The following is a 144179-nucleotide window of genomic DNA, read 5'->3' as shown; positions in this document are numbered from 1 at the left end:
TCATGAGTGATGTCACTGACCATGTCATGAGTGATGTAATATGTGATGTCATCAGCAGTGCATTACACGCGCAAGTTATAGTGAGTCCAACTAACTATAACGTGGGAATTTCAATGGTTTTATGTCAGTAAAATTTCCAGCTAACTATAACTGGTGTGAAACCTATGGTTTTTTTCTGTGAAGTTAATAGGTTTTTTAAATGCTAATTCCTAACTATAACTGGTGTGAAACCTGTGTTTTTTTCAGTGAATATATATATATATATATATATGTATATATATATACTCTAGCAGCCCATCCCGACTTTGTCCGGGTATGAATTGCTGCCGGCCAGTAGTATATTGTTTTGTAGGATTTCGTTTTGATATCATTTCTGATCTCTGACAGGCCTGTGAAACACTCTGATTCACAGTGCACCGCTGATGCACTTAAGAGTGTGCATTCAGTAGTGTGTGAACTCGAGTTTCCCAACTTTATTTTTCCTTGTAATATTATATAGCGTGAACTCTACAACATGGCATGAGCACAATTTACATTACAGAAGAACACATTCATTTGTGGTAGGCACGGGGAGACAAAGCGATTTGCCTGGAATCACAGGATGTTGAGCTGATGCCGAGATTCGAACGTAGCTCCCCAGCTCTAAAGTTCGCAATTCTAGAACTTGTGGCGGGAGGTGTGTCTAAAAGTGTATGTCGGTGCTGGCCATCAATGAGAGAAACCTGTGCATTTTTCAAATGGGTGGTGAAAAAATATGAGTATGTTGCTGGAGATGTGGGCCGCCGTGCCACCAATGTACTTACCGGGGGAGTGTAAACACCCATTATTCCGCAACTTTCTTTCTGCATACCATCACTTCGCCTACTTTCATTACAAAAGTACCATGACTCCGCAATGCCATTATAACGCATGGCATTACATTTTATATGCTTTTACCACGCATACATTTACAACAAAATTCGTTGTAAATGCATGAATGGTAAAAGCATGTTTTTTTTAATGTTTGGATAAGGTAAGTATGGGTATAGGGATATATGTTTTGGAGTACTGAGGTATATTTTTTGGGGTGTTTAGGTATTGTAAGGGTTCAGATATAGTTTTGGGTTATGGGGTACAGGGGTAGTTTTAGGGTTTAGGGATAGGTATGGGTTTTGGGGTACATTGGTATTTTTAGGGTTCATGGCTAGGTTTGGGTTTGGGGGTATAGGTGTATTTTTAGGGTTCAGGGGTAGGTTTGGGTTTTGGGGTACAGGCGTATTTTAGGGTTCAGGGCTAGGTTTGGGTTTTGGGGTACAGGGGTATTTTTAGGGTTCAGGGTTAGGTTTGGGTTTTGGGGTACAGGGGTAATTTTAGAGTTCAGGGGTAGGTTTGGTTTTTGAGGTACAGGGGTATTTATAGGGTTCAGGGCTAGGTTTGGGGTACAGGGGTATTTTTAGGGTTTAGGGATAAGTTTGGGGTTTGGGGTACAGGGTATATTTATAGGGTTAAGATGGGTTAGTGTTTAAGGGTGTTGGGGTATTTTAAGGAGTACGGGTGAGTTATGATTATGGGGTGCAGGGGTATTTAAAGGGCGCAGGGTGGGATTAGCACACAATATGAGACATGGTATGAAGGGCGGAACGTACCACACGCCCCCAGAGTTTGTCACGCCCCCAGCACACGCCCACAGCAAAATGCAGACACGCCCACAAGGGACTACTTTGCTGGCACTGTTCTTTTACCTTTTACATTTCAGGGGTAGGTTTGGGTTTTGGGGTAGAGGGGTATTTTTAGGGTTCAGGGGTAGGTTTGGGTTTTGGGGTACAGGGGTATTTTTAGGGTTCAGGGGTAGGTTTGGGATACAAGGGTATTTTAAGGGTTCAGGCCTAGATTTGGGTTTTGGGGTACAGGGGTATTTTAGGGTTCAGGGCTAGGTTTGGGTTTTGGGGTATAGGGTTATTTTTAGGGATCAGGGCTAGGTTTGAGTTTTGAGGTACAGGGGTATTTTTAGGGTTCAGGGGTAGGTTTGGGTTTTGGGGTACAGGGGTATTTTTAGGGTTCAGGGGTAGGTTTGGGTTTGGGGTACAGGGGTATTTTAAGGGTTCAGGCCTAGATTTGGGTTTTGGGGTACAGGGGTATTTTAGGGTTCAGGGCTAGGTTTGGGTTTTGGGGTACAGGGGTATTTGATAGGGTTGAGGGGCTAGGTTTGGGTTTTGGGGTACAGGGGTATTTTTAGGGTTCAGGGGTAGGTTTGGGTTTTGAGGTACAGGGGTATTTATAGGGTTCGGGGCTAGGTTTGGGTTTTGGGGTACAGGGGTATTTTTAGGGTTTCGGGATGGGTTTGGGTTTTGGGGTACAGGGTATATTTATAGGGTTAAGATGGGTTAGTGTTTAAGGGTGTTGGGATATTTTAAGGAGTAAGGGTGGGTTATGATTATGGGGTGCAGGGGTATTTAAAGGGAGCAGGGTGGTATTAGCACACGATATGAGACATGGCATGAAGGGCGGAACGTACCACACACCCCCAGCATTTGTCACGCCCACAGCACAAGACAGACATGCCCACAAGGGACTTCTTTGATGGCACGGTTCTTTTACCTTTTAAATGTACATTGTGGGCGTCTGCATAGCCTATGTCCTTCTGCTGCAACTGCCCTTTTCAACGCTGTATCAGGTGTTGTGATTGGTGCTGTGGTTCCGGAGATTACCCGCCTCAAAGGTTTGGGCTCTCTCTTTATTATATTAGTATAGATATATAGATATATATATATATATATATATAAGAGCATTCATATTATATTCAGCATTGATTAATTCTACTATTTACAGTCTGTAATTTGAAAGTTGGAACCCATTATTATTAGGTTAGATTTATTAACTATGTCATTTTCATGTGGGTATTTTAACATCAATTAATTCTCGTTGTTTTTCCCTCTCAAGACCTTTAAATAGTATCGTATTTTTTCTATGTCAGTTTCTCTATGTAAGGTGTTCATGTGTTTGATGTCAATCTTAATCAACATAGTATTTAAGGACCTACATTGGTATTTTGATGCCATGTGATCAACGCTGTTGTGAAACAGCCGAAACGCGTCATGCTGGTGGAGAGGAGAGAATAAACCACTTCATTTCACGAATCTTGGTGTCTGAGAGATCTGTACCTGTGGTAAATCTGAATTAGCAGGATATTGTTTTCATATAGGCGGGAGATGTGCTTATGATTATTCATGGACACTTTAAACTGCGGCAAGAGCACCCACTTGGAAATACTTTGGGATGTACTACATCACCCACAAGGCTATGTAGATTGCCACGCACACATGAACAGGTGGTGGAAATAAAAGTACACTCCCAACAGCGCTTGCATGTCAATTTATCTCCCACTTGGAACCACGCTGCAGGAGCGACGATATTCCCTTCTCTCTACCCCCACACAAACTGCAGGCCACGATATGAATACCAATGTACTCTACAGCCTGGGCCAGGAGAGAGGGAAGAGTAAAAAATAATAATCCCCGGGAGGAGGAAGGCTTCGGGGGCCCAGGTAGTCTCCTGATTGATCTCATGTACTTCCTTTAGCATACAATGTATCTCGCACCCCGTTGTGAATTTCAGCAGGGCTGCATAGGAGACTCCTTTCCTCACTTACAGTGAGGAAGCCTTCAAAATGGAACACCACTCCAATATAGTGTTCCTTGCTCTTAAGTGCACGTTAGGGGAAAAAAGTCCTTGGACTAAAAAAACCCCGTTTTCAATTCTGTAGAGCAGAATTACCTCTCCACACTTCTCGCTTCCCGAAAAAACCCGTGGCCACAAAGGTAAATAAAGAGAAACGTAAAAAAGTCGCAGGTTCGTAAGTAGAACCAAAAGTCTTACACAAGAACGCCGAGTGTAAACACAACACCCGGAACTGACAACTCTGGCAAGAAGGCAATGTTTGTGCGCAGCCGCGCACAGGAATCCAAATCCTTATCGGTGGCAAGTTACGTCACTTGCAGGGTCCCAATCACCCACGTCGGTAATCCAATCCCCGTTTTCAGAGAAAATCAAAGTACTTTGAAAGTCAGAACGAAGCCTCGCTCTGACTCTCGATTCTGTCCCAGGTAGCACAAACACGAACTCAGCAAAAATCCCCAGAGCACGGTCCACAGCTAGATAACTTGACCGAGAGTAAACCAAGCACCGACTGCCTGGCGTCCGGTCATTAAATGCAATCACATGGGTAATGAGGGGAGGAGGGTTTTCAAAATCATGTGCAGAGAGAGAGGACTAGCCGCAACCCATTCTAATTCTCAACAGTACCTCCCCTCAAAGGCCTCCCAACCGGACGGGGCTTAGAAGGGTGGCGTAAATGAAAAAGCCTCACTAATCTAGGAGCATGAACCCCACTCGCTGCCTCCCATGTACGATCCTCAGGGGGATATCCCTTCCAGTCTATCAGATACATGAGCTTCCCGTTCCTTCTCCGGGAGTCCAGGATAGCACTAACTTCAAACTCTTCTTCCTCTCCAATCATCACAGGGGGAGGTGGAGGCAAAACCTGAGTGGAAACGACATAGGGTTTCAGAAGGGAGGTATGAAAAACAGGATGGATCCCATACTCATCAGGTAACCCCAACTTCATTGCCACAGGGTTGACTACCTTGAGTACAGGAAAAGGACCCACAAACCTAGGCTGTAATTTACGGGACCCCCCTATTCTCAAGTTCTTGGTGGGAAGCCACACCTTATCCCCCACCCGATAGGAAGGAGCAGGGGCCCTATGTTTATCTGCCTGCTTCTTCATGTCCACCTTGGCCTTTACTAGATGTTCTACCGCCGTATTCCAAATCTGAACCAAAGAGAGACCTAAGGCAGTCACAGCAGGCACCTGGCCAGAAGGCTGAAAGGGGATCGCTCGAGGGTGGAACCCCATGGAACAAAAGAAAGGGGTCATTCCTACCGCTGAATGCACACTGTTGTTATAGGCGAATTCAGCAAGCGGAAGAGCCACAACCCAATTACAAGCCAATGAAGTTCCCAGACACCTCAAATACTGCTCCATGGTCTGATTAGTGCGCTCCGTCTGCCCATCCGACTGAGGATGATAAGCGGAGGACAGACATAGATTCATTTTCAAAGCAGCACACAATTCCTTCCAAAAATGAGAGATAAATTGAGCCCCTCTATCAGAGACAATGGACAGAGGCAATCCATGCAGGCGTACCACGGAAGACAAGAAGATGGTGGCTAATTCCCCTGCAGTAGGCAACTTAGCCAAGGGTATGAAATGTGCCATCTTAGTGAAGGAATCAACCACTACTAATATGACAGTAAAACCAGACTCCAGAGGTAAGTCCGTCACAAAATCCATACTTATTGTTTGCCAGGGAGCCTTGGGGACCGGTAGAGGATGCAACAATCCTGAGGGTTTGGCATGGATTGGTTTATTCACAGCACACACCGGACAAGCCTTCACGTACGACTGCACGTCTCTCATCACTGACTCCCACCAGAACCACCGCAAACAAAATTCCATGGTTTTGGTGGAACCAGGATGCCCAGCAAGAGAAGAGGATTGACACCATTCCAATACCATATCACGGAGATCAGGGGGAATAAACAATTTATCCTCACGATACAACAACCCAGTTCTTAGGGAAAACAAAGGTTGTGACAACCAGGGTGTAAGATCAATCTTTGCCAGTTCTACCCGAACCAAAACATTAAAATCATCAATGGAAATGCTGCCCACTATTCTCTCAGGAGCTATGAAGGAACATCTCTCTTTCTCAACTGTCAGGTTATTGTGTTTCACATGGATACGGGACAAAGCATCCGATTTTAACTGTTGTACCGCGGGCCTATAAGTAATGATAAAATCATACTCATTAAAGAATGAAACCCACCTCATCTGTCGAGGGGTTAAGGCTCGTGCTGACCTGAAGAACTCCAGGTTCTTATGATCAGTGAAGATAGTTATCGGATGCCGAGCACCCCACAAATGATGGCGCCACTCTTCAAAGGATAATTTAATGGCCAACAATTCACGCTCCGCAACAGTGTAATTCCTCTCAGCGGGCAGCAAGGTTTTAGAGAAAAAGGCAATCGGATGCATATATCCATTCTCCGCATCTCTCTGGGACAACACCCCACCTACTGCACACAACGAAGCATCCGCTTCCACAAAGAAAGGCAAAGTAGGGTCAGGATGAACCAAAACAGGAGCTGTCGTGAACCTTTCAATCAATAGATCTAGGGAAGACTGAGCATGATCTGACCAAACAAAAGGCACCCCCTTGCGTAACAACACCGTCATAGGTGCCACAATTTCAGAGAAATGCGAAATAAACCGCCGATAAAAATTGGCGAACCCAAGAAGGACTTGAATATCTCGTACACAAGTGGGAGACGGCCAAGAAGTGATAGCTTCTGTTTTCTTGGGATCCATCATGATCCCCCGTTCGGAAATCACAAATCCCAAAAATTCCACCTTAGACGTATGAAAGCTACACTTTTCAAGTCGAACATACAACTGATGTTCCTGCAGACGCTGCAAAACCTGTCCTACATGGACTTCGTGCTCCTCAACAGTGGTAGAAAACACAAGGATATCGTCTATGTAGACTATGACGCTCAAATCCAAATATTCCCTCAACACCTCGTTAATGAAAAACTGAAAAGCAGCCGGCGCGTTGCATAGCCCAAACGGCATAACACAATATTCATACAGGCCGAATTTGGTCCGGAAAGCAGTTTTCCATTCATCGCCTTCACGGACACGGATGAGATGGTAAGCACCCCTGAGATCTAATTTGGTGAAAACCGTCGCATGCTTCAGTTGATCAAGCAACACAGGTATCAGGGGAAGAGGGTACTTGTTCTTAATCGTCCCCTTATTGAGCGCTCTATAGTCTACACAAGCCCGAAGTCCACCTTCCTTTTTCGGAATAAAAAAGATAGCCGATGACACTGGCGAGGAGGAGGGACGAATGAACCCTTTCTCCAGCATCTCTTCAATATACTCCTTCAAATGCTGTTCCTCAGGGCCCGACAAGGCATAAACTCGACTACAAGGCAACGTAGCCCCAGGCATCAGGTCAATCCGGCAATCAAAAGAGCGATGCGGGGGGAGTTCCCTAGCCTTCCCTTTATCAAATACATCGCTATAAGCCGAATAAGATTCAGGGACCCCCAAAGCTTCGTCCTTTCCTCCAGAACTAGCAGCACAAGTCAAAGGGGTGATCCAATCAGTGGCGACCTTGTAACAATCCTGTAAACAATGAACGGAGTCTAGGGTTACTGTTCTCCTTATCCAATCTATCTTGGGGTTGTGTGTCTGCAACCATGGTACTCCCAAGACAACTCCGAAAGAAGGGGCATCGATCAAATCAAAACCTATTTCCTCCGAGTGACCATTATCACCTATCATACATAGAGGTTCGGTCTGACGTGTGATGGTACCAGATGACAATTCAGTACCGTCGATAGCCCGAACCGGTTCAGGTTGTTCCTTGTAAACCCAGGGAACTCCAATCCTCTCGGCTAACTTAATATCCATAAAGTTCCCCGTAGCCCCGGAATCCAACAGAGCCGACACAGGAGCCCTATGGTTGTTAGATATCACCAAACAGACGGTGATGGTGAAATGTCTGGGGACTCTCTTCACTATTCCGGGAATTTGATACGGAGTACAAGGAACCAGAGAGTCCACATGCAGGGCATCCCTGTGCACACAAGCCACTGCCTTCCGGGATGGTTCCTTGGAAGGTTTCACGGGGCAATCCCTCGCATAATGTCCCTCATGACCACAATATAAACATAAGTTGTTGGTTCGACGCCTTTCTTTTTCTACTGAAGAGAGCGGTCCTCTAACTCCACCTATCTCCATCGGTTCAGGGAGCTGTTTTAAGTCCCCCCCTGTTCCCCGAGAGTCACTCCGAAAAGTTAGAGGGCGTGACTGAAAGGATCTGGTTCTTTCTCCCTTTCTTTCCAATAACCGGTGATTCAACTTCACCACCAAATCAATAAACTCATTACAATCAGAAGGAGGATTAACCACCTGGGAAACCACATCCTTTAGTTCTTCACTTAACCCTTGATAGAAAATGGAAGTACGCTTATCAACAGGCCAATGGGTTTCGGACACTAATCTATTGAAGGTGGATACATAAGTAAGTAGATCTTGTTTACCTTGCCTTAACTTCAATAGTTCGGCGTCACTAGCCTGCATAAACGCATGTTTGGCAAACAAGGCGTGCATCATGTCTTTGAACAAATCATAATCGTTCAGAACGGGATCACTGTTCTCCACCAAAGGCACCGCCCAGGTTGCTGCTGTCCCTGCCAAATAGGAAATCACAAATGCCACTTTGGCGGAATCATTAGGAAAAGCTGTGGGTCTACACAGAAAGTGGAGCTGGCACTGATTCATGAATACCGCAAATTTATTCGAGTCCCCCGTAAAACGTTCGGGGACCGCTAAAGGGACCGGAATGGGTGTGGTAACATTCACAGTCATGGGAGCAGAGCTACTACTGGCTCCACGTTCAAATTGAAAGGTGGCAGGATGTATCACTGGTTTTCCTGCTCCCAAACTCCCCAATTCTCGGGACCTAGCCACATCCAACTCCCTTCGCAAACCCTGGTTCTCATGTTTAACATCCTGCAATTGAGTCTGTAAAGCAGTTATGGCACCCATTAACTCCTGCATAGTGGGGACCCTGTCTTCCCGCCCACTTTCCTCACTCTTATCTACATCCATCCTCGCTCGGGCAGCGCAACTATTCGTGGGCTTGGTTTTCTGTCAATTTATCTCCCACTTGGAACCACGCTGCAGGAGCGACGATATTCCCTTCTCTCTACCCCCACACAAACTGCAGGCCACGATATGAATACCAATGTACTCTACAGCCTGGGCCAGGAGAGAGGGAAGAGTAAAAAATAATAATCCCCGGGAGGAGGAAGGCTTCGGGGGCCCAGGTAGTCTCCTGATTGATCTCATGTACTTCCTTTAGCATACAATGTATCTCGCACCCCGTTGTGAATTTCAGCAGGGCTGCATAGGAGACTCCTTTCCTCACTTACAGTGAGGAAGCCTTCAAAACGGAACACCACTCCAATATAGTGTTCCTTGCTCTTAAGTGCACGTTAGGGGAAAAAAGTCCTTGGACTAAAAAAACCCCGTTTTCAATTCTGTAGAGCAGAATTGAATTACCTCTCCACACTTCTCGCTTCCCGAAAAAACCCGTGGCCACAAAGGTAAATAAAGAGAAACGTAAAAAAGTCGCAGGTTCGTAAGTAGAACCAAAAGTCTTACACAAGAACGCCGAGTGTAAACACAACACCCGGAACTGACAACTCTGGCAAGAAGGCAATGTTTGTGCGCAGCCGCGCACAGGAATCCAAATCCTTATCGGTGGCAAGTTACGTCACTTGCAGGGTCCCAATCACCCACGTCGGTAATCCAATCCCCGTTTTCAGAGAAAATCAAAGTACTTTGAAAGTCAGAACGAAGCCTCGCACTGACTCTCGATTCTGTCCCAGGTAGCACAAACACGAACTCAGCAAAAATCCCCATAGCGCGGTCCACAGCTAGATAACTTGACCGAGAGTAAACCAAGCACCGAATGCCTGGCGTCCGGTCATTAAATGCAATCACATGGGTAATGAGGGGAGGAGGGTTTTCAAAATCATGTGCAGAGAGAGAGGACTAGCCGCAACCCATTCTAATTCCCAACATTGCAGTCGTTTGGTATGAGAAGCCACTGAAGAAAGGGTTACACCTGAAACGCGTCTGGCTCGCATCAACTTTTTACTCCGCTGCTCTTCGATGGTTCCTGCTGGCAGGCTGTTTGCCAAATAAAGTGAGCTGCAACAAATATCTTCGTGTGGCGAAGTTCTTCGAAAAGGGTTTCCTGTTGTGTGTGAATATATATATATATATATATATATATATATATATATATATATATATATATATATATATATATATATATATATATATAAAGCGCTCCAAACTCCGAAACGATTTCCGAAGGAGACGACACAGCGTGGTGATAGAACCTTCTTTATTTTTTAAAGTCGCTTACGACGCGTTTCGCCTGACCCAGCAGGCTTGGTCACGATAGTTTTTGTGCATACACATACAAACATTTAAAGTGCTCAGTGCTGACGTGATACATCACGTGACAAACAAATTAATAGAAATGGAAAAGTTATTTACATATGTTATCAACGTGCACAACAATCTAGTCAATGCTTACTGTTTTCCAATTACATTTTCAGAGAAGCTTTTAAAGGAATGCAATTTATATAAATAACGCAACTGATCAAAGTGGAACAAAACTGTGAAAGAATGAATAGGAAACAAATACTTATTTCTCTTATAATTCATCATTCCTCTACCCTAATTCAGGACATTTTCACACAGTTTTTGGTAAAACTAATACAGCCCAAGTGGGCTAATTTCAATCAACCATACCACTTCAAACGGCAATTCATAGGCGATAATCAGCTTCTAATTTCAATATTATTTGACTAATATTTTAACTGTGCATAGATGATATACTGGTACTAATTCCAGAAAAAATGAAGCCCCAGTGGGCAAACCCAATCCATTCTATTTATTCTTAGTAAGAGCACTTAATTAAAACAATTAGTTACTTTACCTCCTAGAGGAAATGAACTTTTGTTATTGCAGGAAGTCAAATATACCACAAAGATTTAACTATTTCAAAGTCATAAACTGAATCATAGGTGGGTGTATAGATCTTCTTCAATATTTAATCCATACGGGCTTTTTGTATTTAATTCAACTATGTACCATGACTCTAGTTTGCGCAGTTTTTTTACCCTATCTCCCCCTCTTTCATTCAAGGGCACGCAATCAATCACATAATAGGACAGACTGTTTACATTTTTATCATGGAATTTCTCGAAGTGTCGGGCGACTGGGTATGTTCTATCAGCATTTTTTATCGCCCTCAAATGTTGTAGTATACGTTGGTGGACGGGTTTAATTGTACTACCAACATACTGTAAATTACATCCACAGCTCAAAACATAAATCGAGAATTCCGTTTTGCAGTCAAACTGTCCTTTGATTTTTTTCATCCTGTTTGAGAGGCCTGGTTTATATGTACTGGTGTTTCTCCCATGCTCACAAGCCTTACATTTTTTACATTTAAGGAACCCATCCTTTCTGGCCAACCAATCACTTTTCTTAGGCTTCTTTTTTGTCTTAGTCAGTATGGTCTTAACTAACAACTGTTTAAAGGATTTCGCCTTTCTAAAAGTAATCAGGGGTCTGGTGCTTAAAGCTGGACCAATAATTGGGTCATTTTTAATGACATGCCAATGCCTGCTTAGTATTTTCCTTACCGAACCATGCAATTTGTTGTAGTTCGTAATTATTCGGCACTCATTCCCTTCCTGTTTCTTCATTCTCCTGTCCCTGAAAAGAACCTCCTCTCTTTTGTCTGACTTTGTTAAAAGATGTCTCAAGGCAGTTGTTACTGTACCCTCTTTGCTTAAAACGTTGATGCAAATCATTTAAAGCATTCTCTCTGTCTTGTGAGTCGCTGCAATTCCTCAACACTCTAAGACCCTCCCCATAAGGGATACTGTTTACCAGGCAAGTAGGATGGAAGCTACTGGCATGTAGCACAGTGTTTCCGGAGGTCTCCTTCCTATATATCTTAGTTTGTATTCTGCCTTCCTTTACATAAACAGTTAGATCTAAGAAATTGACAGATTCTGTGCTGGCGGTACTCGTGAATTTGAGATTCAAACTATTCTGCTGTATCTTTGCCAGAAAGAGATTGAGGTCTATCATGGAGCCTTTCCAGACAACAAATAAGTCATCAATAAAACGACTCCGATGGAGGATGTTATTCTCACATTCATGTTGGTACTGCTTCCGGATCACCTGCTCCTCCCACCAGCCCATATGCAAATTCGCATAGCTGGGGGCGAAGCAGGTGCCCATCGCAGTACCACAGGTTTGATGGAACAGTTCATTATTAAAAATGAAGAAATTATTTTTCAAACAGGTAGAAACCATAGACAACAACATTTGCGTGTGGGCCCATAGTTTGATTGGTCTGGTTCCTAAAAAATGTCTAATGGCATTTAAGCCATCACTGTGTTTAATGCTTGTGTACAGTGTGGTAACATCAATAGTTACCAAAATCAAATCATCCTCCCAAGGTATGTCATAGATGGATTTCAGAAAATCCCCTGTATCAAGAATATATGATGGTAATTGTGATGCCAGGGGATTAAGAAAGGAATCAATAAATTTGGAGGTGTTCTCCAACCCACTCCCAATGGCGGAAATAATTGGTCTACCGGGGGGGTTGTATATGTCCTTATGCACCTTCGGGAGCAAATAAAACACGGGGGTTACTGGATTAGATATCTTCAAAAATTTCAATTCATCATGGGTGATTAGAGATTGGCTATACCACTTCTCCAAATCTGAATTGTACTCAGCATGGCTATTAAACATCACTTCTTGTTTAATCCTGACATAACAAGCTCTATTATTAAGTTGTTTGTAGGCTTCAGATATATATTTCTGCCTGTCCCAGAGAACAAAAAAGTCGCAGGTTCGTAAGTAGAACCAAAAGTCTTACACAAGAACGCCGAGTGTAAACACAACACCCGGAACTGACAACTCTGGCAAGAAGGCAATGTTTGTGCGCAGCCGCGCACAGGAATCCAAATCCTTATCGGTGGCAAGTTACGTCACTTGCAGGGTCCCAATCACCCACGTCGGTAATCCAATCCCCGTTTTCAGAGAAAATCAAAGTACTTTGAAAGTCAGAACGAAGCCTCGCACTGACTCTCGATTCTGTCCCAGGTAGCACAAACACGAACTCAGCAAAAATCCCCAGAGCACGGTCCACAGCTAGATAACTTGACCGAGAGTAAACCAAGCACCGAATGCCTGGCGTCCGGTCATTAAATGCAATCACATGGGTAATGAGGGGAGGAGGGTTTTCAAAATCATGTGCAGAGAGAGAGGACTAGCCGCAACCCATTCTAATTCCCAACATTGCAGTCGTTTGGTATGAGAAGCCACTGAAGAAAGGGTTACACCTGAAACGCGTCTGGCTCGCATCAACTTTTTACTCCGCTGCTCTTCGATGGTTCCTGCTGGCAGGCTGTCTGCCAAATAAAGTGAGCTGCAACAAATATCTTCGTGTGGCGAAGTTCTTCGAAAAGGGTTTCCTGTTGTGTGTGAATATATATATATATATATATATATATATATATATATATATATATATATATATATATATATATATATATATATATATATATATATATATATATATATATATATATATATATATATATATATATATATATATATATATATATATATATTCACTGAAAAAACCATAGGTTATAGACCATATATAGTTAGGAATTCGCATTTACAAAACCTTATTTTACTCACACAAAACCATTGAAATTCCATATATAGTTAGTTGCACTAACTATATATCGCGCACCCGCAATCCACTGCTGATGATGTCACATATTACATCATTCATGACATGGTCAGTGACATCACTGATGACATCACTGATGACATCTCAAATCTCTGGTGGCCATCTTGGGAGACTGTATGTCAGAACTTTTTAATGAAATTGAAGAGGGTTTGAGAAGTCACTCAAAATGTGCCCTAATTTTTCTTTCTGCAGCACTAATCATAATTCATATGGCAAAATATACCCCCTCATTTTGTTCCTTTTTAAAATAAATGTTTTAAGAGTTAGCACTTTATTCCAATCAAGATGGCTTCAGGTGTGCCATACCTTTGTAATAAGTAGGACTGTTAGCGCTCTAGTTGTTCTTTAGAACACTCTGGGACATTCTGTCATTGGGCTATACTTGGGCTACATCTGGGTGATATTTGGGCTACATTTGGGCTCTTTTGTCTCTGGTGGCCATTTTGGGAGACTGCATGTCAGAATTTTTTAATGAAATAGAAGAGGATTTGAAAAGTCACTCAAAATGTGCCCTAATTTTTCTTTCTGCAGCACTAATAATACCTTCTATTGCATAATATACCCCCTCATTTTGTTCCTTTTTAAATTAAATGTTTTAAGAGTTACCACTTTATTCCCATCACGATGGCTCCAGGTGTGCTATACCTTTGTAATAAGTATGACTGTTAGCGCTCTAGTTGTTCTTTAGAACACTCTGGGACATTCTGTCATTGTGCTATACTTGGGCTACATCTGGGTGATATTTGGGCTACATTTGGGCTCTTTTGTCTCTGGTGGCCATTTTGGGAGACTGCATGTCAGAATGTTTTAATGAAATAGAAAAGGATTTGAGAAGTCACTCAAAATGTGCCCTAATTTTTCATTCTGCAGCACTAATCATACTTTCTATGGCAAAATATACCCCCTCATGTTGTTTCTTTTTAAATTAAATGTTTTAAGAGTTACCACTTTATTCCAATCAAGATGGCTTCAGGTGTGCCATACCTTTGTAATAAGTAGGACTGTTAGCGCTCTAGTTGTTCTTTAGAACACTCTGGGACATTCTGTCATTGGGCTATACTTGGGCTACATCTGGGTGATATTTGGGCTACATTTGGGCTCTTTTGTCTCTGGTGGCCATTTTGGGAGACTGCATGTCAGAATGTTTTAATGAAATAGAAAAGGATTTGAGAAGTCACTCAAAATGTGCCCTAATTTTTCATTCTGCAGCACTAATCATACTTTCTATGGCAAAATATACCCCCTCATGTTGTTTCTTTTTAAATTAAATGTTTTAAGAGTTACCACTTTATTCCAATCAAGATGGCTTCAGGTGTGTCATACCTTTGTAATAAGTAGGACGTTAGCGCTCTAGTTGTTCTTTAGAACACTCTAGGAGGCTGCAGTAGAACACAAAGGAATCAACTGACAGTCTCTGTCCTTGTTGGATGTACATGTTTTACTGAGAATGTCAGACTTCATTTTCACATGACTGAGAAAGATAATGTGAATTTACAGAAAATATGCTTTCAGTTTAGCTTATAGATCCCCTTCCAAACCACTGTGGGAAAATCATGAGATATTAGTTTTCTTTCAAACAATATTCATGATATCACAGCAGAAGGTTTTTTCACATGGTAAAATCACCTTAGAACCCACCACAATTCCTAAAACGAGTATGGTACCATCAACAAATGATTTATAATGTAACTAAAGTCCTAAAACCCTCTATTAACTACAATGCTTTTTAATGAGGTGCTATCATGTATATTGGTCCCAAGATGGCTGCCAACACTTCTTGGATGAAGTGCTGACAGCCAATCAGATCAGATGTGTGGTTAGGCTCCGCCCAGATATATATCTTTTTTTGAACCTAAATTACTCAAAATCCACTGGAGCACATATATTGAGACCTAGCAAAGGCACATCGGGCTAACAGTCCCTACAATTTTGCCAAGTTTCGTGCAAATCCATTCAGCCGTTCGAGCTAAAAGTGAGGCCAACCGCCCTATGGAAATAACATGGGAAAAACGCGTTTTGGGACCCCCATTTTTTCTCGGCCCCCCCTTGACGAAACCCCCCCAAATTATCAGGGGCTGCTCAGAAACAAAATGTGCCATTTTCCTGAAAATTTCAGCCGATTCCGTCCACAAACGCCAAAGTTATTAGACATAGAATTTTCAAAAATCCCATAGAGAAAAATTCCTAACTATATATACCTACTGGCGACCTCCAGTAGGTAATATATATATAAATATATATACTAGCAGCCCGCCCCAACGTTGCCTGGGAGCAAAAGGCTGCTTCTGGGCCCCTGCCCGCCATGACGTTAAGGCTGCTTCAGGTCCCCCGCCCGCCCCGACGTTAAGGGTGCTTCAGGGCCCCTGCCCGCCCCGACGTTGTCATTGTGTCTCCCGTTGCACACCCGCGGGTGCTCGCTTCCTCCTGGTGCTCTGTCGGCAGCTTAGACATGGCTCCTGAGCTGCTTTGGCAACAGAAAGTGTAGCGTATCCTCAGGATGTGGATGGAAGTCAGGCCACTGAATTGCATCACTCGGTAGCCAACAAAGCATGCAAGGCTTTGACTACTGCGGTACCCGCAAAGAGGCATGAGCAGTGGGAGTCTTTCTTACCTGCTCCTGAGTTCACCACTCTTCCGCTCCTTGCGGGTCGTCACTGCTCCTCCCCGCTTGTCCGCCACTCCTCACCGCTCCTCCTCGCCTGTCCGCCGCTCCTCCCCGTGCTCACGTCCCCCGCTCTTCCTCTTGCTCCTGTACGCCGCTCCTCCCCATGCTCCTGATGTCAGCACGCACGTTGCGGCTGGCGCTTCTTCCAAGGGACTACCTTTTTTTATATTAAAATTTTTAAATAACGTATATTTGTTTTTTTAATATAGCCTATGTCCATCTGCTTGCCCTGACGTTTTCAAAGATGTATTGGGTGTTTGGATTGGTGGTCTAGTTTTCGAGTTTACCTGGCTCAAAGGACACACTTCTCTCTTTATAATAGTAGTATAGATATATATATTGTTTCCACTGAGACCTGCAATTAAAAAACCAGTTACCTGAAAGCTGTGGTCTGTCTCCTGCTTCGCCGGTCCTGAGGGATTGGAGGTGGTATGCGGAGTTTCTACATATATATATATATATATATATATACATACATACATACATACAGATAGATAGATAGATAGATAGATAGATAGATAGATAGATAGATAGATAGATAGATAGATAGATAGATAGATAGATAGATAGATAGATAGTAATAGTATAGTATAGTATTGAATGCCTGATCAAAAATGCGGAGCTGCCAGATTGTAGAGGCAATCTCTTGAATTTGGTAAAGTCGTCTCTAAATAAGTGACTCAAAGAGGTATTCCTATGTGGGATCAACCCGCTTTTGTCGTTGTGTAGGAGGTCTGAGATCAGAAGGAGAAGCCTTTCTGCTAGAAGCTTACTTAATATTTTGTAGTCTCTTTTTAATATATACAAGGGCCTATAAAAAGCTAAGTCCAGTCGATCGCTGCCCGGTTTCAATATAGCTGTCACTGCTGCCTCCTTAGTTGCCTCAGGTAGGCTTTGTCGGTAAACAATTTAAGTAATTTGGGCACTAAGAATGATTGTTATGTCATGTAAAATTAAACCAGCAGACCATCAGTTCCCGGTGTTTTCCCCCTGGCCAACGTGATTATAGATTGCTTAATTTCCTATCCTGTGATAGGGGCTCTCAGCATTTTACTCAGTTCATTAGTGGAGCTGTGGGAGTGATAACCCTTCTAGGAAGTTTGCTAAGGCTTCTTCTTCTTGGGGTACAGTGTCTGCATACAAATTAACAGAATAGTCTCTGAATGCTGTGTTCATTTCCTCCTGTAAACAAACCTGTACTCCTTTGTGATTTGCGAAAAGCTGTTATCAGAGTGGGTGATGGATGCGTCTTAAATATTAATGCTAATAAGCAATCAGCCCTGTTCCCTTCTGTCTGTACTAGTTTTGCTTGGTCTAACTTGGTCTTTTGTTGGAGACTCTCTGAGAGGTCAGCATGGTTGTCTCTCTCTCTTGTTTAAGCCTCTCTCCTATTGAGCGGTCTGCTACCTCACCTAGCTTCAAAGTTCTTAATGTCTGCTTTGATCATTTTAGACTAGTCATTAGTGTTTTACATATCCCACCCATGATTTTAATACATGCACCATGTATTGTGACTTTAAAAGCATCTCATTATATTGCAAGGGAGGATGATGTACCTTAAATGTCACGGAAATAACTTTAAATAGCCAATTTGAGTTCTCCTTTTTTCACTGGATTTTCCAGCCATGTCAGCTATAGTTTTCAGGTAGGTATGGGACTGAGTATTTTACACTGTCAGCTCCACATCCAGCAGGTTATGGTCCAACAGAGTTTTAATTCAGTTTGCCATTTGGCATTTGGATGATTGGAGTGCCCCAGTGCATACTATCTGATCTAACCTTGTTTGTAACTTATGTGCGATTGAGGAGAAGGAATATTCTCAGAGACCTTCGTTATTAGCTCGCCAGGCATTCACCAGACCCCAATTTTTTATTATTTTTTATTCATTTAATTAGTTCTTTGGCATTGAGGATGGTGATTGTGCTTGGGAGGGGGGGGTTGTGAGCAGCCAATGTGTATATCCATGAAAGACAGCATTAAAATCACCCCTTATCACCCATGGTGCCATTTTCTGGGATTATTTCTCCAGAAAGCCTGGTTGGTCAACATTAGGGTAGTATGTACTTCCCAGGAACACCTCACTGCAATCTGGGTGGATCTGTCAGGGAGGGGGTCTGAGAAAAAAGTGGGGCCCCAACATTAATTTTCCCAAAGCAATTTTCCATAGATAAATTAGATACAGCTACAGGCAAAACTTCTGAGCAAAATTACACCAACTAGGTGGAAAGCTAGATGTCGGTCCAGAAAAAATGCTTTTTGTAATTAGGTGTAAATCCATTCAGTACTTTTGGTGAAATCAGGCTTTGTATATTTCACAAATTGAAGGATCTGTGGAGGTTATTCATCTTAAGATAAGATCTGATTGGCTGTCAACACATGTACAAATAATGCGGCAGCCATTTTAGGACTCAGTGAGTCAGATTCCCAGATGCAAGAAAAAAAAACTTAGCATTTCACGCTTTTTTTAATTTGGTTCCCCGGGTGGGCCAGGCCCATGATAACCATTTTTATATTTGAGGAGGGAGGGGGCCCGTGCCCCCCTCGCCCTCACGCCTTAAACAGGCCTCAATGCTCCATCCCCTCCGGCCAATTGTGATAATTAGGGGAGGGGACACACACACACCCACGTGCACACACACACACACACTACTTGATCAAAATAGATTGGTTAAAATAGAACTTGTGTATCAATAATCCTAAGGAAGGAGAAAAAGTACTGCCAGAGCTAAAGCTACTGCCATGTCAAATGCTCTTTAGAATTTGAAAATAAATGTGCTCTAAAAAATACATGAATATTGTAGCTTTCATTCTGCCACACCTGTCAGCGTAGCATCAGATATCAATTACTGTTACATTTGAAATGCTTTTCCGCAGAGTTTCAATTGTAAACATAATTAAAATGTGTGATTTTCGCCAATATGCTGCTGCCACTCTGAGGTTTTGCTGCTAGGAGAGACATGGCATAAAAGCAAAAACCCTGTCCCAAATTTACACGAGATACAACATCCTGTGTTGCTAGGCTACTGTGTTCCTAACACTCCCCTGGGTGAGAAATGGCATGCGTGTCACTTGAGGAGTCAAAAAAAAACAAATGATAATGCTGGATTTTCTCAACCGGTTGAGCCCTGCGTTCAGTTCTACCTAGAAAAGCATACATTTTTAAAAAGTATACATATTTGAAAATGTAGTGAGACCTCCTTTACTTGTTAAATATGATTAGGATATAGTCTTATTTAGTGTGTACTGGCTCCACGATGCTTCATAGCGCTTTTCAGCAATCAGGGAGGTATACCAATTTTGCATGCCATTTATGCAATATTAAGTATGAGCAGCATTTATAATATTTATGCTCTGAAGGTGAAAATTACAGTAGATCGAAATATATATATAGTGAGTGTGATGGCGCGTGATTACCGGCTCAGTTTAACATACTCACCGTGGCCCATTACCATTCACACTTTGAACCGGTAATCCAATTTTTCTACCTGCCTATCAGAGTTTATTCACCTTAGCACTTATACCTATACACCATTCCTGATGGATCAAAAGGAATAGCATAACTTTTACTTTCATGAAAATAACCACAGACTTGGGAAAGTTTCAAACACTTTATCTATGCAATATTTTGTGAGTCAGATGCCATAACAGTGAGATTATGGATTTTGAAAGTAAGAATATAATTATTAAAACAAAAATCTTGTGAGCAAATACCTTTAGACATTGGTACCTGGGAAGGGTGAGAAAAGGAAATGGCACAAGGACATACCGCACAGATTATATTTACCTAGAATGGTGCGAGGACCAATCCTGGCCACTGGCTGGAACAAGAAAGGGCTCCCACCTAATCAGATGCCAACAGGACAGGACAAGTGCAGGACTGTATTGGTAACTACTGCAAAGTGCAACACCAGCGTCTCACCCCTCTCTGCAGCTACTCTCGTTCCCCTTCTGGGTGACAGAGTCTTCTCCCCCAGCAATTTCCCGATTCTTCTTTCAGAGTGCTCGACCAGCCCTTTGAGGTCTGCGGTATCCACGATTTTTCTCCAGCATACGTTGGGTCAGTGACAGGTCTGTGACAAGCCAGACAATCTAACTAACTGAACCTACCTTAGTTATACCATTTTCCAGGGTATGTACCACCCCCCAGTGTTGCAAATGTGTGTATTCCCTTCATTTGATTAGTCAGAAAGGCGAGGAGAGGTCATCTCACCATAGCAGTAGGAGATCATTTCAGTTCAATGTAATTGATCAATCTTCCCATCCATAATTTACTTTCCCATGATTTTTATTCCACCCAGCAATATTAGCTTCAATTCATATACAATGTATTAAATACAGTCAGTATTTCTTCCTCTCTTGGGGTCATGGAGTGAGGTTCCCAGGCGCATCGCGGGTAAGGCAGAACTTGGCTGCAGTTTAATGACAGTGCTTCAAGGTTTTCAGTTTTCATGTGCGCAGGTGCAGCCTTTTCAAAATGGAGTTTGCGACACCCTTCAGGCCCAAATAAGAGCTAATAATAAAGTCAATGAAAGACATGTTAGAATACTAAATATATAAATGCACTGTATACCACTTATTTCTACTCTAACCACATTACTTTATTTTAACTATAGCATTAATAATTAAGCAGGACATACAAAGTTTAGTTCCAGCAGGAGCATGTGCATTAGTTTGTGAAGCATGAAGCGGCCATCTTTGGCACTGGTGCGCAGCTGCAAAGAATTCCAACCAAAATCATAGAAATGTCACACTGCGTAGATGTAGCAGACACATGCGCAGAAAGATTCCTGCGTTTTCGGAGGCCATATTAGGACACTCGAGTTACTGTTAGTATAAGCACATTGGAAAGCTTCCCCTAGATATTAAAATGTCGTGAAATGCAATGTTTAGTACTCACAAAACTTGTTGGTTAATAGGTTACATGTTATTTTGAGAGGGCTGAGTTCAAGCAAGTTTCTTTACATATGAAACCTTGCTCTATCAAGTGCAATGAGACTAGAGCGGCGTATCTGGGACCGAATTGTGTTGCTCACATACATTCCTTAGATACCTCGTGTTAGGTTGCAGGAGCCACCTCCCCCCAGCGCCTTGAGACCCTCGTGGGTGAGTGGCTGGGCTTAACAAACCTCTGATTGATTGATTGGGATTTAGTGTGGCCTAGATAGGGGTTGTATCTGGTGCTTAATTTGATCCTGTGGTTTCCTGTGCTGGGCACTGGCACTTAATTGTCAACACCAGCACTTATGACAGCTGCCACATGGTGGCGCTATTTGTGTAATTTAAAAATGAACACAAAAAGAGTTGTTTACTAATTCAATATACATTGTAAACAACTAATACCTACCTCCCAAGCTATTCTTATAGCTCTGGGTGCCTCGGTCAGTCTGAATTGTCTCACTTGTAGTAGTGTGATGTTAACAGTTTTGTAGGTACAGCCATTGGCAGCGCTGACAGTGACAATGTGTGGCGGAAGTTGACGTGGCCTCCTTACAAATTAAGCACTGGTTGTGTCCAATAGCAGACGCCTTCTGTTTTCTATAAAACCAGCCAGGGAAGGGGATATGCAGGGTTTTGGAAGAGGGGAGGTATAGATTCTCATGGCACAACCTGAGAAGGGCTGTGCCAGGTTCCACCAGTCTGGTGTCTCCAGAACAAGTCTTCATGAACTGCCTTGAGGGTAGACCCCCATCTTGGTGCCACAACACACTTCTAACACTTTTCCCTCAAACCTATAATACCCATAATGCCACAGGGCACTGTTAGTCGCACTATTTTTCTTAGGAGAGAGGCCATGATGGATTTTGTGACAAAAAGTTAACATTAGGCAGAATTTCAACTAAGGAGGTCTAGTGTTGAAGATGAAATACTAGTTGCTGTTCTTGAAAAAGAAATATAACTTGACTTTAAGAGCTCATGGGAGGATCTTTGTAAAATACTCTATTTTTCCCCCATGCTTAAAATAGGCATTTGATGGAAAGCAAATGTGTTGGTTGTTGGCTGTTATAGTGAACAGGTTGTAAATAGATGCCACACGATAGATATAGAAAAGGCTATTGCATTTTTCTGATACTGTATACAGATCGGGGCTATTGACAATCCAGAATAAATAGAATTCTAAAGAGCAGGATATTTAATGTAGAAATCGTAATACTTTCATTTTAAACATGTTATATGTAGCCCCCTGAGTTTATGTTTTTTACATGCTGAAAATGCTGCAGAAGACCGAAATTACGAGAACAGGATTGTTTAAATAGATTCTGAGAGTGGAGGGATACCGCGGCATTCAATAATGTATACAATATTCTCTGTCACTGTGGAGTTCACATTCTTTAGTCAATTATCTTAAAGTATTGTTAGAAGGAGACTGGTAACAGTACAGATGTAATAATGTGTATCTTCAAATCTGTGATGACTAGTTTCCTTACTGTAGATTCCTGAGAGTCCCTGTAGGAGGAGGGCTTGTCCTGAGCACAGGTGCTGCACCATCAAGGCCTCCATGAGGAGTAATGTAATGTAATGTAATGTATAATACATTTCTATAGCGCTGCTACCACTCCAAGGAGCATCTTGGTGCTTGATACCAGCCCAGGTGGAATAGGTCGGTTAGCTGAGGCAATGCGAAGAATACTACACTCCTTACACTAGGGCTTTACACACAGCATCATTAAGCGAGAAAACCCAGGTCTTCATGGCTTTCCTGAAGAGGGATTCTGATGAAATTTGCCGAAGCTGAGATGGCAATTTGTTCCATGCTTTAGAACCCAAAACAACAAGGGATTTCCCACCTTTGGTGCAAGCTGAATTTTGGGTTTACTAGTAAGTTCTGGTTAGAAGTCCTCAGACTCCAAACAGGGGAGTAGCGTTTAAAGCCTTTTGACAGATACCTGGGCCCTTGTGAGTGAAAAGCTCTAAAAGTGATGACTAAGATTTTAAATAGAACACGCTTATGTATTGGGAGCCAGTGAAGGGCGTTAAGTGCAGCCGAGGCAGATGACTTTCTGGGCCAGCCAAGGACTAAGCGGGGGGTGGCATGCTGGACCATCTGCAGCCTGTGGAGCACAGATTTATTCACTCCCGCATACAGGCTATTGCAGTAGTCCAGTCTTGATGTTATGAGTGCCACCGCTACCGTTTTCCTTGTTGACAATGGGAGAAGGTCAAAAAATTTCCCGAGCGTTCTGATGATATGGAAGCATGTGCCAGCCACACGAATAGCTTGTTGCTTAAATGACAATAAGTCATCAAACTTAACGCCCAGATTACGGGCCGAAGAGATGGTATTGGGCGGGGCTTCAGCATCTTCAGGCCACCACTGTTTGGGGAGAACAGATTATGAGGACCGAACGGCAATATTTCAGTTTTCCCCGAGTTACATTTGAGATGGTTGATCTTCATCCACTCAAATGTAGCAGTGAGGCAGTTTTTAAGATTTTCCTCAGCTTCAGGCAGCTCCCTGTCCAGTACCAGGATGAGCTGCGTATCATCAGCATAAGATATTGTGCTGATCTCGTAAGAGGAGATAAGCTCGATCAGGGGAACCATATTTAGATTGAAAAGTACAGGGCTCAAACTAGAGCCCTGAGGCACCCCTGTACTGATTGACTTTTCTTCAGAGTTAAATTCTCCCAGTACTGTGACTTGACGTCTTTGGCTAAAGATGTTTTTGAACCAAGTCAACACTGCTCCTCCTATCCCTGAGTTGACTAGACGGTCAATCAGGATTGTATGTGAGACCGTATCGAAGGCCGCCGATAGATCGAGTAAAATCCGGACGGCCTTCTTTCCCTGGTCCATAGCGGTTTACAAGGTCTCCGCTGAGAACAGGAGGGCGGATTCGGTAGAATGCTTGGACCTGAAGCCTGATTGATTGGCATGTAAGATGTTATTGTCTTCCAGGAATTTCGTTAAGTTGTTTATTAACAAAAGATTCGGTCAATTTAAACACCAATGGCAACAATGAGATGGGACGCAGGTTAGACAGAGTGGTCGGGTCAGGTAGAGGCTTTTTCTGGAGGGGTTTGACGGCTGCTAATTTCCAATCACAGGGAATCTCGGCTGTGGCGAGTGACAAATTAATAACACCATTAATAATAGGATTTACCTCATTTGCCAAGGCTCTTAAGAACATAGGGGGACAGGGGTCAAAGGGAGATCCAGATTTGCTTGACAAAATGGCCTGATGTGACTCCTCTAAGGAGATGGGCGAGAATGCATTGAAGCAGGTCATATTAAAATTGTTCTCGCTGCTTGCTTCCATCCTTTCCTTGTCAGAGGAGATCAGAGTCGGTTGGGGAAAGTCCTTGACAATGTCTAGGATTTTCTTTTCGAAATAGTCAGCAATGTTATGTTATGTTATGTTATGTTATATTTTATTTCTATAGCGCACGGCTACTCCAACGGAGTGTCCCGGCGCTTTGTATTAGCAGCTCATAAAAAGAAAACATAGCAGATGAAAAACATTAAGAAGAGCTAAATAACATAACTAAAGGGTAAAAAGCCAAGTTTTTAAGCCTTTCCTAAAAGACAGCAGAGTAGAGGTACTGCGTAGGGCCAGTGGCAAAGTGTTCCAAAGCTGGGGCGCCCTCACACTAAAGGAGCGCCCCCCAATGCGGGCCTTCCTGACTCGGGGGACCACCGCAAGGGACAAGGAATCAGAACGCAGAGCTCTGGTAGGGCGATAGAAAACAAGCCTGCGTTGGAGGGATTTTGCTCCCGAGCCAAAGAGCGCCTTATTATGAGCCAGGGTCAGCGCCTTAAAAACTATCCGCTGTCGGATAGGCAGCCAATGGAGTGCCTGTAATAAGGCGGGACACTCTGGCTCGCCTACGGAGGCCAAAAATGGCACGCGCCGCAGAATTCTGCATGACCTGAAGTCGCTGCACAAGATAATCTGGGAGACCCAAATAAAGAACATTAGCATAATCCAATCTGGAGCCAATCAGAGCTTGCACCGTAATCTTCCTATGCTCTTCAGTGAGCAGAGGGAGGAACTTCAGTAGCATCCTTAGAATACCAAAACATGTGCCCATGAGGGCGAGCAATGGCATTGCAAAGGGGCTGGGAAGGGGGGATTTCCTGTGAGAGTGCTCTAGGGTTTGTGAAGCTGTTAACAATCTTAAAAATGTCCTTCTGTCCATTTCCAGAGGAGGCTATTGCCTCTAAAAAGTAAGCTTTTTTCGCCAATTTAATTGTGGCGTGGTACTGCCTGCGGGCTGCCTTATAAGTACTACGGGCATCAGCCACGTAGTGCCTAAGCCACCTGCGTTCCAATGATCTTACTTAACCTAGCTCTACTTTCAGGGCTAGTGAGAACCATGGGGCGCTCTTTTTGTTTTTAGTTCCGCCTGAGTTTTTTTAATTTATTGCGTCTGACTGTTTATTTAGTGTTGTAATCCACTCGTAGAACAGCTGATTGTCTGTTGAGGTGTGCCCAGATAGTATGGGTTTACTCTCTCTTACTCTCTCCAGAAGGTCTGGCTGGGTAAGTAATTTTTTCGAGTCGGGTTTATGGCTTTCTACTGTTCTTTTTATAGCTTTCACTGGGACATTATGTTCTAATACAAGGTCAAAAGGAATACATTTGTGGTCTGACCAGGTCTGGATGGAGGGGGGTTTAATGGTCAGAATATCAGAATTGGAACAAATACAATCTAATATGTGACCTGCTATATGTGTGGGTTCCTGAGTCAACAGAGTTAGGCCAAGGACACTAATGATATCCATAAAACAAGTTACCCCTGGTTCTTTAGTTGAATCTAGATGGAGATTCAGATCCCCTAGCAACTTGAAATGGGCAAATCTAAGCGCGAGATCGCTCAGTACATCCCCAATGCTTTCCAGGAATTCTTTAGGTTGACCCGGAGGACGGTATACCAGGATGCCAGAGAACGTCAAGGAGTCATGGATATTTAGGCAAAAGGCCATAGCCTCTGCCCCCTTAATATCTGGCAATTCAAAAGTAGTACATGTCATGGTATCGCAGTAAATAATCGCCAACCCCCCTACCCGTTGCTTCTGCCTATCCAAACGCTGGATTAGAAACCCTTGAGGGAGGGCCACTGCTATGTCCGGGTTACACCAGGCCTTTAGCCTGGTTTCTGTGATGAGGAGCCACTCTAAATTCCCCTCAGTAATCAAGTCATAAATATGTTGTGCATTCTTGCACATTGATCTTGCATTAATGAGCCCCCCTCAGAGAGCAGAGTGCATGCAAATGATACTGTACTATCCAGTGGCTACCACTAGCCTCCTGATTGACATCAAGGAATGGGTCTCAGTAGGCCCCTGAACCACCTTTCACGACCTTGGAGCATATTATGTGCCTTAAAAAACATCATAGATTATATTTCTTGAGGTAATGAAGGGGCATACGTGTGATAATGCATGGTATGCTCACATCTGGTCAATAGAGATACACAGTGCAAAAAGGGTACATATTTGCCTTCACAGAGGCTGTATCACACAAGTGCTCAGGGGTGCAATGGGCATTTGCAACTGCTTTCTGTGTCCTCTGGGCACTTTGGTATTACAGAAGGGGCTTGTGTGGCCCCTTCTGTAATACAAATAGAGCTGGTACACCTATAGCACGAGCGCTATCATAAGTGGGTGTTCCCTCATTTGCATGGAGGTATGGCCCCATGCAAATGAGGGAATCACATTGCCTCTACACCTACACTGTATTACCTACGAGGGCTCAGAGACAAACATGCCTTTAGTGGGCGCACTGAAAGTGCGCTACAAAAATGTGGCGCATGTTCAGTGCGCCTTCTAAAGGGATGAAAGGGGGTCCATGGACCCCCAGACATCCCCTTGCAAGCTGGTGCAATGACTCACTGCACCCGCCTGCAGGGGGATCTCTAATCCATTTTAAAAGTGCATGTGGGTTGTCACCTGCACAGAGAATACTGGAACAGCTTCAAAACAGCTGCTCTGTGTTTCTCTTGCATACACTTCCCTGAGGGCAATGCATTGTTTCTGACAGGGCGCACTTTCCATGTTTGCACCTGGTGCATCTGCGGCCCCTTCTGTAAAACTGAGAGAGCGCAAATCAAGTAAAATGTAGAGGTGCACCATATTTACAAGCACGTTGCACCAGTTTAGTTAAAGGAACATATAAGAGTGTCGAATTTATAGAGTGCATACATATAAGAGTGTTTAATTAATACAGAGTGCATATATCAGTATGAAAAGCTAATGTAGGAGTGTTTAGAGATGTTAGAATGATATTAAATTCCACGTTATGTGGCTGTTGCAGAGAAGAATGTAATGCTGCTAAACGTAGAAATGTGTAGGCCTCATGGCAGTTCACTGAGAAAGAATACGTGCCTTTACAATTTCACATGATATGGATTGCCGTTGTCATAATTCAAAGTATTATTGATCATCGAACTGAAAATATACGTTTTATAGAAGTGTTCCTTATAACCAGTTGTGTGTAATAAGTTAGAATACTGTTTAGGCTGAGAAATAAAGGTTCATAGTGTGCACAGGCCCGTTTCATGTAATTCTAGTAGGCCTGAAGAGATAAGGTCGTTTCTTTTGATCTGCATGTGCTATTTAGAATCAGGTCGTGTTAAGCATAAATCGTGGACCATGCTCGAAGGTTTACGACTTAGGAAATAAGCTGGAGGCCGGAATTTGGGGCCCACTTCATGGGTGTCTGTTTGCAGGTGCGAGGGGGTTCCAATCAAGTGAGTGATGAATAGAGCTCTGTTCTGGGAGACAGGCACAGGCCTGGAGGAGGGTTCAGGAATTTCCTGGGGGGTACCGTCTTGCCGGAGAAAAAGCCTGAGAAGCAAGGTCAACGCTAACAATGAGCCCAGAGGACTATCAGCATGGAAAAAGCCAGAATCGACACCACGTGAGGGGTGTACGTGAGGGGCGTCTCTGAGGGGCGTTTCTACTGTAATTGTGATTTTGTGTTAGGGACAGCACCCCTGGGTGGAGGTAGTGCAGATGGCCTGAGAAACCTAAGAGAGTGGATGGGTAGGCAGATAGCGCATAACTGCGATGCACAGATTTACAACAAAGACTAAGGGAAAGTGAGTGATCTTCTTTGGAAGTCACCACGGCTGACACCTTTTTAGGTTAAGATCTTGCTAAGTAGGGATGTCACTTAGTCTAGTGTAGGGGCAGTCTAATTTGGATTTTCCTTCCCTTTTGTAAATGTTGCACAAGTTACAACTTGTGTCTATTCTTGCAAACTTGATGATCTTTGAATTAGTTTTGGTGATATTCTTCTGTCGTACACACGAAAGGGGTGGGAAGAGTAAATAATAATACCATATATACTAATGTGGTAAAGAATAGAGTCATCCCCAATAGGGCAAATCGCTCTATTTGGAAAAGCTGCCCTCACTCACATACCGAGGTATGTGACATGCTTCATCATTGGGCCTGCTTACAATACGCCCTGGTGTACCCCACACAGGACGGAGCATAAGGGAGGGGGAAAAATAATAAATTCCACTTTCGGGGGTTTCGGGGTGGCGGAGTATAATTTGTCTTTAACCCTCGCCCCTTCTTTGTGACTATAGATATTCTTCTGTCGCCTAAGAGCATTAAGAGAATTCATGTTTGTACTGATGCCAGTGTATCTTTTGAACCTTATATTGAGATGTTTGTATCTCCAGTTCTTTGGCTTTATAATAAAACTTTTAAAACTTATTCGTAGTAAGTGGTTCCTCAGAGTTGTGCAAAGTCTTAAACTGATTAACCTAGTAGTGGATTGCTTTTTACTCTATGACAGGTAACAAAGGTTCAGTCAACCTGAGTTGGGATCTAGATCTATAGTGATCTGATAAGAGATCAAAAATCCCGCCGTAACAGTTGGTAGCAGATAAGGATGGTTACCTTCTAGAGGAAGGTGATCTAGACTAGGTTAAGATTACCCCAAGGCCCCTAGAGATCGAGAGATGAGCAGCAGAAGAATCGCCTGCCGAAGAAGGTGCTGACGGTACGAGAGAAAAGCAGCAGAGTCGGACGAGAGTGAGTATAATAAGGGTCATGCGTTGTCAGATTGCGGTGTTTTGTGTTGTATCTGTATTGTAATGTCATGCGGAGTTGAATGCCTGTAGTGTGATTTAGGGAGGGTTGTGAGCGCGCGCAACCTGGTGAAAATCTTAAGTTCAGAAAAGAGCTTAAGTGGTTCGGGTGTATCGAACATCCAGAGTAATTGTCGACCATTGTAAAGGGGGTCATGAGGTACTATTGATCGCCCGCAGGACCGTGATAGGGGGAACGCAAGAGTGAGTGTATGGGTAACGGACGCAGGACGGAAGTTACTGTGTGTAAGTAACCTATCAGTCAAGGCGATTGTCTGGACGTTCACGGAAAGACATTTCGTCAGTTAAGGTGACAATTACAGTTAGACTGTGGGCGTACAGTCAAGGAAAGTGATCGCTTGGTCGGAAGTAATCATTTTTCAGGGTATGAATGGGACGCATGCATGACCGGGAGGCGAGCTGAGAGAGGAGGGGAACTGTTGCGAAGGGGAGACGAGTGACGTCAGAGAGAGCCGCGCTGTGATAGGCCGGTTGACGCGAACCGCGCTGTGATAGGCCGGTTGGTGTAAAGCCGCGCTGGGATAGGCCGGTTAGCGAGAGCCGCGCTGGGATTGGTGGATTGTCATCAGGAAGTAAACGAACACAGGGAAATAGGGAAAAAATTGTAGATATCGAACATGAAGTGTTTTAAATGCTTGAGAACGATCTTTAAGAGAAAAAGGAGAGAATCTTATTACAGGGAAGAGGCCCCACCAGAGGGTACACCAGCTCATTATATGGCTACGAATGTTGGGTTGCATACTATACTGTGGCTTGGTACTTGGAGTAAGATTACAGAAGGGAACGAGGAACTGACTTTTCCGAAATACGGAACGTTTAGATTAGAAGTGTTGCACCAGCTAAAAGCAGTTATGTCTTCATGGAGACCTTTGCCTAGACCACACAGTTTGAGGCCCTTAATGCGTGGATTAGGGCGGCGCACGACAGGAATCAGAACAGGCGTCAAGAAAGGGTGAGACGATCAGTAAGAGCAGTACAAGGAAACTACAGCGATGAACATCAGTTTGTAGTATGTGATTCTAGCCCTGTGTGTCTGTTAGGAAGAGACTTATTGTGCAAACTAAATTGCACAATATACTGCACGCCTCAGGGAGTAGAGGTCCAGACTAACGACGATGATGCCACCTTTAAAGTTGCAAATTCAAGAGTATGCGTAGAACTGTATCCTACCCTGACGGTGGAAGAGCTCCCTTGGGACTTAAGAGATACTGTGTCATCTGCAGTATGGGATTTCACTGGAGAAGAGATAGGATATATTAAAGGAGTAGAACCAGTGAAAATCATGATAAAACCAAATGTTGAATATCCAAGAACGCCTCAATACAAATTGACCCCGGAGACGATTGCAGGAATAAAATCCGTGATCGACTCCATGATTAAGCAGGGAATACTGAAGGAAATCATGGGTAGTCCATGCAACTCCCCGATTATGGGTTTGCAGAAACCTAGCGGGAAATTTAGAATAGTACAGGATCTCCGAAGGGTTAATAACATAGTTGTTTCATGTTGTCCAGTGGTACCGAATCCATCAGTGATATTGTTTCAGATACCATTCCAAGCTGAGTGGTTCACAGTGATAGATCTTTGCCAGGCTTTCTTTTCAATTCCATTAGATGAGGAGAGCCAGTTTCTTTTTGCATTTAAGCTGGAAAATCGTGTCCTAACATGGTGTCGTATCCCACAGGGGTATGCAGAAAGCCCATCGATTTTCAACCAGCTACTGAAGAAAAATCTTGAAAGTCTAGTACTACCACAGAACTCGGTTCTAGTTCAGTACATAGACGACCTACTTGTTGCGTCAGGAACAGAAGAAGCTTGTAAGATAGACACCATCGCCTTGCTGAACCATTTAGCTGAAAATGGGCATAAGGTGTCTCCGAGCAAATTGCAGTACTGTCTGACAGAAGTACAGTACTTGGATCACCGAATTGAAAAAGGAAAGCGGAAGGTGTCACCAGACAGGATAGAGGCGATCATGAAGATGAATTCGCCTATGACACAAAGAGAGGTCAGGATGTTCCTAGGAATGGTTGGTTATTGCCGACAGTGGATAGCTAACTTCCCCTGAAAGCAAAACCCTTACAAAAACTGACGCACAAGGAGGTGAGTAATCCGGTACCATGGGACAAGGATTGTTTGATGTCGCTCCTACAGCTGAGAGAGGACTTGTGCCGTGCTCCAGCTTTGGGAATGCCTGATTATGAAAAACCATTTTCACTTTACTGTTGCGAAAGAGAAGGTTGTGCTTTGTCAGTCCTAGCACAAATTCATGGAAATGCCCGTAGACCAGTTGCATATTTTTCGGCTACTTTAGACCCAGTAGCCGCAGCGTTGCCCGGGTGTCTCAAATCCGTTGCTGCAACGGGTGTCAGCATTGAAAGGTGTGAAAGCATAGTGAAGGGACATCAATTAGTGGTGTATGTACCTCATTCTGTAGAACTGTTAATGACCAGGACCAAGACACAGCACTTGACCAATAATAGGCTCACGCGCTACGCTAAGCTATTCTTGCTGCGGAGAACGTGACCCTTAAGAGGTGCTCTGTTTTGAATCCTGCCACTTTGATGCCACTTCCTAATGATATAGAAGACGAAGAATGTGAAGATCACGATTGCCTTGATGTGCCTGAACTATATACCAAGCCAAGACCAGATACTGTGGATGAGCCGTTGACTGACCCTGATGAAATATTCTTTGTTGATGGCTCATGTGTAAGAGACGATACTGGTCAGTTGAGAGCAGCTTATGCTGTTTTCACCATTTCTGGAGTTGTGGAAGCCGCTTGCCTGGAAGGAGTACACTCCGCTCAGGTAGCCGAAATCATTGCATTGACACGTGCCTGTTTAGCAGGTAGCAAAATTCGAGTCAGCATTTACACAGATAGCCAATATGGTTTCGGTGTAGTTCATGACTTTGGGCAATTGAGGTCTCAGAGAGGTTACATGACTTCTTCAGGTTCGCCTATTCGAAATGGGGAGTTTGTGCGACTATTGTTAGAAGCGTTACAAGGTCTGGCAGCAATTGCCATTGTTAAATGTGCAGCACACACCAAAGGTACAGATTTTGTGTCCCAAGCAAATCGTTATGCCGACGAGGTTGCTCGCTACTGTGCGGAGCAAGGATACTCTTTCACGGAAGTGGAAGTGGATGGGACACAGGAAAAGACAGAGTTAAACATGATGCTAGAAACAGTTGATACTTGGGATTATTTAAAAGACATGCAAGAGAATGCATCAGATTTTGAGAAAAAGACATGGGAAACTGCAGGTTGTGTAAAAAGTGAAATGGATTTGTGGATTTCAGCAGATGGAAGGGCAGTATTACCAAATGAATTAGTGAGTCCAATAGCACGACAGATACATGGTCCAGTACATTTAGGAAGAGATTCCATGCTGCGGGTATTTAGGCAGACTTGGTGTAACCCAAAGTTCAGAGTTGCCGCAGAAGCAGCGTGTCAAAGGTGTGTAACATGTCAGCAATTGAACGTAGGGAAAAGGACACCAGTTACATTGAGTCACATTGGGAGGTCTGGTGGGCCTTTCAACCGAATGCAATTAGACTTTATTGAGATGCCAAAAAGCAACCGCCTCAGGTATGTTCGGGTGGTTGTATGCATATTTTCCAGATGGGTCGAGGCATACCCTACACGCAGGTGCGATACACTCACAGTAGCAAAGTTGTTGCTTAGAGAGTTAATACCACGCTTCGGGGTGCCGACCTCTTTGGAATCAGACAGAGGGACACATTTCAACAGTGAAGTTGTGAAGATGCTTTGCTCTGCATTAAATATTGATCAGAAGTTGCACTGTAGCTATCGACCAGAGGCTTCGGGGATCGTGGAGCAGATAAATGGAAATATAAAACCCCGAATGGCCAAAGTGTGTTCATCGACGTCCTTAAGCTGGCCTGATGCCCTGCCCTTGGTACTCATGAGTATGCGTAGCACACCAGACAGGAGAACAGGCCTCTCCCCACACGAGGTTCTAATGGGGAGGGCAATGAGACTTCCATCTGTTCCAACTACAGCTTTGTTGAATATCACAGATGATCTGATCCTGGATTATTGCAAGGGACTTTCTGATGTCATTCATTCTGTGTCTCTTCAGGTGCAGGCTGCTGAAATTCCATCTTCCAGAGACCTATGTCACGACCTGTGCCCTGGTGACTGGGTGCTGGTGAAGAAGCACGTTCGGAAGAACTGCCTAGACGTGCGCTGGAAGGGGCCCTACCAGATAATTCTAACAACGAATACTGCAGTGAAGTGTGGAGGGCTGCCAAATTGGATTCACGCCTCCCATACTCAAAGAGTTCCAGCACCCCTGGAAGAAACAGCTCCTCTCACAGATGAAAATCCAGCTGTGGACGGCGAACCACTAGAGGGGATCAGTCAAGCTGTGGGGGTGTCGGAGGAAGCTGGGAGTGCTTCAGATCAAGCGGAAGAAAGACAAGACGACAGTGAAACTGAAGTTGCCACAGAAGGAGAAAGTTGCTGTGAATACGGCTCAGACACTGATCAAGTCAAAAGTGATCAAGAACCGAGTGTGAGGACAAGAAATAGGAGAACAAGGCGTGGAGAAGCTAGTTGGCCTGAAAGGAAGAAGAGGCTGAGCTTGAAGCCAACTCCAGAGAGAACTCTTGCTCCTATATCTGAAGACTCAGATCTGGAGGAAGGTGCACAGAATCAAGAACAGGAGGGTCCAAGAAGATCAAGGAGGGTGCGAGTGCCCTGCAGAAGATACGCCACTCCTGAGTAGACCTACCAAGCAGCAGATGTCCAGTGCACGGAGATCCGGGAGGGTGAGGGAAGTGACAGTGACCAGTACTGACCCAATCATAACATTGGAAGTGGTGTTGTTGGTACCTGGACTTGAGATCGAAGGGTTGCTGACACTCACTGTCCCCAATCCTCCTTATCTGAGCAGAATAAGAGAACTGATTTTAAACAGAGTAGAATTTCCGACTTTTGGTCCAACGATACCAGCACTCGAGGAGATCATTCTTCGCTTAAAAATATTAGAATACGTGATTAGAGCCGCTGGAACACGCATGATTACAGACTGCTAAAGACTTTGTAAATAAACAGATTGAGAGATAACCTAGCGCCAAGTGGAAGAAGAAGAAATTTAGGGACTTTTCCATGTAGTGGACGGAGAAGGGCTAGGGTTGTCTGTTGCTATAATTCAAAAGACTGATCTTGCAAAAGGGATTATCAGCTTCCAGGTATGGTTCGAAAAGACCGAATAAGCAAAGAAAACACTGTTGAAGGAGCAAAGAAAAGAGACTTTGTGTTGCGGCATAGAAATAGAACTACACTGTATTGAGATCATGGAGGCCGGCAACCAGAACCGCAAGGCAAAATGCATAGTAGGCACACTTTTAGTGGGAGCAATTTTTCTTATAGTTTTAGTAGTTCCTGTATCATATTTAGTGGGACATGAAAATGAAGAGAAGGCAACAAAAGAAGCAAAAGTTGTAGTGACACCGAAACCTACCACTGCTGGTCAAAGGGGGGACAATACAGAGAAAGATAAAGCTTTGCTAGCAGCAGAAACTCGTAGGTTGCACGTAGATGAATCACAAGGAAATTTCAAATCAAATACATATGCTAAATTACTTTATGAATACATTGATGCTATGGATGCAAAGTACTGCTATGTCTGCATGCAATTGCCAGCCTCTGTAGACGAAGGTATTAGGTACCATCATCTTCCATTGACTTATGGAATCACATGTAGTTTGTTGCTGGATACTTCATATGCCCGAAGGAATAATTGGACTTGTAAAGTGTCAGAAATTGAGAAAAAGTTTATAGGGCAGGTGGATGATCGATATAGGAGGCAGAAGATCCTAAAGGCTTCGGGCCAATGGAAAAACGATTGGACTGAGGAGGAAAAGTCACACAAAAGGAAGGGTAGTAATGGTCCAATAGCTTTAGATCGAGTGCAAAGAGGGAAACTATGTATATACAGGGGTAAAACCTACTATGAGAATGTGTTTGTGGGAGAAGTAAGTTGTGAACATGCTTTCCAAATAGAATACTATACAAAGGATTTCTTGAAGGGAATGCAGGTGATCCCGAATGTATATTTTGTCTGTGGAAGAAATGCATACGTGAAACTACCGGATAATTGGTACGGATCATGTTATTTAGCAATTGTCTTACCCAAAATATACCGTAATAAGGATCTAGAAATCATAGAGGGAGGAACCCAAGCCAGAGGGAGAAGGGATGTAAGCAATGATGAGGTAATTGGAGACGTATTTGGTGCTATCTTCCCTCTTTTAGGGATAATACTGAATGATGTCAAGATTAGGAGATTGGCAACAGTTGTAGATAGGTTGTCTGCCAGTACTGCTAGATCACTAATGCTGGTGGAGGGAGAGATGCAATCGATAAGGGCAATGGTTCTCCAGGACCGACTTGCTCTAGACGTTCTGTTAACCAAAGAGTGAGGAGTCTGTAAGGCTTTGAAGGTCCAGGAATGTTGCACTTACATTCCAGACAATTCAAGACCTCTTGAAAAATATATACAGAACATCACTGAAATTCATCATGAGATTGAGGATCTGACACAGGTGAATGTGTGGGAAAAAGTGGGTCATGGAATGGGTAAAGTTGGAGGTTGGTTTGCCAACCTAGGGAAGGGGTTCATTTGGTACATACTGAAACCTATCATCATAATAGTGATTTGTGTAATCACATTGTGGGGGTTGGTGCGGCTGTATCAATGGTATAGGTCAAATAGGTTGCAAAGATCCATGAGAGAGCAGGAGCAGAGGTTAGCTGCGATGCAGGATAACCAGTACAGGAGTCTGAGGGCTCTAGAGATGATGAAGCGAGGGAGCACTGCAACGAGTTCTGTTTGATTCAATTCATACCCTCAGGGATGGTGTTGTGATGGTGAGGACCTCTAAAGGTCATCAAAGGGGGGAACTGAGAGAGCGCAAATCAAGTAAAATGTAGAGGTGCACCATATTTACAAGCACGTTGCACCAGTTTAGTTAAAGGAACATATAAGAGTGTCGAATTTATAGAGTGCATACATATAAGAGTGTTTAATTAATACAGAGTGCATATATCAGTATGAAAACCTAATGTAGGAGTGTTTAGAGATGTTTGTATGATATTACATTCCATGTTATGTGGCTGTTGCAGAGGAGAATGTAATGCTGCTAAACGTAGAAATGTGTAGGCCTCATGGCAGTTCACTGAGAAAGAATACGTGCCTTTACAATTTCACATGATATGGATTGCCGTTGTCATAATTCAAAGTATTATTGATCATCGAACTGAAAATATACGTTTTATAGAAGTGCTCCTTATAACCAGTTGTGTGTAATAAGTTAGAATACTGTTTAGGCTGAGAAATAAAGGTTCATAATGTGCACAGGCCCGTTTCATGTAATTCTAGGAGGCCTGAAGAGATAAGTTTGTTTCTTTTGATCTGCATGTGCTGCTAGTTAGAATCAGGTCGTGTTAAGCATAAATCGTGGACCATGCTCGAAGGTTTACGATTTAGGAGATAAGCTGGAGGCCGGAATTTGGGGCCCACTTCTTGGGTGTCTGTTTGCAGGTGCGAGGGGGTTCCAATCAAGTGAGTGATGAATAGAGCTCTGTTCTGGGAGACAGGCACAGGCCTGGAGGAGGGTTCAGGAATTTCCTGGGGGGTACCGTCTTGCCGGAGAAAAAGCCTGAGAAGCAAGGTCAACGCTAACAATGAGCCGAGAGGAGTATCAGCATGGAAAAGCCAGAATTGACACCACGTGAGGGGTGTACGTGAGGGGCGTCTCTGAGGGGCGTTTCTACTGTAATTGCGATTTTGTGTTAGGGACAGCACCCCTGGGTGGAGGTAGTGCAGATGGCCTGAGGAACCTAAGAGAGCGGATGGGTAGGCAGATAGCGCATAACTGTGATGCACAGATTTACAACAAAGACTAAGGGAAAGTGAGTGATCTTCTTTGGAAGTCACCACGGCTGACACCTTTTTAGGTTAAGATCTTGCTAAGTAGGGATGTCACTTAGTCTAGTGTAGGGGCAGTCTAATTTGGATTTTCCTTCCCTTTTGTAAATGTCGCACAAGTTACAACTTGTGTCTATTCTTGCAAACTTGATGATCTTTGAATTAGTTCTGGTGATATTCTTCTGTCGCCTAAGAGCATTTAGAGAATTCATGTTTGTACTGATGCCAGTGTATCTTTTGAACCTTATATTGAGATGTTTGTATCTCCAGTTATCTTTGGCTTTATAATAAATCTTTTAAAACTTATTCGTAGTAAGTGGTTCGTCAGAGTTGTGCAAAGTCTTAAACTGATTAACCTAGTAGTGGATTGCTTTTTACTCTATGACAGGTAACAAAGGTTCAGTCGACCTGAGTTGTGATCTAGATCTATAGTGATCTGATAAGAGATCAAAAATCCCGCCGTAACAAAACCAAAATGCCCCCAGGGCACTCAAAGCGGGCCCAAACATCCATTGTGCCCCTGGGGCACTCTGTATAATACGGCACATGGCTTGCATTACAGGTCCCTTCTCAACTGTTTTGCACTGTGTACTATGAAAGCACATGCAGTTATAAATCTGTGTGAATATAAGTGGCTCATTTGGAAGGAGTCAGATATTATACAACGTTAGGGTATCGCTGGATGCAGGAGGGGAAGACATGCCTGTAGAACTCCTTCAGAGTCACGTGTGTCTGCCGTGAGGGCAAAGCTGAGCTGGCCGGGAGAGCTGGTGGAGTTGGAGTTAAAAATCAATGACTTAGAACAGCCAGAAGAGCACAGCAGCAATTCACATACTTACACAACTGTCCACTGCTTGATGGCTCCAGTCTCCACAGTGTTAGTGTTGCATCAGGGACTAGTTGAAGGTGCACTGTGCAGTGACTCCTGCTATATTCACTACAGTTTGTGATTGTGTATAGAAAAGAGAGCCTCCGCATTCTGTGCAGCTCAGTTCTAATTTTGGAGCTGTTAGCTTGACTTTGCTTATGCTCATTTGATCCTTGTTTTTACACTTAGTGATAGAATAAACACTAATTGGCTGCATTTTTACTTTGCACTGCAGAACTGTGTGAGACGGAAGCATGTCCAGACCAGTCTGAATGCCATGCATAGCGAGGCCATTGTCTGCCAGCTCCCTGATGCTGACTTCACCCATCACTGCAGAGCCGCTGACCCTCATCATCATAACACTTGCACTATGATGTGGGGCACTAGTATGAATTGTAGCTGAACAACATACTTTGAACTCTATCCACCAGTAATTGCACCTTGAGCCAGAGCATTTTATGTAAGAGTAGTACACTAATGCTCATCAGCGTTGCACGGGGAGGTGAATATTGGCTGTCTACTGCCGATCTGAGTGCCTTACTGGATATCTAGGGGCCGATTTATCAACATTTGATGTTAAAATGTAGCAAGAGAACTTTTTGAGTTGTGTCCAATGGAGAGGGCAGGAATGTGCCATATCTACTAAGATATGGTACATTCCTGCTGTTCGTCTGCACTGGCACACGAGTGGCTGCCAAGCGCCAATGCCGGCACTCTGGCACCATTGTGCAAGGGTAGCTGCATTGCAGAAAGGATATTTTTTGTGCAGAAATTAATACTTTCCTGCTCAAAAACAATCCTCTCAGGCTTTTTCCTCCTTCTGCTTGTGCTGCAGAATTGCAGAACACATAGCAAAAGGAAATAATTAGGAGAAATAAAATATTTCTCCTTGTTACAACTCCACTGGGAAGGTGTAGAATTGTGACGCATTCCCAGGTTTACTACTGCTATAAAATCTGAGAATGTGCCAAAAACAACAGGTGTAGGAACACCTGTGTGATGCTAGGCAAATACCTTATTGTAACAAATCTCTTTTTTGCTCATTGTTGTTTATGAGAGCTCAGAGCATCTTCAAATATGGGAGTTCAGAACCTGTGCTGGACAAAACCTTCTTTTGGTTGAGTTGCTAGCCTATAATGTTGCTTATCCATGATAAGAATCTAGGCCACAAATAAGAGTGTCCTTATGACTCCAGACTTGCCTCTTAGGTCACTAACAGAGGGTTCACCATGGCGGGCATTAGAATGTTTCTCAGTTCATTTTTAAAAGCTCTCATGTTAAATGTATATCATAACAAAGCTCGGCTCCTGGACAGACTCTTAGGGGCTAGATACATCAATTTTTGATGCAGCACAATGCAGCAAGACAACTTGCTGCGCTTTGTTAAATGGAGAGGGCAAGAATAGTCCATATTGACCAAGATCATGGCACATTTCTGCTCTCTCCATGTGATAGCACTCAATGTACTGCCTAGCTCCAACGCTGGCCCTCTTGCGCCATGGTGGAAGGGCGCCTGCATTGCAGGCACGATTATTGTTGTGCAGGAAGGGGCACCTTCATGAACAAAACCAATTCTTAAAGGCATTTTCCTCTTTCTAAGTGTGCTGCAGAAAGGAGCACATGTAGAAAGAGGAAACAATGAGGAGAAATAAACATATTTCTCCTCGTTGTTCCTTTCTGTGGAAAGCATACCATTTTGATGCGTTCCCAGGTTTCTGCTCCTGTTTCCATGTCATTGGGCTTCTCCGAAGGGTATTCCTCCTGTTACCTGACACCACCAGAAAAACACTAGTACAGTCGCTCGTGCTGAGTAGATTGGATTACTGTAATGGTTTGCTGCTAGCCGCCAATGAGGGGATCATTGCTAGATTACAAGTTGTGCAGAACACTGCTGCATGCCTTGTTCTCAATGCCCCGGCCCGTACTCCCTCAAAACCTCTACTAATCAAACTTCACTGGCTCTCAGTGAAACAGAGGGTGATGTTCAAAACTTGTTGCATCATCCACAAGTGCCTTAGTGGTAAAGGTCCTGATTACCTAACCAAAAAATTCATTCCTTACATCCCCTCAAGATCTCTGAGATCTGGAGATCGAGAACTGTTATGTGCCCCCAGGTTCTGGAAGACAAGACAAGGGGGAAGGGCTCTATCAGTAGCGGGCCCGAAGTTATGGAACGAACTCCCATATGAAATTAGACTATGTAAGGAACATTTTCCCTTTAGGAAAAAATTAAAAACTTTCCTTTTCAATTACTAGTTTCTGGTTGGGCAATTAAAACACAAGACAGGGCCTTTTTTGTTCTCAGATGCTGCCAAAGGCGCGGAGATACTCCTCAGGGAGTCGATTCCTAGCGCGGTACAAGCTTGCAAATAAAATAAATAAATAAAATAAATAAATAAATTACTAGTCATCGAAAATCTGAGAATGCGCCAAAAAGTATGGGTGGATGCGTGGGAATTTCCACGCTCCACCCATTTAACGCCTTCCCGGTACATATTAATGTGAGACTCGCGCTGCCTTGCATTACTCCAGATCTGCCATGCTCAGCCAAGAAAGGTGACTTTCCATGGCTTGGTAATTCTGACTTAAGCACTGCATTGCCCTTGCATTCTCTTGTATGCTGCAAGGGCAATGCAATCCTTTGATAACCATGGGCCTTAGTTCCAGGTCAAGGGTCTTGGGTCAGTTGTCTGTTCTTCCTGTTAATTTGGCTAGGGAACATAGTTAAATACAAGGGCACCCAAAGCACCTAAAGGGTGAGCTGGTGCTTTGTGTGCATACTAACTTACCTGCTACTGCGATGTACCTTAGGGCAGCCAGCTGCATGCTGCAACAAGGTGCCTAGTCAGGCAAGCGGGAGGCCTCTTACAAGATAATCAAGTTTTGAATAATGTAAAATGTAAAGACAGAAACAGTTTATTTGGTTAATAACTACACCAGCAAAACCAATGGCATGTTGGCACTGCCCTAGATTTACAAAGAATCGTAAATCTGAGGCAGTGCCAAAAACGTAGGCCTCCCCTGGCACAGTAAGGAGAAATACATTTATTTTTCCCAATGTTTTGCTCTTTCTATGTGTGCTTCATTTTGCAGCAAGCATAGAAGGAGCAAAAAGGCATTATTGATTGTTTTTGTGCAAACCTGTGTGGCCACCTGAGAACAAAATAAAACCAAAAACCGACCCAAAGACTAGACCCGTTAGGTACCCCCTCAGGCAGTACCGGATTGCCTAACTGGTCAGTTTGACACTAGTCCCTTGTGCAGGTGTTGTTCAATGCAGACTGGGCACCATGTGAACTCTGGATAGCACCAGCTCTAGCAATAGTAGTTAGGAATTTATTTACATGGTGAAAAGAGATTAAGGGCCTAATTTACGAGAAGTGTTGCAACGCTTTGGAAAAAAAGAGATGCAGCACTTTCCATAGTATTTACTGTATGGTGGTCCATGTAGCAAAGATTTACAGCTACGTCAGTATTCCTGATGTTTCTGTAGGCACAAAAGTTACATATTACATGTGTTTGTCTGAAAATAGATGCAACTCCAGCAATGTGTCTTTTCACATCGGGCAAGCCTCATGTGAAAGGGCCTGGGTCAGTCTTACGCCTGCTGTGAGGCAGGCATAAGGATTTGACGCAGTAGCATCCTAGAAGAATTGGAGTGAAATCTCATAGATTTCACTGCAGCAGGTCCACAAGCCTTTTTTGCGAGGCAATGCCCACCCTGCGTACATTATACCTGATGAAGGTATAATGTTGCTTAGGGCTTTGCAAAAGAATGTATCTGCCTAGATACGTCGCACTGAAATATGGCGCAGTGAAGTGTATAGTTTATGCCGACCCAGTGTCACAAAAACTGATGCAAAAGCGGCGTAATCGGCTCATAAATAAGGGCCCAGGTCTTAATTTAAACTATGAGATCTGAACATTATTCTGCTTTGTCAGTGGAGGAATGTAATTTGCTGTCCATTGCAGAAGACAGCCTGATCTATTAAGTTATCTCTTTGAGACACAAAGCAATATCCATGCCTTTGTCTGAGCCCCCACCATGGCAGCTCTCTGATGACACTGAAACTGCTGTGTGTCTGCCATTTTGAATGTGTCTGCACAATAAAAGTTTTTTTGATTTTCAACAACTTCTTCATTGAAAAATATAAAAATGAATGGCTTTGAGGCAAATGGGGCCAGATGTAGGTCACCAAATACCGGTCGGTAACGGCCGATTTCGGTCGTTACCGACCGGTATTTGGTGATTGAGATGTAGGGGGCCTTAAATTTACCGATTCGGTATATTGACAGAATCGGTAAATTTACCGATTCTGTAAATTACCGAATCTGTAAATTTACCGAATCTCAAATTTGTGATGTAGGTGGCACTGAAAACAGTGCCACCCGCCCTTAGGAATCTGTTATTTACCATGACATACTATGTCATTGTAAATAACGAATTCCTGTGTACATGCACATCTGTGCATGTACACCTGTGCCATGTGCCACACATACATGCCATATGGGCTTGTATGTGTGCCACATGGCACACATGCCAGAATCAGGGGTGTAACAGGGTGTCAAAGTGACACCCTGTCCCCCTTGCAAATTCAGTAATTTTACCGAATCGGTATTTACCGATTCGGTAATTGACATTGATTCCTATGGGCCTCAAGGCCCATAGGAATCAATGGCAATTACCGAATCGGTAAATATCGATTCATCAATTACTGAATCATACCGATTCGGTAATTAATTTGGAAAAATTACCTACATCCCGATTGCCAGTTCTTAAATACCGAATCGGTATGATTCGGTATTTAAGAATCGGTAATCTGGGATTACCTACATCGGGCCCCGAATGTTTTTCTCCAGCATGCAGGGGTCCTATTTCCTCTTCCAAGACACCAGGCTTTCCTTAGCAGTCATGAACCAGAGTAAATGTCAGAATGTCTGTAAATCCTTTCAACATGGACTGCCGTACAGTGTATACGGCACATCCATGGTGTCACAAAGAGGAAGCACTGAAAAGTGTTGCATCGCTGTTGTCGCGCAGTAATGCACTATTTTTCATAAATTAGGCCATCAATGTAATTAATCGGGCATTTTTGTTTTAATTTAAACGTTGGCAACAATGCACACGGAAGGTTTATGAATGGTTTAATAATTAATACTGAATCCTCTTTTCCAACATTGCTCATTTAGCAAGAGGTTTCAGTAATTGCACACCACTGCCACCCAGCCTGCAGAAAAATTAATATTTTTGTAAACACCTATATTTTATTTTAGCATATATATTACTGCTTCGTTTTTTATTTGCAAAGCAATAGATTAAGGCTAAAGAGCACAACAAATTGGTGAATTTTGAATAGTTTGATAGGAAATTAGATTAATGTACTTCAATTCCATTTATGATTATTTCTGGCTATAAAATGTATTTGATATTTTTGTGTTATATTTGTCACCTTTTATATTGTACCGATAGGTTTCAGCATTATTTCTCAGAAATTAAATATGGGTCCTCATGAAGAAAGAGTTTGTTAGGAGTGCCATGCCATCCTGGGCTCTCTGGTCAGACTCACCCGTGCAGTGGATTCTCCAGTCTCTTGCCCACATATTAGCTTTTTCTTAAGAGTCAAAAACAGTTACTGGCTGAGGACTAGCTAGCAGAATGTAGGCCTACGTGGGCAAGAAGACCTCCATCCCAGCATTTGCCTTTCCAGTGTGCCTGGTTTGTGACTCCTGTCTCTTAAAGTGAAAGGAATCACTATGCCATAAATGGCATTCAGTGCCTTTGACATCGAGGACCAGTGTCGACTACTCCTGTTGTTCCCAGCCTACAGAAGCCCAGTCTAAATTGTTAAATATTGACAATATTTACAGGCATTAGAAGCTGAAAATAAATGTGCACTCGCTAGACACTAGTCATTCAATGTTCTGCAGCAGCACATAATAGCAATTGTGCTGCGAGTCACAACGAGATTGCTGCCTCTTTGCCAGCTATTTTCTTTTTCAACTTGCAAGGGGTTGTAATGTTAGAATTGCAATTCTTAATATCTATTTTTGTTCATAATGCACATTTATGGATTGCAGTCACTTGTAATGGCTTTGCAAATGAAAGGGGGTTGTGCATACAACAAGGGGCACATTTCTGTAAATGTGGTCCAGCACAGCAAGTCATCTTGCTGTGCTGTACTGCGTCACTGGGAAAGGGCAGGATGCAGGAAGGAATACGGGACATTCCTGACTAAACCCCCTGTGCTGGCAAACAATAGGCTGCCTATCACTACTGCAGGCTCCCTTACACTGTGGTGCATTGCATGCAGGATTTTTATTGTGCTGGAATGGACACCTTCCAGAATGTCAACAATCATGAGAGGCATATTTCTCTTTGCAGCACACATAGAGGAAGTAACAAGGAGAAATAAAGATATTTCTCCTCTTTATGCTTCCCGTGGGGATATGCACCATTTTGGCACATTCCCAAGTTTGCAAGTTCTTGTAAATCTGGTGGCGGCACAAACCATAGGAGTTGCATGGAAACACCCATGCAATGCCTTCTCGGTTTGTGCTGTGTTGCATTACACCAGGTTTTAGAGCAACTCAAGCCACAAATGACATGCCATTTTATTTATTTGTGTTTGCCTGCTGTGGTCACAGCAGGCGGGGCGACACTCCTCCGCTCCTGAGGAGGAGCCACCCCAGCTCTTGTATCCTATGAGCAAAGGGACTTTTCTTGTAGAAAAGGATACTAAACATGAAATCTGCAATGTAAAAATACCAATTCACGAAAAAGGTTTGTGTATATTGCAGACAGATGCTCTTACTCAACTTAATGGACTTCACTGTGAAAGGTACTTTGTTCTTTAGAATGTGTGACTAAGATGCAGATGGAATCCGGTGCACCTGTAGTGAATCCTAGCATTGCAATAAATACAATTTTACCTTAAGCCACTAAGTGAATATTTTAAGGATAGAAATTATAGTAGAAAGGCAATTGTAATGCTAGTCTTCCAGTTGTTTTAGTGGAAGTTCTGATCATGCTGCTTTTTTGCACATGAGTGTTTGTAAAACACACGGACATTGCTGGGGGCATCATGGCGCTGAATAACAAATGTTAACCTGTTAGAGTAAAATAGTTACATGACATTCGTATTACAAGTGACTAATAATGTTCCTCTTCATGCATGACTCTAGATTTAGTCAGTTTATTGCCCAGTAGTAATAATAATTAAGTACTACATCCATAAATACATAGGACCCAATTCACAAATAGCATTTTGTCGCACATGCCATAGTCAATAATACAGTTATAGTACAACTTATTTACAACGCCTATCTTTTCTCTTGTAGATCTCCACTGTGGGGGCTAAGATTACCGCCCACACACACACAAACACACACAGGTATACTACTTTGAGGTAAATTTAGGAGAGACCAAGGGGAGTGGTAACACAATGGTGAATTATTGGACAAAAATGTGTTGGATTTATAGCAATTTAAGACAGAAGGGAAAACACACTCCCTCAAAACAATAAGACAATTGAAATCCACAAAATGCACTTCTCAAGTTACTATATCCCTAAAAGAATCAAAATAGTCTTAGGTGTACTCCAGCCCAGTGTTGGGGTAAGTCAAGCACAATTCATGGCCAACCACTTGTTCTACAACAGCAAATCTACAAATGTGTATTTTCCTGTGTTAATCGGGCCCGAAATAAACGTCACCATTAGAAGGCTGCAAAAGCTTATTTTTGGCTGCAAAGCTTTGGTGACCACGCAGTTTCCAAGTTTTGCTTTTAGCAAAAACTGAAATGTTTCCTTGATTACCTGTACCTTATCCCAGTAAACAAATTTCATGCAGTTTATTGCTAAAAGAACCCAACCAACGCAAACAGAATATGTGGAAGGCAAATCACAAATGTTAAATGGTAGTAGCATAATTATGCATGAAAATGTATGCAGAATATTTCTTAGCAAGTTCAATTCTTGGTGAGTTTATTATGCTCAATGGGATAGCAAAGGAAGATAAATCTAAGTTCCTCACTTATGGTGTGGTGGATGGGCATGGTACCAGAATATCTTGTATTTAATAACACCTGAAGTTGTTATCATCTCTTAAACATTAATTAAAAAATCTGACACACTATGAGAGGGTTCCCACCAATGTGGTTAGGAGAGTGGAAGAACCACCTGTTCCACTCTCAGCTGCAGTCTACCAGAAAATCATGAGTTGATTGAATGTCTGCAAAATAAAGGAATTTGGCCGGTTCACCTTGTCAGATTGGCATGACATCATGGCATTGTGACAGTACTTTTACATTTTCTAACCCCGATCTCCAAATGTGGGGATTTGCTTTTTGGAAAATGTAAAATCAATATCCTTGGCGCTCTGGGAGTTGCAGACAGGAACAAATGCGCAGCTGGCGTGGCCTGGGAAGGTCTGCCCTGAGCAAAACAATGTTTTGACCTCATGGTTAGCCAATGGTCTGGTATGAGAAAAGATGCTTCAGACGGCAGAGATGAGTGTGGCTTGGCTATCAGAAACACCTTGCTTCATCTCCAGGATACCCTCCCGGGTGGAGTGTGCACGATACAAATACACATAACATAATATAGCACCTGTTTGTACGAGGGGAGGCCGAAAAGAGAGGACGAGGATGAGGCAGATGCCACATAATAACCATTCTCTCAATGACTCCAAAACTTTGTTTTGTAAAGTATGTCTTTGCAAAAGTACTTTTAGCATGAAGGCTGTATATGCCAAATAGAATGTTGGAAAAGTGAATATTTTCTGACTGATGCCCTAAAACAAAAAACTTTGCACACATACGTCTAGTCATAATTAAATTTTGATAAGAAAATTAGTGAGAGGTTGGTAAAGCTATAGTAGACTTAGATGTATTTTAAAATGTTTATTTTGAACTAGAAACACAAAAGACGTGCAACAATTGTTGAAATGTAGCGAAAAATCACTGATACATTTATGCAAACAAAGCTACTTATACTCAGTAAACAATTGTAAATTGCAGATTCTCATAGATGTTTTAGTTTTACGTCGTGGTTAAGCCTGTAATACATCATCACACTGCTTGCATGTATCATTTAAGCCTGATTCAAGAGACAGTTGTTCTGTGAACGTTCATAGATTGCATTCCAATCATTTGGTGGTTGTAGGAAAGGAAGACAATTGGAATGCCACCAATGTGCTAACTATAATGTCAGGCATACGACTGTAAATGCATGAATAAAACTGGCATGTTATGTGAGATTCATGATAATTTATGGCATATTCAAATTAGTAGAACATGTTTATGAATGTGCCAATTGTTTTCAATTTCAAAGCCGCTTGTATATTATCTTGAGAATACATGCTTTATATTTTTAACAAAACAGACAAGTCGTCATCCCATTATCGAGGGTAGATTAAGGTTCAGGAAAAGGCATGTCCCTTAAAACCACTGCCTAGAAGTGATCACAAAAACTAACCAGTAAAAAACATAAATGTGAGCAGAACTGGTTATACAACATTACTAAATGTATTCATGTTACATCACAAAGTACTTCCAATCAAGTGTATGTCAAATACTTGAGGCTGAAGCATTGAGGCAGGCAGGTGTCTCCTCTATTTCTCAACCCAATCAATAGACTGGTGGTAACGGAACAGCACCTAGATAGCTTACCTTTGGCAGTAATTAACACATGTTATTATTTCTAACACTTTAGACTAACTTCACTACTTTTGGCTTTTCACAAAATCAGAGTGTCAAGTTACTCAAAAGTGTAGATTTACTTGTCTCTACCATCTGAAACAGTAGTAAGCCCAGCATCACACATGACCAACCACCGATACTGCAACACTCCTGTAGAAAATAATTGAGCCAGGGACTCACTTATAGCAAATAATGTAAACATAAATTAAGGTAGTTTAAAATATATATCTTCCATCCATATTAATATAATAAAGAGAGAGCCCAAACCTTTGAGGCGGGTAATCTCATGAACCACAGCACCAATCACAACACGTTGGAAAGGGCAGTTGCAGCAGAAGGACATGGGCTATGCAGACGCGCACCATATACATTTAAAAGGGAAAAGAACCGTGCCAGAAAAGTAGTCCCTTGTGAGCGTGTCTGCGTTGTGCTGTGGGGGTGACAAACGCTGGGGGCGTGTGGTACGATCCGCCCTTCATGCCATGTCTCATATCGTGTGCTAATCCCACCCTGCTCCCTTTAAATATCCCTGCACCCCATAATCATAACCCACCCTTACTCCTTAAAATACCCCAACACCCTTAAACACCTACCCATCTTAACCCTATAAATATACCCTGTACTGCAAAACCCAAACCTATCCCTAAACCCTAAAAATACCCCTGTACCCCAAAACCCAAACCTACCCCTGAACCCTATAAATATCCCTGTAACTCAAAACCCAAACCTACCCCTGAACCCTAAAAATACCCCTGTACCCCAAAACCCAAACGTAGCCATGAACCCTAAAAATAACCCTGTACCCCAAAACCCAAACCTACCCCTGAACCCTAAAATACCCCTGTACCCCAAAACCCAAACCTGACCCTGAACCCAAAAAATGCCCCTGTACCCTAAAACCCAAACCTAGCCCTAAACCCTTAAAATACCCCTGTACCCCAAACCCCAAACCTACTTCTGAACCCTAAAAATATCCCTATACCCCAAAACCCAAACCTAGCCCTGAACCCTAAAAATACCCCTGTACCCCAAAACCCATACTATCCCTAAACCCTAAAACTACCCCTGTACCCCATAACCCAAAACTATTTCTGAACGCTTCAAATACCCAAACACACCAAACCATATACCTCAGTACCCCAAAACATATACCCCTATACCCATACTTACCTTATCCAAACATTAAAAAAAACATGCTTTTACCATTCATGCATTTACAACGAATTTCGTTGTAAATGTATGCATGGTAAAAGCATATAAAATGTAATGCCATGCATTATAATGACATTGCGGAGTCATGGTTCTTTCGTAATGAAAGTATGCAGACTGATGGTATGCGGAAAGAAAGTTGCGGAATAAAGGTAAGTACATTGGTGGCACGGCGGCCCACATCTTCGGCAACATGCTCATATTTTTTCACCACCCATTTGAAAAATGCACAGGTCTCTCTCATTGATGGCCAGCACCGACATACACTTTTAGACACACCTCCCACCACTAGAATTGCAAACTTTAGAGCTGGGGAGCTACGTTCAAATCTCGGCATCAGCTCAACATCCTGTGATTCCAGGCAAATCGCTTTGTCTCCCCGTGCCTACCACAAATGAATGTAATCTTCTGTAATGTAAATTGTGCTCATGCCATTTTGCTGAGTTCGCGCTATATAATATTGCAAGGAAAAATAAAGTAGGGAAACTCGAGTTCACAAACTACTGAACGCGCACTCTTAAGTGCATCAGCAGTGCCCTGTGAATCGGAGAGTTTCACAGGCCTGTCACAGATAAGAAATGCTATCAAAACGAAATCCTACAAAACAATATACTACTGGCCGGCAGCAATTCATACAAGGACATCGTTGGGACGGGCTGCTAGTTCACTTATAAATTGAGAAAGTGATTATTAATGGTATAATAAATATGAGGGTGATCGTTTCTAGTCGTTTCTAGTCCACGGCAGTTGCAAAGACCGACCCCCCACCATGCTTCCGCCACAGGAAATCATACCGATTGCCTGGCGGAGCGGTCAGTATCTTGAAAATGGTGGGGGTGTCTAGCAAGCACCGTCTGCCAAATTATAATTCTGGCTGTACCCAGCCTTTCCGCCATGGAAAAGCTGGAGGGGATTGATTTAGGGGGTCTGTTGCTGGCCCAACTTGTGATGGGGGTGGTGCTGCACGACCTGGCAGGCACCGCCTGGTGCCTGCCAGGTCGGGCAGGGAAACGTACTACATGCTTGTTTAAACTTGCGGCGAGTGGTGCAGCCAGCAGCACCCACCACAATGGTAAAGTTGCAAGATGCGACCGCCACAGTGGCAGTCGCATCGTAAATCTACGTGCGGGACCGCTGCCATACAGGCGGGCGGTCCCAATCACCACAACTATGGCAGGCATCGTAATAAGGCCCTATGTTCTTTGTTTAGATTTTTTTAACAATAACCTTTATTTATTTATATTTTTTAACAATTTTAAATAATTTTATTGGATTGAACATTATTTCCTAAGGGGTTTTATTTTAAGTCTGCACTGCATTATTTTCTGTGAAAGGGTGTAGTACCAGCTGTTGGCCATGTGTGGTTCTGGCCTTAATCCAACCTGAGCTGGAGTAATTTACTACTGTTTTGGTTCCCATTTAGTCAATGGCAACTTTAAAAGTGAAATTTGTGAATAGCCATGGGTGCATGCCCCTCACCAAACCCATTCCTAACCCTCACTAAACCCCTGCCATTTAGAAGTAAGCATGCCCCTTTTCCTAGCCACTCCCCTGGGCCCTCCCATAGTTACTTCTAATGTACCGATTTTGATGCGGTCGGAAACAGCTCCGACCAAAGTATCGAAATGGCTCATCAGATTCCTTTCCGACTGACCCATTTTGATGGGGTCAGTTGGAAAGGAATCCGCACCGGATTTCTGCATGGCCTCCGAAGGGCTCAGAGAGCCCGGCTGCCATTTGGAAATACTCCATTCATCCCTTGGGCGGCTCTTTCTGGGTGAGGGATTACGATAGAAGATTCCCACAACCTTTCTATGCCGGCTGTTCTGACACAGATAGGCTGTGGGAATCCTACTTTGGGGGCTCCAGCAGGGCCCCATGGGTGCAAAGCCTCTGGATGGCAGCCTAGGGGGCATTTATGGGACCCCTCCTGTTGAACCCTGCACCCAGTGGCAGGCACCTTGAGGTGCGGTGCAGAGATGTACTCTACCTCTGCTCTTTACAATGAGAGCATGCAATACGTTCGGAATGCATGCTCCCATTGTAAAGAATAGGATTGAGACCGAACAGTGTTTGGTTGCATCCTTCTTGCTGGGCTGGAACCGATAAAAGGAGGTCGTTCGGTTTCAGTTCCCAAACGATGTCGGACGGACTACGGTATATCCGACATTGTAATCGACCCCTAAGTAGTAAACTTACTTCTGTCAGAATATCCCGATAGAAAAGATAGTACAGGTGGAAGTGTAGAGTTACACTCGTTGGTTGGTGAATAGCATGTTTAGTACTTTATTAGCACTATTATAGTACTACTATATGTACTATAAACGTTGTGACTTGCCTCCCTCCATTACACCAAATATGGATTTTTGTTTAATAGAAAAACTAAATAAGCAGAAACGAAATTTCTGCATATATTTCCCTAAAGTCCTTTTGTTACATCTTGATAACTGAAGCCATTTATCTTTTGCTCAAACGCATGTCCTGCCAATTGAGTTCTGCCCATTTAATAACCCCAGATTCTTTGCTTTTTGAATTACCCAGTTTTGGACTTTTTTACTGTTAGTGAGTCTCACTACATGTGTCTCACCCACAGTAATCATATGGCAAATGGACTGAGCTTGTTTACTGCAACTGTCCGACTTTTAAAATAAGACCACTGCAATGCCACTAGGGTAAGTAGCACTTGGCTGGTTACACGTAAACACATGGGCACTTGTGCGTACACACGTGTGCAGGCTGTGCGTGCGACCCTACCATTTTGCACAGCCCGGTAACTTCACACAGGTTGCCTGAACCAGGCGTGCTCTGCAGGTTTAGATCTTGACCAGGGATAGGCCTAGTAATATTAGTGGGCACTTATAGGTGAAGTGAGTTTAATTTATTGATTTTTCTGCAGTGAGAATTTATTGTATGTATAGGGGAAAGTCTGCCTTAAAGTGCATTTTCTCTTCCTACCATCCTATGAGATTTCTTGGGCTCAGCTCAGGATCAGAGCCAAGGCCATTTTTGTCACACTTCTAGGCCAGGTTAACTTAATTTCTCCCGAGCAGCAGGGACAAAGGCTTCTGACACAAAAATAGTAATTAACAGTGCTTTCGTCAGCTCCTGAGCAGGAGAGGGTTGGGATTAAAGTCTACATCTGTGAATTACCTCTCACACTGTACCAGGGCTGGGGAAAGCCCAGGCCCACTGAACAAAGGAGGAATCCCAGACAACTGGAGCCAAAACAGGAAAGGGCTCCTCTTTGAAGTTTTTGTGGAAAATACCTTGGCAGTGATGTTAGTGAGGGGTGTAGCTGACACCCCAAGAGCTGATGTAACCAGTGACTCCTTGATGACACCATGTTGAAGTGTCCCAGCATGCTATGCAGCCGGACTGGGATGGGGTGGAGAGGTGATGTGGCACCCTTGGATTGGCCAGGGGTGCCTGGCTTCTAGATAATCAATTTTCTCTTGTCTGACGAAATCCCCCCACCCGGCCCCACCACCCCACTGTTCATACCTGGACGGGCTGTGGTTGGATGGATGCCCGGCTGAGACCTGGCACACCCAAAGAAACCCTTGAAAGTGAAAAACACCAAGACTGCATGCTCTCCCCAGTACAGCCAAAGAGACACTGCTAAAATATTCACTGGTCCTTGTGGTGGCACCAGGAGAGCAGGGACACCACCAACAAAGTTGTGGGGTTTGCAGGAAGCACAGCAGCACTTCCCAAGTGAATTTTAAAACAGACCCTTACTTGATGGGGTACATACATTTTTACCACCCCAGGATTTTCAGCAACATTTCAAGCATTGCCAACTAGTATTCTACAGATGGGAGTTCAGTGCCAGAGAGGGTCTGATTCTATAGCTGCATTTCATGTGGCCTGTAAGTGTACAAGGAAGATACAGACTCATTGAGTGCAACGCTTTCTAGGAGCTGGTGCTATGGTTGCATTGTATGTACCCCGGAAGCGGCGCCCTCTAGGGGCAATTCTTATGGTTTACATGGCCTAAAAGTACATTAAAATCACACAGCTACATGTTATGTTCAATTTAAAATGCTTTATGTAATATTTTTGACAGTGATTACTGATCAAGGTTGATATGCTTTATTATCATTAATCATTGCATTTACGATTTACAGGGCTATTTTTGGTTATTTCAGTTGATAAACTCTTTGTAAAGCCAATAGGCCTGTTTTATCTTAGGAGATACTCTTTATTTGATGGTGAGTTGTCAGAAAGGGGGGTGGGTGCTGTGATTTTGGGGGTCCAGACTCTTTAGGGATCAAATGTGATTTCATGATGTCATCTAAGGTATCTTCTACCGGCCTTATGTATATATTTGTAAATTAATGCATAATATTTAGTAGTCTGTGTGTAATAAATGTACTATCCCTTCTCTAAAGAAAAAACACTGACTAGACCATCATTTATATAGTGCCGGTTTTGCATGCCATTGAACCCTGATTACTAGCCCACACCTCTTTCCATTTGTACCCCTTGGACTACTCTGAGAGAGTCAATCACTACAATAGGGTTCTTGATTCCCAGTAGGAGGAAATGGTGTACCTATGGCTTGCGCAGACCTCACATCTTGCACAACTAAGAACCAAATTTCCTACAGTATGCACCAGGAAATGGCTCTGAAAGGGAACCAAGAATCCTGAAGAAGTCAAGAAGTGGGATTCACTTGAATCATTTAGCATTTTGCATTAAGCATATTCAGTTACATTTACATAGGTCTCTTTCTCTTTATTTCTTTGGTTTCACCTTTGGATTATTATTCTAAGGGAAATAGCTTCTTGGCCTAAAGCCAGATGTCAAAGCTGTTGTTAAAGTCTATGACTCCAATTTATAGGTGCAAGCTTCAGGGCCTATAATGAGGGAGAGGGCCTTTACGAAGGGGAAGGGATAGAAGGTTATTAGAACATTTAACCCACTCAAGGTAAAATGTTCTAAATTGAAAAGAGAGAAAGAGAAAGACAGATTTGAATATTGAAGCAGAAGGTCAGGCATTAGTGACCCATGGCTACTCCATGGGAGCTCTGAACGCTACAATGGTCTAATACAGGGCCTGATTTAGATCTCAGTGGATGGGATAATCCACCACAAATGTAATAGATATCTATTTCACCATATTACAAGTGTTACATGATATAATGCACATGTATTACCGGGAAGGGATATCTGTTACATTTGGTATGGAGTATCCTGTCCACAGAAATCTAAATCAGGCCCATAGTCTCATAGGCAGCTGTCTAGAGCTAAACTGATTGTTAAAAAGACCTGGATCAAATGGAGCTGTCAACGATCCAATAGTCTATTCACATTTAAACAACACATAGTGTTTAAATTGCATCTCTTGATTTTCTGAAAGACATACTAACAAAGCTACAACCAGCTTTTAATAAGTCACCTAGGGTTCTCAGTCGTGTAAAGATTTTTCTGATGTGCAATTTTAGGGTGACAAGTTATTTGGGTGAATTTGATATTTTAATGATGTATATGACCGACACCAATGGACTAATGAGTTTACACATAAAACAATGTGATTATCTAATTTAGAAGGGTGATAACGAATGTAGAATAGTTATGCACATTTTAGTACAAGACACTGTTTAATTACATTGGATGCAGTTTCTGATGTGCTGCTCATCGTGCTCCTCTTCATTTCCCCTCCCAATTGACAACCGGCTGCTAGTCTTCTTTTCCCACAGTTTACACAGAAGATGACGCACAATGAGGTATATAGAATTTAGTAAAAGAAAGCATGTATTGTGAATTAACCTTTCCATTGTGTACCTGTTGTATCATTTTGAAGGATTTCCATTGGAAGTTCCAATGCGAGAATACAGAAGAACATGATTATTGGGGCTATTGTTAAAAAAACTTTCCTATAAGGTTTTACATCTCCAGAGTGCAATTGCTGAGGGAGCAAGCAGGCAATTTCTCTTACTTTAAGAAATGAGTTAGTGTTAAGAACATTTCGAAATTTCAAAATTGCTTTTTGATTTGCCATTGCAACCCAACCATGATCATACGATGCTGAATTTGAAGTTGTATTAATAAAAATGCATAATATGTATATAAATACCACCCCTAGTTTTGGAGATTGAGGTGACTCAAAATTTGGAGTTCATTCTGTATTGGGGTTCAGAACATTATTGGGAATGGATTGCAACAAGTCCATAGCTTGAATTGTTTTCTTTAAAACACATAGTTTATGAGATGCGGACAACACGCAGCTTATTGACACTCTATCCCAGATAGTTGAAGCTACCCAGTTCTCCTCTTGTCTGAGTGACCTCACTTCCTGGATGTTGAGTAACTGCCTCAAGTTGAACAGCAGTAAAACTGAGGTTCTGGTCATAGGGAAATCACCCTCCATCTGGTCCTCACCTTGGTGGCCCAGACACTGGGCCCCTTACCCACTCCAAAGGAGGAAGTCAAAAATCTAGGAGTCTGCTGGACCCTAAACTGTCCTTTGAAACTCATACTAGGAAGGTTACAAGGAAATGTTTCGGGATTCTCAAAATGTTGACAAAAACCCTGTACATTCTCCCTGTCTCAGCCAGGAAGAACCGTTTTCATGATCTAGTAATGTCCCAGCTGGACTATGGAAACGTCCTAAACATTGGAGCAGCAAAATAGTGTCTCTACAGGCTGAATCATATCCAGATTGTGGCCTCAAAAGCCCTTGATGCCCCGCACTGGCTACCTATTGTGAAAATAATTATTTTCAAAGCCCTGTGTTTTCGCCACTGGATCTACAGGGCAAAGGCCTCAGCTATCTTCACCATGTTCTCATCACCCAGCACGTCATCTTAGGTCAGCAGGTGCCCACCTGGTCAAATTCCCTAAAGTCTTAAGAGCCAGAATAGGTGAGCACTCGTTTGGCTACCTTGCAGCCAAAAACTGGAACTCACTACACCTCTTTCTCCGAACAGAGCCATCGGAAAATATTTTCTGGAAAATAATAAAAACCTGGCTCTTTTAGCTGTGAGGTTTGCGTACATCATGACCCTGTTCTACAGCACCTCTTTCCTTCCAGCCTTTTTAAAGAGAGGCGTCCAGTGCGAGGACACACCAGTTGGTCTAACCAGGCGCTTTATAAGTGGTGTTATTTTTATTATTGTTATGTCTACAATATATCTTCTTAACTTAGACTGACAGGGTGGGTTTAGCCTGTATTTATGGTTTCATGCGAAGCCATGGGTTCCACAGGAAGCCATGATGGGGAATACTGGTTATCAACCTGGCTAGTTATTGCCAAAACACACAGTGGTATGGAAAACAACCAGTTTTTCACTGCCATAACATCACACAGGCAGCTCCTATAGTCGTTCCTTATTTCTCCAAGGTCTCCTGAGCACCTGTAATGTGAGAGAATGACAGCCAGTGATCTTCTGCTATAGTTGAAGGTTTTCAGTATTATATAAACAGACTCTACTCGGGTGTGACAGAGGCCCAACCCAAAGTAGTGTACTTGTTATAGGAAGGCAGATAAATGATCAATGAAGAACGAAAGGAATGCATTGCTTACAGGAAGCTAAGTAAAACAATCGATAAAGTCTTCTAAAAGCAAAAGAGAGGTTTGCATTGGTTTCAGGCAGCCAGGCAAGTCCTCACAATGGCCTGCTGCAGGCAGAGTTACAATAGAGCTACCAACAATCTGGCACGGGTTACTGGTCACCAATGTAAATGATCTGTCTTTCTGAGCCCCCATGGTCCAGTCTCCTCTCTCTCGCACTATCACCAAGTTTCAATGCAGTTTTGTAGTGTTCACTATACAAATATGTGTAAAAAAATCTTGAGGGCATGATTCACAAACTGCACATTGTAGTGCATTTTGTGGTACTCCAAAACATATTACAAAACGTACTACAAAATGTGGATTTTACCTATACTCATATGTATGGACTTCTCTACCCCGCTTGCAGACTCTCCACACATGCAGTAAATGCTGGAGGGACACAGGGAAGTTGGAGGGAAAAGGGGCTGACTTACTCCTAAAAGGGATGGTATTAGGGAGGACTAAGAGGACTTTATGGAGGTTGAACAAGGAGTGAAAGAGGAGTGACACCTAGGCGTGCACATGTCACAGGCAAGAAGAGTTAGTGTTCTATGGAGTCCACCCAGGAGTGACATAGGAGCGAAAATGAGGTAAGTTGGGTAAATGCTGTATGGAGTTAATCAAGGGGCAAAACCCAGGAGTACACTGGTTACAGGAAGGCAGCTGAATTCTCTCCTGTGTCCATTATGGAGTGACAGCAGAGTGGCCCCCCAGTAAAGCATTGGTTAAAAGACAACTATACAAATGCTCTATGGAGTCCATCCGGGAGTAAAAGAGTTGTGATACCTAAGCTTGCACTGCTTACAGTTACCTGTGGTTAGTGCTCAATGGGGGTCCATCAAGGTGAAACAGAGGAGTGATACTCTGGAGATGCACTGGTTACAAGTAGTCAAATTTATATTTTTTGAATTCTGTCAAAGAATGGGAGAAGAGTGACCTCCAGGTATGCGTTGGTTAAATGCAGATTTATAAATATAGTAACATTCCATCCTGGAGAATCAGCAGAATGACTTATATGCATGCATTGGTCACAGCCTGCCATAGTCTGTGCTCTATGGATTCTGCCAACGATCAAAGGAGGAGGTATACCCCAGCCATGTACCAGTTATATCCAATCCAAGTCAGTCCTTTCTGCAGTCTATCAAGTAGCAGCAGGGGAATGACCCTTTGCCACGCACAGGAGTGACAAAGGAGCAGCACAGGGGCATGCATTGGTTAAAGGTAACTGTGTAAATCTAGTGCACCACACACGTCCAGCACCATATACTACACTAGGAAAAGTTTCCCCCCACGGTTTGATGTTTCCTTCAAATTGCAAGCCGGCGGTTCCGAGACCGGCGTACATTTCCCTCACTAGTATTTTTCACGGGAGTACAAATTGTAACGACTTACACGGGGACGATACTCACACACACCTCCGCCGGCACACAAGGTCATAGAAACGGAGGCGAGGGCCCTAGCACAGGGCTCCCAGGCCTCCACTACACAGGCTGACGGACCCATCATAAGCGGCAAGTCAGAGGAGGTTGTGACTACGTGTCACTGATACATGTACCACTACTCATTGAAATGAATCTCTTTAATATGTGCAATAATGTGTAATCATTTTTTATTGACTTACCTCCCCTTTTTGGGGGGGAGTGATATGTGAAACTTTATTAAAAAAATGTAAACAAAAAAAAAAAGGCAACTGTGTAAATGCTCTATGGATTTCATCAAGGACCACAGAGAACTCCTAGCACGGACAGGTTATAGACAGTCAAGTCATTGATTTACGGTGCTTATTGAAGAGCAAAAAGGAGCAAGCCAACAGCATGCTTTGATTACAAGCAGCTGCATAAATGACCTCTGAAGGCTATAAGGGAGCAAAAGAGGAGGGAGCCTGGAGCATGCTCTCTTTATAGGCAGTCGTGGTCCATGATCTATTAAGTTCTTCTAGAATGGTTGGATCAAAAGAGGATGTATTTGGGAATGGCAGGAGTAATAATGATGATTGGGAGATGATGTAAGAGAATATATTTTGTACTTGAGAGGAAGTGAGTGACAGAAAAGGTTCAACACACATGGGACATGGCTCATGTTTTGGATTACCTTGCCATGCCCAGACTGGGATGTCACTACTTCAAGCCACCCTTTAGCGATCAACTCTTTCTGGATGTTTGATAAGGATTATATAATCAAAAGAGGGAGGAAGAAGCAGAGATCCATTCAGCTTCCGATCAAAGGTAAGTAATCAGAGGGAGAATGGATCACTTGTACTTGTATTACCAGGATTGGTAGTGTTGACCAGCTTAAAAACCCTCATTCACATACAGGAGTGGTAAAGCGGTATATCTTGATGCTCCGCTTCTCTTAGGAGGTGAAAGCATCATCATTGGGTCTTTTTGACAATGTACTTTCCTCATCCTTGAGGTAGACCAACTGGTGACAGGTATAGTGCTCAGTGATGGTTGAAAAATAGTGAGTTAAAATTGCTTATTGTTCCTTCCAAAAGAAGCTTTATTCTGTAGGAGAGGAGGCACGTTTAAAAATAAGGGCGGTGCGCTTATAGAAATGTTACTGTTCTGTAGCACCTCTTCGGCCATATGAAAGGTCGACCATCACAGGATTGAGCACAAGCCGAGTAACCTGCAACTTCAGGGTCCAGAGTCCGCCAGTCACCCGATGAAGCCCGAGTTCGGGATTTTAAGGTTTAGGTGCTATTGACCTGTTATGACCCCTACAGAGTGCTTAAAATAGCTATCTCTTATCTACATAGGTCCGGAAGAAAGCCCCCAACCCTTTTGCGTGAGAACAAGGCTGATACATGCCTACCACTTCAAGGGAAAAGAGGGGACTAACGAACACAACAACCTGTTAACGACAACAGAAGATGGCTGCCAACTCAAGCTACCTTAAGATGGCCATGTCCTACAGGGTTTGCCTAGATTCTAGAAACAGCACAGCAATACAAACAAAAAAAATTCCACAAATGTACAAACAACAAATAGTAGGTCATTAGGTACATAATACTGCAGGCAGATAGATTATCAAACATATTGCTTTGGGTCTTATTTGAGTGAAGTACATCTTGCGAATAGCGCAGAGCGCCAGAATGTAGATTACACCACACTGTGTTGTCTATGTATTTATCTGCCCATTTTTAAAAGATGCCTTGTTCATCCTGTGGAAACATGTAGGGGCATATGTATCACCCGTTTTTAAGTCGCAATCGCTGCGATTCGCAAAAAAGCAGCGTTTGCGACTAAAAATTCAGAAAATGCGATGTATGATTAAAATCGCATCGCAAAATTAATGAATCGCAAAATTCCTTTTAATTTTGCGTCAGCATTTAAGGAATCACAAATTGCGATTCCTTAAATGCTATGTATGAAGCACCCAAGTTGTGCGATTTCTCATTAAGAAATCGCAAATTACCACCAACTTGAAGTTGGTGGTAATTTGCGATATCTTTCACAAATGCACTTTTTGGCATTTGTAAAGGTGCCTTGTGGCGCACATACATGGGCATGTATGTGCGCCAAATGCGCACACATTTAAATTTCAGGGTTGCATCAGGTTGTCCTTGTCGGGATCCAGCTGAGGCGCCTACCTAGACTGTATTCTCGAATAAGGGACTAGATCTAAAGGGAAGGGAGCACCATGGTTTGATGCTTCACTGAAAGAGAAGAAGCGAGCCCTCCGCAAGGCGGAGAGAAGGTGGAGACTCAATTACTGTCAAGCAGAGGCTGAAACCTTTAAAACTCTACTCTCAAAATATAAGGCGGACATCTTGGAGAGAAAGTCAGCTTTCTATGAGGGAAGAATTAGAGAGGCTACAAACATACAACGAGAGACCTTTGTGATACTAAGGGAACTCACGCAGCTGGGTGGAAAAATCTTGGTGAGCGACCAACTGACTGTGACACTTTCCAAAGTTACTTTCTCCAGAAAGTACAGGATATTATTACTGATATCACTGCACGTCCAGTCACAACTATGCTGCCCAGGCTGGTGGTTCAGGCGCCGTCAAGGACTATGAACAGTTTCCCATCCATCGACGACAAGCGCTTAGCAGAGCTTGTTGGACACATTAAATCTGGCTCTAACACTAATCCTTGCCCCCAAGAATCTTTAAGATGGCCTTGCCAGGCATCCAGCTCCAGGTGCTGAGCCTACTGAACAACTCACTGGAAGCAGGTTATCTCCCAACCCAGTTGAAAGAAGCTAGGGTCTCCCCACTTTTAAAGAAAGCAGGAACTGACACAAAGGCACTAAAAAACTATAGGCCTATCTCACAGCTGCCATTCTTGAGTAAGATTCTAGAAAAACACGTCCTGGGCACAGTAGCCGGTCATCTGGAGGAACACCATCTACTTCATGCCAGGCAGGCTGGTTTTCGGCCCCAACACAGCACAGAACTAGTTATGGCCTCGGTCGCCGACGAGCTGAGAGTCAGAGCAGACAATAAACAGCCATGCACCCTGATTCTCTTAGACTTGTCAGCGGCTTTTGATATGGTCAGCCATACCATCTTGCTGGAGCGTATCGCTAAGCTGGGGATCACAGGCCATGCGCTTAAGTGGCTGGAATCCTTCCTGTCAGGACGAACTCAGAGGGTGCAGCTGGGAGACCAGTTGTCTGGATTTAGTGACGTGACATGGGGTGTGCCCCAGGGGTCGGCACTATCCCCCTTGCTCTTTAACATTTATTTACAACCGCTGGTGGAGGAGCTTATGCGTAGAAACTGCAGAATCTTTAATTACACAGACGATACCCAGCTATTGGTTCAGCTGGAAAACACTAAGGAGGCTCAGGAATCAGTGAGAAACCTGCTCAGTTTCACGGTCAACTGGATGACCAACAATCTGTTGAAAGTGAATGCTGAGAAAACGGAGGTGCTGGTGATCACCAATCGAGGGAATCCCTGGTGTGACCTGTACTGGCCCCCAGACCTAGGAACAACCCCTACCCCTGGGATGGTGGTAAAAAGTCTGGGACTAAAGATCGATGCAGACCTCTCGATGGCCCCTCAAGTCTCGGCTGTGGTTGGCTCTTGCACGGGTGTGCTGAGGCAACTACGAAAGCTGGTCCCCATCTTATCTGCCTCCACCCTGCAATCGATCGTATCTGCCACAGTTATCTCAAGACTAGACTATGGCAATGCCTTATATCTCGGCCTGTCGCAAAAGCTGTTGAAGAAGCTGCAGGTGGTACAGAATGACGCAGCGAGGCTGGTCTACTCCGTGCCCAGAAATTCACACGCAACCCCTCTGCTCCAGAAGCTGCACTGGCTACCTGTGAAATTCTGAGTTCAGTTTAAGTGTCTATGTGTGGCCCATAAAGCACTCTTTGGGAAAGCCCCGCAGTACATTATGCAACGTCTGAAGAGATATGTTCCTGGTAGAGCCCTGGGCTCAGGTAAAACTTCCAATCTGATCCAACTCAGATTTAAACTTAAAACCAGAGGGGGCAGGGCCCTGTCCGTGATTCTCTCGCAACTGTGGAATGAGCTTCCGGCCACTCTGAAGGAAGAATCACAGCTACTACCCTTTAGGAAAAAACTGAAAACTCACCTATTCAGAAAGGCAATGACTCCGGCTTAATTGGGGGACAACTGAGGGTTCCGGGTAACAGTTATGCTATGTTCTTCTGTTAAGCGCTTAGAGACCGGCGGTGATAGGCGCTATACAAATAATCTATAGCATAACATAACATAACATAACATACAAGGCCCACAAGGCTTAGAGGCATAGGAGGAGATTTAGGAGAGCAGCGCGCAGGCTTGCGCGCGCGTAATTTTGTGTCACTGTGCAATCGGTGTACTGCAGGGAAGACGCCGAATTGGAGAAGCCGACCGTTCTGATTCTTACGGAGTTCTGGAGAGCGAGGATCCGCTGTTTAACCAGAGGCCATTAGACGGAGGAAGAGCGGCCGCAGATAGGGAGAGAAGAGCCGTTGCTCGTTCTCTCGAGACTTCACTGGCTCTGCTCTGTTAGAGGAAATTATTGTGGACTGCTTCGTGAAGACAACGGAGGGTCCGGTGCTATTACAAAAGTTTATGTTTGACTCAATTCTAACCTGGCCTTACTTGAAGCGTGTTGATCCCCAGGAGAGGTGGAGCGCTTACGGATTAGGGCAACTAGTTCTTACGGATTTGAGAGGCCGCTTGGACTGAGGAGGAGCGGTACCCTTGATAAGAAAAGTAATGTGGTTGCTATACCGTTGAAAAATAAGTACACTGGTTAGTGACTTGGGGTTGCAAAGTATGCGGTGGTGATACCACGGATTCACATGTACACTGGTCAGTGACTTGGAATTTGCAATTACTCTGAACTTGTATTTACAAGATGAATAAGGAAGGGAAAAACTTTACGTATACTGATGAAGTAATTAGGGGATATGCTGTGCAGGTTATGGTTTGAACCACTGGAGTGGGCATGGTTTTGTAGCTGTTTCATTTGGCAGAGGATCTGCATATAAGGTACCTCTCCTTTTAGTGAGATCTATTGAGAGTAGACTATAGGGATTAGAAGTGTGTGCTAATCTGTCTGCTTGTGTTTTACAGATCCTTTGTCCCTGCTGTCCCTTCCCGTCCTTTGTCCCCTGCCTGCTCCGACCTGAACTCAGTGTAATTCAGATTGAGTTCGGAAAGATCTGGAAGCGGAACCCTTATAGCATTACATCGATCCTGAGGAGCCAGAGGAGCATAACAGTCCTTATGTCACCCTTGCACCATTGAAATTATTCTCAATTTGCGAATTGCAAATTGAAAATACCTTCCCGTTCATTCCTATGGGCCTCCTGGCCCGTAGAAATAAACGGGAAAAGTATTCCTTCATTGCGATTCGCAATTTGCTAATCGCAATTAAGGAATATTAAGAAATCGCAAAAAAATAGCGATTTTTTACATACATCCCTTTTTGCAATTCTCAAATAGCGATTTCTAAAAAATCGCTTTTTGAGAATCGCAAATGAGGATGTTGATACATATGGCCCGTAATATTTTTACTTAGCATAAGCTACAGCGATTTTGACTGTGGTGTCCATTTTATTTCCTTCGTAATTCTTTTGGACCCTGCTGTTTGCCTTTTCACTCTGCTTGTGCCATCTATTTTAGTTGACCTCCTGACATGCTTAAGCAATGTACGTGCTGGGGGTTTGTAGCTGCCGGTACACCTGGTCTTAGATGTTATCTGTTGACTGTTTACTACTGCCATAAGTATTCCTCATTTGCTGACCTCCTTATTTGCTGACCTATCCATCTGCCCTTGTTTGCTGATAGCTATTTGTAAACTTGTTCCTTCCATTTCTGTCCACATGCTTGCATTGCAGAAAAAGAGTGTATAAAGATGATGGTCTGTGAGTTCAGGGTACCTCCTCCAACAACACTTGAGAGTGTTGTGTGGACATGTTCCCACTCATGAGTGTATAAACTTGATTTATTTTACTTCAGCTCCATTGCCGATTTCTATTTTGTTGGTCTTTTGACCCGTGGACGAGAGGGTGACCCCGCACCAGTGTGCTCACCTTTGGGTACATTTCCACAGTTGGCGTCTAACACGTGGTGCCCCGTCGAAGACACGGCTGTTCAAAGGAGTGGTCTCGACAGAGGTTCAAAATATTTCTGAGGATGCGCACTGCATGAGGAGATCCTTGTCTTTGTAGGAAGTTGTGACTTTTCCAGTTTTCCCGATATGACCCTCCAGGTGGTGGCCGGTCTCGACTGGGGCTTTCTGTGGCATATTTTGCAGTGACCATTAGGTCAACCAGAGATCTGCAGGTGGGAGTTGGAGACTTTTGTTTGCTAAGGTCGCTGAAGCGGCACTCTTGATTTGCTTGGTTTGTTTTTTTGGTTTGAAATTCAATCTTTGCAAAGAAGGAAGGCAGGTAATGTGGACATTTTTCTCCTTTTGGAATATTTGTTTGGAGTAGTTATATTTTACATATACTTCATAAAAACATGCCTGTTTTCAGCACACTCGATAAGCAGCGTTGTTGCTCTTGTGGTACCAAGAGAGTTTTAGGGCAAAGTCAGCTGGCTCCTTCGGAAGGGACCCCAAATAGAGAGATGTATATCAAATACGGTATTTCTCCCCTAATGTATGGTTCATTGTGGAACAAATACACAAAAAAAGAGTCTGATTTACAATGGAAAGTGAATGGGTCATTCAATTCTAAAAAGGGTTTATTTAAAAGAAAAGGTAGACAGGATATGTTTGATTGAATAGGTATGTGGGATAAAGAAGTACGGGAGAGAGCGAAGAGAGCAGCCGCTATAGCAGAGAAAGAGCAGCGAAAAATGATATATGAAAAAGCAGTGGAATTAAAAACAAAGAAATGAAGGAAAGAATACAAAAGGAAGATAGAGAATGTCAATTAGACGTATTAGACGCCCTATTTATCCGATACTTAATAAGCCTCATGATGATTCTATTTTATTAGATCAACCCCTACCCCCGTATAAATTTCCCATTCCAAGTGCACTTGAAGATGAGGCTTCTGACTAGGAGCTTTCTTCTTCAGAAGATAAAGACAAGCAAAGTGGGCGACAGACCCGCTCTACTTTGACGAAAGCAGAAAAAGTTCAATTAAAAAGTGCTGCTAAAGAGGAAGCCTGTCGGACTACTACAGTGACAATCCTCATAAATATGGTTCAACTTTGGAAAGATATGGACCAGTTATATTTCGTAGAAAAATTCTATTGGGAGGTAATATGTGGTTGGGTGCATATTTCTAACAAAACAGAAGCAGGTGATCTGAACGTTGATTATAAGCGATTAGTAGATGGGACTTACCCACTTTCAGATACACCTGATACGATTAGAAGAAAGGTTAAATTAGGAGATGAAACATGGCGTTTACGGAAGGAGCAAGAATTAGCTAGAAAGGGTAAAATTGTAGAAAATTGTAGAAAACGAAACATCTCAGACAGAGAAGCAGATGTTTTGGTAGATGCAAACAAACCCAGTTGTAGTGAAACTACGATGAAACCAATGCGCAAAGCTGCACCCCTGTATGTTCCTCCAAAAGGTGGGGGAACAAGTGATGATAAAACTTTGGATGATGCAAAGGGATATGTTATATATAATGTGGTTTACACTTCTTAGAGTAGAGCAGATTTTATGGCTCTTAAAGCTTCTTTGCCCTATCCCCGGAAAAATCCTGCCACCTTCTATGAGATGGTGGAAGGAGCCAGCAGCTCCTGCAATATGACCTTGCCCTATATAGTTCTTTGGGCTTATTTTGCCCCCTGATATGTGGAGAACAATATGTAAAATAGATGACAATGTGGCATTTGGTGATGCCTGGGAACATTTAGAAGAAATAGATGCAGAAAGGGAGCCTGTGCAGAAACCTCAGAAGGAGATATTAGGGGCCATATGTATGAAGCAAATCCGCATTCGCAAAGGCCGAAATTCGCAGAATTTCAGGCTTAGCGAATGCGAATGAGCTGAACGGCATGTATGAATGCAAAAGCCATTGAATTTAAGGAAACAATTCTAGAGCATGCGAAAAGTGCCATTCTGCGAAAAAATAGCGATATTGAACATTTTCCAGTTTGCGAAAATCGCAAATTGAAAATCGCAAATGTAGGAAATCGCTTAAAAATCGCAGAATAGCACATTGCGCAACATACCGAATCGCAAGGATATGTATGAAAAAATCCAATTTGCGAATTTCGAAAAATCGCTAAATACAGAATCGCAATTACCACCAAGTAGGAGCAGGTGGTAACCAGGTGCAAACTATTTAAGCAGCAACAGAATTCAAAGAACTGTTTACCACAAATGCAGGGCTTTACATCATAGCTTGGAGGATGGGTTTGAGAGCTGCTGCACAGAGGAGGCTACGGCAGGAGAGGATATTCCGTTTGCGCATCAGCACCTCCCAGCGCCTTGAGGAGGACCTCTACACCCATTACAGGCTTGATGAAGGCAGCATAAATGATTTAATGGCATAACTCAGACCCTACCTTGAACACCCCACACGCAGGACAAATGCCATCTCCACTGAAATACAGGTCCGGTGTTCACTACACCTGTTGGCCTCTGGAGGTTTTCAGGGGGTGATTGCGTCAGCAGGAGGGGTGTCACAAAGTGCCCTCTCGCGATTCTTCCATGCCTTCCTAGATGCCATGGTTTAGAGGATGCAACATCACATTTACTTTCCCAGCACACCTCAGGCAATAGCACAGACAAAGCAGGACTTATATCGTATTTCCCACATGTGATAGGATATATTGATGGCACATATCTTGCTATATCCCCCCCCCTCAAGCAATGAATACATCTTCAGAAATCGAAATGCTACCACTAACTGAACATTCAGGTGGTGTGTGATGCCAAACACATCATAACTGACATTGTAGCAAAGTACCCTGGCAGCACACATGATGCTTTCATCTTCAGACACAGTGGGATATATCGTAGACTCACAAGAGGGGAGTTTGGCGATGGATACCTACTCGGTAAATACCTTCAAACATAAGGGTCATTAGTACCAACTACCATGTACATGTCACAGGCTAACATATTTTTATCTAACCCACAGGTGACAGTGCTTATGCAATACGGGATTTCATCTTGACTCTCTCCCTCAATCCCAACAATGCAAGTGAACGCAGGTACCGGGCACACATTGCTACCAGAGGCACCATCGAACGGACATTTGGTATCCTGAAAAGCAGATTCCCGTGCCTCCACAAAAGTGGAGGTTCACTCCAATACAGCCCGAATACGTGTTGTAAAATAGTGGTGGCTTGTGCCATGCTCCATAATATTGCCACAAGAAAAGGGACACCAGTGGAGCTGAGTGACTCAGGATCATCTGACGTAGAGGGGTCTGGACCTGGACTTATGGTCGCTGGAAGAGCTGTTGCAGCAGCTGGGCGCCAGAGGCGTGATGAGATTATGCACAACTATTTTTAGGTAAGGAAAAACGACACAATGCCAAGTAATGTAAGTGTGAATTTTTGTTTTAATCCTTAATAGCAGGATATGTATCAACTGAAAACGTACAGTAGTTATACAAGACATATTTAGCACGTGTTACATTCACAGTGCTCAGAAAAGAAATGGAGTGACTCAAAAGTCAAATGCTGCACAGCCTAATGTTCATTTGAAGGTGTAGCCCTTTTGGTCCTGACACTATGGCGTCTCTCTAAGGTTGGCGGTGGGGTGGTGCTGCTCCGAACTGACTGATTATCTTCTTCACTTGGAGTCCTTACTCCCGGCCCTGTTGTGCGTACTTGGCGCTCCTCATCCACAGCAGTGGTCACTTGCAAAAGCGCATTTGCTATGTCTTGTGCAGCATGTGTAAATTGCCGCTGCATCTCAATGCTGCGCCTGGCCTGGATGCTAGATGTAGCCGCCAAGTGGTAGATGGCCCGGGTGTACCTATCTTGGCGTTGCCAACCACTGTGCCTAGCACTACCCTCTGTACGCATTTGCTCGCAGGCTAACCTTCACGTCCTTTTTGAGTGCACGGAAGCCCTCACTCATCTCCGTTTGTAAAAGTTTCATGTTTTTTGCCAGCAGGCGATGCACCTGCAACATGTGGAGTTCCAGTCCTGCATAAACTGATTCCTCACCTCGCCCTTCAACATAGTTGGCCGTGCGTCGTCTGCGCCTGGCTGCACTTCTTGGGACATGCTGGTCTGTTGCAGGTCCCTCTTGCTGTGGCTGTGTGTCCACATTGGTTACATTTTCACCAATTGCATCTGCCTCATCCTGAATTGGCGCCAGTGGTCTGACAATGTGTCTCCTTCCATGTCTGTGAGTGGTCACAGGGCTGTCCTCCCCATCCGTGTTCCCATCTTGGCCGGCATCTCCTGACTCAAAACTCCCAACAACTGTCCCATTGCCTGAGGGCTGTGTTGAAGATGGTGCTGTGAACAGAACAGCACACATTAATTTACTTCACTAACTTGCACTGTATTAATACATTTTTCACAACTATTTCGTTTACATTGGTCTCTTGTTTCACTGTCAAGACCTGCAAAATATATGTTTGACTATTTTAGCTGAAATTTTGACACTTTGATTTACATGTGAATACATCTCCCATGATGCATTGCTATGTCTGCCTGTGTGCCTGCTCTGGACTGCCTATCTTGTTTCCTACCCCTGGCTCACTGCTGAGGGGTGTTAGGGGGTGTGAGTGGTGTGAGGGCATGGTTTTTACCTTTTCCTGATGCTGGCTGGTCAGAGCTGTCAAAATCAGCCACTCCTCCCATGCTCTCTGGTTGGAGGGTCCCCTCAACCAGTTCCTCCAGGGGTGTTGAATCAGAAACAGATGAGGTCCCACCACCTGTTGTCCTGGACTGCTCCAGCCTGGCAGCTAGTTTTTCTTTGGAGCGCAGGTCGTACCAGCGCTTTCTGAGGTCCTCTACACTCCGGGGTGTCACACCCACAGCATTCACCTTGTGCTGGATTTCTTCCCAGATCCTCCTTTTGCGACTCTCTGGCACCTCCCTGGATTTCCTTCCAAAAAGTAATTCAAGGTTTGACACCATTTCATGAGTCAGAGCCTCCAATTCTGCCTCAGAAAACTTTTGTTTTTTCTTCCTTGAGCTCTCACTCTCCTGCTGCTGGGATTCCTGCCTGGGCGTGGCTCCACTCTCAGCCATGTTTCTCCAGGTGCACACTGCTCTGTTCCAAACACACCTTCACTCTGCCTCTGATTCAGGAACTCAGGTGCAGCATGGGAAATCAATCACTTCCTGGTTGTGATGTCATCATGCTCCACCAAAGTTCCTGATTGGCTCATTTGCGAAAATCGTTAAATTGCGATTTTTCCCGCGATTTGCGATTTTTTGCACAAATTGCGATATTTCATTGAGATTTCGCATATTGTGCGATTCCTACAGGTTAGGTATTCGCATTTGGGGGAATCACAAATGAATAGCGATTTTTAAGGAATCGCTATTTAGTTGCGATTTCTTTCATACATACCGATTTGCGATTCTGAATGTGCGATTCGGTAAAAATCGTATTTTCAGAATCGCAAATCGGTACTTTCATACATATGGCCCTAGATCTTCCTAAAGCTATTGTGACTAAGTTGAAGACTCTCATACCCCCTAAGAAAATAGACTGGACTACGTTAGCGTCCTGTAAACAGAAAAAGGATGAGTTAGTTTCTGATTTCTTTTCAAGATTTGAGGAGACATTCCATGATTTTAGCGGCCAGTCATTGGCTGATGATACGGGAAAACATTTGTTTGCCGACAAGTTTGTTGCTAATATGTTACCAGAAATACCTAGACGCTGAAAGGCTAGTGAGAGTTCTTGGACCACATCTTCCCCAGTTTCCCTTTTGACCATAGCCCAAAATTATGAGCGACAGGAACAGAAAGCAAAAGGCAGGGAGGATAAGAAGGTTAAAGAATTAAAAACAAAAGTTATATCGGCCCAAGTGTATGGTCCACCATTTAGGGGAGGTGGAGCTCTTCCTCTGAGTATCAATGTGATTATTGTAAAGAGACTGGGCATTGGCAATCTGAGTGCCCTCTTTTGCGAGGTCAGCTGTACCAGTGGGGAAGGAGTAGTGTGAGAGGACGCCCAGGGAATTTAAGAAACAGGGGAGGTGCAGGAGCTTGTCCCAGGTTTGAGGCAGTAGAACAAGGACCACATTATTCTAATACTTTTGATAGACGAAATTAATATCAAATGTCTGATTATTCTGTTGATGCACTTGTAGATTCTGGTTGTGCATAGGGATGGCTAGGATGGGTTAAGGGACCGGTTAAGGTGCCAGTAGATCAAATAGGTCCTTACGTTGATGCAAATGTCTAAAAGATTGGTTCATAGGGCTCCCCTGTCCGACACAATGATGACATCGATAGTATTCGATGGAACACCTACACCTAGCCCGCTATCAGCCACTTAAACTCGGACTTGACAAATTCACTGCAGCATGTCCATTTTTGCTTTCCCCTAACATGCCGGACAACATTGTGGGTATCGATATGCTTAAATATTTTCTTGCAACATTACGGTGTTCTCCGGCAGGTGTGCATGATATTTTGAATGACAATTATCCAATAGTTGAGAGGTCCCGTCTTATTAATGAGGATGCTGCTCTGACATCCCTACCTTGTATTCTGTGGACCACATCAGATACTGACGTGGATCAAATGGTTATTCCACCTGCACATATTCAAGTAAGGGAAGGTGTCACACTGCCTCGTTTGCCACAATACTAAATATCTTGAGAAGGTGAAGACGCATTAGCACACATTGTTCAGGGTTTGATCACAGTGGGGTTAGTGGAAGAAGTCCCCTATAATATTTGCAATAGCCCTATCCTTACTATTTTGAAAAAAGACACTGATAGTAACATTTACAGATTCATTATTGATTTGCGAGAGGTTTATAAAATTGTAGTGTCCCAATATCCGGTAGTTTCTGATATCTCGACCCTTCTCACTGCCACTATATTTTCGGTGATCAACTTAAAGATCGTATTCAGACCATTTTAGATACTCCTAGGTCCCATACTCAGAAGGATTTCTGTGCACTTATTGGCCTTACTTCTTTTTGTAGGCAGTGTATCCCCAGTTTTTTGCACATTATTAAACCTTTGTTGGCCCTTTTGACTAAAGACACTCCAATACCCCTTCCATGGAATGTCAGAATGCCTTCAACAGTTACGCCAAGCTGTTTGTTCTGCACCAGTATTAGTAACTCCAGACAACACTAAGGGGGATATACACAAGGACTTATCTCCAATTTATCAAAAGTGGAGATGGATTTAACACCCCACACAAGCTGGTGCAAACTGCAGACAGCGCCAGCATTCCCGCGATAACTGCCCCAAAATGTATCTCCACGGTGAACACCACCAACTAACCCTAATGAGATGAAGAGTAGGCGTTCTAGTGCAAAAACACACAAAAAAAACACAAAACCACTTTCACAACGAACTGCCATATCTGCGATGCAAATCAAAAACAGGCGGGGTAGCAGCAGGGAATTAACACCTGCCTTTTGCTGGTGCTAAGCAGGATGACTACCCACAGCATGAATGGGAGCCCAGCCAAGAGCCACACCTGAAGACCCGCAGATGCCATGGAGACAATGATCATGCTGCTCCGATACCCATAAGGGCCACAACATCCTCCGCCACCCCCCATCCCTCCCCAACACCCCCCGGACATACACATACCGTGCACGACACAAGTGCCCTAAAAAGCACATGATAACGCACATTGCCAAAATAAATACACACATGTGTGGCTAGAAGAACGAGAAACAGTCACACAGCACTGAAGTAACAACAAATAACTTTATTGAATAACAACATAAAACACCAATGCGGAAGACTCCAGTTGGGTCTGTCAGGGACGATCTCAAAGTCACAGCCTGAAAAAGAAAGCACAACACCAGGACGTGTGTCATGCACACAACAAAGGAGCAAGACACAGAGAAACAAAGAAGTAAGCCAGAGAGCAAAAGAGAGGGAAAGAAAGGAAGGCAGAGAGAGAGAGGGAGAGGGAAGGGAGAGTGAGAGACAGAGAAGGAAAGGATGGAAGAGAGAGAAAGACACCGCTGTCCCTGCGCACACAGGCCCCATTGTCCCACAGCTCCATGCTCGGCTCCAGCCACCATGGCATGGTCGACATCATGCGGGCCCGCCCCATTGCCCAGCAGGTTCCACACATGACACTGAGTCCTGAGTCATCAATGGCGGAGGCCACATCAGTGCACACATCAGCAACGCAGGCTAAACACCGGCTCAGCTATTTCGGTGCCACAAACGCTGTGCAACCCCAGTCAGCGCCACATGGTGGTAGGCCCGTGATGGCTGCAAGGCTTCGGATGCCACTAACACTGTGCAACGCCGGTCAGCGCAATATAGTGGTATGCCTGTGATGACAGCAAGGCTTTGGGTGCCACTATCCCTGTGCAACACCAGTCAGCACCATGTGGTGGTAGGCCTGTGATGACCGTAAGGCTTCAGGTGCCACCGACCCTGTGCGCAACAACTCATGGGCCCTTTATGATTGCGAACCGTGGAGCGACCGTCATTCAGTCACCACTGCAGAGGGGAATGTGATGTAGTCGACCCCTTATATTTGCTGGGTCACATGGCCTGTGACGTCTGTTTTGGATGGGTGTGGTATGTGTGCAAACCTGCCCTCAGGGAGTGGCCATGACCTGCTGACAACTATACCAGTGACCTGCACACCACCAGCGAATACGCCTGTGACAGGTAGCTATGTGGGCTCTCCTCAGAGCGTAAGCGGAGTGTTATGGCCTGGCATAAGCCGGACCAGCGCAGGCCTTGCAAAAATGACTCGAGGGGGCTGGGCCTGGTTCAGTCCATGTCCGGACAAGGAAGTGACTAATACGTGTGCCCCTTTTGTAGGGTCCACAGCACCCGGAACCGAATAGGCAATGTAGCACACTGTGACTGGCATCCCACTAGATGAGCATCATTGACGATAAGGAAATCACTGTCCCTACATTCATCTACACATTCATACATGAATGTTGAAAGACATGACACAGCAGTGTGTCACTGGATGTTTATTGCACATCCAGTGGAGTTTTGCAGCTCGAGCGGTACAGGGCCATGCCAAGCACACTACACAACATGGGAAAGTGGATGGCCAGCCAGAGTCCATCCGGGGAAGAGGAAGGGTGCAGTCCACAGTCTGGTCGCCATGTCATTGGTCATCAAACAGGATATGACTGTCCATGTTGCGGTCCAAGGTGAGTGTATCGGGAGTCAGTGGAAGGTCATGGGGCTATGTGCGGCACCAAGAAGAACAGCCCAGGTGGCAGAAATGAATGCTAGTGCCTCCTTCTGAACACAATCCCATCCATGTCCTCGTCCTCAGATATGTGCTCTGACCCATCTGTGGATGTTGCAGTACCGGCTGCGGCACTGTGTGCCACTGACACATCAGGGGCAGGAGAAGGACTTTCGGGCGCACTGTGTGGTAGTGACACATCAGGTGAGGGAGTGGATGAGCCTGCTGCACTGTGAGGCACTGACACACCAGGGGGCGGAGATGTGAATTGTGTGGGGGTAGCAGCATTCATCAATGCCATGCCTTGTGGCAGCAATGCCATGATGAGGATCTACAGGGCATGGTAGATCCCAGCTACATTTCGCTGATGTGCAGCGGTAGCTGCTGTTTTTTCCGCCTCCATCCGCACCAGGTACTCCATGAGCCTCCGCCTATGTGCCAGCTCACGGCTGAGATTGCTGGAGCCAGTCTGGGAGGACTGGTGTTCTTCTCTCCGCATCATGACTCCAGCCATGCCAGTCACAGCTCATTGGAGACCATGGAGCGGGCTGAGCGTGTCCGTTAGGGATTGGAGCTGGTCCCTGATGGGACCTAGACACCCATGGATGGCGTCCAGTTTGGTAGCCATGAGGCCAAACACCTCCTGCACCTGCTCAGCCATCTCCCTCTGGCCCCTACAGCACATAGCGTTGGAAGGCCATGTGTTGTTCCTGGGAGTCTTGGGAGACTGCCGGAGCTGTGGGAGCCTTCTGCTGGGTGCTTTGGGTAGTTGTTGGGGTCTCCTCAGTGCAGCTGGGCTGCCCTGATCCTGGAGCTGAGTTGCAGGTGATGTCAATAATGTCTTGGAGGGCTTGGGCGTCGATGCTGGGGGTGTCCTCCTTGTCATCATTGAAGAGTGGCTGGAACTGCTGTGCAGGAGGTGTTGACTGTGCCTCTTCAATGTGAAGGGGAGATGGTGTATTCCAATGTGTCCACATGTATGTAGCAGCATGGTACATGTTGACATTCAGAGTCATTGCGGGTGTGCACTGTGCTCTGCTTGATTGTGCATGTGTGCCATTGTGGCCATCTCCACCCATCCCCAGTACCTGGTGGTCACTCACCCTGTTGCGGTTGTGTTGTGTCCTGTCGAGCAGTGTCCGGTCCCCCGACTCCGGCCACAGTCTCCACCCTGATGACTGTCGAAACCAACTCCTCCATGTCATCCAGCACGAGCTGTTGCGCTGGGCTCCCACCTCCAGTCTGCATTGTTGCCTTTTAGTTGGCTGCGAGTTTCTCCTTGGTCTTTCGCTTGATATCAATCCATCACCTCTAGACCTCGTCCATTGACTTCTTGTGCTCTCCACTTCATTCACCACGATGTCCCGTCATATCGCATTTTTGGTGCCCAATGACACATTGGAGGTGACAAACAGTTGTTGATGGTGTTCCATCAGCTCCGTGGCCAGGATCCTGTTTTCCTGCGGACTGAACTTTGTCTTCCTCTTCTTCTTGTCATTGCCCTTCCCTGTCCCCGAGGTCCCAGGCTGGTCGTCTGGGGTGCTTGTGGGGTTGCGTTCGTCCTTTGCGCCTGCTCTGTCTGCCTCCATGGTGCTTGGGTGTTGGTCAGTTTGTGTTTGAGTGTTTTTTCTACTTTTATAATGATATTTCCAGCTTGCCATGTGTGTATTGCAGGTCTTGTGCTGCTTATCGCTGATTTCCTCATCGCGCTTTGGCCCATCGCATGTTTTTTCACATTGAGGTTTGTGTTTTTATCTCCGTTGCAGTGGTTGTATCGCGGACATTGGCCACGTTATCAGTGGACTATCGCATGGTACTGCTGTGTTGTAAATTCCACGTTGATACAGGGTTATTTTCCCGCGATAGGCTTCGATGTGAAAAGTTGCAATAGCATTTTTTGGTGATGTTTAGCACACGTTCTTGTTACTGTACCCCTAAGACTTTCACACTCTATGTACACGAGAGGAAAGGTTGTGCCCTCTCAATTTTAACACAGATATATGGTGATAAACAACATCCTTGTACATATTTCTCAGCCATCCTTGACCCAGTTGCTCGCACGCTGCCTGGATGTTTCTGAGCAGTCTCAGCAGCAGCTGTATCTATACGTCAGAGTGAAGGAATAGTTTTGTCACACAAACTGCTTGTGTTAGTACCCCATTCAGTTGATGCTTTTCTAAATCAAACGAAAACGCAGCATTTGACTAGTGCTTGCTTGACAGGATATGAATTGACACTTATGGCCACTCATATCACATTGAAAAGATGATTGACATTAAACCCTGCTACACTACTACCATTTCCAGCAACTCAGCCTCAGTCACAAGAGTTACATGATTGTATATTCTTCACTGAAGAGCAAACAAAGGGTTGTGCTGACCTACAAGATACACCTCTCTATAGTGTTGATGGAGAGTTATGGGTTGATGGCTCATGTCTGAAATTACCCGATGGCACCACATCTGCAGCCTATGCTATTACAACACTTCAGACAATAGTTGAGACAGCTCGCATCCCACAGAAGTCGGCCCAAGCAGTCGAGCTGATTGCACTGATGAGAGCATGTGAGCTTAGTACAGACTTACTTGTCAATATTTGTACTGACAGCCAGTACGCATTCAGGGTGGAACACAATTTTGGTCGTTTGTGGGAAGAAAGGGGCTTCCCCACCTCACATGGGACACAGATAGTGCATGGAGAATTAGTGCATAATCTTCTTACTGCCCTAACCTATCCCAAGAAAGTGGCAATTGTTAAGTGTAGAGCACACAAAAAAGTGACTGATAAAATTGGAGCAGGTAACACCTTTGGGGATCACACAGCCCGTGAGACCACAATGCAACGAAGTACCACATCTATATATGTGTTGAAGTCACAGGCTGAACGTTGGCATGATGCGAGGCAGGAACTGTTGGAAAGGCAACAATCTACCTCTGCTAATGAACTAGATCAATGGTCTAATGAGGGAACACAGGATGATGAGGGCTGTTGGAAGAATAAAGATATAACCAAATGGAAGTTACCCACAGCATACCTATGCCCCTTGATTCACATGGCACATGGGCTGGCACATGTTGGTGCATCCTCAACAGCATAACAACTTATGCAAGTTTGGGATCATCCTGATATTGCTGCTAAAAAGATAGTCCAGTCTTGTCTGGTCTGTCTCCAGTATAATCCTGGAAAGGGAACGCAAACTCAAACAGGAGGGTTTGCCTCACCAACTGCACCTTTTGAGGTCCTGCAAATGGATTACATTCAGTTTGAGCGCTAGTAGTGGTTTGTGCCTCCATTAAATGGGTGGAGGCGTATGTTACAAAGGATAATACAGCTCTCACGACAACGAAAGTTCTCCTAAAGGAGTTTTTGCCTTGATTCAGCGTTTGTCGGGTTCTACGAAGTGACAACAGACCGCATTTCATTGGGCAAGTTGTAGAATATGTCATGAAAGGGTTGGGGATTAAGCAGAAATTTCGTGCCACTTTTCACCCACAGTCAGCAGGCCTGGTGGAGAGTTATAACTCCATCCTGAAAATGAAATTGGTTATAATATAAGCTTCCATGACTTTGAAATGGCCTGATTCACTGCCCCTAGCCTTGCTTTCTATTAGATCGATGCCACATACACGATCTGGCCTTACGCCACATGAGATCGTCTATGGGAGGCTCATGAATATTTCAGGGGTCCCTAAGCCTCGCCCTATACATGATGCTCCCCCCGTATTTATGAGTGACTATTTGTCCCAGTTAACTGACAGTTTGTCTTCTATTGACAGCAGGTGTGGGAAGCTCTTCCAGACAGGTCGCAGGGTGATGGGCACAGTCGGCATCCTGGTGACTTTGTTCTGGCAAAAATCTTCCATCGGACGAACAGCTTGAAACCTCACTGGTGTGTCCCAAAGCAGGTTCTCTTTGCTATTAGCAACAAGGATTTAGGGATTAAGGCAAAAGCGCCTACACCACTATTTAAATATCACACATATAACTCTATACAGAAGGTGGAAGTAACCAGGAACGCAATCCCTATACGATCCCAAGAGGGAACAGTGAAAACCCTGTTCTCTTTACAAAGTTCATAAGAGATGGTCTGCACCCTTCAACAATTTAATACATTATTAAAATCTTATAAGTAGAGATCTCATTAAATACACAATATTTCATTGTTATCAGTTTTCCCAAGAGACAGTAAACAGAGGCTCATTAATATCATTAATATCATGTATCCATGTAGTTGTCTGGTAGGTTTGCTTTCCCAAGAGAAGATTTTAAGTGTATATAGGACACGTTGGGCATTTTCACACAGCCCAAGGTGCGGACACTCACTCTCTGCCCCACCGACCTGACTGGACGCTCCTGGGGGGCTAATGCTGCAGGTCACCCCGCCACCGCATTCCAGATCACCGCGGCCGGAGACTACAGCTCCCAGCGAGCTTAGCGAGGACTTCCTGGTTCCCGCCCACATCGCGCCCGGAGGCGCTACTTAACTGGAGTTGCTTCCTCCGCGTTGCGGGACGCGCGCAGGACTAGCCGGGCTAAGCCCGGGCAAAGGGCGGGCCCTCTATGGCCCTCTGAGGCCTGAGGAGGACGGGACGGACCACCCCCCTTTGCTTTTCCACAAGTGGAGGTAAAGAGACTTGGACTCCATACTTTGTTGTCTACCTAATATTTGACTTTAATAATGGACTTTAACTTTCGTACATTAAAATTTCCTGCCTGTGTTGCTGCTTGGTATTACCCATATACATCTAAGCCATAACCAAGCCACATTATGACTCGTAAGGGGGTTAACAGAAAAGCCATCCCTCAGAGGGGTTTGTGCCATGGGACACAAGTCCACGACCCAAATGGAATAATACTGCCCATTCCTAGAGAAACAGATGAAAATGATTCTCGCCAGTCCATAGATGGCATACTCAGCCAAGATTCTCCTTCACTAATAACCGGTATTGCGCAAAGCCTCTCACTGGAAGAGGAACTAAATATTCTGTTTAAAACTAGGTATGTTCCAGTGGAACCGAGAATCAAACAAAATAGTGCTCTACCCTGTCCTGCAAATAGCTTCGGCACATTATCTCCTAACAACTGCCCGTTGGAACCCCCTCTATTACTGAAAGCATAGCACTCCCTCAGGTCTCATCCGTTAAAAGGAAGCACGACGGGGATGAACACAATGGGAATCACCCAAAGCTACAAAAACTGTGCGTAAGCCCCTCATTGTACACTACTAATTCCCCCTCAACCTCAGATGCTGCAGAAGAATTAGACCATCTGGTACTTCCCTCCCAGTCGGCTTTATTGTCCCAGATTGAACTACTGGTCAAATCTATCATATCGCCGTTGGTGGAAAAATTAAACGCTCTAGGGGATAGGCTGATGCGATTAGAAGAAACGATCAAGGCCAACTTGCCACCCACTAAAAACTTTGTAACATCCAACCGCTCTCAGCCACCTGCTGCCTCCGAAGTGCCTATGTTAACTACACAAAACCTTAATGTCCAAATTCAGCCACTAGCCCTTAATACATCAGCCCCAAATGCTCCTAAGGTCCCTTCTAAACCCGTATTAGAACAGTATACTGCTCCTACAGCAGAGCTTAATAAAGCACCTCATATACACCTACCACAGGAGGCCGCCCCATATGTGTGTGTCCTTTCGGGAGTACCAGCACTCACATATGGAAAAGTCGAAAGACAAGAAGACCTACTAAACAAGGTTATGTTTTGGTTAACAAAAATAGACCCCTGCCAACCGACCGTAATGGAAGGATAGTGAGTGTTAGAAGGGTGGGCTGGTTAGGTTCTCTCCCAAAAGACATTCCTGGTGATCTAGTGCTAGTTAAATTCAGGAACAGACATATTGTCCCGTACCTGCAAACCTGGCAGCCCCAAGAAGGAGACGGCCCTATATCCACCTGGGATTTACATTACTTTTACCCCAGTGCGTCATACACCTCTCTATCAAGACCAAAGGCAGGGTATAATTATTCGATGGGTAGAAGCGTCTGTGTATTGAATGGCAGTAGCTTTTCCGCTTCCAATCGACTCGAACCAATGTACAATAGCTATAAGCATGGAAAGTTCTATTCATTTGCTTCTAGTAAGGGACAATCTGATGTAATGATAGAACTGTGAATGCTAATCCTGTGAAAAGCACGTAATCAATAAGGTAATACTTCCCACAGGCTGGGCCTAAGTTTTTAACTTGTAGATACTTTGTGCTATTGCATGTATGTTTTTATGACTGTTTTTAACTGTACGCTTTTATGATTTTAAACCAAAATCGAATAAAGCAAATTGAATTAAATTGGTTAGATATTATTGTATGAAAATCTGGTTTCTTTCTGTAAGTATGTCTTTTATTATGTGTGTTTTACACTTTTGTAAATAGCACTTTCTGTGTTTTTGTATTTGTATATAGCGCTGAAGAAGTCCGGTAACGGATGAAACGCGTTGGCTATCTGCATTTTAAACAAAGAGAATTGAATAAAGAATTGAGTTGAATTGAAGTAGCCTCCATTTACTGTCTCTTGGGAAAACTGATAACAATAAAATATTGTGTATTTAATGAGATCTCTACTTATAAGATTCTAATAATGTATTAAATTGTTGAAGGGTACAGACCATCTCCTTGCTACCAGAACTGCAGTGTGAGTGACCAACAGGAAGAACTGGGTCAATGTCAGCCATTGCCAAACAGTTCAGTTCGCCTTGGTGGAACCTACTGCGCTGAAAGATCAATGTGACATCCTGGTCACCGATAGAGGATGAGCTGCTGAAGCAGGGTCTATTTTATTATAAAGTACCCCAGGCCATTCAGCCCACACCTGAGGCATGAGACCCTGATAAGGCCCCACCAGTTAGCATATAGGAGTCTGTTAAGTTGACCACACTGTCCCAGCTGTTCTTTTTCTGTAGTAGGCCTAAAATGCCTCTCTGCTAAAGTGCAAGTTATTTCTTCTGCAACACACACAAAGCTTGAGCACTGTCCCCGAGCACCCACTCTCTCCTTGCACAAGATGAGCTTGTCACTTCTCCCACCTATTGAGTGATAGCTAACCACAAAAACATGACTCTTCATCACAGAAAGAAACTGTTTGAGCCACTGTCCTGGGTGGTTAAAGACTGACTACAAAGGGGGGTTGTCTTTTAGTGACTACTCATCTCAATGTTAGTGAAGAAACCAACGCCTGCCCAGGATCTTAGGGCACCATCTGTTTTGTTATTTGCCGACGAGATGAACATGCCTAAGGAGAAATAATCGGATGCTGCAAAAGTCTTGAGCAAATGCACAATGTTCATTACTAGTTTTACTTTGACTGCTGTCATCATTGCTACGATAATGTGGGTTTTGGAGGAAGTAACTCTGGCTCAAAATGTTATTGTCTTCTACAACTCCTGTCCCCACAGAACATTATTACTTCACTCTTTCCTATCATGAAAAGAAGCACTGAATGTCATATCTCAATAACACTTTCATGCAAATGTTGCATCATACTCATAATCCTACGGACACTACAACTGCTGGGTATGTGGAATGATGCCAGCCCATCAGAAGAAGGGAGAAACGCGGCTAAGCATGGGCGGAAAATCCGTTACGCTCGCGGATTTTGCGGATTTTTGGGAAATTCGCAATCCGCGAGATTTGCGAATTTCCCGCAAAATCCGCAAATTCGCACGCAGCGGATTTTTTTGGCGGCGCGCGGCGTTGGTGATACAATTTTTGCGGCGCGCGGCGTTTATCATCGTTTGCCGAGTTGTTTTTTTCGATAGTTTGCGAGTGCTGCGCCATTTTGGATCTTGCTGTGTGATCCCACGGGAATTGGCGAGCGCGATTACGTCATCGCGGCTTGCCAGCGATAGTTTGTCAACGCGAGTACGGCGAGATCACGTCTCGCGGTACTTCGCAATTGCGAGATTTGAGATGCGGCGAGCGAAAATATAAATTTGCAATTCTGCACAAGAAATCCACCAGCAAGCAGCATAAACCTTCTAGAAATGATGATTTTTATCTGAATAACTCCTTAGTTTGACATTTGCCTGCACTTTTTTAGCGAGGAGTCCATTTTGGGGAGGGGGTAGGGGGGTGGGAGGAAGGAAGTGCCCCACAGTCTTCAACTTCCTGTTCCTGTTCAGCAGGCTCCTCCCAGTGCTTTGTCCATCTCCTGGTCACTTTTCATTTGGGTCTGGAGCTGGAAGGATTACTTTTTGTGGATGCTGCTGGATATTTGGATTTGAGGCCTTTTTGACTTTCTTTGGATCACTGTTGGATTAGAAATTTTACAAGTAAGTTTGTTTGGGGCATTACAGTTGCTGCAATAAAAATTTTGGAATTTTCGATTTTTGGGCTGTTTTGGGGCCTTTTGCCCAGGGGTACTCAGTGGTGGGTGGACTGAGTCTTTCTGTGGGTTGTCTTGAACTTAAACATCATGGAGGCCATGGATGAATTGGGATTGTGCTGATTTTTCTGTGTTTTTCGATTTTTGACCTGTTGTTGGGGCCTTGACCAGGGGTAGTGAGTGGTGCATGGGCCTAGTCTTTCTGTGGGCTGTCTTGAACTTAAACATCATGGAGGGCATGGATGGAATGGGATTGTGCTGATTTTTCTGTGTTTTTCGATTTTTGACCTGTTGTTGGGGCCTTGACCAGGGGTAGTGAGTGGTGCATGGGCCTAGTCTTTCTGGTGGGTGTCTTGAATTTAAACATCATGGAGGGCATGGATGGAATGGGATTGTGCTGATTTTGCAGTGTTTTTCGATTTTTGGGGGTGTTCATGGGGACAGGCCATGTGGGTGGGGGCCATTTTGAGTGCTGGTACAGGCAGGCCCTGGCCATGTGCTAGGAGGCAAGTGGCCATTTTGAATGCAGGCTTTGTTGTTAGGCCTCCAACCATTTTGCCTACTTTTCAACCTTTATTTATGCCCAGGGGTAGTGAGTCTTGCATGGGCCTAGTCTTTCTGTGAGTTGTCTTGAATTTAAACATCATGGAGGCCATGGATGGAATAGGATTGTGCTGATTTTGCAGTGTTTTTCGATTTTTGGGGGTGTTCATGGGGAGGGACATGCCATGTGGCTGGTGGCCATTTTGAGTGCAGCTACAGGCACTGGCCATGTGCTGGCAGGCAAGTGGCCATTTTGAATGCAGGCTTTGTTGTTAGGCCTCCAACCATTTTGCCTACTTTTCAACCTTTATTTATGCCCAGGGGTAGTGAGTCTTGCATGGGCCTAGTCTTTCTGTGGGTTGTCTTGAATTTAAACATCATGGAGGCCATGGATGGAATGGGATTGTGCAGATTTTTCAGTGATTTTCGTTTTTTGGGCCTGTACTTGTGGCCTTTTCACCAGGGGTATTTGAGTCTAGCATGGGCCTAGTCTTTCTGTGGGCTGTCTTGAACTTAAACATCATGGAGGGCATGGATGGAATGGGATTGTGCTGATTTTTCTGTGTTTTTCGATTTTTGACCTGTTGTTGGGGCCTTGACCAGGGGTAGTGAGTGGTGCATGGGCCTAGTCTTTCTGTGGGGTGTCTTGAATTTAAACATCATGGAGGGCATGGATGGAATGGGATTGTGCTGATTTTGCAGTGTTTTTCGATTTTTGGGGGTGTTCATGGGGACAGGCCATGTGGGTGGGGGCCATTTTGAGTGCTGGTACAGGCAGGCCCTGGCCATGTGCTAGGAGGCAAGTGGCCATTTTGAATGCAGGCTTTGTTGTTAGGCCTCCAACCATTTTGCCTACTTTTCAACCTTTATTTATGCCCAGGGGTAGTGAGTCTTGCATGGGCCTAGTCTTTCTGTGGGTTGTCTTGAATTTAAACATTATGGAGGGCATGGATGGATTGGGATTGTGCTGATTTTGCAGTGTTTTTCGATTTTTTTGTGCTCTATAACTGAACTGATGTTCCTCTGTCTTCCATTTTTTTTAGGTGCACAAGACTCAAGAGAACCACCAGTGCCAGGAAGAAGTCCTGCAGCGGTGTGTGTGTGCAGCATAACGTCACGCGACGTCACGTCTGGCCTCAGACAACTCTACAATTCGTGCAACTGCGGCCTGCTGTCTGACCTGCTCTGAAGAAGATGGCCCCAAAGAAAGTTCTCCGTAGCTCCTCTAGCAAGAAAGTTGCTAGTAAGGAGCAGAAGAAGCAAGTTACCAAGGAGGCTGTTGTGCCACCCGCCACGTTTTTTGGGAGAAAAAAAAAAGTACGCCTGCAGCAGCAGGATCTGCTGGGGACCAAGCTGGGAGCAGCACCCCTGCTCCATTGGGTTCAGTGCCTCCACCACCACGCCAACTTAAGTCAAAGCCCTTGAGTGCTTCAGAGGCAGTCAGTGTACTTCTCCAATCACCATTGACCAGTGATGTTGGCTCATCGCAAGAAAGTAGCAGCAATGTCCCTGAATCAACACAGGTTGTTGTAACTCATCTGACAAGTGTTGAACAACCACAGCCGCAACAACAACACCATGTGCAAGTACACGCCCAAGTACATGTGGAAGGAGAGGCAGCAAAAGGAGATGCGCAAGCAAAGGTGCATGGAGGTTCACAAGTGCCCACAATAGTTGTTCCTCCCGAAGTAGGGGCACATCAGGAAATCGACAATGAAGCCGAGGTATCATTGGAAGCCACTCCTCCTGATGATCATTCATTGTCTTCCACATCCCTAGCAAGGAAAAGATCAAGGGGGGTGTCTACATCTTCTTCAAGCCCACCTCCTTCTGATGATACAGATCCAGCTTGGGAACCACAACTGCGGTCTGACAGTGAGGCACACCATGATCTGACACCGGTACCTAAGCGTAAAAGGAAGGTCGTCCAAAAACTCAAACCTATGGAGTGTGATGAGGCTCAACAAGAAGTGACAGATACTGCTGGTGATGAAGCCTCTCACGATGACGACGAGCCAGTCATCACAAAGGTCACTGCAGCCCCACCGGGCATGCAGCAAAGAGACATTTTGACCCTATCCCGAGAAGCTGCTGAGCGTGATGATGATGTCGGCGAGGAGGCAATGGAAATGGAATCATTAGATTTGGAGTTAAGTAGTACACCAAAACCTACCGCTTCCATATTTCTTCCTCGCAAGAAGGTACCCACCTCGTCCTCGACCTCAATTCGTGGTGGTGAAAGTGCAAAACGTACTGAAGTTCGGCAATCCACATCCTCCACTTCATCTGGCATTAGCAGCAGGACCACCACCACCAGTATCGCCGCCTCCTCCGGCCCCCGAAGACATTTCAAGTCTCCAGTTTGGGACTTCTTTAGTGTTTGCCCAAAAAAGGAAAACGTAGCCATTTGTAGCATTTGTAAGCTTCGAGTTAGTCGTGGTAAGTTTGGTACCAACTATGGTACCGGAGGCCAGAGAGGTCATCTTAGGAGAACGCACGATGTCCAATGGTTTTCGCACCTACACGCGATCAAGGAAGCCCGAATTGCACGCAATGAAAACGTTGATTTTTCATCTGATGATGACGAGGAGGAAGAAGACGATTCAAACACTTCACTTACACCCAGTTCCCCTGTCAGCAGCACACCCCATGGGAGCCACACTAAGAGTGTGGGAGAGAGTGAGACATCAATGCGGAAAAGTTCATCAGCGAGCGTAACTGGGTCGAAGAGATCATCATCCCGTAAATCCTTGGTCCAGGGCAACATTAAAAAGATGTTGTTTACAGAAGCGCAATATGAACGCAACCACCCAATGACCCGTCTGTATAACACTAAGCTGGCTAAAATGCTAGCTCTGGACCTTCTCCCTTTTTCTTTTGTAGAAGGGGTTGGTTTTCTAGAATTAGTGACAGCGCTCTGCCCTAAATGGAAGGTTCCTAGCCGGTTCTATTTTGCCCGAGTTGCGGTTCCAGCACTACATGAAGATGTTCTGAAGGTGATTGGGGCAGCTTTGCAGAAGAGTGCTGTTCACACTATACATCTGACAACAGACATGTGGACCAGTGGCGCAGGCGCTGATTACATGTGCATCACTGCACACTGGGTCTCTTTTTCAGGGGCTAAAGCAAAGCTAAACGCAGGTGCTGACACGAACATTGTTTTTAAAGGTGCTCGGAAACATGCAACACTAGCCATGTTTGGTTTGGAGAAACGTCACACAGCAGAAAACATTTTGGATGTCTTTAACACAAAGGTCCTTAACTGGCTGTCCCCACTAAAACGCAAGGTTGGTTATGTTTCCACGGACAATGGCGCCAATATAGTTAAGGCCATGAGGGGCGGTTACTATTTCAGAGTGCCGTGTTTGGCGCACTGTATAAACCCGGTTGTCCAAAAATTCTTGGGTAATAAAGGCAGTGCAGCGTACAGTGTATTGGAGACCTGCCGAAAAATGTGCAAGCATTTCAGGCATTCTTTTAAGGCCCGGAAGCAGCTGAGGAGCCTGCTATATCAACGTCAAATGCCAGTGAAAGCACTCATCCAGGAGGTGGTAACACGTTGGAACTCAACCTTCTACATGCTTGAGCGTCTGTATGAGCAGTATACGGAACTCGATCAATATTTCCTTAAAGAGGGTACAGAGGAGCTGAGGATGGGTGGGCCGCAATAGAACATAGTTGAAAGCCTGACACGCATGCTTCGTCCTTTTGAGTTCTTCACGCGTGCAGTCAGCAAGGAGGACTCTAATTTGGGAAAAGCTATCCCATTGTTGTACATGCTGGAGGACCAACTGAAGGAGGTGTGTTCTGTGTTTGGAAAAGATGACAAAAACCAAGACTCTTTGCTTCTGGCTGAGCAATTATTAGAGCTCCTACAAGGTGATGAACGTCTTAAAAAGATCCACTCAGAACAGCATTACATTTGTGCTACTATTCTGGATCCACGCTACAAAAAGGCGCTGGCAGGCCAAGCATTCTTTCCTTTTGATGATGAACATGTTCCAAAGTACAAACGTTGGCTAGCCTTGTCAGCCAAGAGGTTTGAAACAGAACGGCTGGAAATTGAAGGAAATGGCAGTACATCAGCAGGCCATCCCCAGTCAAAACAATCCACTTCTGCACCTGTGGCTGTGGCACAAGTGACCTCTCAGCCGTTAAAGACACCGGCAACCGGATCATCTGCACGAAAGACAACAGAAACATTGGAGGCTGAAGAGGATTGGCTAGCTCTGCGTGGGTTTGGTTCTCAAAAGGGCAGAGGCACAGCAAGAGCTAAGCAAAGTGGAGGAACCTTGGATGAGGACCTTGAGTCGATGGTGAAGGACTATCTGAATGACTCAACAGAGGTCTATGTTAATTCTGACCCATTGGCGTATTGGCATGGGAAAAAAGAATTGTGGCCACAGCTCACCAACCTGGCTTTAAACTACTTGTCTTGCCCACGCGCAAGCGTGTCTTCTGAACGGGTTTTCAGTGCGGCTGGTGGGATTGTAACTCCCAAACGGAGCCGCCTCTCGCCCAAAAATGTGGAGAGGTTAACAATGATCAAGATGAATCAGCACCTCATACCACCAGATTTCAGAGTACGAGAGAGCGTGCCGGATGAAGAGGAGGTGGCCAGCAACATAGATGAGGGAATTTCTACTCTGTCAGGTGACACTGAGCTCACCCTGCCTGAATTCGCAGAGTATGATGACGAAGCCTTATTCTTATTCCTGGACCGTGATACCGAGCCCTGAAAATGAGACAACGAATCAATAACTTTCTTTTTCATCCTTATTCACTTTTATTCCTGTGTGTCTGTCTTTCTTTGTTGTGCACAGTTAATATAATTCAAACTTTAATCAGATAATCACAAAAACAAGCCCATCAGCAGAACTGTCTTCACTTGTTTGCTAATTGATTTGAAGGTGCCGCAGTCTGCATTCCTCAGGTTCACAAGTTCAGAAGAACATGCTCCTCTATCCTCCTCCTCCAGACTCCTATTTCCATCAAAGCAGAGGGCTGGTTTACGCCCAATGAAGAAAGACTCAGCACTTGTGGGGGTGTTGTTCTACCTCTTTGCAGGTGAGTTGACGGGTCTGGGGCCATTGCTGGGAAGCACTAAAAGTGGTTTGGACCAAATCCGAGGCGGAAAATTTTTTGTGTTTTTGATGACTTGCTTGCCTTTGAGGTGCTCTTAGGGGGGGTTCCGTCTGTTTGTGGGTGAGTTTCGTGGTCTGGGAGCATTGCTGGGACACTCTAATCTTGATTGCATTTGCTTTTCAGGAAATCCGTCGTGCCAACCCCGACTTATGGCCTAGCTACGCAGCGCGTTTCGACCGAAGGCCCAGAAATATTGCAAGTATGAGATTTTGCTTTTGACCTGTTTGGGGGTGTTATGCTTCTTGGCGGGTGGGTTGGCGGGTCTTGGGGCATTCCTGGGAAGGTCTAATACCGGGTAGAAGTGGTTGGGACAAAATCCAGGCCGATTTTTTTTTGGCTATTTCTGACATTTTGCTCTATGTAGCGTTTTCGGGGGCCTGTTTGGGGGGCTTCCTGGTGTTTGTGGGTGAGTTTCGTGGTCTGGGAGCACTGCTGGGACACTCTAATCTTGATTGCATTTGCTTTTCAGGAAATCCGTCGTGGCAACCCCGACTTATGGCCTAGCTACGCAGCGCGTTTGGACCGAAGGCCCAGAAATATTGCAAGTATGAGATTTTGCTTTTGGCCTGTTTGGGGGTGTTATGCTTCTTGGCGGGTGGGTTGGCGGGTCTTGGGGCATTCCTGGGAAGGTCTAATACCGGGTAGAAGTGGTTGGGACAAAATCCAGGCCGATTTATTTTTGGCTGTTTCTGACATTTTGCTCTATGTAGCGTTTTCGGGGGCCTGTTTGGGGGGCTTCCTGGTGTTTGTGGGTGTGTTTCGTGGTCTGGGAGCACTGCTGGATATATATACTTTACTTTGCAAGAGGTTTGAAGCAAATCCATGGTGGCAGAGGGGAGTTAGGGCCTAGCTGCAGAGCGCGCGCGGAGTGATTTGGGAAATTTGTGAAAAATTGACTAAGTCCCCATTTTTGTACTTTTGCTCTTTGGCTGTTTGGGGGTCTTCTACTCGTTTTCTCCTGGGTTGACGGCTCTGGGGCCATTGCTGGGAAGCTCTAATACCGGATAAAAGTGTTTTGGACCAAATCCCAGGCGGAAAATCTTTTGTGTTTTTGATGACTTGCTTGCCTTTGAGGTGCTCTTAGGGGGGGTTCCGTCTGTTTGTGGGTGAGTTTCGTGGTCTGGGAGCATTGCTGGGACACTCTAATCTTGATTGCATTTGCTTTTCAGGAAATCCGTTGTGCCAACCCCGACTTATGGCCTAGCTACGCAGCGCGTTTGGACCGAAGGCCCAGAAATATTGCAAGTATGAGATTTTGCTTTTGGCCTGTTTGGGGGTGTTATGCTTCTTGGCGGGTGGGTTGGCGGGTCTTGGGGCATTCCTGGGAAGGTCTAATACCGGGTAGAAGTGGTTGGGACAAAATCCAGGCCGATTTTTTTTTTGGCTATTTCTGACATTTTGCTCTATGTAGCGTTTTCGGGGGCCTGTTTGGGGGGCTTCCTGGTGTTTGTGGGTGAGTTTCGTGGTCTGGGAGCACTGCTGGGACACTCTAATCTTGATTGCATTTGATTTTCAGGAAATCCGTCGTGGCAACCCCGACTTATGGCCTAGCTACGCAGCGCGTTTGGACCGAAGGCCCAGAAATATTGCAAGTATGAGATTTTGCTTTTGGCCTGTTTGGGGGTGTTATGCTTCTTGGCGGGTGGGTTGGCGGGTCTTGGGGCATTCCTGGGAAGGTCTAATACCGGGTAGAAGTGGTTGGGACAAAATCCAGGCCGATTTTTTTTTTGGCTATTTCTGACATTTTGCTCGATGTAGCGTTTTCGGGGGCCTGTTTGGGGGGCTTCCTGGTGTTTGTGGGTGAGTTTCGTGGTCTGGGAGCACTGCTGGGACACTCTAATCTTGATTGCATTTGCTTTTCAGGAAATCCGTCGTGGCAACCCCGACTTATGGCCTAGCTACGCTGTGCGTTTGGACCGAAGGCCCAGAAATATTGCAAGTATGAGATTTTGCTTTTGGCCTGTTTGGGGGTGTTATGCTTCTTGGCGGGTGGGTTGGCGGGTCTTGAGGCATTCCTGGGAAGGTCTAATACCGGGTAGAAGTGGTTGGGACAAAATCCAGGCCGATTTTTTTTTGGCTATTTCTGACATTTTGCTCTATGTAGCGTTTTCGGGGGCCTGTTTGGGGGGCTTCCTGGTGTTTGTGGGTGAGTTTCGTGGTCTGGGAGCACTGCTGGGACACTCTAATCTTGATTGCATTTGCTTTTCAGGAAATCCGTCGTGCCAACCCCGACTTATGGCCTAGCTACGCAGCGCGTTTGGACCGAAGGCCCAGAAATATTGCAAGTATGAGATTTTGCTTTTGGCCTGTTTGGGGGTGTTATGCTTCTTGGCGGGTGGGTTGGCGGGTCTTGGGGCATTCCTGGGAAGGTCTAATACCGGGTAGAAGTGGTTGGGACAAAATCCTCGCGGAAAAGCCTTTTGGCACTTTTTGTAACTTAGGGTTTGTTAGGGTTAGCCCTAGCAGCAGGATTGCATGTGTTTCGGGGTGTTCTAGATTATTCCAACTGAGTTCTGGGGTCTTAGAGCACTCGTGAGAATGTGTAATTTTGGTTGCAAGTCATTTGAAGAAAATCCAAGGTGGGAAAGGGGGGATTTGGCATAGTTAAAGAAAGCCTTTGCCACTATTCTTAACTTAGGGTTCGTTAGGGTTAGCAGTATTTCTATTGCATGTGTTTGAGTGGGGGGGATTTCGAGTCTTGGAGCGATGCTGGCTATGGCTACTTTTGCTTGGTTGCTTGCAAGTGGTTTCAATGCAATCCACGGTGGGTAATGGGTAATTAGGAAGGGGGTACTTCGGCCTACTTTTACTTTCAAAGTAAGTTTTGTCACCAGTTTTCTGCTAGGCCTCGTTTTTTGAGATTTGATTGGGGGTCTTCTACATTTTTGCGACTGGCTTTAGTAAGGGTCTGGGTGGGAGCACTGCTAGGAAGATCTAATTTTGTTCTAAAACACAGTTTACAGTACACCTAGCTTGAGGGGCAAGATCCGCTACATTAATTTGCCCATACTTATTTATCCTTCAAAAGGTGACTCAGAGTACGCACTTTCAAAAATATTGTACTGTCTACTAGGAAAATCAAATTGTGACTTTTTGCACTCCACAGCCAACATACCTTATATTTATTTATCAGTGGTGTTGTAATATTATATCACTTCCTGTTTTTCGTTGAATAATTACAGGCCGGGTTTCAGTCTCTGCAATGGGGAAAAAAGGATGGAGTCAGGCTTCACAGTAGCGAGCCACAATTCAGCATCAGGCAGGCAGTGGACAGGGTGTCTTCTGGTGACCAACATCGATGGACGAAGCGTCGGCTGCAATGGAGGAGTGCCGCTAATAGGAGGATTTTTTTTCTGCAGGCAACTTACTTACCACTTCCAACAGGACCACTACAACCACATAGATACAGTATCCCTTGCCTTTTTCTCTGACTGTGACTGCATTTCTTGGCTCTCTCTCGGCTTCTAAATTGATCCCTTAACACATCACTTAGTCCACTCCACTATCACATCTGCACCACACATAGTCATTTGTAAGTGCTCCTACGTAATTCGCAAGTCGCAGCACGCCCCAGCCCGTAGAGGACTGGGATGGCCCCAATGATGAAGCATGTCACCAAGGGGCAACCCTGGTGAGTGAGGGGACACCTAGAAAACAAGCAATTTCTCCTTTTCTATCTACTATACCTTCCAGACCAACCCCACTGAGTGTTGTTGTGAATGGATTTATAGTGACCAGCAAGGCTCTCGGGTATCTGGCTAAGTACAGAGACCTGATGTTGAATATCGTTATCAATAATTCCACACAGGCCCTGTACTGTCGCATTCTTTCTTCCACAGTTGTCGAATGTACTACTTACTTTTCACTGACATGCATGCAGTAGTTCCTGCACTTTCAAAGATTGATGGATAGGTTTGTACCCAAAGAATTGTTTATGTTCCATTGTTTGTCTATGCTGTGCTTTTTTTTACAGGGTGTCTTCTGGTGACCAACATCGATGGACGAAGCGTCGGCTGCAATGGAGGAGTGCCGCTAAAAGGAGGATTTTTTTTCTGCAGGCAACTTACTTACCACTTCCAACAGGACCACTACAACCACATAGATACAGTATCCCTTGTCTTTTTCTCTGAGTGTGACTGCATTTCTTGGATCTCTCTCGGCTTCTAAATTGATCCCTTAACACATCACTTAGTCCACTCCACTATCACATCTGCACCACACATAGTCATTTGTAAGTGCTCCTACGTAATTCGCAAGTCGCAGCACGCCCCAGCCCGTAGAGGACTGGGATGGCCCCAATGATGAAGCATGTCACCAAGGGGCAACCCTGGTGAGTGAGGGGACACCTAGAAAAAAGCAATTTCTCCTTTTCTATCTACTATACCTTCCAGACCAACCCCATTGAGTGTTGTTGTGAATGGATTTATAGTGACCAGCAAGGCTCTCAGGTATCTGGCTACAGAGACCTTATGTTGAATATAGTTATCAATATTTCCACCCACGCCCTGTACTGTCGCATTCTTTCTTCCACAGTTGTCGAAAGTACTACTTACTTTTAACTGACATGCATGCAGTAGTGTATGCACTTTCAAAGATTGATGGATAGGTTTGTACCCAAAGATTTGTTTATGTTCACAATTGTGTGTCCATGCTGTGCTACTTTTTCTTGTCTCCCAAAACCTTTCCCAAAAACCCCCGTACCCATCCATTTTTCAAACCCTAACCCTCTTCCCCCGGGCTGTGTGGTTTTGATTGATGTGTGACTAAATTACAGCAATAAATCCACACACTTGCTGGGGAGGATAAGGTGATAGCAACAGGCTGGTGAAGAAATCCGAGGATATATTCTTACTCTGCTTGACAAAGACCCATGGCTAATGTCAAAGAACTTCAACCGAATTAGTTATACTTTAACATTTGTTAGGCTACAATGTGGCACTGTTCTAGTGTACTTCTGTCACCTGCTATATTCTGTATTGTACCTTTGTATTGCTCAGGAGGACAAACCAGATTTCATTTTCTTTTTTTTCATAGGCAAGCAACTGCCACTGTGTCACACCACTAGTACCACCGCTATGAGGAAATTTTATCCGCCCAGGATTGCCAACCTTATTTGCTGTTTCCCGTGGAGCCAGCCCTGGGCCTAGCCCTACTTGCAAACAGAAATTACAGGTAAGATAGGCGTTTGGTTGGAGGTAGTATAATGGAGTATTAGGAGAGACGAGAGATTTGATTGACGGTAGTACTACTAAAGTCCTAGGACTATTCAGGAAAACAAACTTACTGTTATGTTAAACCCCCACCCACCAGACTCAAAAGCAGTAAAAAACAGGTATGGTCAGATAAAGTTTCAAAAAGTATATTTTTATAGCCCTAACAAAAGAATCTCCCGCAAGACCCTCCCTAACCCCAACGATTGTCCTTCAAAAGTCCCCAAAAATCACAACTCCCAATTCCCACCCCCCAAAAGTCTCTAAAAAAGGGCAAGGGACACTATGGCAGGGTGCTGTTGGAATTAGCAGCCAGGGCATCATGCTCCTTGCGGAGAGTGGCAAGTTCGAAGCGGAGGCCCTCCACCACGTTCTTATAATCATGGACCTCCTGCTCCAGGTAGGACAGTCTGAGGGATAAGCGGCGCCGGTGTGCCTTGCAAATCCTGTGAGGGGCAGCTGCTTTCTTTGCTGCTGGGCGGGGGCGTTTGGCTTTGGTAGCCCGGCTCCGTACCGCTGGAGCACTGCGCTGGCTGGCAGCACGCACGGAGGAGGATGCAGCTGTCCCAGTGGACGTTGTTGGTGTACCAGACTGCGTCTCCTCCTCCTCCAGGGCCACCAGCCGCCGATATTCAGCAACAGTGGCATCCAGCCTCCGTTGCCGGGCCATTCGAGCCAGCTCCTTCCTCCTTGATGGTGTCTTGGATTTGGAAGGAGCAACTACATGAAAAAAGAAAGACATAGTCTGTAACCAATGCTCCTTAAGATTAACACAAAATGATTGAGCAGAAAGTTGTCACAGTACAAGTAGCAAATTGAAAGCACAGTGCATAACTATTGAGGACAGTATCTATGTAACCTCTGACTTCTTCATCCTTGCTCTAACATTAGTGGGAGTTTAAGGAACAAATTCTACGAGCACTATGGACTTCTATTACAGTCGACTATGACAGTACACCACTCTTATTCTTCTTCTTCTCTCTTGTTTAGGAAAATTGGTACGTTATCTTATGCAAGCCGCCATAATGCCAGCGCAGTGAACTTGCACCCGAGAAAAACAGACGCACACCATGGTGAGTGAGACAGACTTGCGTTACTGTACTGGTCCAGTACATGCAGGTGGTGAAGCTCTTACTTTTCTATTACGGGTGGCACTGAGAATACTCTGTTAAAAGGGCTACTGCTTAATTAATTTAGCTTTCACCCTACAGTGCAAATGAGTATTAGAAAAGGAAAATGAAGAAGCTAAATTATCTGATTATCTATCACTTCACATGGGATGTATTTGATGACATATGGGATGACTTTAGGTGCTTTGCTTATTATTGAGTGAACAGTGATACCCCCACACATGAATGACGTACTACTACTAAACTAAAGTTATTAAGGGAGGTAGGGAGTGTCCACCGTAATAACTGGATATATGCTGTGCTTGCAGTTGCAATACAAACTACTGCTACTATTCATGGTAGTCTTTGGACAACGTTACAACTTCTTTTCCTTGCCTTTCCTACACTGGAACGGACGTGCGGGTGCGGTGTTACATGCTCTTCAAAGTAACACTTAGTTCATCCAGTGACCGTCTACTCTCTCTAGATTCACATATGCTATCTAAGAGTCAGATAGTACCATGAATGATCCAGGCATCCATCCATTCAAAGTATATTGCACACATACAGTTTCTGTCTCACCCACCCAGGCTGTTCTCCTTCCACCCATCCTTGCTTCATCATTCACCCAGCCATGCACCATACCATTTTCTTACCTTCCCAGCCACCTCGGGGACCAAGCAAACACATATCATTCTTCTTTGCCAGTCATCATTACATTTCTCGTGCTTCCACACTTACTTACACCCTTCTTTCGCTTTTCGTTCATCCCATCCATCAAGTTCACCTCAGATCTGATTGGGATTCTTCTCGCCAAAAACTTCACAGCTAAGTCGAAGTACATTTAGAGGAGGCTACTACCTGCTTTTTTTATAATACACCCGTGCAGAAAGCACACTCTGCAGTCTTCAATCTCAATGACTAAGGAATGTATAGCTTACCTCTGCCCGCCACCACCGTGTGAACCCTCACAGGCATGTCCTTGTCCGGCACTTGCACCGCCTCCTCCCCAGAGTTGTCCTCCTCGTCCAATGCCACCACCACCTCCGCGCTGGCCCCGTCTCCAGATGTTCCACCTACAAAGTACATTTAATAATGTTAGAATACACCACTCACTACTATATAATATTTGGTCTAGGAGGAAGAAAGAAATGTGAAAAAAAGTGTACAATTTAATAATTTTTGACTGTGTACTCTAGAGTAAAAATGTCCCTTTTTCCAGGGAAGGCTGTTGTCTTGCTGCACTTTTTGGCACAACTGATGAATGTTTGCTTTTTACTTTTTAACACGCACCACTTTTTCTCCTAACAGACAGAACCTTGACTTCTAAGAACACGAGCAGGATCAAGTTCAAACCAGGTGAGAGCTCGGCTCGACCACAAGAAATGTGTCCAATTAATCGTCAGCACTAAGCACTTTTCCATTTTCAGTTACACGTTCACTTTTATGACAAACTTGAATTTAATAAATGTGTTTACTTTTAATAAAGCTTTTAAACTTAAGTAGACTCTGTGGTTTTTGGTCCTCCAGACTAGAGTGGATGAGCTAAAGGTTTTCGAATTTTTGCAAGCATGAGTCCGTGCCTCTGCCATCGGTGACTTTGGGAGCTAAATGACTCTGCCACACTATCTAGTCAGTAAGGAGATTGGGGGTTCAACTACAAAGTCTGTTATCACTGAGGTATGTGGAAAGTCTAACAGTTACAGCACCTATTATAATTGATAAGCTAAGCGATGCATTATTTAGTGTCCATAGTTCTGTTTGTGCAGATTTGTCCCTGCAACAGTAGTAGAATGGATTGTCCTCCTATCCAAACCAAAAGTAAAGTAGTATCTTATTATTTCTTGGTGGTGGTCATTCACCTTTTTATTGTTGGCAATGGTCAAAGCATAAACATTTAGAATACTTGAAAAGACATTATGGACAATCCCAGAGGACTACACTCAGTGCATACAGCTATTGCTGACTAGAATGGGAGTCCAATGGAAATGCCAAATGTGCAATCTTAGTTAGCTACACAGACAGACTAATAAGAATAATCTAGTAATACCACACGGAGTCATAGTCGAGGCAGGATAAGAATTTAGATCCTGTCTACAAGAAGATCAAAGACGATTTAGAAAAAATCGAATGAGGAACGCTAGGAAAAAATAAGTACTCTATATTAAAATTAAAACTTACTGGGGCCAGCAAAGGAGCCCTCGACTGCCCGGTCCTGGCCTGCATCGACAACAGCACCCTCCTCCTCCTCCTCCTGTGTCCTCCTCTTGCCCCTGGGGGAAGCTGATGTACAACATGAAAGAAAGAAAAACAGAAAACAAGGATGATATTTCTCAACCAAATCAAACATTTAAAAAAGAACTAACAAAGTAACAAAATATTTTTGCGAAATAGCAAATAGGGAACGACTCCACGGGATATATTATTGACCAATCTCATGTGGTCGACTACGTCATTACTTTAGTATTGCTTGATTTGCGGACCGTCGAATTGGAAACTACCCTATGTAACTCACTAAACAAAGTACTAAAAAGGTTTGCCAAGGATTGGCAGGCAGCAGTCCGCAGCAGGCAAAGTGACAGCCAAAGTCCATCGTGATTGAAGATCAGCGACAACACTAAAGTTTCCTACTACATTCACCAGTCATTAAAATACTCAAACTATTAATCCACCACCACTATTTCTTCTTATCGCCATGTGCACAAAGGAAGGACTGGACTTGAGTCTGTAGGGGCTGATTTAGAAGGCCCTTGCGGCTCTTTTGCTCCATTGTTGCGTGACTTTTGTGACGCAGCGACAGCACAAAAGAGGCGCAATGGTGCGGCGTATATTAACAACGTGACGCATCTGGGAGATGCATCACGTTGTAAAGCCCTGCGCCAATAGGGGTGTTCCGGCGCAAGGGAGGGCGTTCCTGCGCAGGAACGCATCCTAAAAGTGGCTGAGGGAAATCTACAAGATTTCAATCAGTCACTTTGAGGACAATGATGCGTGACTCAAACCCTGCGCCTGCTTGAAGCAGACGTACGGCTTGACGCAGCATTGGGGAGATAGGGCACCCCAGAGCATTGATGGAGCTGCACCATCGTTGCGACGCAACTCCAGCAATGCGCCGCCTTTACGGCACAGATGCGTAACGCTTTGGTGACGTTTTGGGCCCATGGCGCGCCGCATTGTAAATACGGCGCACCATGGGTGATGGTGGCGTGACGCACAATTACTGGCCGGTAATTAAAAATCTGAACCTTAGTGTGTAGCATTACGCAGTTCTTTCAACTACACTCATACATAATTTCACAGGCCAATGAAATGAACACAAAATCTAAAACAAATAAGCATAGTAGCAACACTACTGAGAAGAAGGAGAGCAGTGTACCTGAAATGCACAGAAGATTTTGAAATAAAATTTACCTACAATGTAATGAGCAGCATTATTGCTCTTGGTAAAAAACAAAAATTTGCAATATAATAACACAGCAGGAGAAAACATAGTAGTAAAGACATAGCTACTACTACTCACCAAGCCCAGGGATCTCAAGGCCAAGGAGGTCGAGCAGATCTCGCTCACGGGTCAGGACATCCGTCCAGCGGTGGGTGGCCTGGTTTAGGTGCGCCAGACCCGAGAGTGGTGGTAAATGGCCTGGCACACCTTCTCCCACCGCTTCCGGCGCTCCCGGGCCCCGTACCCGGCACTGATCCTGCCGCCTCCCATGATGGTCCTGGGGAGGCGGCGCTGAACATAAAAAATGAGTTGGGCCACCTCCTCCGGGGTAAAGATCTCCCGTGGCATCACTAGCTCCCCCCTCAAACGCCTGCACGGGAGCCGGACACGGGGTGCGGGACCCTTCCCCTTCTCGGGATGCTTCCCGGCTCCCTTCACCATGGTCTGGGCGGAAAGGAATAAAGAAAATAGAATAGGGAAGAGAAGAAAAGAAAAGAGTTTACAAAAGTAGTTTAAAATTAACCAAAAGTAGCAGTAAACACAAAAATATAGGGCTAGAAAAATAGAGGGATAGATAATAAGTAAAATAGATCAAAAAAAACTTCAAACAAGCAAAGGATGGCAGAGATTGACAGAGGATACAAAGACCATGCCCAGAACCATAGCAATGAATGAGAAACAAGATGGCCGCGCCCGTTCACGACCGCGCGGGTAAGTTCGCGCGAGATTTTCCTTGCGAACACGCGCGAGACTGTACTGGCAAGCAGCGGACTATGCGATATTACACGTCGCGCCCGGAAACGGAAATACGTCAGGCAAACAAGATGGCTGCGCCCTTGAACGACAGCGAGGGTAACTTCGCGTCTTGCGCTACGAGCGGCTCGCAAAAACGCACAAAACCTTGCCAACTAACACGCCGCAAAAAAACAAATTGCATATTCGCACGAGTTTGCGGCTTCCGAATCCGATCTCGCGCGTGTTCGCACCCCCGAACCCCGCGAAATTGCAGAAAAACGAGTTTTTCAAAACTGAAAGCACTCGGCAGGGGCAAGAGTTCAAACTCATCATTAGTAACAATTCCCGGTAGTGCTTCCTGACTGGGGCCCCTCCAGAATTCAGTTGCTAGTTGCAACAATTGTATGACCCTGCTCTGACCCTCACAGCAGGCTCATACAATAGCTACAAGTAGGCCACAAAGAAGGTCCTGACTCCTGGGGAAAAAAAATGCACTGCAACAGAAAGCAAAATTACAGATAAGGAAGCAGGTGCCAGACTGGAATTTTAAAACAGTGACACATTAATAAACTAACCCCAAATTAATTCATCTCAGTTGAAGCAGGGCTGGTGTGCTTGCTTTTCCCCCCGATAATCTACAGTAATGATGAACCAGAGGGTGGCATTGATGTAACAGAGGGTTGCAGTGGTGAAACAGAGGGTGCTGGGAACCTGTGATGATGAACCAGACGTAGAAACAACATAATTTGCGACCGTTGCGCGACGAAATGTAAGTTCGCAATTGCGAACTGGTACGAAACCCTCGCGAACTGGCAGAAATCCTTGCGAACACACAAAAAAAAAAAATCCGCAAATTCGCAAGAATTCGCGGATTTTGCGGATTGCGAGTTCGCAAATCCGCAAAATTCGCGAACGCGAGATTCGCAAAATTCGCCCATACTTATTCCCCTGCCATTTCACATAATGGCTCTTGAAGAGCTTGGTTTACACTGTTGTGGGCCTCTGCTGTTAGTAACATTGGTCCACCGGATGTAGGAAGACTTCATGCACAGTTAAACAAGGCTTGTTACCCTGATGATGAAGGCCTCCCACAAGCCAAAGGAACTATATGGGAAATGGAGGAGTATTGCAAAGCAAATTCCTCTGCAACCTAGGTTTTTCCCAACACTCGAACGGACAAGGGTAACGGGCCTCCTGTTATCGCTATAACTAGAAAATCAAAAAGAGAGAGTACCCCCACTATCACCAGGGATCAGGGTACAAGGACAACCAGTCTAGGGAAAATCCCTGGGTGCACACTCACACGGGAAATTTATTTCCGTATTTCGACCATCTATGTATTACCCCCCACCGGCCAAATGGTCTCAGAGGAGGAAAATAGGTCAGATTCCACACTAAAATAGACGTTCACAATCTTTTTAATAAAATGACATTTTTACAAAGGTTATATACACGCATAAACCGATTAAAATAACAAAAGCAGAAAATGTTTAAATTCATACATTTTAAAAAACAGAAGTCTAACTACAGTTCATTGTAAACAATAAACAGGCATAAATTCATTTATCACAATTCATATATCACAAGAAACATATTAAAAAGCATATTTACCGTGTGAGTGTGCACAGTCTAGGGAGTGTGCATATTTCCCTAGACTGATCGCTATAACTAGAGCCCTAGCAACTTTTTGTGTGAGCAGTTTTGTCAGTTTCCCAGTGGGAAGAAGTGACTGTACTACAGTTTAGAATATTACTGGAATGAACAATAGCAATTTTCTATCCTCACATAACACTTATTTCATTTGTGGAAGTAAAGGTTACTATCATCTACCAATTGGATGGTCTGGAATATGCTATTTGTTCTTCTTGCTTCCTCCTTTGTTCTTAGCACCTGCATCTTATCATAAATATCAAACATTGTTTAATGACATTTCCTTGAAACCTTTCAAAAGGACTATAAAAAATGATGAAGTGGATCAAACTGACACTGCATTACAGCAATATGTTGACTTTAATTTGGGACTCTTTTTCTTTGTTGGTGAGGCTTTAAATAGCAGGAAAAAAAGACGCTTGACCCGAGTGGTAGAGTCAGTGACTAATCAAACAGCAATGGCTCTTGAAAATATTACAGAAGGTCTACAAGTTACGAGAATTGTGACTTTGCAAAATAGAATGGTGACTGTATGTGATCTTGGCTGATCGTGGCGGAGCATGTCGCATTATCGGGAGTAATTACTGCATGTTTATCCCTGACCACACCTGATGCCATTTCCAAAATGCATAAAATAGCCACTGAGATACATCAAGACTCAGGAACATTGACTTGGAATGGATGGTTCTGGAGCATATTTTCTGTATGGGGTCTGAAAATATTTCTCGGCCTTATTCATAATTATTTCAATTCTCTTCTCTTGTTGTTTATGTATTCATTGTGGGCCAATGCTCTGTTCCCTCTGTATTTCTACTTGTACTACTTGTGTTCCATCTAAAATGAATGTCCAGAATGCAAATGCCCGTTTAGCAAAGAAACAAGAAATTTGATATTCATGATGTATATCATACCCCTTTAAGAAGTAAGAAAATGTCTTAGCTTATGCAAAAAGGGTCGTCCGTGGAAACGTGTGATATTTTACATAGCATAAGCTACAGCCATTTTGACTGTGGTGTCCATTTCATTTCGTTCGTAATTCTTTTGTACTCTGCTGTTTGCCTTTTCGCTCTGCTTGTGCAATCTATTTCAGTTGACCTCCTGACATGGGTAAGGAATGTATGTGCTGGAGGTTTCTAGCTGCCGGTACACCTGGTCTTAGATGTTATCTGTTGACTGTTTACTGCTGCCATAAGCATTCCTCCTCCCAATCCCTATTTGCTGACCTAGTGGTTATCCATCTGCCCTTGTTTGCTGATAGCTATATGTAAACTTGTTCCTTCTATTTCTGTCCACATGCTTACATTGCAGAAAAAGAGTATATAAAGACAATGGTCTGTGAGCTCAGCGTACCTCCTCCTGCAATACTTTAGAGTGTTGTGTGGAAGTGGCCCCACTCATAAGTCATTAATAAACCTGATTTATTTCATTTCAACTCCAGTGCCAATCTCTATTTTGTTGGTCTTTTGGCCTGTGGACGGGAGGGTGACCCTGCACCAGTGTGCTCACTTTTGGGTACATTTCCACAATCCAGGCAAGGCTATAAAGCAGGCAGGGATGATCAAATGGGTTACCAGACAACCAAATAGTCCTATTGACTCAAGGGAATGAGTCAGTGGGAGAGACGTTGCAGAGAAGGGAGTAGCCAGCAAAAGGTCCCAAGTCTAAGAATTTCCAAGGCAGATGCCAGGTACTCACCCTAAACAGAAGTTACGGAACTCCAGAAAATGTGTTTAGATCCTGATAAAAACAGCAGTAAACACAATACAAAACAGTAAATACTGTGAATGGCTTATTAGATCCATTGCTGTGAACATTACATGTGTATTTACTCTTGCTCGTATATGAATTTGCCTTAAATAAGTGAAAAGATAACAGGCGTTTGGAATAACAGGAGCAAGTTTGGTTAATTAAACGCAGTGGTCAGGATTGTATCGACAGAGACGCGTCTGAAGGGAGTCTCGGAAAGCAGAAGTTTTGGGCCACACATATATACATTTTGTGGGTACAATAAAACACTTGGACATTCTTTGAAAAGCATCATAGTCATAAATAACAAGTACAAGCATCTGATAAGGGTTACACAGACATAGTCATTAGTAACAAGTACAAGCATCTGATAAGGGTGACACAGATGGCTCTCAACCTCGGGGCAGCTTGTTTGGGCCTTTGTGTGCATGTCCATGTGTTGGGTTTGATAGCGCATGATCACCCCGTGCAGTGTACATGTTGTGTCCTAATTGGCTGAGTGCTACTAACTACATGTGGCATCTAACTTTGTGGCATTTTGAGAACAACTGTGTTTTATTGGGCCAATTTCCTTGGTCCTGTTTGTTATGTGACTATCTATCTGTCGGATTAATTAGGGTTTTCCCTGGGTGCGCGTTTGTCTTTGAGCTAAGTGTAACCCCACCTGTGACCTGTCAATTGGTGGGCTTGGGTAGCAGGCCTGAATGAGCACGTATCTCTGACTTTGAATTGATGGGGAGGTCATCTTGGATGAATCCAACGGCAATGATATGAGTTAATGAGTGCAGGCATGTGCAAAATATCGTTCATTGATATTATATTTACTGATATTCTGATTATTATATGTACAGTTGTTACATCATACATCAACATTGCATTCACTGAGACGGACGTCATTATGCATGCATTATTTATAGTATACATCAATATTGGATTTACTGGTATTAACATCACCTTGCGTGCATTGGTTACAGCATACATCGGTATTGCATTTACTGGTATTGACATCATTGTCCATACATGGATTACAGCGTGTATCAATATTGTATTCAGTTTTACTGCCACTGCTATGCATTCATACATAAAGGTGTACATTACTATATTATTTATAAATCTCAACATGATCCTTGAGAATTGCACAGTCACTACCTCACCATCAGCCTGATTCATGAAGCAAAATTGCGCCCGCAATAGCTGCAAAAAAGCTATCGCGGGCGCAATTTCAAAAAACGGAATTCACCATCAAAATTGCGAACTAGTAAACATAGATATGCGAATTCGCTAAAACATTCGCAGAATCACGTCAGGATACCAATAGCGAATCGGAAATAGCGAGAATGCAAGGAATCTGCGAAAATAATAGCGAATTTGCACATTACTCGCAATCGGTATTCATGAAAAATCGCTATTAGCGAAAAAGCCAAAAATCGCATTTTGCGAGGCGCAATTTAAGGAGAACCCAAAGCAGGTGGTAACCATCAAACCCATGTAAATTTTTTTTTTGAAAAACTGTTGGCCAATCAGTAACTGGTGCAGGCCTGACCAAACAATCTTAAGGGGAAGCAGCAACAGCAGAAGGAGTCTCACAATGCCAGGAATGTACATGGTGGTCAGGCGGCGAAGGCTACAGTGAGCAGCAAGGAGGAGACGCAGAATCCAGGAGAGGATATTCCGCCAGCGGGTCACCCTGCTGGGCCAGACCAGAGAGCAAATATACGCAAAGTACCGGCTGAATGGGGCTATGATTATCAAGCTCATACAGGACCTTGACCCCCTGATGCAGCACCCAACAAGGCGGACCAATGCTGCCCCAACACATGTCCAGGTATTGTGTAGCCTGCACCTACACAATACCTGCACCTCCTGGCCTCCTGGAGCTTCCAGGGGATAGTTGCGGCAGCTGGGGGGATATCCCGGCCCGCATTCCGGCCCAGGTGTTCTTGGCTTATCCTGCTCCCGCCCTCACTGTCTTAAATGACACTTTCTCCAATGGCCTAGTCCCCACTACATTCAAATCTGCCACCATCATCCCCATTTTAAAGAAGCCCGGGGTGGGAAGTGGCTGATTCCTGGTTGTGATGTCATCACTGTGCTCGAAATGCGGCTTCCCGTTTTCCCGATCTCGCGATTTTGCGATCTCGCAATTAGCGATATCGCTATTTGCGATATCGCAATCCCGACACAGATGTAGCCGGAAATAGCGATTTTTCTGCGATTATCGATAATCGCTAACGGAATTTGCAGCCGCGTGCGAATCGCATTTTTTAATCGCAAAACATCATGAATTCCGATCTGCGATTTCTCAATAGCGAATCGCAATTTTTCGCTATTTGAGAATCGCAAATGCCGGTTTTCATGAATCAGGCTGCATATTCCCCCCACAGTCTCTATTTGTGCATGAGCCGTCAGTCAAAGAAGGATTTCTGGCCTGGGTGAGGGAATGGGATAGGATGGGGGCAGGATGAGACTGGAAATCAAAATCAATGCCAGCAACATTTTTCAAACCAACCATATACTGTAGGAGGTTGCAACCGTAATGAGGATATGGATACTTTTGTGGTTGGAATATAGCACTTCATTGAGCCCCCTAGCCCACAAGGAAATTACCAAAAGTCACCCTGGCCCTGAGTGCATGACTACTAAACAGGCTTACCAGCAAAATGAAAAGTGGGAGTAGGCTGTAAGTAGAGGGAGCTATCAAATAAAACAAATAGAAGGCCATTTAGGCAAATAACACTGAAGGTTGATGTATTATTAGACCTATCATCCTTGATCACAGCTCTCTCCGGGGAAGTGCCCTCACACCTACTCAGCAGTTTCAATACATGATTTACTCAATGCATCTTCTAAGAAGCTGTCCAGACAGGTTGGAAACTCCCATTCCTAAATAAATCTACATTAGACCCTGATAACCTTGCCAGTTACCATCCATTCACTTTCCTACCTTTTATCAGAAAGATCATTGAAAATTTTGCCTGCACTGAAGGCCAAGATCACATCAATGACAACCATCACCAGCAAATCTACCATTCTGGCTCCAGATCTCCTTACCACGTGGAGGCTGCTACCTGACATATCATAGATGAAGCCTTTCTAACCACAGTCGAAGATGAACTCTGCTTCTTATATTGTCTTCAAACAGTGGACCATCCACCCCTCATCCACACCATGGAGTCTTGAATGGGATTCACTGACTGTGTCCTTTACTGGTTCTCCTCCTACTTTTCCAATCAACACCATTTTGTTCACATGGACACCACCTTCAGGTGCCAAAAGAACCCTCTTACCTAAGAAATCCACCATGGAACTCTGTGCATATATAACAACATCAAGATTCACCAATATGCCACTGATACACAACTCTATTTGAAAGTCTCCTCTGCTCCAGCTATCTTTTGCCTTACGGACTTCATGTACCACATTCACGCCAACCCATCTAAGGCAGCATTCTTGTTATTTCTCATAAACAACAGGCAAGAAGTAGTGCAAACATGGCACAATGACCTGGATGTTGATGACATTGAACCCCAACTTTAACTGAATTCCAAGTCACTCCCAAAACAACAAAAAATGATGGCTTAGTACTAGCTCCGTCTTCTAATGAAAGTGAAATGGTTTCTTCGAGAATGCAACCTCAGAACTCTGTCTGGCCCTCATACTCTTGCATCTGAATGATGATAACAGTTTACACCATGGCCTACCAAAGTCCACATTGGCATCCATAAAGGGCATCCTACATGCATCAACACATCTCATCCAGCACCCCAACTTATCTTATTTATAAGCTCACCATCTGAGGTTGGCTCTTGGCACACTCACAGATCTTGTAGTGTATCAAAGTAGAAAACAAGGTAGCAGGCATTTTCCCATTATGCACCCAGAATCTGTCATGTTATAGTATGGTATGGTATAGTATGGTATGGTATGTTATGTTATGTTATCAGTGTTTTTATTAGTGCTCTTGGCACTCATGACATTAGCCAGGTGCTATGTAGCCGGTGTGTGAGGCCAGCCCTGGAGTGCTTACTCAAAGAGCCAGGTCTTCAGCTTCTTGCGAAAGTCAGGAAGAGAGGAGGCTTTGATGTGTTGTGGGAGGTTGTACCAAGCTTTTGGAGCCCGATATGAGTTGGTGCAACTCACTGCTCTGCTTTTGTATATGTGTGGGTGTGTGCTAGTGAAAGATTGGCAGATCAGAGTGTATGAGGCTATTCAAGTAGGCAAATCCTTTGTTGTGGAGTCCTCTGTACATGTGGGCGAGCAGTTTGAAGTGTGAGTACCTGTGTATCTCAGAGCTAGTTGAATTCCCTAAGGTATGTTGTGATGTTTGCTAGGCATGGGAGGTTGAGCACTAGTCTGGCTGCTACATTTTGAGTGGTAAGCAGTCTTGCGAGCTGGTTGGTTATTCCTACATACATTGTGTTCCCATAGTCTAGTCTTCTAGTGGCGAGGACTTAGGTGATCATTCACCTTGTGTTGTCTGGTAAAAACTTGAAGATTTTCTTCAGCATCCTTAGGGTGTTGTAGCAGGACAAGGCTACTGCATTGAATTGGGTGACCATATCCATTTTGTTGTCCATGATGATTCTGAGGTTTCTTGCTTGTGAACAAGGTGTGGGGTGGGTCCGAAGATTGTCCGTCACCAGATGGAATCCCATGGCAAGGTGTCATTCTTAAGACCATCATTATAGTCGTGTCCAAGTTCAGTTTGAGGCAACTAGATGTTATCCAGAGGCCACTTCAGTCATGCATGTGATGAGCTTGTTCCCTGTATTGGGCTATTTGTCTGATTGGCTCTGGAACAACATTGCAGCATCCATAAGGCCCTCCTCAGTGCTGCTCCAATTTAGGAAAGAGTTGAAGGCATGTCTTAAAGAGCACTACATTGCGATGCTCTAATAACTCATTACACAGCTCCTTCTCACTTGGTTATTGACTGCATTCTTGCCTTTCACCCTAACAATGTTCTACTAACGTTATGGCTAAGTGGGCACTACACACATTCTATATAAATACACATTTATCATTTGCTTGTTTTAATTGCCTCACTGTTGCAAAGATTTTGACCCTTTGGAAGTTTTGAATGCTTGACCAGTTTGAAGAAAATCTACAAAAGCTGGTGGAGGAAAAACTTAGCAGTTTCAAAATCCCATAGGTGTGTTGCAGTATTTGCATTTGCACAGTGATCAAATAAATTCATTAGGTTAGAAAGTACTACACCCAGGTTAGATTTGCTAAAATATAGAACAAAGTGAGGCCAACTAGTTTACACACAATGGCATTCCGATCAGGGTAGAGAAAGCAGACATAATAGCACTTTCCAACACTACTTTTCCTCAATATGGACGACATATAACAGTGTGACTCTGCAGAGCGTCCCTCTAAGGAAATTGTTGGCAAATGACTCACTCATCTCCAAAGAGATGCCGGTGGTTATTTTTCACGAAGACAAAGGCTCCTTGATGAACAATTCTTGACAATCATCGACTCATTGATTGACGGCCTAACAAGATGATGAGAATCATCTAAAGGCATCAATACTTAATTTGGATCCTTTCTGCAACACATTTGCATAAATAGCAAGAAATCACAGTGCAGTTCATCAATCACATGTCTCTTTGCTACGATGCCCTGTACTAAGAAGACCCCGTTTTTGAATGACAAGTTAGACAATCAGCCTTTAAAAAAATACAATGTCCATTCCCCAACACAATTTTAAAGGAAAGTAAAAGCTGAAGCCCTGAAATGAGAATCCATAGCTTTTTGTTACTTTTAGAGTATTTCTGTCTATGATAGTCTCAATTTGCAGTCGTAAGTGGTCTTTTCTGAAATTAAAGCTAATCAAAAAATGACTGGGCATTCGTACGCCACATCTAATAAAGAATTAATAACCGTGTTTATATTTTGGACTTCAAATGGTGAATAATTGCAAATTTCAGACGTAAATTTCGACACCTAGTCCCTCACAACATCGAAGCAATGTGATCTTGGTATTAGGAACATGTGTGACTGTTGTGTTTCTATGTGATAAATTGTTGCTACAAGTTGATGCCTAATTATTGTTGTTGCAATCAAGCAATGAACATTGCATTGTTTCCCCTCTTATGCAGCTTTGATGGGCAGCTCGCAGCTCAGCGTGCCAGCGTAGAAAGCTGGAAGGCATACAGAAACACAAAGGGGCAGATTTACAATAAGTGGCGCATCCCTGCATATCAGCAGGGATGCGCCACTTATTGTGCGCCATGCCTCCGCCACCATTGATGCACCGCATTTACAATGGGCCGCACCAATGGGCAAAAACGGCAAAGATGCGTGACGTGGAGTTGCGTCGCAAGCGCGACGCAGCTCCAGCAAGGCTCTGGGGGGGGGCTATCTTGTTAATGCTGCGTCAATCCATATGCCTGCTTCAAGCAGGCACAGGGTTTTGACGCAGCATGGGCCCCAAAGTGACTAAGTGAAATCTTGTAGATTTCACTCAGCCACTTTTAGGAGGCTTTCCTGCGCAGGAACGCCCCCTCCCCCCCTGCGCAGGAACGCCTCCTTCTGGCGCAGGGCTTTACAACGTGATGGATCTCCCAGATGCGTTACGTTGTAAGTACCCCACACCATGGCGCTTCTAAGTGATGCAACGGCGGCGTAAAATGGGCGCAAGGGGCTTGTAAATCTGCCCCAAACATTTTAAGGCTCGGTTGTAAGCATTTGAACTTCGTTTCGGTGCTGGATACTGTGAGTAATTTCGTACACTCAGACTCATCTCAACTGAAGGGTGAGCTTTCAGACCAGACGACTCCAGTGACAGGTTACATGTGCGTAATTTGTAAAAAAACATAGGTGCCAGGTCCTTCATCAGGAGGCCACTGCTGCTTGCACAACCCGTTGCCTATGCCAGAGCTGCCGAATATATCACCAACCCACTGCTAATCATCACAGTCGTAAAAGTGGGGCAAATCCAGGCCCCCAAATCTATAAAAACGACCTGGATGGTAGGTATTAGTCATTTTTTTCTTATGTATTGAATTAATGAACAACTGTTGGGCTTATTTCTAAATTCAACTGATAGCGCCACCGTGTGACAGGCAATCGTAAGTGCTGGTGTTGAGCACCGCAAACCAGCTGCTCAAATTAAGGCATGCCTCTAAATTATTTGAATGTAGGCAAGTAGACTCCCAGACACTTCAGGTAGACCAACCTCAAGTAACTCGTTTTATGGAAGCAAAAGGCAGGCATCTTTAGAATATGAGACGCAGACAGGGCCTTTGGCTGTTGATAGATGAATGGACTGGGTGAGGAGTCATGGAAAGATTCTCTATTTATTAAGGTCAGCGGAGCACTCTAGGAACAGTCGTGGTTTGATTATTGTGTATGCCAAGTATGACATGGGCTGCGTGGATCTGGACCCTTTGGGATTTGCTTTTCTTGGATATAATTCTCTAAAGTATGTTTCAGTATTCCAGTGTGTATTTTGTACTGCTTTTTTACTGGCAGAACTCCAGGTGTAAATATGGTTCGAAATGTGAGTATTTGCCAAATATTAGCGTCAGAATGTTCACATGTATCTTTACTGAATGACAGAACTTCTTTGTCAATTTCCAGAAAAAAGCACCACAACAGCTTAATTCAACCCATGCATTTCAAAAAGGCTGGGACACCATAATGCAATAGTTCAACCCGTGTTTGCAAATGTTGCCTTGTTCTAGAACCACAAGGAAAGAAAAAGGTGAAAGCAGACCCTTGCAGGCCATTGTGGGCAGCTCCAGCCCGTAAAGCACTGGTACTAGTATAGCAATGGGTCTCCCAGAAGCTGCACATCTTTGGATTTTTTTTCTCCATTTTCCTTCTTTCTTTTTATTCTTGGGGTACCAAGCCCACTCGGCGCAGGTAGGGCTATTGGGGGCAGCTTGGAGAGCCTGCTCCCCGCTGCCCCTCTGGCTCTCTGCGCACCTTGGGTATTGCGTGGACGAGCCAGCACTTCCTTTGCTGATCCGGGGCTATAGAAGCCCCTCCTGCTCTCAGTGGGAGGTGCCATGTGTGGCTGGCCCTCTTTGGGCTCTGTACTGGGTACAGGGAATGAGGTCCTGGGACCCGCAGTTGGGGCGTTGGCTCAGGGGATGGGGTCCCTGGGCCAAGAATGACTTTGAGGAGGGGCCTCACCATATCCGCCAAGGTTTCAGATTGCTATGTGTGACATTTTCATAATTTCATTGTAATTATGAGTGACATTTCAACGACTATGAGTGACACTTTGTCCTGAATAAAATCAAGCAATAAAGATGAGGGAAACAGTTTGACCAACTGTTGCAACTGTCTCATGTGGTTAACTTGTGCACGCATCCACCGATGTAAACGTTCAAGTTTAATTACTGTAACTCACTGTAACCCATCTAACACCTTCCATGCTCATGATGAGCTGAGCTCGTCATGAGGCACGGTGCTCCGGTGCTCATGACGAGCTGAGCTTGTCATGAGCCGTGGAACGCTCACATGCGGGGATAATTCCCCTGCTGTGCTGAGCGCTCCACGGGAACGGGTGCAGCTGTGACGAGCATGAGCACCGGAGTGCTGTGCCTCATGACGAGCTGAGCTCGTCATGTGCATGGGGGCGCTGTGCGCGCCCCCGCCCCCAGCACAGAGGGGGAATTCCCCCCACCCTCCCCGAAGCGAAGAGTTTTATTTGCTACTGTTGTGAAGCGTTCGGACACTAAACAAAAGTGCAAAAGCAAATAAACTAAAAATGTTTTCTTTGTATTTTGGGCTTTTAAGCCTGGTCAACCTATTATAAACCTCACTCGTTCACCCTTCTTGGCAAATATAATTAATTAACCATTATGACCCCGTGGCACTGGTTCACCTCAGAGGTATGTTTCAGAAATGCTATGGAGCCCCATACGCTACTTTTGTACGTTAGAGAGGTTAAATGTCAGGATCTTTATGCTATAACTCTGGCCTAATAGGGCAAATTTCAATTTGGGCTCATTTTACTCCTGATGCCAAGCTTAGCCACCAGGGGCTTCCAAAGGTCACACTGCATGGAGCTAGTTTTTCTGGATCCCTATGCCATCCTCCTTCTCTGCTCTGCCCTCCCCTGACCCCGATGGCCTTCTGGCTATCTTACAGGGCAGCTTTGGGGCAGTGAAATCTTTCCCTGACTTGTCCTCAGGAGTTGTAAGGGGGCCAAGCCTCACCGGTCCTGGAGAGACCCATGAAGTCCAGGGGCAGCTGCAGAATCCTTTGTCCATCAGGACATCTGGTGGCTTCTCCTTTCAGGTGTCAATGTTGTTGCCACCATCATTGTCCAGGTCCAGGGTCTTGATCTCCTTCATGATCTTGGATGGCACGTTTATGCCAAGTACCAGCCTGTGGATGGGGGACACCTCTTTGTCTAACCCTAAAATTGATTCTGGTCAATTCTCTCCTCTTCCCTGTGTATGATTTAAAAGGCTGAAGTCAAGTGTCTTTGTTCGCACTGGGTTAAGTGCCTTTGATGTGCTATCAGGACAGGGCACACAACTCTTTCGCAGTATTGCTGTCAGGTAGACCCGTTCCCCTAAACACAAAGGGGCATATTACCGAGCTGCGGCGATTTTTATCGCTTAGGAACCTTGCTATTATCAAGGTTTAACTCCTAAGCGATAAAAATCGGCCGAAATGCATGAATATCCCTGAAAAGTCAGCGATATTCATGCATTACCGAGCTAATGTTCTTAGCCATGTTATCCACTTACCATTGGATAACATGGCTAAGAAGTGCTTAGGGGCAGGTGTTAGCTTTTGGAGATATTCGCGCTTAGCGCGAATATCAACAAAAGTTGGTAATAGGAGATAGCGATGTTAGCAACTGTTTCCAGTCTCTAACATCTTGGCACGCCCACTTTGCATGTTATTAGTGATAAATATCACTGACATGCAAAGCGGGGCCCAAGATGGTCGCTATCTCCTACCTAGCTGTCGCTAACTGGTGTTAGCGACAGCTAGGTAATAGGGAGATCATTTTATCTCCGCTTTCTTGGCTTTTAAAGCCAAAAAAGCGGAGATAAACCCCCTTGATAATATGCCCCAAAGATCTTTGTGAACTGTCTGGCTTCGATATACTTTTTCCAAGTGGTATATCCATCACCAGCACAGTCAGCTGGAAACTCCCAGAAAGGCCCCAGAAACTTTAGAGAAAAAATACCAAGCTTTTAAACATGACAATTCTACAAGAATACATTTACATCTCATTTTACTATTAAAAAGGATTTCAAATTATAATACAAAAGAATGGAAGAATATTTCTTCAGCTTGTGGTAAATTAAATATTACCCTGTCGGAATTTCTATACTTAAACAAAGGGTCATGCATATAATGAGAGGCAGAGTCCGTGGTGTCCGATTCAAAAGGGCTTTATTTCAGTAACTCGAGTTAAGGGAGAATCGGGTTCCATCACCACTAAGGTTCAGGAAGGGTCTTCTGAACTTTATTCACAGAGTACATTATTTATACATTAAACATACATTGCATTGCATAGAGAAGGCGGAGCGCTTCAGGCGGAGCAAGCGAAGGAGAGAGATAAGAGCACATGGGCGTGCAAAAGGGCGTGTAAAAAGGCGTACACGTGAGTGATCCCTTGAGGAGTCATAGGTGTGTCATAGGTGGGTGGATACATGGAGGGGGTCTGCATGGTCAGCTGGAACCTTTACCCTACTTGTGCGCGCAACTTGGTCATGACGTACAATTAACGTGTAACTGGGGGAAGCTGGGGGGAGCTGACTTTCGATCTAGTAGAGAAACCTTCAATGTCGGGACGACCTGCACGTCTGGTATTATCTGATATCTTGAGTTTGGAGGATGTATTGTCTGAAGTAAAGGTCGCTCGAGCAAAGGTTGCTCATCACCAAGAGCCAGTGTGTGCATATATTTCATCGTGCATTGCGTGGGGGCCATGGGCCTTCTATGGATGCAAGCTCTGTAAATCACTTAAAACGGAGACAGAAAGGCTAGGCCCTATCTTCTGCAGGCGGGGTATGTTTACCTTCTTTACTAAGCAGGAATGTGTTTCTGTGGAGCAAGCAGATAACTGTGTGCAAAATACTGTCTTGGCAGGCCGGACTGGGCCCCTCTCGGCTGAGCCAGAAATATGTGAGAGGTCAGGGATACGTAGCTGAGCTGCAGCTTTCAGAGTGTCTGGAGGCATGGAGCCTGAATTCGGGTCCTGGCTCAGGCTGAGCCACAAAACGGGTTCATCTCGACTTTTAAACGTGCACCATGCAAATACATTGGCATCATAGGCCTCAGTGCAGAATTAACATTTCTTTCATGGAAGGCTTGGTAACTGACATTCTAACATTAGACGGAAATACAGAGGCATTATTATTACAGGCATGAGAGGGAAAGTGCATGAGTGACATGAACATACACTAAACGTGGGGTACATGCAGGGGACACATTGGCCACGAAAAATTTCTATTTCCTCATTCCCTCCTTGTCCCCTACTGTGCCCTTCAGGACACATCTATATTCATAAGACCGTATATCTGATCATACAGCATCGTTTGCTCGTCCTTTTTCTTTTGTGTACGTGGATGGCAGTGGCACACAGGCCGCAAATCGCCGGGCCACATTGCAGGCAGAGACAGCAACCGAATATCATAAGCATTATTCCTAGGAACGCCCATCCTGATATTACACTCCAGAGCCAACCTGACCAAGTCCATGGGTCTTGATGCATCTCGTGAGCTATCTTGTGGAGCCTTGTTATTGGTGCGTACACAGATGGTGCGTTATTAGGAATAAACGCGCAACAACTGGAGCCGATCACTCTACAAGCCCTGCCCCTATCTGCCAGGATGACGTCAAGAACAAGACGATTCTGAAGAACAACAAATCGCATGGCAGACTGCTCCTCGGTCAAGTTCGCCAGGGCAGAAGCAGTCTCATTCACTACTGCTTCTAGGGATCTTGTTAACCTGCGTATAAGTTTACTGTTTTGGATGGGACCTATGAACCAGAAGTATCCTTTAATGAAATCTGTATATTGCTCCCAAACTGTCTCAGACTGATCAACTACTGGGGAATCGATCTCCCTCCTGTGTCTAACATGTACTAGTCATGAATCTCGATGATAATGGGATGGGGCCAGAAAGACGGGTGGCAGCAGGAACGCTATATAACATGTCCCACCCCAGTCTAAGGGCAGACGTACATAGGCTGTTTGACCGCAGATGAAATAGGAATGGCGGGAAGCTTTGAAAGTAGACTTTCCTTTATCAGTAAACTCGACTACAGTATTACATTCACTGTGTCCCAAATGCACTGATCCTTTCTTTCTAACACACAATTCACCTTTTACTGGTAGGACTGATATAAACGGTGGACTCGTATTTTGTTCGGACTGGACATTCAGAATCATAAAGTTAAAGGAAGCATTTCCTTGTTCGTACACTTCATCTCTAGATCAGTCCCTTTCCTTTGGGGAGGACTGTCTTCGTCTGGAAAACATGCCTCATTCATGACTGTATTCAAGTTTCCCCATATCCAGACACCCTGAGAAACTGCAGACTTTCTGTCTAGTGATGACATTAAAGCAAACCATGCTCTGCACGAACCATTGTGCGAGAACGGAAAAGGAAAGAGGGACAGAGCTCCCTTCGTTTTCTGATAAGGTGGGAGTCGGCCACATACCCAGCAGTTTGTTACATTGCTGGTCTGATGAGAATGGTGCAACATTCGAATAAAAGTATTGTTGCGCAAAGCTAGTCGATATGACAGTTCATGGGGTGGCAGATCACTAAATGTGTGCTCTACAGTGTCATTGAAGGAAAAGTGTGTACGTGAAGAAATAGGAGGAAAGAAAACATGTAGTGTCAAGTTGATACATATTACAGTTATACTCAGAAGAGACATAAAAATCAGAGTTACTATACATCTACTGTGTAAAATCTTGCAGTATTTCTCTCTCATCTTGCTCTTTTTACTATTCTGGTCTACGATCTTATACATGTCAGGAACCTGTCTAACCGATTCACCACCTAAAGACTTAAACAATTAAACGCTGTCTGACTTACTAGATCGTAACTTGGACCTATATTCTTGTTGCGGAGTCTTTTCTAGCAAAGGGGGCTTACAGTCTGTACTATCGGGACTGTCTTTACTTTTGATCAAAGTTCCGGAATCTCCAAAGAATTTCTTGCAGTGTTGGGCATGAAGCCAGCCTTTACGTCCTTCGACTTTGACGGCAGTCCTCGTGGTGAGCAGTACTAATTTCGGCGTTTTCTAGCGTGGCTCAAGGGGGCTTGATCGATCAAAATTCCGAATGTACACGTGGTCACCAGGGACGATGGCATGTTCCTTGACTTGGGTGTTGTCAGGGAAGGCGGCGGCAACCTGTGAACGACAAGAGAGTAGTGCAGACATCAAGGAAGCCAGGTAATCTGTCAGCATGTTACTGTCAACATCAGTTATTTTCTTAGGCATAGGCGTACCCCACATATTCGGTGGTCTACCGAAAACCACTTCGTAAGGAGATAGGCCTGTTCTGGAATGAGCTACCATACGCATTTAAAAGAGGGCAACCGGCAAGGCTACCATCCAATCCACGCCTTTTTCTGCACAGACTTTTGCTAATTTCGTCTTAAGTGTCTGATTATGGCGCTCGACAAGTCCAGCTGCTTCTGGGTGTCGTACACAATGAAACTTCCACTGGTATCCTAACAGAAGGGACACTTGTTTCATCAATTCAGAGGAAAATGGCTAACCGTTGTCTGAGTACACGACACGGGGCAATCCATACCGTGGGAAAAACTCACGCACCAATTGCCTGGCGGTGGTCACAGCAGTATAATCTGGGACTGGGTACGCTTCTGTCCATCTAGATAGTGCACATACAACTACCAGGACATACTTGTAACCTCTACATCTGTCCATCTGGATATAATCCATCTGGAGAACTTCAAAAGGATGGTCAGGAGGATGAAATCCACCTTGTTCCACCGGAATGCCTTTGCCTGGATTGAACTGGCAGCAGATCATACAGGTACGTACTTTCTGTTTTGCTGCTGCACGTAGGTGCTTGTTAAACCAGATGTTCTGTAAGCTGTCTAGCATTGCCTTTTCTCCTAAGTGTGCTGGACTATGTGCTGTGTTTATGATGACTTGTACCATAGAGTCTGGGAGAAACCATGTAGCTTTGCCTTTTGTCATCCAACCTTGGTCAGTCTGGACCCCTCCTTGTTCAGTCCATTTCTTTATTTCGTCTGGAGTGGCATGTGTCTGTATGTCGAGTACATCTTGTGAAGGATCCCTGACTTTCATGCTTTTAGTCGGTGATGGTACCTCTGTCTTTGTCGTGTCTGTTGGTGTCTGGGCTGTAAGTTTAGCAGTTCGGTCTGCTAGGTCATTACCCTGGGAAATGGTGTCTGTAACTTTGGTGTGTGCTTTGCATTTCAGGATGGCTATGGCTGTAGGTAAATGTATTGCTTCTAACAGAGCCTGAATAAGCGGACCGTGCTGAATTTTAGCCCCATGAGAGGTCAAGAAACCTCTCTCCCTCCATAACACTCCGAAATCATGAACAACACCGAAAGCATACTGTGAATCTGTATATATGCTCACTTTCAAGTTCTTGGCGCTTATGCAGGCTTGTGTCAGAGCGATGAGCTCTGCTGCTTGTGCTGACAGCGTGTCTATTCTTTGTGTCTCTATGACTTCAGTATCAGTGGTCACGGCATATGCGGCCACTAACTCTCCTGTGCTTGTTCTCATGCATGAACCATCTACATAGAGTGTCAGGTCAGGGTCTGGCAGTGCAATATCTGTCAGGTCTTGTCTTGGTTTCGTCACCGTATTCATTATTTCCACACAGTCATGTGGTGCAGTATCTACTGTACTTGAGGGCAAGAGTGTAGCAGGGTTGAGAATGTTGCATCATCTGATCTCTATGTGTGGCTGAAATAACGTCAGTTCATATCCTGTCAGTCTCGCTACAGTCAAGTGCTGTGTCTGTGTCCTGTTCAAGAGAACTTCCACTGCATGTGGAACCTGTACTGTCAGGGGGTGTCCTAACACTATGGAGTCACTCTGTCTTATAGCTAAGGCTGTTGCTGCAACTGATTTCAGGCACGCAGGCAGAGCCTGGGCCACTGGATCCAGTGTACTAGAAAAATAAGCACAAGGCTTGTGTTTTCCTGCTTGATCTTGTGTGAGGACAGATAATGCTGTTCCATCTCGTTCAGTGACAAAAAGCATAAAAGGTTTGCTGTAACAAGGAGTCGCTAAAACTGGTGCTTGACATAAGGCTCTTTTTAATTCTTCAAATGCCAGGGTGTGTTCTTGTGTCCAAGGGAGGACAGTCGAAGACACTACCTCCTGTGATGTCAACTGTATGAGTGGTTTGGCTAGATAGGCATAATGGGGAATCCATTGTCTGCAGCATGAAGTGAGGCCAATGAAGGCCCATACTTCCTTTTGTGTCTTGGGCTGCGAAAGATTAGCAATTACCTGAATACGTTCTTGTGTCAGCTGTCTACCCCTCTTGGACAGCAAGTGTCCAAGGTACACCACTTGCTGTGAACAGAATTGCAACTTCGAAGGGGACACTTTGTGCCCCTTGTCTGCCAGAAAGTGTAAGAGTGTCAGTGATGCATTTTCACAGTCTGGTTCTGATCGTGCTGTGATTAGGATGTCGTCTACATACTGGAGCAGTGCAGTGTTGCCAGGCATGTGAATACTGTCCAGCTGTCTTTTTAATGCTTGGCTGTAAATGCTAGGACTCTCCGTAAAACCTTGGGGAGTTCTCGTAAATTTAAAGCTGCGTCCATTTAAACTGAATCCGAAGAGGTACTGACTATGTGGATGAATTGGGACACTGAAAAAGGCATTCTTCAAGTCAATTACAGTAAAGAACGTTGCCTCAGAATCAATAGCAGTCAGTAATGAAGAAATATCTGGGACCACTGGGTATTGAGGGACTACACATTTGTTCAATTCTCGAAGGTCAACAACTAGTCTGTAAACTGGTGGTGCATTAGGGTCTGTTCGTTTAAGAATAGGGATGACAGGTGAATTACATACATTCGAGTCAGTCTCTACTACCACCCCTTGTGCAATGAGTTCGTCAACAATTTTCAGTAAGGCTACTACGGCATCAGGTGGTAACTTGTATTGTCGGATACGTGGTAGTACTACTGATGTTTTGAGAGTGACACGGTGTGGTGTAATGTGCATGTAACCTACGTCAGTCGGACCTTGTGCCCATAAGTGCTGTGGTACATTCCGGAGTCTGTGGTCAAAATCCCTCAACACATAATGTCCTTTAAAATCACGTAAGAACAGTCGTACTCCTTCCGGAGAACAACATATAACTGCTCCTAGTTCTTTTAATGTCTTTATACCAAGCAAGTTTTCTGGACATGATTTAGTAAGTAACAAGTCTGTGGTACGTGACAATGGACCGACTCCTAGGGAAACTGGTTTCGACACTTCGTTAACAATAGGCTTTCCTGAAAATCCCAGGGAAACATTCTGTGAGCCTGAGAGGGGTGCCCCTGGAACCTCGTCATGGCTGATGGTAGTTCTGCTCGCCCATGTGTCAATCAGAAATTTTCTGTCTTTTCCCAATACACGACTATGTACATAGGGACCCTCTTGATCTACAGGAACCTCAATAAGGGGCAAGCCAACTTCCCTCTCTAGGCTGTTTCATGAGAACTGTTGGTATTCTGGATAGTCCGACTGTGTGTACTGGTACATTTGTTGTGTGGCATGTTGTGTGGCAGGTGGTGGTGGGGGTGGAAAATTCGCTACTGTCTGTTGCGTGTTCTGTGGGGTGCTATTCGGCCTAGGAGGATGCGGTTGTTCTTTTGTCTTGCCTGTAGCTATATTGTGTTTCAGGACAGCACAATCTTTTACAAAGTGACCTGGCTGTTTACAATAATTACAGTTCCCATTAACAAGTGTTGTGCCCTTTTTGTTCGCATTAGCTGGTGCCGTTTGGGCAACCAGCACCTTCATTTTCGTATCTTTCATGCGTCTCTTTTCATGATCCTGTTCCTCTCTAATTCTGTTCTGGTGATATTGCAACATTTGCAACATTTGGGAAGGGCTATTTGCTTGCCAAGTACTCTCAACCTTCAGTACTCTATTCTTGATCGGGGGTAAGGAATTCTCTACTAATTTGCTCACGAAAAGATGTGGATATGATTCACTACTGGGCTTAAGACCACTATTAATAGAAAAACATTTCTCGAATCTAGAATAAAAATCACTTGTGTCCTCGTCTTGTTTCTGTTTACAGGCTGAAATAGCATCCCAATCTTCCTTTTTAGTAATCAATAGTCTCGGCAAAACCTGTATTAGGAGTTCAGGTAGTGCTTTAGCTTTATCCCCAAGACCAACACCTGGGTGCCGTCCTTTATCCTCTGCTTCCAATTCTGCCCAACTTAACTTTTTCTCTCCCACCTCCCAGTCCTTTTCCTTAAGCTTTTCATAAATACCAGCAGGCAACAGTACTTTCAAAAGTTTTATAATGTCAGCATACGTGTAATCCCCTATGCGGAGAATGTCTTTTAATTCACGGTGAAACCCCCCCGGGTCTTTATCATGGCAGGGCAACATCTTTTTCATTTCCAGTATTTCTAGTTTCGTCAAGGGTGTGTAAACATACACTCGTTGAAGCTCACCTGCTGTATTTTTGACGGGATGTACCTCTCGTAGGGGGTTCTGTCTGTCTATGTGTAAGTTCTTTCTGTCGTGGTGTGGGGCGGGAAGCATGCATGTGGTCAGAGAAGTCAAGTACTTATGTCGTTGGTCCAGAATGACATTGATTAATTCAGTACCTAAGTCTGTCCATCTTTCTAGAAGTATATCGTCCAGTAATTTATACAATGGACCGGGATCAGAATATTGACTCTCATACAATGTTATCAAATGTTGAACCATGTAAATACCAGCCAAACGCTGTTCGTTCGGCGGAAGGCTCAAAAAGGTCTGAGCCACTATATCACTGCTATATATGTTAGAATTAGACACCCATTGGACGGCTGACCGGACCAATTCCTGTTCGTGTAGGGTGTGGGGTCTCTCGCTCTCTACCCGTCGTTTCAGTGCTTTTTCAGTAGCTTGAAATAGATTTTCAAGGGAATATCTTTCTTTTATAGAATGTCCCTGTTTACGGTAGTCGAGACACTTGGGCCTGTCAAACTGTCGTGCTTTGCCTACGTAAATCATTTTGTCCTTTTCCTTAGTTTCTGGCTCAACATCTTCCGATGATGACTCATACTTCCCATCAGACGCTTCCCTGTGTATTTCTAAGATCTCTTTTCGTATTTTCTTGTACATACATTCTGTCTGTCCCTGTCTATCATGCCGACCGGCAGCTATGTTGTCACTCCAATCCGTCAGACCTTTTTTTACGTCTCTGTCTGGTTGGTCTTGTTCCCTGATCAGACAGTTAATCATAAAACGTAAAATGACATTCTTAACCTCCACCTTTCTGTGTTCCGTGGCCTCCTCTATACACTCGGGTCCCTCTCCCGTTGTAATGAAATGGTATATTTTATCTAGGTGTTCCTTCATGCCTGGTAATGTGATCAAATAGTCGACGGCATGTCTTAATCTTAGTGAAAACACGAGCATTGGACCCTCTCCTGGTACTGGATCGTATATACAACGTGGAACTGTTACACCTACATACTTAAATGGTGTTGATGTCATTTGTGGCGTTCGTGGTAGCCCTAGCCCTAGCGGTGTTCGTGTCGTTGGCGGTGTTCGTGGCGCTGTCGGTGGCCCCCCTCCCACTGCCCCTGGCCCTACGTCGTCTTTCACGACCTGCGGAAGCTGAAACTGTAGAAGCTGATCCTGTGATGGGGGCGGAGGGAATTCTGTGTTTACATAGTCCGGTGCGGGCTCTTCTAGATAGGAGGAAATAAAAGCCTCTGATGCTGTTGGCTTTGTTCTACGTACTCTAAAGGGTACTGGTGGTGGCGTATGCGACCTACGGTGTTTTTCTGAGGGGGTCACTTTAGCTAATTCTTCTGAGAGGACAGGAAAAATACCAGCAACAAGGGCATTTCTTTCTCTATCAGCTTGTTCTGCCTTAACCCGTTCCCCCTCTTCCCGCAGTTCTTTTTCTCTGGCTTTTTCCGCTGCTTGTTTACTTCTCTCTGCTTGGTGGAATTCTTTCTCTGCTCTCCTATGCACTTCTTTATGCCATAATTCAATGGCATCTTTCTGGGACGGTCTTACTTTCCTTTTCCATAGCGCTTCCTCTACTTTCATAATGCATTCAGAATCCCATGTTCCTGAGGCAGGCCATCTATACTTCTCCTCTAGATCCTTCGTGTAATCTACCCATAAGTCTAAAAACAATATGGCATCTAGCCCATGTTTATTATACATAAAATGACCAGCTGTGTCTCTAGGCGGGACGGGGACTGACTCTTCGAGTATCCCTTTCCTGGTCCCTATCTGACGTAATTTCAAAAACAGTGGCATGTTGAAACGAACTAACGAAAACACGATATACACCAAAATAGACTGACTGAAACAATCATTCACACTACAACACTAAAACACTAAAACAGATACATTGTTACTGATACATGGGAAAAACATGAACTTGAAAACCGCTAACTTTATGCACTGGAATACAGTACAACCATACCGGTCTCACAAGGAGACACGTCTTTACCGTGCCCACCGAAAAGGACCCGTCTTTACCGTGCCTGTGTGACCAGACACGTCTTTACCGAGCTCAAATAAATGAACCCGTCTTGAAACTTTATTTTTTATGCATTCCCAATAACGGTACTCACCGGGAAGCATAACTTGAAGGCCTCGGAAACTCGATACTGCGGTACTGCGGTGCTGCGCATGCACCTCAGAACAGGTGGGCCTCTGGAAACCTCGGACCTTGCTCTCTCACGGGTTGGGCTCTGGTTGGGATGATCCGCAATCCTCACCGCCTCGTGTGGATGCCTGGTCGCAGTCCGTCTCCTCCGTGGGCCTGAGGGAGTAAGCAGGAAGTCCCGCTGTCGTGTACACTTTGAAGTCCGTCACGGCTGTAGAAGGGGGCAAGGGCTGGACCTACATCGCCGGCGCGTGGGGAAGGGGAATTGTCCCTATTCGGGCGCCAGAATTATGTGGTAAATTAAATATTACCCTGTCGGAATTTCTATACTTAAACAAAGGGTCATGCATATAATGAGAGGCAGAGTCCGTGGTGTCCGATTCAAAAGGGCTTTATTTCAGTAACTCGAGTTAAGGGAGAATCGGGTTCCATCACCACTAAGGTTCAGGAAGGGTCTTCTGAACTTTATTCACAGAGAACATTTTTTATACATTAAACATACATTGCATTGCATAGAGAAGGCGGAGCGCTCCAGGCGGAGCAAGCGAAGGAGAGAGATAAGAGCACATGGGCGTGCAAAAGGGCGTGTAAAAAGGCGTACAGGTGGGTGTTCCCTTGAGGAGTCATAGGTGTGTCATAGGTGGGTGGATACATGGAGGGGGTCTGCATGGTCAGCTGGAACCTTTACCCTACTTGTGCGCGCAACTTGGTCATGACGTACAATTAACGTGTAACTGGGGGAAGCTGGGGGGAGCTGACTTTCGATCTAGTAGGGAAACCTTCAATGTCGGGACGACCTGCACGTCTGGTATTATCTGATATCTTGAGTTTGGAGGATGTATTGTCTGAAGTAAAGGTCGCTCGAGCAAAGGTTGCTCATCACCAAGAGCCAGTGTGTGCATATATTTCGTCGTGCATTGCGTGGGGGCCATGGGCCTTCTATGGATGCAAGCTCTGTAAATCACTTAAAACGGAGACAGAAAGGCTAGGCCCTATCTTCTGCAGGCGGGGTATGTTTACCTTCTTTACTAAGCAGGAATGTGTTTCTGTGGAGCAAGCAGATAACTGTGTGCAAAATACTGTCTTGGCAGGCCGGACTGGGCCCCTCTCGGCTGAGCCAGAAATATGTGAGAGGTCAGGGATACGTAGCTGAGCTGCAGCTTTCAGAGTGTCTGGAGGCATGGAGCCTGAATTCGGGTCCTGGCTCAGGCTGAGCCACAAAACGGGTTCATCTCGACTTTTAAACGTGCACCATGCAAATACATTGGCAACATAGGCCTCAGTGCAGAATTAACATTTCTTTCATGGAAGGCTTGGTAACTGACATTCTAACATTAGACGGAAATACAGAGGCATTATTATTACAGGCATGAGAGGGAAAGTGCATGAGTGACATGAACATACACTAAACGTGGGGTACATGCAGGGGACACATTGGCCACGAAAAATTTCTATTTCCTCAAGCTGCTACTAATCCGAATTTAGCATTTATTAAACGTCACTATAGGGCCCATTGACTAGCAATGGCAGCAGGCAGTCAGTGAAAGAGACAGTGAAAATTGGTTTGGGGAATCCTTCACTGTAAGGACATGTTCAACAATAATTTCTACATGCCCAACTTTTAAATATCTTGCAACTTGCCTTTCTAGCTTTCTAGGCAGTAAGGCCTATATTAGGTTTGTTTGGTAATATTTAAAAAGAAGGTTTTATCTGGACAATAGGGGTATTGTGACAGGTTAAATATACATACAGTTTAAAACTACCACAGGCAGGTTACCAGTGTGCAGCTACCAGGCTATGCAAGACTGTAGTCTCTCACATACAGCCTGCACCCATGCACACTTGCACACATGCGTGCGCCCACATGTTCAAATGTAACCAGTCAAGTGCCCCTTACCCTAGCTGCATCGCAGTGGCCTTATCTTAATGGGCAGATACTGACGGTATACATGCACATTCCAATTTACCATCCACAGTAAAGGTCCAAAACCCGAGTGATTAAAAAAAAAAAGGTGTATTAAATGTATGGAACACATTTGCAACAGCCTATAACCTTGCTTGGAAAGCCTGTATAGATCAAATTCCAGTAGTTTAAAAGTGGTCATGCAGTAGTTTATTAGTAGGCATGAATAGTGTGTACTGTGCCCTAGCGGCAGGAAAGAAACAGGCTCCGAGTACGCTATTTAAACTTTGAAATATGAGAATAATCCAGATTCAGTGGGCCCCTCCTGCCTCTGGGTGGCAGTGCCACTGCACCTGCTGAACTAATGAAAGCTATTTCCATGTAGTTTAGACACCTCATTATCCAGGCATCTTACAATTTAATTCTGGTTGGTATTTGCAGGATGGGATACACTTTCTGGGTGCATTTCAACACCTGTAACCACAGCATTTATTTGAGGAAAGAATGAGAATTTCATGTATGAAAGGATTACAGTTGTTCAGTGCTTAATTTGTGGAACAAATAAGTGATTGTACCTAATGCTCTGCTCATATGCCTGTGGCTAGCACTATTACCTGTCAGCACACTGTATAACACAGCGCAGTATCATCTAAACAGGAAAGTACACCCTACTGATATAATTTTAGGGCTAGGACAAGGGAGGAGACAACACCAAAAAGCAATAATAAGATTCCACTTGACCTGTATTTCTTCCTCTATGCTGGAGGGTGCCTATTGTTCTGACCCAAAGAACACTACACAATATACATACTAATTAATCAAACATAATCTTTTATTATTTATTGTTTTTTTAACTTACTTAATATCACCATTGAATGCATCAATCACATATCCACAAATGGTTTCATATTATGTGACATATTATTTCATGAACAACTTTGATAGAACACATTGCATCAATAATCCTGCACAGATAAAATTGTTTGAAACCCCATTCACCAATCCACTCACTCTACATTCATCAAAAAACACCACCTGTTATACTATCCATACACCAAGACCCAGCCATTCTACACATATCCAAACAAAATACAACTGGAAAAGGTGTTATATTTCAGCCGTTGAAGTGTTGTAAGCTGGAATCGCTCCTAAAAATGGTCAATGCATGTTTCGGTGTGAAAAAAATGATTTCATCCAAACATCTTCTTCAGGACCACACAAAAATGAAAATACTTCAAGGGGTGACCAATTGGGGATGATATTGGCATTCAGATCTTAAAAGCACAGATATAAGTGGGTAATTGCACCTTTATTATTCTTCCTCTATTCTTTGGCTGCAAAGAAGCACTTCTAATTATCAGAAATGAATCCATGTATTTTTCTCTTTTTCCCCTCCCCCTTTATGAATAGCACAGTCCCAACACTTTTAAGGATTTCTCATAATTGCTTCAAAGAATCCCTCTTCTCAAGGGAAAATGCCCAAAAGATCGTCCTGCTGGAGTGCCAAATTGATTGACGGGCTCCTGGTACATCTGTGAGTTGGGAATGCACAGAGGTGTAGTCTTGAATCTACCTTGTGCCCTTTAATTCACTACCAGACATTCCCTGACTCTTTCAGGTTCCTGCTTTCTCCCTTTGTGACATTTATTCGCCTTCCTCTTTCTCCTTCTTCCACCTTGTTTGTTTCCCGCTCTCCTACTCTTTGTAAATGTCTAATAAGGACAAGTGAGTGCCGGTCCCCAAATGTGAGTGTGGGTGGGTCCCACCGGCAACCACCAGCTCAAATTAAGCACTGCAGGTAATTGACCCTCTGAGAGATGGTAGGAACTGTCCCTAAAGAAAGCCATGTAAAACGAATAGCAGAAGTGTTCGGCCCTCTTAGAGCTTTTTTAATGTTAGCGCTATTTAGCATTGTTTCTCTTATATGTCTCTGTTGTTCTGAGAGGGAGAGTATGGTAGGTGGCCTGGGCCCTGCATCATAACATTAACCAAGTTTGTAAGGTTGATAGCTACGTTTGCAGGGTATATCTCTCAGTCTCTCTCCTGCTGTTATGACACAATTCTTCTGAGACGCTGGAGAAGACCAAGACTGAACATTTTACTCTGAATCATGCTGATTCCCACTACCAAAAGTCCATGCACCAAAAGTCACAATTACCTCCAGTCCTTGGAGGGTAAGCAATATTTAAGTTTATTAAATGTTATACATGAAAAATGAGTAGGAATATCAGTTTCAGAGCCACATTTCAAAGAAAGCACAACTCTTGCTACCCCAGTACTGCAGAGCCAATACATTTCTAGCTAAATTGGGCTTGAGGACAGCCAACCAAGCACTAGTCTCATCAGACGCAATGTTATACTTGCCAACATTTCAGGTTGCCAGCGAACAAATCCAAATAGATATGACCAAGTTGCCTCAATGCTGATTGAAATTCAATGGCTTCCTCCTGACCAGCATTATCTTGATTTGATATGTGATGCCCACTCATTGCTTTGTTTAGGAACAACCTCAGGTCATTTATGAAAAAACACAGATGTGATGATGGTGGCATTGTGCATATATCATGCTTTGATTACTGCAGGAGTTTATATCTAGGTCACCCTACGCACACGACTGCTAGTTTTCAACTACTTGTAACTGGTCTGTGTACTGTCCTGTTCTGCACAAATCTGGCAAGGAGTCAGAACTTACCAGGGATTTGTATTATTGGATGTGTAATGGTCCATACATTTTAAACGCCTAGGTGGCTGCAGTCTGGAATATTGAATAGGGAATATTGTAATATTTCAATATTGTAGCCAAAACAATATGGAGGACCAAAATATCAAAAGGTAACAGCAGAGAAGTATATATTTACTATTCTTACCTTCATGTCTATTTAACATGAAGATATACATAATATCAAGATACATATAGGTGGAGTTATTCATAGAATACCTATCAATACTTACTAGTCGATACTAAGGTATAAAGATATTCAGTACCCCCATGACCTATTTATCATCCATAAATGCATCCATGGGAAGGAGGACTCAGACTTGTTTAGAAAGTTCATGTATTACTTTCCACATCGACATAAGAGCTTTTTATATTGTTATTCCTTCATACAGTGCAAATTTAAAACAAGGGCATTAGAGTGCTTTACTTGCAAACCAAAGTCATATTTTAAGTACAGAAAGATTAAGGGCCAGATAAAGAGTTTGGTGGTGTGGGAGTGGGCTGCTACGCCATCACCCTGCTTCCACGACCCCAAGCAGGGTGCCGCTCTTCTGCCTGATTACGAGTATTATTGTGGTTTGGTGAGTGGGCAGCATGGCAGTCTCTCTGCAGTGCAGTTAATAGGCTCATATGTGAGCCTTAAACTGCACAGCCGCTGGACCGCCTGTGCACCTTTCTGCATGGCATATGCTGCCCTGCATGCACGCCCATGCACAGGGTCAAGAGAGGGCCCGGTAGGGCTCCCTTTCATTCCTCCCCAGCAGCAGTTTCATGGAGTAAGAACCTCCTTGAGACGGCTGGCAGAGAGGAAAGTTGTAATATGCTAGATGGTGTTGCATTGCACCACCAAACATATTGCTGCCCTCAGACTGCAGTGCCTCCGACAGGAATCTTTGATTTCTGGCGCAGTGTTATACCAGTCTGACCACCCAAGTTGTAACCTGGCGGTTGGACCACCAGAGCAGCAGTGGCGAGACTGCCACCACTGCGCCCCCATGAATTTGGCAGTCCTTGGACTGCCAAAGAATAATTAGGCTCTAAGGGCCAGACGTAGGTCGGCAAATACGGTCGGTAACGGCCGAAATTCAGTAATTTCGGCCATTACTGACTGGTATCCAGGAAATGAGATGTACGAGTGTAATTTTTTCCAATTCGGAAAATATGAGTCGGTATTATTCCGAATCGGAAAATATGAGTCGGTATTATTCTGAATCAGGAAATATGAGTCAGTATTTTACCGATGCGGAATATTCCGAATTCACATTTACCGAATTCTTAATTACCGAATCGGTTAATAAGAAATGGTAAAATAATGGGCATGGAGATGTAGGAAACCCGAAAAATACCAAATTTAAGGAAATTCGGTATTTAGGAGTCGGTATTTACCATGGATTGAATGCAGGTGGTAACCAGGTGCAGGCTATAAAATGAGGCCCAACATCCAACAGTGTAACCAGAATGGCGGCTTTCTACGTCACTGCAAGGCGGCAAAGACTACAGGCAGCAGGAGAGAGGGAATGGCTAAGGGAGGAACAAGAGTACAGGCAGAGGATAACTCTTTTCCAACTGACAGAGCCAGAAATACTCCAAAGGTACAGGCGACATCCCCAAACCATCCTGAACCTCATCAGGGACCTACACCCACTCCTGGAGCACCCAACACCAAGGGCGCACGCCATCCCACCCCATGTGCAGGTGCTGTGCAGCCTACACCTGCTTGCCTCTGGGAGTTACCAAAGTGTGATAGCTGTAGTATGTGGTGTGTCCCAGAGCTGCCTGTCCCGTTTCTTCCGGAGGTTCCTTGACACCATGATGCAGAGGATGGAGCATTATATTTCATTCCCTGACACACCTGCGGAACTTGCAAAGACCAAGACTGATTTCTATCAACTGGCACAGTTCCCTCACGTGATAGGCTGCATAGATGGCACCCACATACCACTCTGCCCACCTGTAGTCACAGAACACATATACAGGAACGAGAAGTCAACGCACTCCGTCAATGTGCAGGCCATATGCAACGCTGGCAACATCATCACAGACATCGTGGCGAAATTCCCTGGGAGTACCCATGATTCGTACATATTCCAGAATAGTGGGATATACACACGCCTAGTTGCCGGAGATTTTGGGAATGGATACCTGCTAGGTAAATGACATTGACACACCCTGACAGTCACAGTAGATGAATGTATCATGATAATGCAACTAATGGCAATCTTTCTCCCCCCCTAGGCCATAGTGCATATGCCCTGCGGTCCTTTGTGCTCACCCCCCACCTCAACCCATCCACCAGGAGTGAAAGGCGTTACAATGTGGCTCACAGATCTACACGCAACGTTGTGGAGCGCACATTTGGAACCCTCAAGAGCAGGTTTCGCTGCCTCCACAAGAGTGGAGGGGCACGCCAGTACACTCCAATCCTGTGCTGCAAAATCATTGCGACCTGTGCCATTTACACAATCTCGCCACCAAGGAAGGCTCAGAGGTGGAGATCACACATCATGAGGACATTGATGATGACACAGAACAGGCAGAGCCCTATGCTACAGTAGCAGCACCAGCTACAGATGGGAGACTAAGACAGGCAGAGATCACACAGCAATATTTCTGATTGAGTACTGAGACACAGACAGGCTAAGATTATGATGTACGTAGTTTTATTTTCACTACGCCATTGCAATAATATCACACAATGGTAACACAAAATATCAATGTCCATGACTGGGTGGTCACAGTTAACCCCACAGTGACCTTTCCATTGGGTGGAGGGCATAGTTAATGTTTCCGTCCACGGATTACAGGGTGGGACTGATGTGGCTGTGTTTCACGGCTTTCGGTGTTGCCTGGCTCTGTGGATTGTCGCCTGCCGCTCCTGCGTAATTCCGGGACAGGAGTGCTTGCGCCACTTCTTCACTTTCAACCACTCATGTCTCGCCTCAAGTGGCTGTCTGTTGTGTAAGCATCAGCTCCATGGCAGAGGTCACTCTGCCCATCCCCACAGATAAATTGGTACAGCACTGCACAATAGCATCCTGCATCGCTACTGACCGTCTGCACAGCAGGGAGGTTGCAGTTGCAAAGCGGTTTAATGCTTTGGTGTGCTGGCGCACATCCACGCGAGCCTTGCGCCTCTCCAAGTGGTCCCTGTCCAATTTGTCGCACAGGACAGTCATGCATTGGGTCATGTCTGTCATGCCATTTGCCAGCGACTGCATGCTGTCTGAAATGTTCCCTATGCCCTTGTCAATTTTATCCAGCTTGTTGTTAATGGTGCGCGCCTGCCTCTGATCACCCATCATTGCCTTTGCCTGCAGGCACTGGACCTTGACCATAGTGGCCTCCAGACCGCAGAAGACCCCCTGACCGTACTGCCCTTCAGCTCTCTCCCATGACCTTCGTCCTCGGACACTGGCCCGCACAGCTCCTGGAGTGGGCTGCTGCTCAGCGTTGGCTGACTCTAGTGGATTGCTTGCCATCTCACCATCCTTCTCTTCCTCCTCAGATGTTTCTAGAATGCGGGGATGGGGCACATCAAGCCACCTTGCCCTTTCCTGCACAGGTGACGGTGTTGTTGGTGTGGGGGACTGTGCTGCTGCTACTGACTCCTGAGTCCCAAACAAAAGAGGAGACTGAGGCTGTGGTGTGGTTGTTTGCTCAGGTGTCTTTGCTGCCTGCTCTGTGTTCTTCCCTCGTTGAACTGTGCCGGGACCAGCTTCTTCTATCCTCTTCTCCCTATCCATTGCTGTGCTGCACGATGACTCTCCTGTGGATAGACATGGACATTGTGTCAGTGGAGTAGTTAACCTGTGTGTCTTGATTACATCACACTACTATCACACATTTGCCTGCTCCTCATTTGCTTCTGCTAGTAGTGTGTTGCCTCCCTTTTTGTATGGTATGCTGACTGCATAGCTTTATCTACCTATGACTACGTCTCCCATGATGCATTCCTGGGCATTAGTAAAACCTGTTCTGGAGTGTGATGTAGGCACACAGAGTGGGGAAGGGGAACAGGGAAATAGGTTAATGATAATGTCCATGCATCTTACCTTGTTTCTTTGCAGCTCTGGCAGAGCTATCAGCGTCCCCAATGCCATGGATGCTTTCCGGCTCTAGGGTGGATTCCACAAGCTCCTCAATGTCGGTGAGTCGTGGTGCTCAGTTTCTGCCTCCCCCTGTTGCTGCAGCTTCTTTTCTGTGGCAGCTAGTTTCTTTTTGGTGATAATGCGAAGATCATATCACCTTTTTTATAAATCGTCAATTTAATGGTGGGTGACCCCCGATGCCATTTACCTTTGCTTGGATATCAATCCAGGTAGTGCGCTTGACAGCCTCTGCAACATGCAGAGACTGTTTTCCAAAGAGTTTGCAGGAGTGTTTCACCACCTCTTCAACCAGCACCTGCAGTTCGGCAGGGCTGAATTTCAGTTTCCTCCTGCGCTCTGCTGCATCCCTCTGTCCATCCTGGGTCTCCATTGTGCTGTTCAGGTAAGCTCAGGGAAGCCTGCTCCTCTGTCTGTCCTCCTGCTCTCCTGACAGTTGAGGTTCTGCACCTCCATGGGTGTGGCCACTCCCAGGTACTGGGGAGGGGTGCTTGATTCTGATTGGTTGATTCCACTGTAGCTTTGTTTTTGGGTGTGGTTGGTGTTTCTGATTGGTTCACAGGCTCACATGTTTGTCAGTTTCACATTTCCGATTCTGTATTTACCGAATCGGTAATTTCAGAATCAGTAAATTCTGAATCGGTAAAACACATTCATTCCTATGGGCCAGGAGGCCCATTGGAATGAATGGGTTTACCGATTCGGAAATCACCGATTCGGTAAATACCGATTTCAGATTCAGAGTGATTCCGAATCGGTAAATGTTACCGATTTTTTACCTACATCACAATTTCCTATTCTGGAATACCGATTCGGTATGAGTTGGCATTTAAGAATCGGAAAAATGAAATTACCTACATCTGGCCTCAAGTGTTTTGACCAGAATCACAGGAAGTTGAGCGAATGCTGGAACTCCAACTTGCTTCCCCTGTTCCAAGGCTGGCTAGTCTGGCAATTAAACTACATCTTCTCAATGAACTTGTCACACTGAGTGCTCTTGTAGGCAACTGGGGGTCAAGTTATGGAACTTCTTACCACTCAGCTGGAACATACAGCCAGATTCATCAAACTGAAATTGGCTCGCAAAGGAGAATCATGCCCTTTGCGAGCGCTATTTTTGCATTTGGGATTCCTCATCCCAAATGCAAAAATCGCAATTCTAGAAATCGCTAAATTGCAATTAATTGCATTTAAGGAATCTCAATTTGAGATTCCTTAAATGCAATTCATGAACCATTTTTAAATTGCGAATTCGCAATCTGGGGCCGCTATTTACCGCAAAGTCTAACTACGTGGTAAATAGCAAAAACTTTGAAAAATGCACTAAAGTGCATTTTTCATGTTGCGCACATACATGCCCTAAGGGCATGTGTGTGCGTAACATAGGTGCAACATATGTTCAACATATGTGCACTCATCAATTTCAGGGGTGCAACAGGGTGTCTTTTGGACACCCCAGCACCCTTGAAATCGCAATCTCAATTTGCGAATCGCTAATTGCGATTAGCAAATTGATATGGTTTTCCCATGAATGGGGAGATATTCCTTAATTGCGACTCGCAATTTGCGAGTCACAATTAAGGAATTATTAGAAATCGCAATTTTTTAAGTGATTTCTTGATGAATAGCATTTTGTTATGCCTTAATAGCGAATCGGTATTTTTCGCTTTTAAGGAATCGCAAAATGTGTTCTTGATGAATCTGGGGGATAGACTCTTGATTTTTTGAAAACCATAAAGCATTACAAAATAGTGTTTTAGTTTGGCTGTTGGTCTTTTTTTAATTATTGCGTATGTTATGATTTGAGTGATTTTTTAAATTGTTTTGTCGTGAAGCCTCGGCCTGATGTATAAACATTTTATAAATAATTGAATTAGATCAGTCCACATGATCCCATTTATGACATGCTTCCTCCTTCCTAGTTCACTTCTGTGAGGGACTGAGATCATGCCTTTAAAGACAATCTCACCTGCCAGCGAGTAACCAAATACACTGACTTAGACAGCAAGTTATGAAACCTACCTTACCCATGTAGGTCAAACTTTATGTATTCTCCTCTCATACACAACACTCCCTTGCCCAGTAGTTATGCCTGTGCAATTATTACATATCGCATGCAAAAATACTTCATATACAGTGGGATTTATTAATGTACTCCCTATCCACAGCTTACCCACACTAGGAAGTGTTCAGGGAAGACCAGTGATGCTTGATGTCTCCAAGGTACCCTGCTTCAGTGTTGAACTATTCAGGACTGTTCTACCATATTGCTTTCATGCTTGAAAGACCACTAATTTGGAGTGCGGCTGAGTTCTAAGAGGATGTCTTCTGAGTTTTTTTCATCGCTTTCTAACCATGGGATATTCCTTCTGCCCTGGGAAGCATATTATTTCCACGGCGATTCAAGAACCAGAGAGAAACTGATTGGGGTCTTAGTAAAGGGCTCACTTACTATGACAGGCAGAATACCCTAGGTATTATGCAGATAATCCCCCGCGAATTAATGCCTGGAGAAGTATTCAGCACCTCCTCTACAAAGTCTGGTGATTTCCTATTATCACGTCACTCTGAATCTGGCCCCGTTCTTCATTTTTGCATAAAGATTAAATTGCTGGTTGCCACACCTAGACCCGAGAGACCAACTTTCTTTTTTTTTTTTTAAGTTTTATAGAGCGTGAACAAGATCCTCACAGATATCAAAGCGCTTTACACACATATCAGATATAGAGACAAAAGAATAATTAACAAGGCATTTTGTGCAAAGATGAGCAAATGGTTATCCATAGAGTCAAGGCGAGGCAGCAAAGGTGCATAGGTGGTCTGGCCGGTCATTGTCATAATAGGAAAAATAATGAGTCTCGAGATTTCCTTAACCTATATTCATGTGAATTTAGCCGAGAGGATCGATTTGACTTCTTTTTTGAAGGATACCATGGATGAGGTGAGTCTGGTTTCTGGAGAGAGGGCATTCCAGATCCTGGGCGCCATCCCTGAGAAGGAGCGTCTATATGTTTTTTTCTTGTGGAATCTTTGTGGTTTCAAAAGAAGATTTTCTGCGCTTCTTGTGGCTCTTGAGCCACCTGAGATTGTCAATTTCGGAGTGAGGTAACTGGGCGAGTTGGGGTGTATAGCTTTGTCTGTCTTGCACGCGAATTTTAGGTGTATTCTAGCTTCGTATGGCAGCCAGTTCAAGGACTTTAAGTCAGTAGAGATGTGTGAGCATTTTTTGAACCAGTGATGAGTCTCGCTACAGCATTAATAGAGGCTCTTAGGGGTGCGGTTGTCGATATGGGGAGGCCACAGAGGGCACACTTCCATAATCTACTCGAGGGATAACTAGGGCTTGGACTGCAGTCCTGAAGTCATTGGCTGGGAGGAAGGGTTTCAGCTTCCTCAATGTATTGATTTGGAAATTAGCTCCCTTCGTTGCATTGCTGATATGATGTTGCATATTGAGATTGCAGTCGAGGGTTATGCCTAAAGATTTAGCTGAGTCCATGATGGTAGGTTGACCATTGAGTGCAGTGAGATGTTTAAGCCAAGCCTGAGTGATGGGGACTTTGGTGGGAGGTGCTATTAAGAGGAATTCCATTTTTAGAGCGTTAAGTTTGAGATGATTCTCTGCCTGCCATGTCTGTGTGTTCCTAAGCGTTGTGTTGAGTAGTTTGATGTCTTCAGGGGTGTGTATTTTAAGGTAGAGTTGGGTATCGTCTGCGTACATGTGGAATTGCACATTAGATGCTTGAAGCAGTGCAGTGAGTGGTTCCATGACTAGATTGAACAATGTTGGGGATAGGGAGGATCCTTGTGGGACACCTAGTGTTACTGGAACGGGAGTGGACATAGTATTGTTAATCTTGAATTTCCGAGTCCGGTTATGAAGAAAGGAGATAAACCACTTGAGTACTGTCCCTGATAGACCCATTCTGAGATTCAACAGATCGAGTAAGTTCTTGTGTTTGACCGTATCAAAGGCTGATGAGAGGTCGATTAGGATGAGGAGGCAAGTATCTTTCTGATCAAGAATTTGAAGCGCGTCATCAATTATGTGTGTCATGGCTGATTCCGTGGCCTGCTCGGAAGCCTGATTGGTGTGAGTTGAGGAGGTCAAAGTACTCGATGTGTTTTGTCAGTTGGAGGTGTACACATTTTTCTAAAAATTTGGTCAAGGTAGGGTTATTGGAGATAGGGCGATAGTTGATTAGGTCGGTGGGGTCTGCTGTGGGCTTCTTTAGTATGGGCGATACTTGTCCCACTTTGAGGGAGCCAGAGATGCATCCTTGTTGAAGTGAGCTGTTAATGATTTTGGTCCAGAGAGGGGGAAAAATGGGATAAAGTCCTTTACAGCGTTTGTGGGTAGAGGGTCAGTGAAGTGATTGGAGGGCTTCAGGGTACTGAGAATCTTGCTTATAGTTTCTTCTGTGTAAGTATCGAAGGACGACCATGTAGCCTTGTTCTTTAGATCAAGAGGTGTTTTGCTGTGGGGGCTAGAGTATAGGCTTAGATCAGTGAGGAGATCTTTCCTGATGTTATCTGTCTTTAGATTAAAGAAAGTAGAGAATTCTTCACAGGTTGGTAGTGTGCTTGTTGTGTTTTGTAGTCGTTGAGGTTCTTCCTTGGATTGAGTTTTGATTAACTCGAACAGTTTTTTGGGCCGGTTTCTTGCTTGGTCTAGCTGGTGGCTAAAGAAATCTGCTTTCGAGCGTTTGATTTTTCTAAAGTATGCATTTCTTTTTTTCTTTAGTGTTTTAAGGTGCGTAGCCGAAGGGACTGATCTCCAATTGTGTTCCGCCAGTCTCATAGCTCGTCTATCTTTGTTAAGCAGCCCGTCGTACCATGGTTTTGAGTTTTTAAAGGAAACTTCCTTTAACTGAATGGGGGCAACCTCGCTGATTATCGAGGTCATCGACTTGAGGTAGTGGTCGGTGAGAACCTGTAAGTCAGAGGCACCAGTAGGGGGTAGGAGAAGATTGTAACTGGGAGAAGGTAATGAGTTGGGATTGAGTTTCTTCAGGTCTCTTTTTCAGACCTTTGGTTTAGTGGATTGAGCCGGGTTAAGTTTCACGTTTTAATTTATGAAGAATGTGATAATGTGGTGGTCAGACCAGTCACAGGGTTGAATTGACTCGAGTTGGATGGAGTCGCCTTTAGATCTAGGATAAAGCCTTTGCTGTGAGTAGGGCTGTTGAAAATTTGGGTGAGGTCTAGAGCGCTGTGGACGTTTTTGAGACTATTGACCACAGAGTCGTTGTGATCGTTCCAGTGGAGGTTGAAATCACCAAGGAATATTTGTGTGTTTTGTCGTCCAGAGTTCATTGTGACCATGTCTATGAGGTGTTCAGTGAAGGTGAGGTTATCCCCTGATGGGTGGTAGATAATATGTAGAGATCATACTGGATTGCCATCGCTGTTGATGTTGAGGCAGATGTGTTCACAGGAGGAGAATATAGGGGATATGGCTTTAGTTACTGAAAGGTTGCTCCGGTGAATACATGTGATTCCACCCCCTGTCTTGCCACTCCTATCCAATCTGATGATGAGGTAATTAGAAGGGACTAGAATGTCACTGAGTGGCAAGGAAGATTCTGTTAACCAGGTTTCGGTGAGTATGGTCAGATCTAGGTCATGTGCAATAATGAGGTTGGCTATGTCTGATGCGTGTCTAGGGGCCGATCTACAGTTCAGGAGTGTGCATTTAAGCTGGGGAGTGACCAGGGAGGAGGAGGGGTCCAGAGTGAGTGTGACTTTTTTAAGGCTATTGGCAACGATACCTCTATTGTTTTGTGTGGAGGATCTGTGAGGGTTGGGGTGGATAGTAGGGATGAGATGGTGTGGGGGGGCTATGTGGGTCGTGGGATCATAAGAGTGTAGGAGGGAGCGTATGTCATACCCCGAAAGTGGATTGATGCTTCGCAGAGGGCGGGTGGCAGAATTACGGGAGGTAATTGAGGTCCAGTAAGGAGAATTATGTTTGTATGTGAGTGGAGGATGGGTGGGGGGCTTGCTAGGTGAAACGGTTCTGGGGGGTGTGGGCCCGTGGGTGCCTGGGTGGATTCAAAATCAACTCTTTGAAAGTATGAAGTTCCTCTTTAATTTGGAGAAGAGTGGACATAATCTTGTCCAAAGTGGAACGATAGTGGTGGGGGTGGTAGACCGTGGTATGAGTTGAGGAGATTTGGCTCAGTTCAATGTGAAATCTGATGAAGACGTTGGAAGAGTAGGGGGTGATGAGAAGAGGGTTGGGCATGTTGTTGGCATGGATTTATGGGGAGTTGGAGTGGTTGGTGGTGGGTGAAGAGTTGTGGTAGGTGTGTCCTGGAGTGTAGTATGCTCTGGTGTATGATTTGGCGGAAACGTAGGAGAGGGTGTAGCGTGTGTGATTAAGAGAGTTGCAGCTGAAGCTAACTGGGTAGTGGGTGCATTTGGTAGGAAAGGGTGTATGGGAGGAGTTATAGGGGTGGGATATGTTCTAAGGGCGGATTAGAGGTGGGTGGGATATTCATTGAGTGGTCGTGGTGGGGAAGTCCTTTTATACTCCATCTGGTGAACACAGGGGTGTTGGCTGGAATGGGGGGGGTTCAGAGTTCGAGGTGACCAAGTGGAATAGGGAAGGTGCAGGGGAAGAGAAAGTTAAGGTGGGAGAGCTGTTAAAGGGAGAGTGACCTCTGACTGGAACTGGTGGGGGAACAACTTCTATAGTTGGTGCATGAGTGGTTTCAATACTGCAGTGGGGGAGGAAGAAAATGTCGTTGTGAGGCAGGGTGGAGGTAGGGGGAAGGATGGTGATGGAGGAAGAGGGACTAGAGGTGGGGGGCAATGGTCATTCCGGGTGACCTAACAGATTGAGTAAGGGCTGAGTTTGTTGTTACAGTTGTGCAAGTTGGAAGTATGTAAGGGTTAGGTGAAGAGAGGAGTCGTGTGTTGGAGGGTGGGGTAGAAAGGTTGAGGGAGGCGTAAGGCTCTGAGCAACTCGTTGGCAAGGGGGTAGGGGGTAGGAGGGTGGCAAAAGGGGTTGGAGTTGTGGTGTCTTGGGTGCTAGGTGTGGGGGTCAATTGGGTGGAAGTATGTGGATTAGAGACATGCTCTTTAATAAAGGGGAAGATATTATCAAATAGGTTTAGACTATGGTCAGTTGACTGAGTGAGAATAGTTTCGTTGTTGTAGATGGTGATGGTTGCTGACGCTTGGAAGAGTTGTGATGGTGCAATGGAAATCACTAGACTATGTGCGGATCTCCTCGTGGAGGAAATCGTGAGTAAGGCTAGGAAGGCTTTCCTTCATTGAGCTCTACGTTTAGTGTAGAAAATGATATCGGTGGTCGTGATCCCATTGTGTAGTGAAAAATAAGGGTCAGTGACGGGCGTTTCTGGGTGAGATTTTAAAAAGTTGTGTTTGAAGCGTTTGGCAGGTTTTTTAGTGAGTCTTGGGGGGTAAATGATTTTGTAGGTGTGAGTGCCTGTGAGTTCCATGTTGTGAGCTGTGGTGTAGATGAGGGGAGTGTGTTGTAGTGTAGGCTTGAGCGTCATAGCTGGCTGGGGTCAGTGTTGAGTCAGGGCTAAGGGATGTGGAAGTGGTTGAGTCAGTCTAAAATATGAGCATTCTTAAATAAAGGCACGGATAGGTCAAGCCAAAAATGGGGGGGAATGCACAGAGGTTCTGATCTGATGTGTGCAGGAGGGGAGGTCGGTAGCTGAAGAAACTATGATTTGGGTCACTGAGGGGGATTAGTCTAAAATGGCTGACTCCTTAGGAGAACTAAAAGAATGGCTATGTAGTCCTCTGTCTATTTCCATGAATTGTGAGGTAGGGTGTTGTCCTGTTTCGCTCTCTATCATGGGGCTGAGGAGATAAGTCCTGTTTCAATTTTGATGATTAGGTCATGAAGATGAGGAGTCAAGTCCTATTTCAGTTTTGATGATCCCAGATCAAAGACATTGCTAATACCCGGACTTAGTACCGGTCAATGGTTGGGGGAGGCAATTTGCCACTGTAGTTTATGACCCCAGCCATTTTGAGCCACTGCCCTCCAGGAAAATGTTTAGTTATATGAAAAGAGACGTTCAAGATAAAGGGAGGCAGTAAATAAAACCTTTGCGCAGAGCACTATGTCGTCTCGGGATTCGATTAAAATAAACAAAGCTCACGTTGCTGGTTACATCAGGTGTCCCATTGGAAGTTGAGGGAAGTGCTGCTGCAGAAACTGAGCGCTGTGTGCATCATCCTTTGCATTACAAGTTCCGATGTGAGGGCCCAATTGAATGGGATATCGGCGTGGTTGTGTGTAACTTCTCCTGAGGGGGCGGGGCTGCGTAGAGAGATTGTTCCCACGTCTTCCTCAACTAGAAGCTTCAAACCTTATTTCAGATGAACAATATGCCAAGTCAAAAACATCAACTTGCCTATTATGGCCTGTACATTCCAGCTGAGAGTAATAGGAATGATGTGTTTATTTGTTTTCAAAACTATGATCCAATCCTTGAACCCAATAAAAATGGACAATTTTATCACTAAACTCCAATGAAAATATAATGAATTATCTCCAACTCAGACTACGACTGTATGACACAAAGGGTTCCCTATACATCCCTAGCAAACTCTTAAGTCACCAACTCACCGCACTACACTGTTTTTTTTAAAACAAAAATGCAGTGTAAAGTCTTGTCCAGGATTGTTTAGCATATAGTATATTTCTGTAACATTATATTGTATGGTTTCATCGACTTCTACCAATTTGTTGCATCTCCTGTCAACTCGTGAGCCCTCTTTCAGAACCTCTTGTTCACGATCCTACCACACTATCATAATTTTAGTTCTTCTTTTGAATTACATGTTCTTTGTTAAGCACTCTGATATGCCTCTTTCAGGGTCTTTGTATGCAGGAGAATCACAATGATAAAACATACTGATTCCTCTATTTGTCTTAAGGCCACCCTATTCATCTTTGAGTAACAAGATGGACAGTGCTTGTTCCTCAAAGAACTGATCAGACAATATTATGTTGCCCTCATTGCTTTAGCCCTGCTGCATGTCCTGCTAGTCATTCATCCATATTTCTATCCACTGCATTGTCAACGCTGATTTCTCTAAGCTGCATTGAAGCAGTGTAAAGTAACACCTCAACACAACCCTATTGTACATACAAAGACCCACCAGTATATAGGAACAGATAGGCACAGCCCTTTTAAAGATACAAAGGAGCTCTATATGTGATAAAAACATAAAAACAACATTTTTGTTAGCTTTTAGGACTTTTTGCACTTTACCACTGTGAACCGGTGTATTGTATTTAGTGATTTCTTACATTGTTCTCAGTGTGTTTTTCATTGTGTGTTTATTCCTTATATTGTAATTTCTGATGTGTTTTTTTCTAAAAACTGTGTTAATGTATCTTTATTTGTACCAAATATTAAGCATTTTTCGTATTGCTGGTACTATATCAACTTGATAGGATTTTTTGTTTCTAACCTTTAGTTTGAGCAAAATTGTGTCAGGGTAAAATATATGTTTCTCCTCAAAAGCAACATTTTGTTAGGATGGAGGCATCAGGGTTACTTAGGTATGACTTGGAAACCTGGCACTGATACACCCATTTCACGTTAGACAATATTCCAATCTTTTGAAGTCATATTTAGTCAGTTTAAAGGTATTTTCAAAAAGAAATTAGGAAAAGTGAAAGTGTTTTCCCATGAAATTATACTGGGTACAAATGCCATACCAGTGAAACGCAAAATGTACCCATGTCTGTTCGTAAGGAACTCTCTTCTTTATTATATAATTCGTCATTCAACCAATTGATAATTGTCACAGTGAGTATCTCCTATTGTTTTAGTTTAAAAACAAATAGGAGATTTAAGAGTATGCACTGCTTTAAGGTCCCTCAATAAGTGGATTTTAGTACACTGTCATTCACGTCCAGAAATACGGGACATTTTTGCTAAAATGAGAGAATCCACATTTGTTTACCATGTTAGACCTCAGGGCTGCATACCATCAGGTTCAACTTACTGATAATTGCAAACACCTCACCACATTTGTAACACTATTCAGGTATTTGTTATTGACTAATGTCATTTGGATTACCTTCTGCTGCATCCGTATTTGAAAGGTTAATGGATTCCTTATTTGATAGTATGGAAGGGGTAGCAGCATTTCAAGATGACATTATCACTTTTGCTGCTACCATTGATAAAAATAAAAGCATGCTTTCTAGAGTGCTATCTGTTCTCCAGGAAAGAGGTATGACTCTTTATAAGGATAAGAATGAATTTCTAAAAAGTGAAATTGAGTATCTGGAACATTCTATTTCATGTAATGGCATATGTCCCAGAGGGTCATCTCAAGGCCATCGGAGAAGTTCCTCTGCACAAGACGAAGGAATAAATGTCATCATTTTTGGGTTTTGTGAATACTATTCAAGATTTGTTCCTGAGCCTTCTTCACATTCTGTGTCCATGCAAACATTAGTAAAAAAAAATACATTCATTTAATCCTAGGAATTGACACAAATTTTTTATAGAGTCAAGGATTTAATGTTAGCAGCCCCAGCACTCACTCCTTTTTCAGAAGATGCCGTTTGCATTGTTACTGTAGATGTCAGTGGGATTGGATTAGGTGCTGTTCTTTCTCAAAAATCCAAGCATATGAAATAATGGGAGCCGACTATCGCCTATTCATCAGGATCCCTGTCCACCATTGAAAGAGAATCTTTGAAATGCATGTGGTCTGATGAACACTTTAAAACATACTTGTGGGGTAAATGATTAATTATTAGAACATATCATAAACTACTCATTTCCTTTCTGTCAAGTGATGGGACTGGTTTGGCCACTTCCAGGTGGGTTCACATTTTAGCAAAGTGATATAAGTTCAGTTTTGATGTTTAGTTAATTTCTGGTAAAGATAATATCAGAGCAGATTGCCTTTCTAGGTTACCTTGTGCAATAAATGAAGCAATGCACAATTATATAGAACATTGTATTGTACAAAATGTTTCCGACATTCTTGAATCTGATAAAGTTCACATTTCTGAGAGTGGAAGGAAGCCATGTTTAATTACACAGTTCATTTGTATACCAGCGATCTGATTTGTAAATACATGGCCTAATTAATGATTACTCACTAGTAAATTACACGTTTTCTGGAAAGTGAAAGAAGAGTTTCCTATGAAAGGGATTTTTGTAATGAGAGGTGATACAGTTGTTCCTCCTGTTAGTGTCAGATCTAAAGTTATTGATGTGGCACACAAAGACCATCTTGTGAAACTAATAATAAACATCTCGTCAGAGCTAGGCTCTGGTGGCCTTCTACAGATTCTATTATTAGATCTACAATTAAGATATGTTTGATATGGTCTAATTATGATAAATCTTTGAAGATCAGTACAACCCATTGCTTATCCTGAAGGACTATGGGAGCTTTCAGGTATTGATTTTCTTGAACCATTTCCTCTTTTGTAAAGTCCCCAAAAACAAATAATTGCATTGGCAGATTATTTTCCCACTGAACTGTATGAAAGTCAGTAGATGTGACTAACCTCAAAAGTGTGTTGAAGTTCTTGCAGGAATGTCTTATCAGGGAAAGTTTCTCCAAAACTATAATCTCAGATAATGGTGTTCAATTTGTTTCACACAAAATGCAAAACTTCCTTGACAAAGACAACATTAATCGTAAATGAACGGCACTTTTTTCTCCAAATTCCAATGGTTTGGTGGAAAGAGTGAATAAGGTGATTAGTGAAGGTATACAGGAAGCGTGTGCTTGTGGAAAAGGTGTCAATAATTTACTAGGAGAAAAGAATTTGGAATTATCATTCAACCCATCATTCTACTACAGGAGTCTACCCTTTTGCTTTGCTTCAAAAGAGAATTACTTTTTCTGACATAAATCCGGCATGATTAACTAAATATAAGCAACAATGCATTGATCAAGAGCACAAGCTAAAGCTCATGTGTTGGAAAAACAAAAGAAAATGAACGAATGGTATGACAAGAAATCTGGTTCTAAAGTGTTTTACGTTAATATTGGTGACTTTGTCAGAGTCAATTACCCTTATTTTAGATCTAAGGGGATGTCTACATTTATGCTTCCTCAAAAGGTTGTGAAGAGAATCAAATCTGCAGTGAAATTGGAGAATGATGAGCGGTGGAGTTTATCAAGGGTAGGCTTGTCTAAAAAAAATTGCTTGTTCTGTAAGAAGTTTACAGAAGATGGAAATGAGAATTTTTATTTTATGTTTCAGGGTAGCATTTTGCCTTCTACTTTACTTTGAACCAGTTTCTCATTTAATGTTCAAATTACTAATGTGAACAGTTTTACACAATTTGACTCGACAGATGCATGCATTTCTCTGGAGTCTAATGTTTTAGAACCACTTGAAAAGAGACCTGGTTATTTGAAGGATTATGTTTCATTTGTTTTATCCCATTTACCTTCTATGCTCATATATCGTTTTCCAATTGTTTGAGTTTGTTTTATTTCAGTGTCAAAGGAAGGAAATGTGTGTATTTAGTGATTCCTTATATTGTTTCTAGCATGGCATTGTGTGTTTATTCCTTATATTGTATTGTGTGTTTCATCAGTGTTTTTTACTCCTTAGGCCTCCGTGCTCACTGCCTTTCCCTGGAAACTGTAACCTTATTTAATTTTTGAAAGGTTCTACAGTAGATCATTCAGATGTGTTCTTGGATGTTAGATTGGAACTGCAAGGGTGTTGCTGTGAGGCCCAATGAACACCTTTTCTTGTTTCACTGCTTATGTATTCATCAGCTTCCACATAGTGCCAAAGTATGTGTGCTCTCACCTTTAAATATGGCAACATTGGTTTACACACAATTTGCACATTTAATATACTTATACGTCCCTAGGAAAGTGGTACTACATGTACCAAGGGCATGTAACTTAAATGCTACTAGTGGGGCTGAAGCACTCATTGTGCCAACCATTCAAGTAGCCTTGTGGAACATGTCGCAGGCCTGCTATTGCAGACTGCTTGCAGTGTTAAACTGCAAATTTGAATTGACATAATAAACCTTTTGCCACACCTAAAACACCCATTTTAATACATTTAAGTCACCCTAGGGTAGGCCCTAAACAACCCATATGACAGTGTATATACAAAGTTGAACATGTCCTGGTAGGGAAAAACGCCAATTTCTTTTCACTACTGTCTGGCCTGATTCTCCCATAGGGTAACATTGGGTTAACTTATTACATGTAAGAAGTGATAAACTTTGATTAGAAGTAGATAGGAACATTGAGATTGGTGTTAAAGTTTGATTTTAAGTGACAATTCTTGAAATGCCACTTTTAGAAAGTTGGCTCAATGTGCCACTGGAACCAAGCCATACCTTACTGAAGAGCCTTAGTAAGGGTGAAATCAATCCTGGTTTCCTTGTGTTCTGGTTCAGGGAGGACCTGGACTGGCAGTTCAGGCTGGACTGTTCCCATGAGCAGCAGGGTCAAGTCTGATTTGGATGACCCTTGGTCCAAATTGAGGTGGCATGGTGGACGAAAAATGATGGAAGGGGATGTGACCTGAGCGATTTCCAGAGGCTGATATTAATTCAAGCATTCCATCCATCACCTTTCTGTTTTTATATTAGATGCCCTAAGTGCGCCGGGTATGCCCATATATGGTTCCGGGCTCACTGTGCCACTGGAACCAATCTATACCCTGCTGAACAGCCTAATAAGGGTGAAATCTGCCTTGGGTTGCTTGTGTTCCGGGTCAGGGTGGACCTAGCCTAGCAGTTCTGGCTGGACTGTACCCATGAGGAGCAGGGTAAAAGCTGATGTGCAAATAGCTGGGTCCAAACTGACGTGACATGGTGGGTGAAAAATGATGAATTGGGATGTGGCCCAAGTAATTGCCAGTGGCTGAGATTATTTCAGGGAATCCATCCACCATCTTTGTTTTTTTGCATTTAACACTTAAAAAAAAAATAGCATTTGCTTATTTTAGCCATTTGGTGTCTGCAGCCAGTTTCCTGGGTCACATGACCAGGAGTGGTTGGCAGTTGGCCATTGTGCATGCCTCCGAGACCGTAACACACTAGACATTCAGGATGGGCCATCCTGATTTGATGATGGAGTGCAGCTGTCACACTTGCACTTCAAATCCACTGACCCAGCTCAGAAACAAAAGGCTTTACAATAGGTCATTGTGTCCACAGAAAACCTGGGACCAGGGCAGGGAGGCACGAAATTCCAGAAACTTATGTGGGATGAAAACTCCACATGTTTCTCCCACTTTAAAGGGGGCTCTAGGTATAAAAATAGGACCATCAGACGAGCTCTTCAGTTCACTTCTGAATCTGTGGAAGGAAATGCAGAAGACTACCAAACTGTCTATGGCCTGCTGCGACCTTCAGATGAGGGCCCTGCTGCACCAAGAGAACTACCATGCTGCCTGAAGCCTGGCTTGTGCCCTCAGAGGACTGCCGTGTTGCTTGAGACCTGCTTTTCTACTGCACCAGGA

This window comes from Lissotriton vulgaris, chromosome 9, assembly GCF_964263255.1.
Source record: "Lissotriton vulgaris chromosome 9, aLisVul1.2, whole genome shotgun sequence".
NCBI lineage: Eukaryota > Metazoa > Chordata > Amphibia > Caudata > Salamandridae > Lissotriton > Lissotriton vulgaris.
This window is presented reverse-complemented; position numbering follows the sequence as displayed.